This window comes from Haliotis rufescens, unplaced genomic scaffold (genome assembly GCF_023055435.1).
Source record: "Haliotis rufescens isolate VD_foot unplaced genomic scaffold, xgHalRufe1.0.p SCAF_5, whole genome shotgun sequence".
NCBI lineage: Eukaryota > Metazoa > Mollusca > Gastropoda > Lepetellida > Haliotidae > Haliotis > Haliotis rufescens.
This window is the reverse complement of record NW_025964223.1, coordinates 33,788,964-33,933,142: the sequence shown is the minus strand read 5'-3', so window position 1 is coordinate 33,933,142 and position 144,179 is coordinate 33,788,964. Positions and strand designations below refer to the sequence as shown.

Here is a 144,179-nt window from a genome sequence, read left to right as displayed (position 1 = left end):
TCGGTCAGATACCATAGAAAGTCCACTCGTTTCGTAAAAATGGTATCTAACAAGAATGAGTAGTATTCTCTATTTATTAAATTTTTAACTTATCCTGCATTACTCCTTAATGCATTCACTGCTTACCTTGCGACAAAAAAAACCCGGTGACAGCATACCGGCGATGGTCTCTTGGTGAAGGTTCTGTTCCACAATCCCACTTTTGCACCACGCCGTCGCTGTCCCCTTGACCTCACGTGACATCTGTTCCCCACATTTTGAATTGTGTTACAATTGTTTGCCTGTCAGGTAGTCAATTGTTTACAATTATCGGCTATGTATGTATAACATATTTCATATGTTGTTTTCAATACTACTAGATTTGGCGGTTCATTGAGTTGCGTATATTCAATCATTTATACACTTTCAACCCAGTCGAAAATTTTGCAGATAAATGATTATTTATGGCAGTAAATTCCAGTCCCTTTTCTTCTAGTATATTATTGTGTAACTTATGACTGCGCGTTGTACTAATTGTCGTGGAAAAAAATCTATTAAAGATCCTCATCCACGTTGTTTGGCGTGTACGCAAATTTGTGCACCAAATTCTAAATGTGTTTTTTGTGTAAACCTCTCTCCAACGAGTTTCGCGAGGTATAGGCAGGTTACTCACTAACGTATTTTGCAGCAATCATGTCCTGAGAAAAGGAAAATGTCTCTATCGCAAATGAGCGAGGGACATGGTTTCGATCATTACGACACAACCTTTATCTTTGAGGGATAATAGATCGTCCATTACTGTCACTGCAGAGGTGCACATGCCGCTGGAAGAATGTTGGAACTAATTTGCAGTCTTTTGAGAATTCTACGTCTGTTACTTCCGCAGACAGTGCGCCAGCGCCTCAAGATGCGTTGTCAGGGGTAGCGTAAAGCCAAGCTAGACTCAAGTCTACACCATTGAGCATTGCGCCGAGCGCAGCCAATGCCTACTACCCAAGCGCATCTACATTGACATCAGCCCCAGGGCTATCAGCGTACGATATTACGCAAGCAGCGCACGATCAGCTTAGCGCTGTACCAACGTATCCAGCGCAGCAGATGCAAGCGCAGGCGCCTATGCCAATTACAAACACTAATTGGATGCAAAATTTTCTACAATCCATGTGGCAGCAGTCTATGACACAATTCTATCCTACGCCTACGCCTATGTATCAGACACCTGCATTAATTACATCTACGGTACATATTTTACCACCTACTTCAGTGACTGATGTATATAATACTCCTATTGTGAGTCATTATACAGTACATTCTTCGTTGAGTAGTACCAGTACACCTGCTCATACTTGGACATCAACTCATGATTCCTTTTCACCCTTGGTCAGAGGTAAAACTTCACATCGGAGTAGAAGTCATTCACCATCTAGACGTACACATCAACATCCTTTGATTCATCAGATTTTTCTAATGTTGAGGAGGGAGATTCCTCGACTGAATGGAATACTCACCTTAGCCTGGCACAAGTACCTGATTGGGTAGCTGACCGCCTCATTTCAGTACCTTCACCAGGTAGTGGGGTGGATAAAAAAGATACTATTTGGACACATCGCACGTCGATTCCGATTGACCCTATGATGTCAGATATGATTAGATCTGTGGATGAGGACTTCTCCAGGCTAACACTTACACCGTCATTCAAGCCTCCCAGGTTTAGGAAAGATGAATTTCCTATTCATGGCTTTGAGGCAGCAAACCAGGCACATAGTTTGGATGAGGATATACAGAGAATGGCAGGCTCGTCAAGGCCTACGACTCTTAAGGTTCAGGATACCAGAGTTGCGTTTATTGAAACAGAAATTTGAAGGGTATTAAAACCTTTATCAGCATTAGCATCGTCTACTCGTGCGGTAGAGCAGGATCTGTCAGAGATTAATCCTAACCGACTAGATCACCTCCAAACTATAGTTGATTTTCAATAGCGTCAGATTGACCATATGAGGAATCATCTTAAAGCCGCGTTGGCGGAAATAACTGTCACTCAGAGACTGGGTTATTTAGCCCTATCTACTTGGGACTCAGAGTTTAAGCGCAGATTCCTACGTCAACCTTGGTCTTCCTCATCTCTGTACAACGAACAGATTTCCAGCCAAAGTTTCCAGTTATGCTAGGGATGAAACGGCACTCAAGACTTTGGAGCATGTTTCTGAGAATTTTCCCCAGTGATCAGGCAAATCAGGCAATTACGGGCCTAGATGTGAGTCCCTTAAGGAAAGACAGGTGCAAGATTCTTTTCGTGGTAAAGGGCGTGGCAGAGGGAAACCTCAAGGTTCTTATCAATCCCGACGTGGTAAATACGATAGGAGGGGCAAACATTGAAATGTTGGACAGTCATGACTTGGATCTCCTACCCCCAGTCGTCCCAATTGTCGATATCCCCGTAGGCGGGAGACTGAGTCGATTTTGGAAGAACTGGAGCATCCTCAGGAACGATTACGCTCTCAACATTCTACGCCATGGTTACCAACTAGACATAGAGGTTTTTCCAAGGAAGGAACATATCCTTTTAAAGGCCAACATAGACTTACTATTGGAAAAGAGAGCCGTAGAGATTATACACACCCCAGCGTAAACACCCGGGTTTTATTCTCACATCTTCCTGGTACCCAAGAAGGGCTCAGACAAGATGAGAATGATACACAATCTCTCTGTTTTCAACGAGCGTTATCTGAAGCGTCCACCCTATTTCCGCCTCATCACATTGAGACTACTCAGAACCAGCATAAAAGCGTTCGATTCCTTGATCAGTATCGATCTACAGGATGCATATCTTCACATACCGATCCATCCCAATGATCACAGATTCCTCAGGTTCCAGTTCAATGGGGTCCACTACCAGTGGGCAGTACTCCCATTTGCCATTTCAGTGGCCCTGTGGCTATTTACAGGAATAATGAAGCCCATAATTGCGTTTCTACACCTGAGGAACATTTGGTTCGAGTCGTACATAGACGACTGTCTCCTGTGTCATCAACACACACCGACGTTAGTATGCCACCGGGAATTCACCAGAAGGCTACTATATCAACTGGGTTGGATAATCAACGAGGCGAAGTCAGAGTTAACTCCATCATTTCGACTCCAGTTCATAGGAGGACTATTTAACACAGATCAGAACCTCCTGTCAGTCCCGAGGGACAGATGACACAAGATTTTACGCCTCCTGTCACCTGCTCTTTGTCAATCACGCACACTTCACCAATGGCAAGTGTTGTTAGGGTTACTCACCTCAGCCCAGGACCTAACCAACAGAGGCCAATTACAGTTACGCCCTATACAACAATACCTGAACCCTTACATCAGGAGTCAGGATCCACTCAAGGCCATCATGCTACCGACTCATCTGAGACCTTACCTCCTTTGGTGGACGATAGAGTCGAATGTCTTAGGAGGAGTCTCTTTATCAGGGTTGTCCCCGAATCTACACCTATTCGTAGACGCCTCCCTTCAGGGGTGGGGTGCTCACCTACAAGACCAGACAGTCTCAGGGCTATGGTCAAGCGCTCATCGGTTTCCCGTGTACAATGTGTGAAGCCCATTCCTTGTGTCCCCCGCCGTAATATTGCTGGAATATTGCTAAAAGCGGCGTAAAACCATATTCACTCACTCATAGTTCAGCACATCCCCGGATGTCGAAACATTCTGGCCGATGCTCTATCACGCCCAGACAGGGTAGCACCCACCGAGTGGAAACTTCACACAGAAGCATTCCAATTATTGCTTCGGGAGTTTGTGCAACCAAACATCGACCTGTTTGCAACTTGCCAAAATCACCAACTCTTGACGTATGTCTCCCCGTTACCAGATCCAAAGGCTTGGGCGGTGGACGCATTCAGCATTCCTTGGGAAGGACTAAAAGCTTATGCCTTTCTGCCACCAGTTCTACTTCCCAGGGTAATACAAAAGATCAAAGAGACAAGAATACTTGCTCTGACTTTGGTCGCGCCCTGGTGGCCAGCGAGATTGTGGTTCGTCGAGCTCAGAAAACTAGCAGAAAACGATCCACTAACCCTTCCACAGTGGTCCAACCTACTTATCCACCCTCACAGCAAATTGCCTCATCCAACACCAGACAGATTTCGTCTGCACGGTTGGTTCGTCTTAAGAAGGCATTAAGTGCAAAGGGCTATTCGGCTCGGGCAGTAAAAGCTATAATGTTAGCTCATCGTCCTTCTACTAGAGGCCTTTACGATGACAAGTGGGGATCGTTTGAAACATTTTGCAAGGCAAAAGGTCAAGACTCTACTACTGCATCACGTCAGTTTTTAGCTGAATACCTCCTATATTTGCGTACCCATAGACACTTGAAAGGTTGCACCATTACCACGTACTTGGTTGCACTTAACTCAGTGTTGGCCGTTCCGGATAATCGTAAGATCACTAAGATCCCGGAACTACTGGCCTTATTACGCTCATTCAGGCTTGAGGATCAGAAGACCAAGTTCCGCCCACCTGCGTGGGATCTGAACGTGGTACTTCGAGGTTTGCGAGGACCCCCCTTTGAGCCCCTCAATGCATCCTCTTTTTATGACCTCACCAAGAAAACAATGTTACATGCCATCGACATCACCCGTGTTCGTTTTGAGCATGGGACGCACAGAGTGGTGCATCTCAGGTTGTGCTGGGGTTTTATTGCCAAGAATCAATTACCAGGTCAACCCGATCGTTCCTTCACTATTCCACCAATATCGATGATTGTGGGCAGTGAAGATGAGGGTGAACTTCTATTTTGTCCGAATTTTCATCCGCCTCTAAGACTAGGCTTTAATTATATAGTAAGTAAAGATTTGGCTGATGAGCTTGTTGTCTTTATTACTAAAAATGTATAGTGAACTACTCTTTAATTCCCATGTGCAATGGTTTGCCACATTGTAATAACCCTACCACATTAGCGTGTTCTCTCAACTTTTCCGCTTAACGGTGTACCGACCAATCCGTGTCATATTTTCAGGGTGTGAATTATTGAGGTTTCTGTTTTGTGAGGATTTCCCACCTCCAAACCATCCAATACAGATGCATTAAGGAGTAATGCAGGATAAGTTAAAAATTTAGTAAAATCTAAATATTTTTTACATTTGTATACTTATCCTGCATTACTACGTTTAAGGCCCACCCGTCGCAGACTTGCCTCCCCACTTTGGCTTCAGAAACCTCAAAAGTATGTTTTTTTAAGCTCAGGTGACAGGCAGTGATGAGTTGACCTTTGGTCACGTGAAGTCACGGGGACAGCGACGGTGTGGTGCAAAAGTGGGATTGTGGAACAGAACCTTCACCCAAAGACCATCGCCGGTACACTGTCCCTGGTTTTTTTTGTCGCAAGGTAAGCAGTGAATGCATTAAGGAGTAATGCAGGATAAGTATACAAATGTAAAAAATATTTAGATTTTACTAAATATGTAAGTAAATTTTGGGAGCCATGCATTACCACACACTATAACCAAGTTAACACTATATTGATGGGCACAATAGCGAGGGAACACTCTCTCTGATTCTCAGTTCTGTAGATAAAATTATGACATGTTTTGTTCACAGGATATTATATGCCAGCGACCAGACCAGGTTAAGTAACCATTTGTGTTTGTACTTTTTACAGCCTTTTACCCTTTATGAGATCCTCCATCTACAGAATAAACACTTTTAAATCTGATGACACTTAAAATTGTACCATCATTTCTTGAATGAAGAGGTTCGGGGTTATTCGACTTGTAGTTCGCAAGGGTGACTCAAGTACAATAAAAGGACCGGTAAAACTATATGACTGCTGCAAGCTGGTCAACAGGAAAATGCAACCACCACAGGGATTGGTGTATATCTACACTGTGCAATAGGACAGGAAGCCTCTTCAGGCAACAACAGGACTTAGAAGCTTGTTTAGTGATTACAAGATACTGTAATAACTACTGTGAGCTAATTCATCATGTCTGACATAGAAAAAAACGAAGCGGAAAGGTCTGAGGAGTTTATGTATTTTTTTGAAGCAGATGGAAACTATTAAAAAAGAGGAACTTTTTGGAACTTCATACAGATTAAGAACTCGATCAGAAAACGGAAGTGAAAGGTATAAGGAGACCAAGGATGCACACTGCACTAAGCTAATTAAAGCCAAACAGAAACTTTAAGGAATTCTTAAAGCTTGTAGTAAATGCCAAGGCGACCACAAGCCATAACGACTTACTGAACGGAGCTTGGCTCAAGTGCAAACACATTACTGTGAACTGTCATCGGGATATAAACACTTGATAGCATCAATGACCTTGATCTACATCTGCAGAACTACCAGGTACGAACAAGTGAAATTGAAAACACGGGCAAACCTTTAGATCATCACATCCAGGAACTCATTGATTCATCATCCCATCATTCAAAGTTGACTATGGACAACAGCAAATCTGGATTAAACGACACCAGTTCGTCGCTTGCTAGGAGTGTGCTCAGGCAGAGGCAGCATGTGCAAGAGTAGAATATGCTGTCAAGGAAACAGAGATTCTAAAACAGTGTGCACTTCTGGAGGAGCAGTAACAACTTGCTGCTTCTTGTGCCTCTTGAAAGAAGGCAGACATGGATGCTGACCTCAAACTTCTCAAAGAACAGAAAGAGGTGTCTGGGGCTGAAGCAGAAGTAAGGGCCTTGCAGTTAGAGGAAGATTCGCAGGGATCAAGCAGTCATCTCTCCTTACCAGTTGAAGGTGCCAAGGATCACTTGAGATTACTTTGAGAGGCACTCACAAAGACAAATCAGTAATATATCTGTGCCTCTGCACAACTTCCAACAAGAAGCCAACAGAATTCTGACATCTCCTCCTCCCCTACAGGCTCAATAGGGACCAGTTAGTGTATTGCCTGATAATAATATTCCGTGTGCAGATTTAGGGTACTCAGTGACACATCAAGGAGATGGAATTGAGAACATTCATAGGGATGAGGGCAATAACATGTTTGTTGGTACCAAACTATCACGCTTCCTGCTGAAGAAAGAGCTACTGTTCACAAGGCAAGTTTTAACGATCAGCTCAATCAAATGCCATTTGGAAGTTAGGCTTTCTCAGGATCATTGCCGAACTGCCCAATTTTTTATTTTTGTTAATTTCATAAGAGACATAGGCAAGGAGAAAAATGAAAGTTTTGCACATGAAACCTACACAGCTCCTCCTAGGAAGGACAGATCTAACAACCACCTCTGGTCGTAGCAAATCGAAAGACAGAGGTCACCCAGCAAACTAGAGGAAACTATAGACTATAGAAGACAGCATGTCACTAATCAAGCGCTTTGGTATTTGTTACAGGTGCTGTCTGATATGGAGTATGCAGTTTGTGGAAGCAGTAGACATGCTACAGCACTGCATGTTGTTGATTGGGAACAACAGAACTCAGAAACAGGTACTCCTTCTCCCAGAGTGAATGATGGCTGGGAGAAGAAAGATTCACCTTCAGATGAAATCAAAGTGCCTGACACAAACAAAATGCCTGTTGCTTCTAAGTGCACTCAGATATTAGGAGATGGGTTTGCTGAAAAGTCCTGTTCAAAAACTTTTTGAGTGAAAGTTTACCCAGAGGGAAGACCAGGTATGGCTACAAGAATGTATGCTATGCTTGATGATCAGAGCAATGCATCTGAAGTGAAGTCTGACTTCTTTCCGATCATGGAGGCTGATGAAGAAGTAATTCTATACACACTATCATCTTGTGCTGGATGTAAAGATACTTCTGGCCAGAGGGCCAAAGGCTATGTTGTAGAGTCATTTGATGGACATTCCAGGTTACAGCTTCCCACACTGCTAGAATGCAATCAGATTCTGGATCACCAAGAAGAGATACCTGTACCTGAGGATTCATTCATCAACGCTCTCAGAAGATTCATTTCAATAAGAGGACAAAGGAAGGAATTGAGGTTGGATCACAGAACAAATTTTGTCGAAGCAACAGATGCCCTCAAGATAGATGTTGTGAATGTTGGACAATCCTATCAAGTGTTCTAAGATGACAAAAGGACCAAATGGATTTTCAATTGACCACAATCCTCACACATGGGTGGCTTCTGGGAAAAGATGATAGGAGTCACATGAAGAATACTGGACTCTGCATGTTGGTGGAAACCCGCCATAGGGATTTGAAGTTTTAACAACATTTATGGCTGAAGTATCGGTGATTGTGAATGCGAGACCAATCATTGAACCAATAGAACTTTGTAACTCCAAGGACTTGCTTCGATCAGAATGGCAGAGACTAACTGCAGGATTTAGAAGTAACCAGGGCAGTTGCAGCAGAAAATACCTCAGTTTACTCAGAGCAGTATAATCATAAATCAAAAGAAACAGATTTTGCCCCAGGTCACTGTGTTTGGCTTTACTGTCAGAAAGTTGAAAAGGGTCTTTCAAATAAAATAACTATGAAATGGCATGGCCCTTAGTACATTGTATTCCGAGGATCCAACTATACTTATGAATTAAGAAAATGTTCAGATGATAAGTGACACAAGGCCTCAGTACATGCAAACAGATTGAAACACTACTTTGACCCTGCTGATCGTCCAGTCTATGCACCTGAGCCTCTCATCAGTAATGATCAAGACATTGATCTTGAAGAAATTGGTGAGGATCCTGACCTTCAGACAGGTCTCCCTCCAAGTGCCCCTTCATCACCATCACCATCAAACCTTTCAACAGGTAAGAAAGGTAAGAATGGAAACATCTTTCCAGTCAATCACCATCACCACCTGACCTTACAACAGGTAATAACAATAACAAGGGTACAAAGAAGGGTAAGAAAGGAAAAAGTCCTACCAATCAACAGTTGTCACCCACACCAATAACAAACAAACGGCCACAAAAAAACAACTAAACAGCATACAAATGCAAACAAAACACTAAACATATCAGAGCCTGCAAGAACTCCAACTCCATCCAATACCTACTCAAAACAAACATCCACCAACCACACATCACAGCGTGTCTTCAGTGCAGAAGACACAGACAAAATTGTCACTTCAAAGCAAAGCAATGGTAAGTTGTATTACAGAATAAAATGGAAGGATCTCACCAAGGGTACTACATGGGAGTATGATGTGAGCATACCGTAAAGCATAAGAAGGGACTTTCACATCAAAAAGGGCATGTCAGGTAAAAGAAGGAAAAAGCCTCTCCAAGTTTTTCACTCGGGCAAATCAAGATTCCAATGTTAAATCCATTCAGTCATGCTCACAAACATCCCATTTCAAACCATACCCTAAACATTTAAGACAAATGTTTCATGCTGTCCACGACGTAATAGGAATCTAATTGACTAATGATAATAGTTCTTGTGAATCCAATACCTCTATTATGGGTACAATGTGTGAAGCCCATTTCTGGTGTCCCCAGCGTGATATTGCTGGAATATTGCTAAAAGTGGCATAAATCCATACTCGCACACTCAATACCTCTTTTACATCTTTGCCATAAATCCTGTATTTGGTCTTCAGTCACACTAACTAAAATGTTCAGATTTTCAACAGACAAATTAATTAGTTCCCAATATAACACTACAGCAACTCAAGCTATGACATGCATAATGGTGGGTACCTCTCCTTCTTTCCTGTGTGTCAACACCTATTGTTATAGTTGTAACTTTCTAGCACTTGGTAGTAGTCACATAAATGTAAGATTGTCCTTATAACTTTCTAAAACAGACACATTAAGTCAATATTAATAGCTGTTAATTGTAGTGACAATCGTACTTACGTAAGTATAAAGCTGGTGTGAGGTGTTTGTGAGGTCCTCATGGATCTCCCACTACTCCTACTTGCAAGAAGTGTGGTCATTTTATGATCATAGGAGACCCTCATAACAACTGCTTGAAGTGCAGAGAGGCAAAATGCACAGACTAGGCAATATGCGACCAGTACTCGACTCTATCTAAGATAGCCTTCACCAAGCTTGCTGAAGCTTTGATTAAAGCTAGAAAACGAGAAGCAGCTAAGAAGAATGTTGACGTCATCGTGGCTACTGACATTGACATAGCCTCTGACTCCATCTCAGCGCTTCTACCACCTACTCCGGCCAATGAATCATCTCCTGTGTTCTCTATGAATTTGATAGAACAACTCTTCAAAAAAAAGCAGATGATGGAGTCAATGTTTGAGTCAAGCTTCTCAGCTATAAGTCAGGGTATGGAGATGTTTAAGAAGAAGCAGACAGTATTGGCTAAGAAGAGTCCTCCAGCCAAGAGGCCGCATGGGGGACAGCCATCTGTTTATGCCACGACCGTACGGCCTAGCCCAGCTGACCATACCGACCAGCCAGGGAGAAGCTATCAAGCTTTACCCTCCCGTTATACACGGGTATCTAGATCTATGCTTGGGTCCCCTCAGGGTACCCCAAGGCCATATTCCCCAGTTAAGACACTGTACGGTCACCGGACAGACTCCACGGGAAACCAGCCGACCGTTACGTGAGCGTCACTTCAACTGTATGGTCGCCATCAACCGATGGTACCCAAGCCGACCTCTCGGTCCAACTGACCGAGATGAAGGTTACATGATGGGACAGTCCAGCGGTTTGATGGAGGACCATCATTCCCGTACGGGCTCTGTTATACACGGGCAGTCATCACGAGCTGCACTGACCTTACTCACAGTGGAATCCTGGACTCCAGTGGATGATGAACCGCACAGAAAACATGTTGAGTATATGGATTATGGCGAACATCTACCCCTCCCGCGAGCTTCCCATGTTCATTCTGAGGCGGAATCAGACCTATATGAGGAGGTTAATCAGTCTAACGATTCACCCCAGCGGTATAATACAGAGCATACAGCTTTGTGGAACTCATTGAGGAGTTTTATCATCTTATGCCTGTACTCCAACCTCCTATGACAGAAAACTCCCCACCTGAGATGCCGGAATACGGAGGATGTCATGCACCTACATCATCTCAACACATCTACCAGACATTGAAAATCAGAATGCATCAAGAATCGGTCAAATACGTAAAACCTTCACTAGAATTACCGTTATATTTGCTGATCTTGTTAGCAATAATGATGTCATTTTTGGTCCATTTCTACCCAATGACGTCATTTCTTGTTAAAAATGGATTTGTGACACTATTTCCGGTGCTCTTGGATAATGACATCTCTTATGGTCTATTTCTACCAAAAGACGTCATTTCATGATTAGATGGACCTTGTACTGCTATTTCCGGTGCTGACGTCACTTTCGGTTATGATCTCACTTCAGATTCTATCACTGTCCAGCTCTGACGTCACTTCTGGTCATCTGCACTTAGTACTGGAAGCAGTTGATACTCAAGATGCTCCTAATCCATCCTACACCTAATAGACAGGATAATCAAGTTTGTACCCAACCTCTCATGTTGCTGGTGTCGGATCCTAACCAATCCGATCTCAGAGTGATTGAGGTCCAATGTTGATCATTGGTGAGACTAGAATAGACCATTGCATGGTGTTCTGAAACACTTGCTGCTGTCGCCTCGGCTTGGATGAAGGATGCTTTCCTGGATTTTTGGAGTAAGGTGGCCTTAGCCATGGGCTTGTAAGGTTCCGTTAAAAGTGCCGATAACACAACAGATAGATTTCACTTGGGGAAGATATGAGGTGTGTAAACATCTTTTGTAGGAAGGATCTCACTAGTCTGTTTAGATTGGGATGGTTTCCAATAGAGAGTCTGTCATGTTGAAGTACAGAGTGAAGTGCCGATCTGTAACCTTCTATCCCCCCATGTTGGAACTTATTATCCTATAGTAGAAAGTCTGCTACCATAGGGATGGATATTGTATTAGTTATATTCCCTTGTCGTCTTCTCCACTGGACTAACTTATACCCTCTGTTGTTAGATATAAGGGAGGATGAAGGTCTCCATGATCTTGCCACAGCTTCCGAGGCAAGCTCAGAGTACCCGGATGTCTGCATCTTTTGCATGATAACTTCCAGGCGGTGAGATATAGGCTGGGCAGGTTGTCATAGAAAATGTTTGACTTGGGCTATCGTAACAGATCCACACAGAGAGGTAACTGGAGAGGCTCTTCCATTAATAGACTTAATAATCTGGGGAACCACACTCTGCTGGGCCAGTCTCCTCCTATCATGCAATCCGTCTCCTCCACCTGGTGGATCACCTTGTCTAGGAGAGACCATGGTGGGAATGTGTATGCAAATAGACCTATGCCATCAATCAGGTGAGTCATTCGGTCGGGAACTGGGCTGACATAAACCGGAAGTTGATGGTTCTGGCAGGTGGCAAACATATCTATGTGTGGTGTGTCCCATAACGTGGTTATCCAAGTAAAGATCTGGGGATGTAAGGTCCATTCTGTTGCCACTATTCTCCTCTGGCAAAGATGTTCAGCTTTCCGGGAATATGTCTCGCTTTCATCCGGCAATTGAAGGAGTCTGCCGAGGCAAACAATCGTGTTGTCTCCATCATCAGAGAACTGGATCTGGTTCCTCCTTGTTTCTGATGGATGCCACAACTGTGGTGTTGTCCATGGTTATGAGGATGGATGATTGGGAGAGAGGTATCTTCCATGCCAGGATGGTGTCATAGATGGCCTTCATTTCCTTTCAGCTGATATGTAGGATCCTCTCTCCAGTGGTCCAAGATCCTTGTACCGTGATATCGTCCATATGGGCTCCCCATCCCGAATCTGACACGTCTGTAAACAGATGGTGTTTGGGCGTCGGTGAAGTCAGAGGAATGCTATTTATCACATTCTCACTGAGTCCACCACTGCAGGTCCTGTAATAAGTTTGGAGGTAACTAAGTCTAACTCTAGGGTGTGGGATCGTAGTGAGTTGATCCATGTCTGTAGAGGACGTAACATCAACCTTCCTCTGATATCTAAGGGATGCTAGATACCAGATCTCACCGGTCCCTCTGGTGTATACTGGCTATGATGTAATAGAGGTAGGGTATTCACAAGAGTTATCTAACAATAGTTATCATTGTGTATAATTCTAAGAATACTACCTCTATTACATCAGGAATTAATCCCTCCCACCTCCCCAAATATCTGCATCTTGTTGATGAGGGTCATGGGTTGAAAGAATTGAGGCGATTCCCGCCTTGCGCATGACGAGGGATAGGGTTTCCCTCACAAGATTTAGATATGTTGGCAGTGAAGAGGACGTCTGTTGAAAATTTATTTAAATTTGGAGTGTGGTTCTCAGCATAAACAGGAATTATGGCTATTATATAATAGAGGTAGTATTCTTAGAATTATACACAATGATAACTATTGTTAGATATCCCAATTCATCCTGGATGCGGGGGACATGGGTGGCCCAGTCGTCCAAGGCATTGTTACAGAGATGCGTCCCTTGGGCATGCCAGAAACCTATGATTGTGGGTTCGAATCCCGGTTTGCCCCGACTTTGTTTCTAGGATAGTCAGCACCATGCCCATGCTCGTGGGTTTCACCGAAGTGGTAAACGTCTGAGTACTGCATCAACTCAGGTTTTCCTAAAAAAATTAAGCAGACACACTGTTCTGAAGTGTCCGGGAACAAGAGTCATGTTCCTGGACACAGTGGCTGATTCATAGGTACACAACAGCTTTCGTGGAAAGCCTTAAAGTTGGCATGCAGCACATGCTTCTTGCTGATTGAGCGTATAATGCGCATGCTCTGAAAACAGTGAATACCAGTTGGCTTCTGGCGTTCATATGTGCAAGCAGTAAATGGATATCTCTCTCTAAGTTACCAAATAGTGAATTAGAATAGTACAGAAATAGAATAGAATAGAATAGAAATAGTTGAGAGAGTTACCCATTTACATTGTTAACATACGGCAACTTCACTTTAAGTTTCAAATACATTTCATTTGATCTTATCACATTTTCATTGTTCATTGATTACAAGGGGATTTCATGTTTAGTTGATTACAAGGGGATTTCATGTTTTTTTTATTACAAGGGGATTTCACGTTTAGTTGATTGCAAGGTAAGTTTATGTTTAGTTAATCTGAGTTTAGTCTTCCACTGCGAACCAGAGGTAGTATTCTTAGAATTATTAACAATGATATCTATTGTTGGATATTTAGATGCATTAAGGTCTATTTGTGGTGCTACTTGGGGTACAAGCCATGAGAAACTTTATAAAGAAACTAACTTCAATCATTAGCCAAAAGAAGATTCAATTCAAAAGTAACACTTTTTTACAAGATGGTAAATCGGTTAACACCTGATTATCTTTCTGGCCTTATTCCACAAAATGTCTCTGCTGTAAGTGATTACCTATTAAGAAATCAATCTAGTTTCCAGGCTATAAGATGTAGAACAGGATGCAATGCCAAGTCGTTCTTACCAGATACCATTAATCATTGGAATATGTTACCTGACAGAAAAACTAAAGTAGAAACGATTGGGAAACTCAAAGGATTATTTTACTTGGACAATGTTACTAATATACAATGAAAGGCAAAAGAAACATCATGTGGATGTATCATATAAATATCTTTATTTTCAAATGCTTATATATGTAAGTAAAGACATCGGAGATAGTCAGTGTTTCACCCACATGAAATTAACAGTCTGGGGAATGTTTTTGCCAATTGTGAATTTGGGGAGGCACCAGAAGACATCACAGCTGGGGGGTTCAAAATCAGTACCTGGTGTGGCCACCATGGGCGTTGACTACAGCCACACATCTCCTGTACATGGAGTGGACTAGCCTGTTGATGAAGGACATTGGGATATGGGCCCATATCCTCAGGAACGCTACACGCAGTTCTGCTGCAGTTGTCGGCCTTGGGCGTACGTTGTTGAGTCGGCGTCGGATCTCATCCCACAAGTGTTCAATGGGATTCAAATCCAGACTGAGGGCAGGCCAAGGCATGATTTGGATGACACTGGCAGTGTAGGGACGGGCGTTGTCTTGCTGAAAGGTGTGGTTTTGATGATGGGCAAAAAAAGGCACGATATTGGGTCTGAGGACTTGGTCAATGTAGCGGAGAGCTGTGATGCCATTACCCCTGCCTGGACCAATATTCTGAAAGACCACAGGTCCCACTCTCTGGTTCAGCCCGATTCCACCCCAAACCATGATGCTTGGGCTGCCCCATGGGTCTCATCCCATAACACAAGCATCAGCATAACGTTCGCCCCTCCTTCGCCAGACCCTCACTCTGCCATCCACCATTGAAACACAGTAGCAACTTTCATCAGTGAAGATTATCATTCTCCATTGCTGTTGACGCCAATTTTGATGCTGCCTGGCCCATTGATGCCAGGCCTGTCAGTGACGATCTCTCAGGATGGGTACACAAGCAGGACGGTGGCACGAGATGTTGTTGGCAGTTTGGCGACGTCGGACTGTACGATCACTGATGGCACGCTGGTGGTTGACAATGGATTGCCGAGCTGTTTCAGTGGCCATTTGGAATCGGTTCTGCAGATGTTAGCGTATCATGAACCGATCTTGTCTGGGAGTAGTGACTCTAGGATGACCACCGGTCGTCGGTGGTGTTGGTGGTGTTGTGGCGATGTTGCAATGTTGCAAACAATATATCGTTCTGATGTTGACATTGAATGCATTTGCAACGACCTGTGCACTCTGGCCTGCTTGCAGTCTTCTGATCGCTTGTTGTCTCTCATTTCCTGATAATCTGGGCATGGCTGATGAATCGAAATAATGAAAGCCATCTTAACAGTTTTGGGTGTCTTTTATACCCATACCATCCACGATATGCACGTGCATCATGTTTTTGACAAGACTTTTCCCCAACTGAATCCCAATGCACTTTTGTAGGCTGCATTTGGGCAGAGTACTCCATTTTAAACTCAATTGTTAAGTGGACAAAAAGAAGCAGTAGAACGATAAATGAATTTATTGACCACAGAACATGTAACTGCCAGTGTCTGTTAAGTTTTATCAGTATTTTCAGAAGAGATGTTTCTTTTGCCTTTCAGTGGACATTTTGACTTAAACCATGGTACCAGATTGTGTCACATAATCCATTCTTGCCTCAGACTCGGTTGTAGTGATTTAATCTTCCATTGGCTTGAAAGACACATCTCAGACAGCACATCATGCTCTTGTGGCTATCCCTTTGAAGATATACTGCATTATTTTTTCATATGCCCTATCTATAATATTTTAAGAAACGATTCATTTTCTTATTGAAAGTTCACAGTTTAAATTCAGTGCTTTATGAGAATAGAAATGAAACAAAATCTGTCAATTTAGATATTTTGAATTAGGTCCATCTGTACATCCTGTGTTCTGGTAGATTTGCACTGATGTAATAACTTAAGACTTGATTCATATTTTAAATATAAGTACTAAGTATTAGATAGTTAAAGACTTGCTTTTCTTAGTAATTGAACACCTTTCCATCAACTGCACAGCCCGTGAAAATATTATCATGTTTTAATGCTTCCTTTTGCAACTTACGAGAAATAAATTTTATCGCTATTCCTGCTAGTCCTGAGACCCCGGGGCTATTTCCATGCCAAGTACGATAGGCGCGGCGGTTATAGTTGATAATAAACCAACACCGGCTACACCGAGTCCCATGCTAGCCGTTACAAGCGCGGTGTCAACTCCGTTGAGAGCATTCACAGCTCTGCGATACTTTTTATACAATCCAAGTCTCAACTCCCTCTCCTTCTCTGTTCGATGCTTTATGTCCCTTATTTGATGTAATCGAAATCCATCAACAGTATCCATCTTTTCAGACGCTTCATAGTGTATATTATTATATCATATAATAGTCTTTAATTGGTCTTGCTTAAATGTTTTGATAGTATACATCAACCTTATTAAATGTATATCATACGGCATAAATATCTTAGTAAGAGAAATGCTATCACCTTTAATAATTTGGACCCCCTCAAGGGTTGCAACGGGTGATGCTCCTACATAAATAATACTGCAACGTCGATGCTCGTGTTTCGTGATCCATTTAATTGATAGACCTGGTAATATCTCGAAGGCATCTTCCGATGCATCCCCAAACAAGACTTCAATAATAATTTTAGAATGATTGGGTATATCCTTCAAGTTATGTTTGATATCATTGAATTCAGTAACCAAATTTAAACAAACATCTTTTTATGCCGGACGACTCATTAACATATGACCTGGGTCTTCTGGCAGGGGAGAGACTAACACACTTTTTCGTTTTGATGGGATATAAGCCCCGAGTACGATCCCACTATTTATCATCTTAGTTAAATTATGTGCCTTACCCGTCATCACATATGGTGGGGTAATGACTATATTCAGTAGCCACGCGATGTATGCTTAGACCATAGTCCATTTATTATCATCGTTGCGAGTAAGATTGTACGAGAGACTAACACACTTTTTCGTTTTGATGGGATATAAGCCCCGAGTACGATCCCACTATTTATCATCTTAGTTAAATTATGTGCCTTACCCGTCATCACATATGGTGGGGTAACGACTATATTCAGTAGCCACGCGATGTATGCTTAGACCATAGTCCATTTATTATCATCGTTGCGAGTAAGATTGTTTTTATGGAGTTTACTAACGTCGACATCACTTAAATCTCCTAGATTAACTGGGAATGCAACTTCTTTCCGCTTGTTATCCCCCGCCGCGCGAAAGCGCGAAGCGGGGGATATAGTATTCACGACCGTCCGTACGTACGTCCGTCCGTACGTCCCACCTGTTTGTTGCCGCGATATCTCAAGAACTAAACACTGGATTGTCTTCATATTTGGAACTATGGTGTATATACAGACTCCGCAGACACCAGTCGGTTTTGGTGACCTTGATCCCATTTTCAAGGTCACAGCAGACAAATCTGCTTTTAGAGTTGGAAAACGGTGTTGCCGCGATATCTCAAGAACTAAACACTGGATTGTCTTCATATTTGGAACTATGGTGTATATACAGACTCCGCAGACACCAGTCGGTTTTGGTGACCTTGATCCCATTTTCAAGGTCACAGCAGACAAATCTGCTTTTAGAGTTGGAAAACGGTGTTGCCGCGATATCTCAAGAACTAAACACTGGATTGTCTTCATATTTGGAACTATGGTGTATATACAGACTCCGCAGACACCAGTCGGTTTTGGTGACCTTGATCCCATTTTAAAGGTCACAGCAGGCAAATCTGCTTTTGGAGTTGGAAAACGGTGTTGCCGCGATATCTCAAGAACTAAACACTGGATTGTCTTCATATTTGGAACTATGGTGTATATACAGACACCGCAGACACCAGTCGGTTTTGGTGACCTTGACCCCATTGTCAAGGTCACAGCAGGCAAATCTGCTTTTGGAGTTAGAAAACGGTGTTGCCGCGATATCTCAAGAACTAAACACTGGATTGTCTTCATATTTGGAACTATGGTGTATATACAGACACCGCAGACACCAGTCGGTTTTGGTGACCTTGACCCCATTGTCAAGGTCACAGCAGGCAAATCTGCTTTTGGAGTTGGAAAACGGTGTTGCCGCGATATCTCAAGAACTAATTGCTGGATTGTCTTCATATTTGGAACTATAGTGTATATACAGACACCGCATACACCTGTCGGATTTGGTGACCTTGACCCCATTTTCAAGGTCACAGCAGGCAAATCTGTTTTTGGAGTTGGAAAACAGTGTTGCCACAATATCTCAAGAACTAATCGCTGGATTGTCTTCATATTTGGTACTATGGTGTACAGGCGGGGGATATTTCGTCACTCTGTGACAAATACTTGTATACATTGCTTGTAAGTGTAAAGCGTATAACTTGCCATCGACACCGGGTTTACCGAATCCTTCTGTGTCTCCGAGATAGATCGGAAAGTGCAATTGTATTACATTGTCTAAGGAAATGTGTTCCAGGGCCTAATGAATCAACCATTATTTATAATATGGAGTGTTACACTCAAGTATCCTATATGTACAGGTTGATGTTTTACATCTAATACAGAAATTTTTAGGTCTGAAATAATACCCCGCTTCAATTTTTTATATTGTTATGATGAGAAAGGTTCCGTTCTACCAGTATTGTATTTTTCATCTTTGACTGGAATAGCTCTCAGCAGAGTAGAAGGACTTTCGAGTTGAATATTATCCGTCGTACTGATCTGATCAAGATGGATTCACAACTCTTTATAGGGAACTAAATCGGGCAATTTATTTCCATGCACTGTTTCGTTGGGTTGTATTAATGTAGTTCTTACTCTTAAGTAGTTTTCAAGTCCAATTGTATCTGATATGTTCGGGGCAAGATTTATATGCTTTTCTCCAGCGATTAAAATCAGCATCGCATTCGACTCATTTTGTGTGAGACTAGCTCCCAAAGGCTTAAAAATTTCATCATTGATTGAGCTTCAGATATAACAATGTGAGTGTGCTCAATACTTAATTCACCTATTAAAAAACAATTATTATCTCTCGCAGCACTTATATTGGTCCACCGCGGGTAATACGTTACATCGCAGATAGCGACTTCAAGTTGACCAGCCGAGTTATTGATAGTATGAAGCAGTTGAATAGACTGACCATTTGTTATTCCTGCGAGTGTAACATACATATTAAATATACAATGATACTATATCATAACTTAAATATGAAATCAACTTACATTACTCATCAGTCGATTTTAGTAAGTGCCTCTGGTGCTAATTTTTTTGTTAAATTCCCTGATAGGTCACGGCAACTAGAGATGAAATGGTTCCACAATCTAATGCAATTTTGGCAGAACCAGTTAAACTTTGCTGTATGGTGTGCCACAACAGGATGTGGTGTATCTCTTTATGCCCCAGGATTTGAACTAAATTAGTCTGTTTTATCATTTCATGTGTACTATCAGATTAGACGTATACTTAAAGAAATTAGTGCCCCATTACCGCAGGATCGAGCATGGAATGCATCAAATAATCCATACGATAAGGGGGCCTTCGAACGTACTTGTAATGAATTAAATGTTTCTACGAGTAAAGATTGGCGTATCAAAGGACTTAACCATGGTCTAGGTGTTCCGTACAGTGGACAAAGAACTGTTGAAGAAGAAAGTGATGATTTAGTTAAAAAAACTCATCAACCATTCAATCCATTTAAGTTGTTACAGAAAAACAATCTTTTTGTAAGAATGCATAATCTTTATCATGGCTGGGAACTTTCGAGTAACGATTGGAGAGGAGATCTTATGAGTTTTAATTGTGGTTTAGCTTATATTGTTACAAAATTTGTGCAACTAAACGATACCGCAAACGCTTGGAATGAATTTTTTAATGATAAAACAGAAAATAATTTTACTAGCCCAGAAGTTGTAAGAGTTAATGAATCAATAAGAACTTATGTATGGGCAATTCTTGGTGCACAATCGCAAACACGAAGGGGAATAATTGGTTCTGAGACGCCGCTCAATGTGAAAAAACAGTTTGTCGCAAATGCATACCATCTTATATAAAGTGTTATCAAGAGGTATTACAGTACGCTCAATCCAAAGTAGACTACGTTTATGCACCGGGACTATACATATCCCTGAATAATATGGAACTTAAAATCTGTCAAGTAATCGGTTATAATAATAAAATTGTTATTGCTTCTGATCAACAAAAACCAGGTATTCAGATATTAACACCGAATTAATAACACAAACAAACACAGGCGAAACGGGAATAGTCAAGCCACAGTCACCACAGCCATCTACTGACGCACAACCACAAGTGCCACCACATATTGCCGCTAAAAATCAACATATCGATGAAAAAACAGCGCTTATAGTAGATGGAAATGCGGCTGGTTTCTCATGATTTGGTTAAATAGTTCTTAATGAACTGATTTGGATAAATGGTCTTTAACAGATAAGTACAACAGCCCTGCAATTGCTACGATCAGTGCCCACAAGTTTTGACTAAGCCAAGTGGTGGTCTTTGCTAAGAAATTCAAGAGCCAGGAAACTATACTCCCTATTATACCGGGAAGTGCAGATGCGGCTTTCCCAGCCATTTTTATCACTAGGCAGTTCGCCACCTCCTGTACCTCCGCTGCCACTGGTTAACGCAAGAGTCAAAGTTGATATAATAAATCCCAGTGCGGTTAAAATACTGGCAATGGTTATCCCCTGTTCTCTGAACAATGTTTTAATTTTATCGGCCAGTGTAGTATCATTGTTGAGGACTTGATCAATAGTTTCTCGAATTCAACTGATTTGTGAACGAAGTGCCTTTCTATTACTAGAAGCTGCTTCGAGGTCGGCTGATCTTTCGTCTTCTAAGTTATGCAATCTTTCTGCAACGCGGCGTCTACTGAATTCATCGCCTGCATGTTCAAGTTTTCTTTTCTCTTGATCTATATGCTTGTCAAGTTCAGATAGCTTGGATATATTATTGATAAGTTCTCCCCGCATTGTTTGCATTGCCTTGTCAAGGCCTCGTAATTCCCTAATACTGAACTCTGAGTATGGTGATAACTGTAACGTCTAATTATCGTAGTAGGTATCCAAGATTTCTCTGAGTCTGTCCGAGGCCAGCTTCAAGCTTTCTTCCAAATTATCTTTATCTATGTTACCGAGTTCAGTTCAGTTCAGAACCTTAGAAGTCTTCGCAGAAGATTTTTCTCGTGAGTAGTCTACAAAACCTAATTCATTAAGAACAGTGTTGATGCCATGTTTACTGGCTATCGTAGACAAGGCTAGGCGCTTACGAGTACGAGAATTCATAAAATTAATATCCGGAGAGCCACGCAGTCACAATATTCCTTTACTATCTATCGTAAACTTTGAATAGTCACGACTAATAGTAGTTTCTTTTAAGGCATCGTAATAATCATTAACGGTTGATTGCAAAGGTTCATCGTTAAAATTCATAAAGCTGGTTTCACCAGTACCCTCTTCGATTGTACTCGGATTATCAAAGTTATCTAGATTAAATTATCCATTTTTATATTAAACATAAGGTTACATAATTTCAATATAACAATATCTTCGCAATACGGACACAAGTTAAACCCACAACGTAGACTTCGAGATCCATTAGGGGTCAAAGCAATTCGCCAGTCTGTAACTATAACTAATAATCAGAATCAAACACATCTGGTTCGCTTTCCTAATCTCGGAGCTCACGATGTGTTAGTTCCAGGAACTGCCCGACTATCATGTACAATTATTTTAAATTCTGCCGACGTTAACAGGGAGCTTGTTCAGAAGATAGGTTGTGCAGTTGTTAAGAAAATCGCGATTAAAATTAGAAGCAATGAAGTTTTGAGTATTGACGACAGCGATGTATACTTCTATTACATGGATCGCTTGAGACTGACTAAAGAACGGGAAAACTTACAGTACCAAGGTATTTGTAATCAGAACGCACTGAGACTGCGTGTAGATGTTTCTAGTGGTGATAGTACCGTCGTAGAAGATAAGGCTGTTGCTGATGCATGAGTTAACCGATTATATATTCCACTCGACTTTGAATTACTAGATAGTCACATGCCCTTCTATCAAGCATCCCTAGGCGATAGGTTAGAATACGAACTCACTTTTAATGACTACAGCAGAGTAATCAAAGCTACTGAAGATCCTAGTTGCTATTCTACTGAAAATATCTCACTGGAGTATGATATGATAACAGATCCTGAATTAGCCAGACAAATACGTAACAAGTATACCGGAAGTTTAGCCATCTTGTACGATCGAGTGCTTCAATATCGAAAGATCACCAGGAACAAAAAAGATACGATGTGGAATATCCACCTAAACATCCCCCCCAGATCGAAGGGTATTTTAATGTTGTTCGAGGACCCCTCCGATGCATTTAAAAGAAATACCGAGAAGTTCTACAATCCCAAGATTACAAAAGTAGAATTGACTATCGAGGGTGTGCCTAATCAACTATATAGTCAAGGCATATCAACAGTGGGATGAGATTAAAAAACTCCCTTCTATAAAACGAAGCCCAGAAGTTAACACGGTCGTGAAAGATCTGTCTCTCGGGGATGTATCGATAGCTGAATTCCTTACCTTGAAGTATGTGTTATTGCTCGACATGCGAACTACAGACGATGACCAACTACACGGCAGTGGGCGGAGAATAGAAAATGCTAGCGAGGGTGTTACTATGCAGATAATGAAGCTCCAGGAAGCAGCTGGTAAATTAAACATATATTTATACGTGATTATGGACGCGCAATTTAATATACAGAATGGAAGATTCGTGCAAGTGATCTATTAATAATCTTTTACCTAAAGAACCGCACTGCGCTATCATCTGCAGGCTAACGGGTTGTGGAAAAACAGCTTTTATTCTAGATATTTTACAAAGTCATTATCGGGATGTTTTCGCTCGTTATTATTCTAGGTCTGACTATGAGCATTAATAAAACATACCTATCGAGAGAATGGGTAATGAATGACCCCGAGGTGTCAAAGTTGTTCCGGGCGATCGTTTACAAGACTGTTTACGAGTATGTCACGAAAAATACAAAGGCGAATCAACCCTTTTCATAATAGATGATTGCAGTGCGAGTAAAGAACTTACCAAAAAGAAAGATATGCTTTCATAGTTAGCATTCTCCGGTTGGTATATCAAGCATAGCGTTTGGTTACTTACTCAAAAATACAACTCTTTCCTGAAAGATCTCAGAGAGCAGACCAAATGGGTAACCCTGTTTCATTGCAAAGACCGAGATTCATTTGAGGAATGTCTACGCGAAAATGATGTTATTTATACCAAGCTCGAACGAGATAAAGTCAGAAAACTGTTAGCTTCAACGAAGCATTGTAAACTCGTATTAAAAACCGATCAACAAGCTGCTTGTGCAATTGCTTAGCAAAAATATGGCAACTGCTTAGCAAAAATATAGAAAAAATAGCAAAAATACGATAAATTGAACATTAGCGGATATTATGTAATAATGTGGTTTGAAATCCTCATTCTTTTGCAACAGTTTATTATTTTGGGCTGTATTGGATATGTCATATTTTATTATGTTAAACTTAAATATCTCCTTAGGTATTACATTATGGAATGCGACGAACTTATAGAATAAATGCTCAAAGAACCTGATCAACATGTAGATCAACATGTAGATAAATCTTTAGATAAACATAGAGAAAGACTCGCAGCTTTGGTAGCCGGCGGAAAATGTTCCCAATATTTGGGGAAAATTATACCACTGAAAAAATTGATAACATGACCGATGAAGAAATTAAAAAACTGTACACGCGTTATGAGTCTAGACTGGGAGCGACCATGACTAAAGCAATAGGGTCCGTTATGTTACAACTATACAGTCATAGCTAGTACGTTTCTTCCCATCCCGGCAGAACATCGCATGTATTTATGCGAATCTCTCGAGAAAGACCCATTCATCGAACACGCTATAAGCGCAGTAAGCTGTGAGTTTTATCAAAGATACGGAATTTTCTTAGCGCCGGTGACCACAGCTTTAATAACGGCTAGGTATTGTCAATTTAAACATAAGTGCCCACTTACTAATAATGGAGACTCAAGTGACACCACAACAGATATCACAACAGGGAACGAGGAAATAACCCCGATTTCACAATCACAACAAGTGAATGAGGAAATACCAGCAATTGCGAAATCACAAGCCAGAGTGACAAAGAATCCTCGAAAAGTCGCAGCTGGTAGGAAGGGTGCGCTAGCGAGGAAGTCAAAACTAATACACATTTCAAACATTCAACATAGTCGTCCGATTAAAACTTGGGCTCCCTATGTACTTGGGGTTGTTGCTATAGCGGCGGTATGGTTTTATGAGACCGGAGAAGAGAAAATGTCACCCCCGATTGCACAATCACAACAACAAGTTCAATTAGAGTTAAGCCCTCATTTAATGTTATAAAAGCAATGACTACTCAAGTTACAGACGGTAAAATGTTGGTAAACGCAACGTATCATTCAGCGGTGGTCAGCGGCTTGGCCATTTGCTATGCCTGTATGGCTAAAATGATTACTTAAGCCACACCACCCAAGCTAGATTTTAATGGTTATGATATTGGTATGATGATTCTCTATATAGGATTGGCAATGGCTACAAAAGATATGCTCATCAAACAAGGACTTATCCCAGAAGACATAATGAAGTAATTAAACATTTGAATATTTTATATTATTGAACATTTGAATATTTTATATTCATATAAAACATTTGAATATGGCAACAATTGCGATGATGGTCGGTGGACCTATTGTTAATGCTTTAGCTTTTTCGGGGAGTAATTTTTTATTTTCTAGTATGAGAGGAGAGGAGCGTAAACGACATAATAAAGCATTAGAACAACACGAAACGGCCAGTCACAATGGGCCCGAAATAGGATGTTAAGATTAGATTTTAATAATGATGAACTGCGTAAAGAGGGGCATTCAATTCAAACGTTTAAGGATGTTGAATCTGCCATGCACAAATACTTCCTTGTTTATGGAAAGAAACTTGACCCAATACCGAGACCAACAATAAGTCAGTTTTATACACCGTCAGAGGCTCAGAAAGACCGCGAGATAGCGTTTATAGTGTTTGGGTTATCAGTCATTGCTATTTTTAGCTACCGTATATGACCGCGTATAAGCCGAATTTTGAGGATCAGAAAAAAGATTCTGTAGAAAGGGGTCGGCTTATCCTCGGGATACACTTTCATGATAGTATTTTTCAGATCGTGATCTGTCAGAAACATCGCCTGAATGCCGGTCCGATAGATTACAACTTCCCGAAAGTTTGGAAGTTGCCATTATTGTTATAAATAATCAATAAAGTTATTATTATACACCAATGTTGTCATTATTAAAAAAATGTTATGCATGTTACTACTTCCGATAATAAGTTTACAATTGAATGTTCAAAGTTTATCGTTCTTCATAAACTCCACAATCTTTACATGTAACAATATATGTAATTCACAGCTATAATATATAATCTCCAGATGAAATCGCCAATAGCTATTACGTATGTTTTGCAAAGTTCATAAATAGATAGTGAACAAGTGTCTACCTTTATTAAAAGAGGCAAATAAACAACTGTAACGGCGAGTTATTCCATTCGCCATTTGCCAAAACATGTGATCAGCTGTTTCCTGTGACATCACAAACGGTGACCACTGTGATTGCTTCCTGTTGTTTAAAAAGCAACACGGTACACAAGGAAATGAGCACTGATAATAATGGGCCGATTGGTATTGTCATGTTGTTTACACAAACATTTTCAAGTTGTGGGTGCTTAGCGATAGTGTTGGGAGTAGGGGCTTAATTCCTTTGTTTTCGAGAGATTAGTTTAATAAACTGGAGAAGCCTGTGAGTAAGTGATGGTCATTCAATGTGTTCATATATATTTAATTCAATTGGATTAACATACAATAGTGGTATAAAGAGCGTTATAAAAGTTTGTATATTTTTACTGACTGACATTCTCATCATAAGTTTGAAACGAAAACGCCATGCTTACGATACTGAATTCAAACTGTGAGTCTTCGCTCTAGCTGATATATTTTCTCACGGGTTCATAATTCTATATACACCGATTCTCAAAATGGCGCTTCGTTGTTGATGGCAACATATAACGATCATTATGAGATTTTAAAAAACCAAGAGAAACAGCTTCCCACATTATGAAAGTGGATTACTGGTTTGTTGAATTTTTATTAGAAATAATAATGACTTTTTCAATATAATTACAACGTTTTTCATCTTATATTTTTGAATATCGGCGAGTACCGGCACATGTCTTGCAGTCCGACTTCGCAGTGTTTTTTGCCTTTCACTTCCTGTTCTGCTTATCTGCGGGTCATATCATTTTCTTTTGTATTTCAATGGTCAAGTTAACACCTCGGCTTATCTACGTGGTCGGCTTATCCGCGGTCATATACGGTACACAATACCTACGCATAATCCATGATCTATTGCCTATCAACCATTAACAATAACCCTGACTGGGTAATCTATAAATAGCGATGACAACTATGACTCACCAGTGGAGATGTGATTTGCATTTAGACAAATGTAATGATAGATGTATAACCATGAATCTGTGCAGATTTACACTCATGGGGAAGCCGATTCAATGCAGCCGATGTTGTGTGGGTGTTTACTGTGGGATCCATCTTATTACATCAGACAGGGAAATATAAATTACGTTTGTTCTGTATGTGGGATAGGGGTCAAAGGTCATTATTGTTAATGTAAGAAACACAGCGCTGATAGGGTCAGGAACCAGATTATTTACGCTAGGAAGAGAGATTACATCAACGAGAGGAATAGGTTGGTGAGAATACGTATTTAGATATATGAAAAACAACCATTTAGAGATTTGACTCATTTTGCATATACCATTAAACCACAATGGTTTTTGTGAGGGAGTTGAAGGCTTTGGCAAAACAACGTGGTCTACATGGTTATTCTCGAATCAGAAAAGCTGAATTGATTGATTTACTCGGTTTGTTAGAGAACTCAAAGCTCAAGCGAAAAAAAGTGGGTTGAAAGGTTATTCTCGAATGAGGAAAGCTGAATTGATTGATTTACTGAATGTTGATAATAATAAATCAGTTGATGTTGATAAAAATAATCAACCAGTTGATGAGTTAAAATTAGTACCCACAGCTGGCGTTGGTAAATATCTAAGAGGTTGGAAGATGGATATTAATTCCAACATGGATGTTAATGATGTTAAGCCCATCGTATCGAGCAAAATTAATGAGGAGCTAGATGATTTAAATAGTATAAAATACCAGCTAACGGTTAAAATGTCATTGAGTAAAAGTAACGCAGACGATAGCACTGAATATACTGAACCTTATTTCCGAAGCAATCAAGAAGTTATAACCGAATCTGATACTATAAGCACATCATTAGATACATCAATTCAGAGGATACAAGAAACTTTAGAATGCTGGACTAATAGAGGTTCGGGTTGGGGTGTGGATAAAATCGATAGTTTATATTTAGATATAGCAAATTATATGCCTTTCAAAGGTGGATCTTATATAGATTTACCCCCGTATCATAAGAAGAAAAAAGCCATAATTAATGTAAAAAATGTTTCAGAATGATGATAAGATCTGCATTGTTCCCTGCAGTTTCTAAAATTGCAAATAGACCTTCTAGCTATCCCAAAAACGACGGACTAAACCTTGATGGTATAGACGAAACTACAACAATCTCACAAATTGATAAGGTGGAAAAGCAAAATAATTTAGCTATAAATGTTTTCAAGCATTCTCATAAAGGAATTGTTGTACACAGGATAAGCTCTGCCCCAGAACATATTCCCAGAATCAATTCATTTCTGATAAAAAAAATTGTAAATATCATTATACGTGGATAAAGAGTTTAAGCAGGCTTTTATGCGATCAAACAAAACATAAAACATGCAGGAAAGAAATATTTCTGTGAAAGATGCCTACATGGGTACAGCAGACAAGATCTATTAGAAGCACATAAAGAAGACTGCAGAGGTGTTGGACAGACTGATATCAGGATCGATATGCCTAAAGAGGGAAAAAATATACTAAAATTTGAACATTATTGTAATCAAATGCCAGTACTGTACGTAATTTATGCCGACTTCGAAGCACTTATCAAACCTATAGAAAATACCGAATGCAATACTGAATGTAGTTTTACATACAAAACTCAAGAACATATTCCTTGTGGTTTTGGATATATAGTTGTAAGGTATGATGGGAAAACAAACCCGCCCGTGATTTACAGAGGTCCCGATGCAGCGGGAAAGTTCCTAGCATATCTACAAAATGAAGAGAGAATAATCAGGAAAAATTTATCACGTAAGAAACCCATGTGTATGACGAGGGATGATTGGAGGGCCTATAAGTAGTCAACGATTTGTCATGTTTGTAATAAACCCCTCAATTGGGATTCTGTAAGAGATCCTTGTCACGTTACTGGTAATTATCGGGGAGCCGCGCATAACGAGTGTAAGTTGAAACTAAAAATGAATTCTCAAACAATACCCATCCCCGTTGTGTTTCACAACCTTAGAGGATATGATTCACATCTCATTATGCAAGCTATCTCAAAGACCGATGGCAACTTAACGTGTATTCCTGATAATATGGAAAAATACATATCATTCTCGTTCACTAAAACTTCTACATTATGCGGACAAGGATGGGAAAGCTAGAATAAAGCAAAGTAATGGGCTTAGATTCATAGACTCCGTACAGTTTCTATTATCTTCCCTGGACAATTTAGCTAATGCGAACAATCCCGATGACTTTGCAATAACAAATCAATATACTGATCGGTTAACACGACATTTGTTATTCAGAAAAGGTGTATATCCTTGTGAATATATGGATGATTGGTCAAGATTAAACGAAACTTAATTACCACCCCTTGAATCATTCTATAGAAAATTAAACAGAATCTAAAATAATCGATGCCGATTATGAACACGCTCTGACGGTCTGGGATAAATTAGGTTGTAAGAATTTAGGTGATTGTCACGATCTGTACTTAAAAACCGATGAACTGTTACTCGCCTATATATTCAAGATATTTAGAAAGACATGTTTAAAACAATACGGCTTGGACCCTGCATGGTACTATTCCAGTCCCGGACTATCGTGGGATGCATTGTTGAAGAAGACCGGTGTAGAACTAAAACTACTCACCGATTACGATATGCACTTGTTTATTGAGAAAGGATTAAGAGGTGGTATATCGATGGTAGCGAAAAGGTATTCTAAGGCTAATAACAAATTAGTGGAAGGATATGATCCGAGTAAACCCGACACGCACATATTATATCTCGACGCCAACAATTTGTACAGATGGGCTATGAGTCAACCTTTACCCACGGGTGGTTTTGAGTGGGTCGATATTCATAAAATCGATGTGAATGATATCTCCACAGATTCCAATAAAGGGTACATACTAGAAGTTGACTTGGAATATCCAAATTCGTTGCACATAGACCATAACAGTTATCCACTAGCTCCGAAAGATTAATGGTTAATAAAGATTGGATGTCGGAATATCAACGCTCCTTGATGGGTAATAATAGGTTAGCTAACTTAGAAAAACGAGTACCAAATTTGATGGATAAGACAAAATATATAGTTCACTACAGAAATCTCCAGTTATATCTATCGTTAGCCATGAAACTTAAGAAAATACACAGAGTTCTAAAGTTTGATCAAAGCCCTTGGATGGAACCCTATATAAGGCTGAACACAGATTTAAGAAAGATGGCTACCAGCGATTTTGAAAAGAACCTATATAAGCTCATGAATAACTCAGTATTTTGTAAAACTATGGAGAATCTAAGGAAGCGTGTTGATGTTAAATTAGTCAGGTCTAATGAGGAAGAAAGACTCAGGAAACTTATAGCCAGTCCGGCTTTTAACAGAAGCAAGATATTTGATAATGACTTAGCCGCACTATATATGCAGAAGAGTAATATAAAATTCAACAGACCAGTGTACGTTGGTATGAGTATTCTTGACTTGTCAAAACACTTAATGTATGGTTTTTATTACAACGAACTTAAGAAGCAATACAGTGATAGATGGGAGGTGTTATATACCAACACAGATTCTTTGTTGATGGAAATACAAACCGAGGACGTATTTAAAGATATGGCAGAAAAAATAGATATGTACGACACGAGCGATTACCCAAAAGATAATCCACTGCACAGCGTAGTAAATAAAAGGGTATTAGGTAAGATGAAGGATGAATGTGCTGGGACCCCTATTGCGTAGTATGTCGGATATATGGATTAAGAATGAACAAGACATCGTTATCCCCATTAGATACAAAGAGATGGATTGATAAGGATGGTGTAACTACCTACGCTTATGGTTAAGGCGGTAATACTGTATCGTTGGGAATTGAGCAACTCTTCTCGTATAAATATCCTGCCAGGTCCATCTTTTAGATAATAAAGAATAGGCTCTCCTTCTTTCATAACCAACCAACCAATGTTATATATCTTAAGAGACCAAATCGGATCATTTGCGCGACGTTGGCCTCCTTTGAGTTCACCAGGCTGGTATAAATATCTTACGCTTACTCTATCCAGAAGTTTTTGTTCTTTGCCTCTCCGCAGTGCTGAAGATTCGGAAGTCACAGATTTCATTTTAATCGCATCGGATTATGGTTTCTTCCCGATTAATCTCGTTACTTCATTATTAAGCTGTGATACAACAGCTGATAATCGTGTCACTCATTCGGTTGATCTTAATCATTCTGATTTCATTTCGATCCCATACTGATAGCCAAACAAACGTTCAGCTAATGTCCGGTTAAATCTTTCGACGATAGCCTGACTACGGTGGGCCTCTTTTTCACCACGCCTGATTTCGACATCATGCTTTGTTATCAGTTTAGTTACTGATCCCATAAACTCGCGACCAGGATCTACTTGAAATAGCTTAGGCCATTTTAGTGGTCCGCGTTTATATATACATCTTTAGATACCTTAGCCGCGGTGGCCAATTTTTGTATTGCTCCTATACCTTTCCAATATCCTCTAGGGCTAGAGTAAAGTTTATCCATTATTGATTAAGATTGATGTTTCTTTTAATACGAATTATGATGATCGTTGCATCGCATCATCGTTTTTCATAAAAAAATTCCCTCTGTAGTACCAGTATAGGTATATAAATCTGGCTCCAGTGGGGTTGCAGTAGAATTACCATTACCTATACTACTCCGTCAAAATGACACCTGGAACTGGTCGTTGAGCGTGAATACCTTCAGCATGAAACAGGCCCTCACTGTCTGGGCTGATATCCTACGCAATCCTGGTTTTGCCATTGTTGTAGAGGTAGCCATGGTGGTTCTTTCATGTAAGTGCCGTAGCCATATGTATTTGTCCTGTGCTCTGGTAGTAATACATGGTCAACCAGATCTGGGATGGTCTCATGTTGTCCGGTGTGTCTTTTACCGGTTTAACAGTCTTGTAATGGTGCTTGGTGCTACGTGGAAAACCTGGCTACCGCTGAAGATGATTCCCGTTTGCAGTCGGCTGATGGCCTGGTTGTGTTGGGCTTACATCAGTTGTGGCATGTTTTCGCTGTTTACTTGCTGTGAGATTGTGATGGCATGCAAATGAAAATGTTTTTATACCCCAGCAAGTGATGTTGCAAGTGCATATGATGTTGGTTTGTTTCGGTGCTAGGCTCACGTGGTTGTGTCTTTGCGATTTTTCCATCTTTTCACCAAATTTCTGCAGTACCACATTCTTTCCACACAAACCCAACCCAACCCATGCAGAAATGTCTAAGTAATTTTTAGTATTAATTTTGTATGGACTTTCGGCAATCGGATATGTTACTTCTTTTGCATTTCTATTTTTGCAGAGTATAATAATTATAATACAAATCATACACTGGACTCAGTTTTGGGTTTTGTTGCTTTTAATTCATTTGCAAAAGAGTTGTTAGACATTAGCTCCTTCAGTGCAAACTCATGCCAGAACATAATTACACATGAAGTAACAAAGGAGCAGATGTTTTCATACTTGGAAGAGGAGACTCATTTAATGAAATCCAAGCCGGACTAGAGGACTTAACAGTAGATGTAGTCCCTGACTATACCACTTAAAATCAGATCTTAGTTCTCGCTATCGCTAAACAAAGATCTGAGGACATCCCATTACGGGTCATTATGACCTTTCATCCAACCAATCAAAGCGTCACTTACCAGATCATGAAAGTGACAGTCGGAATGTGTTTTCTAATCATGCAACCTCGAAAACGTTAACACGATTTATTCCGAACGACAGTTACGGCCCATACGACTGATTCCGTCAAAATTAACGTCTGGCACTCGCTTCCGTGGGATAAACATTTGAACGGAGGAGGCATTGCACAGTTCATGGGAAGCACTGCCATACAATCGCAACCATATACAGTAAACTACAGTTATAACGAACACGCATATAACGAACTGACAGATATAACGAACTTACTTTTTTGGTCCAGACTAATTGCTTTAGTTATGCTGTATATATGCTTATAATGAACTACGGTTATCACGAACTAAAATTAGTAGTCCCTTTGAGTTCACTTTAACTGTACTTTACTGTATTAGATATTGGATAAGCTTGAGAACGGTGCTTTCTAATTGGCTGATGTCAACTTCTTGTTAGTCGTTATAGTCGTCGGTCAAAGTTCGAGAAACGTCATTCTGATGGACTTGTAATGTGATGTCCTTAGATCTTTGCAGATTGCAGACAAGGTGGTTATTTATTGTAACACCTCACTTGAGCGGGATTGATGAATACATTCTCAGTTAGAACAGTTCAAATGAATTTTCACTGCAATGAAATGTAAGATGTGAAATTGTATAGTAAAGTGAGTGAGAACAATTGTGGTTAACAACAATAATGGAGAGCAAATGTAGAAATGAGCCAATGCTACATAATAGGATGATGTAGTTACTACATAAATAAACATAATGAGACACAAACAGATTTTGTGGAGTTGATGGATTTATGCAGGTGACATGGTGAAATGACTGTCATGCAAAGAATTAGATGTAATTAGATTGTGTATAAAGATTGTGGTGACAAGCCTGATATTACTTCATAAATTGAAATGAGTTTAACAAGTGAATATATCTTGTTACTTATTCATTTACAACAGCAATTAAGAGACTGGAAAATATATTTTTGATTTGTGCTATCATTAGTATTCCAGATCATCGTCTCTGAGGAATGTCCGAGTAATTCTCCATTCCTTAAAAATATTGGAGCCGGGACCAATTACTGTTAAAGGAATGGAGAGTTATGAGGATATTCCCCTATTTAAGACACATCCCTATTCTTACACTTGAACAAAAGTTTCTAAAGAGCCATGTAACATGCATTGAAAGATCAGCTTGCAACTGAGCATGTGCAACACCAGCAGAGAACACAATCTCCATCCCTAAAAAATAATGGAGCACTCAAACAATAGAACGACATCACAGATGTGTTTAAACTTGACTTATGAGTAGTTTAGACGAATAAGAGTTTTGAGCTAAAACCCAAGAGCAATCTTAGTTACTAGTTTTGAGCCCCGATTATGTTTCTAGGTTTGTCAGCACCATACCCGTGCTCGTGGGTTTCACCGAAGTGGTAAACGTCTGAGACCTGCATCACTTCGGGCTTTCCTCCCACATTAAGCTGACACGCCGTGATATAACTGGAATACTGTTAAAAGCGGCGTAAAACCCAACTCACTCACTCACTACTAGTTTTGACCTGTGGGTGCTCTCATCAGACTGTTGTGTGTAGGTATGGGGGCTCCTTATATACACTTTATGTTCTAGATGCAATACCGGTGGAGTCTACTTGTAGGGGTGGACCGGTGGACCAGTGGTCTAATTGTTACTGGTGGATCGTGAGTGGTGTACTCAGGGCCGGTGGACCGATAAGTCGGTGGACTGGTGGACCGGTGGCGGGGCTGGGGCAGCGGCAACATGAGCACAGTCGGATTACCGGTGGTTAAGATTTTACGATCGCTTCAATAAATTTTATGTTTTCGAAATTTATTGTTGTGTGTTGTATTTATATCACAGTTGTCGTTATAGGACGAATGCATATGGTGCATTTGTGTGTATATTTTCCGGGACTGGATGTGGTCACAGTTTTAGCTTTCGGAGTCTACCTCAGGTCAATAGACCTGAAACAGAACAAACCCTTTTGTATTTGTGACCCAAAATTTATTTATTTGTAGGCCCATTTGGCCTTATTGTTGGCACGTGAGGTCTGCTAATTGAAGATGATGGCTTGGCCATATCCTCTCTGTTTTGTTGCCTGTAGACAGGCCAAAATTCAGTGTCCAGGTTGACATTTGGATCATCTAAGTACTCCGCCGGGTTGTACGGCGGTGATTTAGGTAGTATGTCTACATCGAGTCGAGGGTAGGATGTCATAGATGAGGACGGGCCATTCGCTAAGTCGATGGTGGCGTTGTGCGAATCATGTATTGTTTACACTGGGCTGTCCTTGTCCCGGTATTTCCACAGATTTGGAATCTATTCCCCTTATGTGAGGGAACAGGGATTTCTGGCAGTAGCGGGCCGCCAGCCACACTCATTGTAGCAGTGGTGTTAGCGGTTGCTCCTTTTTTAGCATTAGATTGTCCATGACGTTTCCGGTGATTCTTGGAATCATCCTGCTATTTATATGATTTTTGACATAACAGAACGATGAACCTTTTGGAGCTGTGGGCGCTCCTGAAGTGTCTTTGTAGCCAGTCCCGGCGTGAGTAATTCCTTGGGCACTGTGGGCAGTAAAGGGACTCCACAGTTTGTGAGTTTTTATGAGTAGTTTAGTCCGACTTGCTCCAGCAAACGACAAAACATGGTAATGAGGATAGTACTGTTTATTTGAAGTAGCTTATGTCATTAGAACATTATCACTGTCTATAAACATGAGGTAAGAGCGTCAACATTCACATATCACAAACATTCAATCAAGATTGATGCATGACCTGCAATTTCTTGTTCAGGTATACAAGGTATGTCAAAATCAACTTTTATTAACAATTTCATATTCATTATGTAGGGGATGACATCAGTTATATGCTGTAATCCTAATCTCAATATTTACTCATTTGAGTTAACTCATTTGATTTTACCTTTATATGATTGGTAAATGTGGATGTTTTTGGAAATAACCGTGTGAAAAATGAGATGTCAATCCTACTAGCAGTGTGAAGAAACTGAGTGTCACAGACTGAACACCATCCAAACATTTACGAACATGTGATAGTGTTAAAGGGGCACTGATCGAAAGCAATTCCCCGGGACTGGTTTTTGCCTTTGTTATTGTTTTTTCCCGTGAGTACCCGGATGATATAGCAGAAACCTAGACTAGTTCGCGATCTGTGCTGCACAATTCGTAAGCGCATTTGTCACTTTTATTGATAGTATAAGGGCATATGGTCACATCTATCAACAAAATGAAATACAGTTTTGGAAATGATAAGGAAATGTAATTATCTTTGTGGGTAGCATCGGTTATGGTGACGAAGTTTTGATAAGTCACTTGCTTGGTAATTGTGCGATTTTCGTTTACACTATTTTGACTTGCAACACAAAATAAATATTTCTCCTGAGCATTGCTTATTTTATTGTGTTTATATTTTTTACAGTCAAAATGTGCAAAATTTTCACTTCGGAAATTTATTAAATGCCTGAATATTCAGTTATTTTACAAATTGACTGGAAAATATGTCCATCTGTATTATTATGATAACGAATTCCAAACATTTTTATATTTAATATAGAGACTGAAAATGTTACAATGAAAAGTACATTTCTATATTGTTTGGCTTCTAATCCTACATAATAATCTATTGTGATGTTTATGATCGTCTTAGTCAGTTTTAGTCAATCTGTTAAAGAAATGGTCAGATTTTTCAGTCAAAATGGCAATTTTATAAATTGCCTGAGAGAATCACATTTTACAAATTGCCTGTAATATATACTCGCTTACAAAGGAAAAGACTTGTGAAATCAACAGTTATCGCGCATCGAAGAATTTCCCAACCTAGATGTAGAGGAACAGGAATGAATCTGTCCAATGCTACAGCAAATGAAGGAAAACAAAATGCAAATATCATAATTACAACCTACCAAATTTATGTGTATAATTTTAGGCAGCTTGGAGGAATGTATGTGAATTATCCACACAAAGGAACAATATCCCACACGTCTGCAGCTGTACAAAGAAACTTATTCGATGTCACGTGTCCCTGTAACAATCAAATATTTTTAAAAGTATATATCGTTTCGGGATATTATAACCCGTGTTCGTGGGTCCTACTATTTAACGTCCGGGGGCGTCCGGAAACGTCCGGGATGTTTCATCAGACGTCCGGAAACGTCCGGGGGAGGTCATCAGACGTCCGGGAGTTTAAAAATACAGTGCAGTCAACAAAATATGTCTTTCTCAGTTTGGTAAGATTGTGAGAATATCAACTGGCATACTTGTTTGCCAAGTGCAGCGGCCAGAAACTTCCGGTTACTGGTACTTCCATTTTCTGGCCACTGCACTGCACTGTATTTTTAAACTCCCGGACGTCTGATGAAACCTCCCGGACGTTTCCGGACGTCTGATGAAACCTCCCGGACGCTCTCACCAGATGCTCCCCGACGTTGCCCGGATGCTATAGTACCGGACGTTTTACACTCAGTGAACCATTCTGGGGCATGAACTTTTGAAAACGTCTGTTTTTCAGTATTAGTTATGGAATAGTATACAGAATATGACACTATAAAATTTTTGTTCCATAAGCAAATTTACATTGTATCCTTTAAAGATTACGTTACGAATACCTCGTCAGTTCGAAATAAAATAAAATTGTATTTGCTTTGCAGATTCACCATTTAAAAAGAATAGGGGTGTATGTAATTTTTTTACAGCTATATGATATTTTGTATAATTAATACAAGAACACAATTATATAGAATACACTTTATTATTTAGTACCATTCTCCCGGACGCTCCCTGGTATTGCCCGGACGTTTCCGGACGCCCCCGGGCGTTATTTATTAGGACCGGTGTTCATTTCTCAACTGATGACTTAGATTGTTTCAGGTGTTTCACATAGGTGTCATGTCTCAAAGGTCGGCTGAGAAAGCCCATGTGACAACTATTTTCATAACGTCCACGGTTCCTAAAAAAATCCATTGAGTTAGATAACAATGAGCAATCAATCAATATATTATCGGTTAACCCTTTGAACAAAGTATGTTGTTTTTACATCGGCACTTCACACCATGATATGAGTGTATTCCCTTTCTTTTAGTAAACCTAAACATGTAAACTCTCACTTTTGACATATCCACTGTGCAAGATAACAGTGATTAATCAATCAATGTATTTTCTGTTAATCCTTTGATGACTAGGAACAATCCGTTGATTTACAAAAAAGTAAATCAACTGATCATTCATCTCTTGCTGGGCTGCCACGTGCATATTACATAACACATATTTCACCTCACTTCAAACCTGGATTTAGATTGAATAATTACCCCAGACACAATAAATGCCAAATGGGAACCTTTGTCAGGTAATCTGAGCGGTGCTACCACTAATTATACCTGTAATAAATTCATTAACTGAGCATCAAGCGAATGACGACAAATACACGAGAAAACGTGGATGACAACAAGGGAGTAGTAATCGTATTATCGACGCAATCCGAAATCCGAAAATGCTTTCACTGCATGGATACTCTTTTATTATTAAACTATAACAATCGTATAACTATTTCCAAATGACGACATCCGATGAGCTTCTTTTTGTCTGTTTGTTTTGGCTGAAGAAATGAATTAACATGCGCCATTTGTCGAAATCTTTATAGATCACGGTTAACCAATCAGTGTTCAAAAATGAGTAAAACAATTATTGCCTCCAAGTTTATTCAGCTGTCCTTGCAGACGGTAGCCCAGTCTCTTGTCACGCTCAGTTGCGTTGCGTATCATCTGGGTACTCACGAGGAAAAAACAATAACAAAGGCAACCACCAGTCCCAGGGAATTGCTTTAGATCAGTGCCCTTTAAGGGGTTCAAATTTGTGAATCTTTGTTTAATGCAGAACACCAGAACAAGGTATATTTATTTAATGTAGCATGATTTTTTTGCTGTTAAATAATTATCTATGTATTAGTTTATGTAAAATATTTTGTTTTTGAAATTTGGTGGTTCAATCCCCAGCCGCATCAAACCAAAAGATGTTAAAAGATGGTACTTGTTGTTACCCTGCCTGTTACCCACATTAAGGGGCTAAGAAACAAAGACTGACTGGGTATCCATGTAAAATGCGGCATGGTATCTCAGTAGGCTAGCACTAAACATGCAACATGTATCCCTATTTCACCTCACATTTATTTCATGAAAACACTAGTGATATATGTAAGTGTTATTTTTTTCATAATAAACTGTCACAACATTAAGCTTAAGTTTGAGGGACACCAAGTGTCAAACACATGTTCATACAACCAACCTTGTCCAGTGATGAATGATAGAATCATGTTACCGGTACTTGTCACAATGCACTGCCATTACTTGTCGCAATGTGTTATTCTATTTGCTGTTTTGTAAAGCTCCATCTTTCTGTAATCTTAAATCCTATTACCATGTCATACTGATAATGGTACCAGTAACTGTACCAAATCATCATGTTGATAGAATAAAACGTTGAAATTAGTAGGTCAATCTTGTCTTCATCGTAAGTATGTCCACTTATCATGTATGAAAATGTTAAGGTTTACTTGTAAGGGTATAAATGACTGATAGGGTAGTTGAGTACACTCAGGGTGATTGAGTTTGTTTTGGTACAGGTGAAAGTGTAATCTGATGTGATGCTGGGAGTGCAGCTTATGCCTCTCCAATTGAGATGCTTTGTAAATACCTTATCAATTAGAAACAGTAAAGTCAAATGTGTTAGTGCTTTCAAAGCAAACAGGTGACTTTATCTAATTAGTGGGGAGCTCTATTCAGGACCCTAAACCCAGTGAAAGGAGAGAGGTTGTTTGCAGTAAATATCTGTAAATTGTATTGATGCAGCGTGTGGCAATGAAAGGGGTATTCCACAAGCCAAACACCTATACAAATGAGTGTAAATGAATGGTGTCAATGTGAAGGGGACAGTGTTGTGTGAGGCATGCATTCGGGAAACCAGACAACTATCAGCTTTATGTCATTTGTCAGGGACTCATGAAAACGTTTTTATGATCCAAATGAAACTTTTACTCCACTGATGAAAGTTCCTATGGCCACAGTGTTTGTATCCCATTGAGACCAGGAGTACTGGCGTGGTGCACCTGTCAGTGTGAATACCCTTCAACATGATGTGCCCTAATGCCTTTCATAATTTCAATAAGACACACATTAACAAAGTGACACTCAGTTCATTAACATTTTCATGAAGTTAAGCTGCAAACATTTGCCTTTTCTTTCATTTCAGTTTGATATTGAAATGCATGATTCTACGGTTTGGGGCGTTGGCCAGAGAGGGCAGGCGGTACATGTTATGGGAGAAGTCAGCTACTGCAGTAGCATTGGCATTGTGTGTTCATACTGCAGTGAAACACAAAGCTCATCAGGCACAGGTAAAACAATCCACTTTGTATAGTGCACACACAATAATATAACTCAAGTTAACATAATGCAATTGGTACATTCACACAAGAATTCATCATGAAAAGTTCATACAATAATTCATCAAGTACAGTTATAGAAAACACCATGCACTTTTTACATTCATACAATCCCCATTTGAATCTGGGTTAGAATTATTCCCAAACAACCCACACTGGTTGAAAGTGACGACCAAATGAATTGGTGGTCAGGCTCAGTTTCTTGGTGGATTATGTGTAATCATATTCTGACAGAGTGGGCCGTTGCTCACAACATTGATCTCTGGATTGTCTGGTCCAGTCTCTAATATTTTACAGGCTGCTAACATATAGCTGGAACATTGCTGAGTGCAACATTAAACAATAAACAAACAATAATCAAAACCTTCAAACAATAATTAATGAGTTATTGTTCACGCAATCATCATCAGGTCCAGGTAACAATAATTCATGAGTTACTGTTATAAAATGATCAGCATGTCAAGTTAACAATAATTCATGAGTTACTGTTATAAAATGATCAGCAGGTCCAGGTAACAATAATTCATGAGTTACTGTTCACACAATGATCAGCAGGTCAAGTTAACAATAATTCATGAGTTACTGTTCACACAATGATCATCAGGTCCAGGTAACAATAATTCATGAGTTGCAGGTCAAGTTAACAATAATTCATGAGTTACTGTTCACGTAATGACCATCAGGTCCAGCTAGCAATAATTTATGAGTAACTGTTCACGCAATGATCATCAGCTCCCAGTTACAATAATTCATGAGTTACTGTTCACGCAATGATCATCAGGTCCAGGTAACAATCATTCAAGAGTTACTGTTCGCGCAATGATCATCAGGTCCAGGTCACTAATATTCATGAGTTGCTGTTCATGCAATGATCATCAAGTCCAGGTAACAATAATTCATGAGTTACTGTTCACGCAATGATCATCAGCTCCAAGTTACAATAATTCATGAGTTACTGTTCACACAATGATCATCAGGTCCAGGTAACAATAATTCATGAGTTGCAGGTCAAGTTAACAATAATTCATGAGTTACTGTTCACGTAATGACCATCAGGTCCAGCTAGCAATAATTTATGAGTAACTGTTCACGCAATGATCATCAGCTCCCAGTTACAATAATTCATGAGTTACTGTTCACGCAATGATCATCAGGTCCAGGTAACAATCATTCAAGAGTTACTGTTCGCGCAATGATCATCAGGTCCAGGTCACTAATATTCATGAGTTGCTGTTCATGCAATGATCATCAAGTCCAGGTAACAATAATTCATGAGTTACTGTTCACGCAATGATCATCAGCTCCAAGTTACAATAATTCATGAGTTACTGTTCACGCAATGATCATCAGCTCCAAGTTACAATAATTCATGAGATGCTGTTCATGCAATGATCATCAGGTCCAGGTAACAATAATTCATGAGTTACTGTTCACACAATGATCATCAGGTCCAGGTTACAATAATTCATGAGTTACTGTTCACGCAATGATCATCAGCTCCAAGTTACAATAATTCATGAGATGCTGTTCATGCAATGATCATCAGCTCCAAGTTACAATAATTCATGAGTTACTGTTCACGCAATGATCATCAGCTCCAAGTTACAATAATTCATGAGTTACTGTTCACGCAATGATCATCAGGTCCAGATAACAATAATTCATGAGTTATTGTTCATGCAATAATCATCAGGTCCAGGTTACAATCATTCATGAGTTACTGTTCATGCAATGATCATCAGCTCCCAGTTACAATAATTCATGATTTACTGTTCACGCAATGATCATCAGGTCCAGATAACAATAATTCATGAGTTATTGTTCATGCAATGATCATCAGGTCCAGGTTACAATCATTCATGAGTTACTGTTCACACAATGTAAGAATAATTCATTAGCTACTGTTCACACAATGATCATCAGGTCCAGATAACAATAATTCATGAGTTACTGTTCACACAATGATCATCAGGTCCAGGTAACAATAATTTACGAGTTGCTGTTCACACAATGATCATCAGGTCCAGGTAACAATAATTCATGAGTTACTGTTCACACAATGATCATCAGGTCCAGGTAACAATAATTCATGAGTTACTGTTCACACAATGATCATCAGGTCCAGGTTACAATAATTCATGAGTTACTGTTCACACAATGTAAGAATAATTCATTAGCTACTGTTCACACAATGATCATCAGGTCCAGGTAACACAATAGTCATCTTTGAATAAGTAGGACTGATAGTTTCTTTTGAGAAAAATTAGAAGTTGATGATTGTGGTGTATGAGAAAACAACAAATTAGAAACTTTTCTGTTTTATCCATTCATAACAACACAAAATGATAAAAACCTTCAACATTATCATTTGTTCTAAGTTCAACTATGAAATAAATGGATTCAAGCAAGCTGTGAGCCAATATGACACACAACAGTCATGACATTGCGCAATGTTGACCCTGGTTGTTAAGACATGGACATGGTCGCCTTGGTCAGCAATCGGGAATCTCATGGAAGCAGAAGTATGGATGTGTTGAAGAGTGTCAGTCTTTGGTAACCGTTGATGAATTGTGTTGATAACAACAATAATATTGTAATTACTGATGAATAATTATGTGAACTGTACCTGATGAATAATTGTATGAACTGTACCTGATGAACATCATGTACAGTTCACACGATAATTCATCTTGTACAGTTAACACAGTAATTCATCATGCACTGTTCACACAATAATTCATCAAGCACAGTTCACACAATAATTCATCCACAGTTCACACAATAATTCATTGTACACAGTTTACACAATAATTCGTGTACAGTTCACACGATTATTCATCATGCACAGTTTCCGCAATAATTCATCATGCACAGTTCACACAATAATTTGTGTACAGTTCACACAATAATTCGTGTACAGTTCACACAATAATTCATCATGCACAGTTCACACGATTATTCATCATGCACAGTTCACATAATTCATTGTGCACAGTTCACACAATAATTAGTGTACAGTTCACACGATTATTCATCATGCACACTTCACACAATGATTCATCATGCACAGTTCACACAATAATTCATCATGTACTTTTCACAATAATTCATGCAAAGTTCACACAATAATTCATCATGCACAGTCCACACAATAATTCATTGTGCACAGTTCACACAATAATTCGTGTACAGTTCACACAATAATTTGTGTACAGTTCACACAATAATTCATCATGCACTGTTCACACAATTATTCATCATGCACTTCACATAATTCATTGTGCACAGTTCACACAATAGTTCATGCACAGTTCACACAATAATTCAGCATGCACAGTTCACACAATAATTCAGCATGCACAGTTCACACAATAATTCATCATGTACTTTTCACAAAAATTCATGCACTGTTCACACAGTAATTCATCATGCACAGTCCACACAATAATTCATTGTGCACAGTTCACACAATAATTCATCATGCACACTTCACACGATAATTCATCATGCACAGTTCATACCATAATTCATTGTGCACAGTTCACACAATAGTTTGTGTACAGTTCACACAATTATCATCATGCACACATCACACAATAATTCGTAAACATCTGAGACCTGCATCACTTTGGGCTTTACTCCCACAATTAAGCTGACACGCCGTGATATGACTTGAATACTGTTAAAAGCGGCGTTAAACCCAACTCACTCACTCACACAATAATTCATTGAGCACAGTTCACACAATAATTCATCATACACAGTTCACACAATAATTCATTATACACAGTTCATACGATAATTCATCATGCACTGTTCACACAATAATTCATCAAGCACAGTTCACACAATAATTCATGCACAGTTCACACGATTATTCATCATGCACAGTTTATACAATAATTCATCATGCACAATTCACACGATAATTCATCATGCACAGTTCACACAATAATTCATTATGCACAATTCACACAATAATTCATCATGCACAGTTCATACAATAATTCATCATGCACTGTTCACACAATAATTCATCAAGCACAGTTCACACAATAATTCATGATGCACAATTCACACGATAATTCATCATGCACAGTTCACACAATAATTCATCATGCACAGTTCACACGATAATTCATCATGCACACTTCACACAATAATTCATTGAGCACAGTTTATACAATAATTCATCATGCACAGTTCACAGGATAATTCATCATGCACACTTCATACAATAATTGATCATGCACTGTTCACACAATAATTCATCAAGCACAGTTCACACAATAATTCATCAAGCACAGTTCACACAATAATTCATCATGCACACTTCACATAATAATTCATCATGCACAGTTCACACGATAAATCATCATGCACAGTTCACACAATAATTCATCATGCACACTTCACATAATAATTCATCATGCACAGTTCACACAATAATTCATCAAGCACAGTTCACACAACAATTCATTGTGCACGGTTCACGCAATAGTTTGTGTACAGTTCACACGGTTTTTCATCATGCCCAATAATCCATTTATTACATATTCAAAGTACTAATATCTAATATTTCCATTGGATGACTCCCAAATGTTTCCTTCTGTCTGAAAGGCCACAGTGGCCAATTTGGTGGCAAGTGTAGAATCCATAAAGAAAGGCCATGCAGTATGTGAGTTCGATTCCGTGGATGGGGAACTAGTTTAAGAAAAGTTAATGCAGGTTTCACAGGTTATTGTTTTGGAGGAATTAAGAATTACCAGAGAAGAAACAGGTTTTTAGGTTGTTTGTAAACAACTATTTCAGCAGATGTACTGGTTATAAAGTTTGTAAAAAGCCTATCAGATGCTATTCTCTCATTGAGCATAGTTGAACCGGGCAATAAATACCATTAGACATCCATATGCCAATATAATCATCCTCCAAGAACAATAGAATACATCACATAAGGTTTCTAAAGGCATTTAGAAGTTGGATGTACCCTGTTATTCACCTGATGAAGAGGCAAGAAGAGGCCCTGAAACATTGTGTTTCTGTACAATAGAGAAGTTGTTATACATATTATTCCTTGTCACATGATCACACAGTTTGATCTCTTAATTGCTTGTGGGTGAGTTCCCCAACCTCATATTGCCTACAACTTATGTGAATGTGACCATTATTATCATGAATTGTCTTATCTTGATGACCACTGTTTTAGAAATATCTGATTATTATCTTTCCTTTAATGTCAGTACATGGATGACAATATCATGCTGGCTTTCTTTCATTTTCCTCAAGGATGTTCCGGTCATCATTGAACGGAAGAATAAGAACATTTCACTGAGATTTATTCTGTCCTCTTTCAAGAAACAGACAAACAATAATCAATTGAAGCTTTCACTAATTGTTGGATACAAGTTTCCCTACATAAAACATATGGCTCAATGTGAAGTTACCTGGTGAGAAATAGTGCTGTTGCACTATATTTTCCTGTGATGTTAAGTCATATAGTAATCGTACAATATTTTATGAAACTAAGTTCTTTTTACACCTGATAGGTAAATCATTACTTTCAAACACTTAATATCTTTAACTCTATTAACCACCCATATTTACATTAAGTCACTTATAAATATAATCTCTTTAAGTATTGATTTTGAATCCTTCTATTGATAATTTTCATTACCACTCCTAAGTCTGGGGGAGTCAGACAGCAGGCTTGAGTTTGCATGGTCTAAGGGATGTCTGTCCAGGCAGATTTCAGAAATGTGTCACCTCCCATAATGCCACTCCTTTGTGGACACACCATGCTTCACTAACCCTCTACAATAGATTTTACTTTTTAGACTCATCAAGAAAAGGTTGGATACTTGATACGAGGTATCAGATGTTATTTTCACAACTCAGGCCATTTTCACCCATTTTCTCTTTTTCTTGGTTACGCTATATTTGTCCTGTTTTCAATGCATGCCATAAGAAGTAAGGGCAGAGGGCTGATGATTATCTGTGTGGAGATTCACATTCATGTGCCTGCTTCCTTTCTTTTGTAATCTCTGAACATTAACTACAGGTAATAAATCCTTTCCTTTTTCCAACAAATGTTTATTGTCTCGGAAAAGAAAAATGAACGATTATCAAGTATCAGTGTGACATACCTCACATATCAACCTCAGTGTGAGTCAGCAAGCATTTTTGACTTGTGGACAGAGGCAATTTTATAGCATTGGTCAGTTTGGCTAGGATAAAAAAGACTTCTCAATAGCAAGGTCAGACCTTGACAAACTTGAAAATCCAAAGTGTAATTCATGCATCCTTCAATAGATCCATATGGTGATTATTTAAAAGGAATTCAGGAGGGGTTGGAGGTGAGGGGCAGTACCTCATACTTGTTGTTGACTATTGAGGATTGGATGTCACCAGTCTCATTGTGTGTCATTGTCCATTATGCTCATATAGTGTTAATTGCTGCTCATGCTATCGACTGTTGGTTTGGTTGGCCCAGACCTCATTATTCAATAGCTGGAATATTGATGACAGCAGTGTAAACACCATTGCAATCACTCACTCCTTCTAAAAGCTAATTATAGACATATCTTTCATCTGTTACTATACACAAGTTTCACTCAACTTGATCAACTTCAGAGTTATCCCTTGAACTCTGCAAGAAAAACACCCTTGGGCAGAGGTTACACTCCATTAACCATATCCCATGTTGTTGAACAGAGGAGACTGAGATGCCTCAGGGTGTCACATAGAGTAGACTGAGATGCCACAGTGTGTCACACAGAGTTGGGTGAGATGCCACAGGGTGTCACACAGAGTTGGGTGAGATGCCACAGGGTGTCACACAGAGTAGACTGATACCATATAGAGCAGACCATGGTGTCACACAGAATAGACTGAGATGCCTCAGGGTGTCACACAGAGTAGACTGTGATGCCACAGGGTGTCACACACAGTTGGGTGAGATGCCACAGCGTGTGCCACAGGGTGTCACACAGACTAGACTGAGGTGCCACAGGGTGTCACACACAGTTGGGTGAGATGCCACAGCGTGTCACACAGAGTTGGGTGAGATGCCACAGGGTGTCCCACAGTAGACTGTGATTCCATATAGTGCAGACCATGGTGTCACACAGAGTAGACTGAGATGCCACAGCGTGTCACACTAAGTTGGGTGAGATGCCACAGGGTGTCACACAGACTAGACTGAGGTGCCACAGGGTGTCACACAGACTAGACTGAGTTGCCATGTAGAGCAGACCATGGTGTCACACAGAGTAAACTGAGATGCTACAGGGTTTCACACAGAGTACACTGAGATGCTACAGGGGTCACACAGAGTAGACTGAGATGCCATGTAGAGCAGACCATGGTGTCACACAGAGTAGACTGAGATGTCATACAGAGCAGACCATGGTGTCAAACAGTAGACTGAGATGCCACAGCATGTCACACAGAGTTTGGTGAGATGCCACAGGTTGTCACACAGAGTAGACTGAGGTGCAACAGGGTTTCACACAGAGTAGACAGATGCCACAAGGTGTCACACAGAGTAGACTGAGAAGCAACAGGATGTCATTCAGAGTAGACTGAGGTGCTTTATAAAGCAGACCATTGTGTCACACAGAGTAGAATGAGATTCAACAGGGTTTCACACAGAGTAGACTAAGATGCCACAAGGTGTCACACAGAGTAGACTGAGGTGCTTTATAAAGCAGACTATTGTGTCACACAGAGTAGAATGAGATGCAACAGGGTTCACACAGAGTAGACTAAGATGCCACAAGGTGTCACATAGAGTAGACTGAGATGCAACAGGGTTTCACACAGAGTAGACTGAGATGCAACAGGGTGTCACATAGAGTAGACTGAGATGCAACAGGGTGTCACACAGAGTAGACTGAGATGCAACAGGGTGTCACACAGAGTTGGGTGAGATGCTACAGGGTGTCACATAGAGTAGACGGAGATGCTACAGGGTGTCACATAGAGTAGGCGGAGATGCAACAGGGTGTCCCATAGAGTAGACTGAGATGCCACAAGGTGTCACATAGAGTAGGCGGAGATGCAACAGGGTGTCCCATAGAGTAGACTAAGATGCCACAAGGTGTCACATAGAGTAGACTGAGATGCAACAGGGTTTCACACAGAGTAGACTGAGATGCAACAGGGTGTCACATAGAGTAGACTGAGATGCAACAGGGTGTCACACAGAGTAGACTGAGATGCAACAGGGTGTCACACAGAGTTGGGTGAGATGCTACAGGGTGTCACATAGAGTAGACGGAGATGCTACAGGGTGTCACATAGAGTAGGCGGAGATGCAACAGGGTGTCCCATAGAGTAGACTGAGATGCCACAAGGTGTCACATAGAGTAGGCGGAGATGCAACAGGGTGTCCCATAGAGTAGACTGAGATGCCACAAGGTGTCACATAGAGTAGGCGGAGATGCAACAGGGTGTCCCATAGAGTAGACTGAGATGCCACAAGGTGTCACACAAAGTAAGCTGAGATGCCATATAGAGCAGACCATGGTGTTACATATAGTAAATTGAGATGCCTCAGGGTGTCACATAGAGTAGACTGAGATGCCACAGTGTGTCACACAGAGTAGATTGAGATGCCACAGTGTGTCACACAGAGTAGATTGAGATGCCTCAGGGTGTCACATAGAGTAGACTGAGATGCCACTGGGTGTCACACAAAGTAGACTGAGATACCATAGGGTGTCACAGAGTAGACAGATGTCATTTGGAGCAGACCAGGATATCATATAGAGTTGGCTGAGTTGACATATAGTGCAGACCAGGATGTCATACAGAGTTAGCTAATCCTGTATGAAGCCAACCAGTCCTTGTTTTAGTGTTAGCCAGAGGATAGAGCCTCCACCCCCCGGGCAGAGTAGGCTGGTCTGTGAACTGCAGAATATGCCTAAGTATACTATAGAGCCGGCTTTAGTGTACTGCAGAGTAGGCCTTGGTGTGCCACAGAGTATATCTTACTATACTATAGAGCAGACTTTGGTGTACTACAGATTATGCCTTGGTTCACTACGTTGTAGACATTAGTGTACCGCAGAGCAAGTTTTCATGTACTACAGAGCAGGTCTTGGCGTACTACAGAATAGGCATTTTGTACTACAGGGCAAGTTTTGGAATACTTCAGAGTAGGCATTGGTGTACAACAGAAGAGGCAATGGTGGACTATATCATAGGCATTTGTGTACAAAGAAGGCCTCATTGTACGACTGTGAAGGCCTTTGGCATACTACAGAGCAGGCTTCAGAGTACTGTAGATTTGATCTTGTACTATAGAGCAGGCATAAGTGTACTACAGAGTAAGCCATGATGCACTACATTATAGGCATTTGTGAACAAAGTAGGCTTTATCATACTCCTGAGAGGACCTTGGTGCACTACATTGTAAGTATTGATGCACTACAGAGTGGGCCCTGTTTAAACATTAATATGTACAATTTATTTTCATTCTGTTTATTTCAACCTGCCATAGCTTATTTCTTAGTTAAAAAAACATAGACCACAATGGTAAATAATGTTTGGCCAAAGATCGACAAAGTTCGAATTCAGAGACATGAACTTATAATTTACCAGTCAAAAACGCCCATGTGTCAAACAATAACAATTCTTAAGGTGATTTTTTTCTAATATTAATGCCTCTCACTATATCCTTAATGCTAGAAGGATGTGTATTTTATGATTTTTTATCCATTAGAAGATATCTATGGGGTTTTTTCTGAATGCTAGAAGAATTCGGATGTAATGAGCTTCTGTCCATTAGTGAGTGAGTGAGTGAGAATGGTTTAACGCCGCTTTTAACAATATTCCAGCAATATCACGGCGGGGGACACCAGAAATGGTCATCACACATTGTACCCATGTCGGGAATCGAACCCGGGTCTTTGGCGTGACGAGCGAACGCTTTAACCACTAGGCTACCCGAACGCCCCTCTTTCCATTAGAAAAGGATGCATTCAATCATTTTCTGAATGCTATAAGAATGAGTATGTAATGAGCTTCTGTCCATCAGAGAATGATGCTTTCAATCATTTTCTGAATGCTACAAGAATGAGTATGTAATGAGCTTCTGTCCATTAGAGAAGGATGCGTTCAATCATTTTCTGAATGCTACAAGAATGAGTATATAATGAGCTTCTGTCCATTTGAGAAGGATGCTTTCAATCATTTTCTGAATGCTTTAAGAATGAGTATGTAATGAGCTCCTGTCCATTAGAGAAGGATGCTTTCAATCATTTTCTGAATACTATAAGAATGAGTATGTAATGAGCTTCTGCCCATTAGAGAAGGATGCTTTCAATCATTTTCTGAATGTTATAAGAATGAGTATGTAATGAGCTTCTGTCCATTAGAGAAGGATGCTTTCAATCATTTTCTGAATGCTATAAGAATGAGTATGTAATGAGCTTCTGTCCATTAGAGAAGGATGCTTTCAATCATTTTCTGAATGCTATAAGAATGAGTATGTAATGAGCTTCTGTCCATTAGAGAAGGATGCGTTCAATCATTTTCTGAATGCTATAAGAATGAGTATGTAATGAGCTTCTGTCCATTTGAGAAGGATGCTTTCAATCATTTTCTGAATGCTTTAAGAATGAGTATGTAATGAGCTTCTGTCCATTAGAGAAGGATGCTTTCAATCATTTTCTGAATGCTATAAGAATGAGTATGTAATGAGCTTCTGTCCATTTGAGAAGGATGCTTTCAATCATTTTCTGAATGCTATAAGAATGAGTATGTAATGAGCTTCTGTTCATCAGAGAAGGATGCTTTCAATCATTTTCTGAATGCTATAAGAATGAGTATGTAATGAGCTTCTGTCCATTAGATAAGGATGCTTTCAATCATTTTCTGAATGCTACAAGAATGAGTATGTAATGAGCTTCTGTCCATCAGAGAAGGATGCTTTCAATCAGTTTCTGAATGTTATAAGAATGAGTATGTAATGAGCTTCTGTCCATTAGAGAAGGATGCGTTCAAATATTTTCTGAATGCTTTAAGAATGAGTATGTAATGAGCTTCTGTCCATTAGAGAAGGATGCGTTCAATCATTTTCTGAATGCTATAAGAATGAGTATGTAATGAGCTTCTGTCCATTAGAGAAGGATGCTTTCAATCATTTTCTGAATGCTATAAGAATGAGTATGTAATGAGCTTCTGTCCATTAGAGAAGGATGCGTTCAATCATTTTCTGAATGCTATAAGAATGAGTATGTAATGAGCTTCTGTCCATTTGAGAAGGATGCTTTCAATCATTTTCTGAATGCTTTAAGAATGAGTATGTAATGAGCTTCTGTCCATTAGAGAAGGATGCTTTCAATCATTTTCTGAATGCTATAAGAATGAGTATGTAATGAGCTTCTGTCCATCAGAGAAGGATGCTTTCAATCATTTTCTGAATGCTATAAGAATGAGTATGTAATGAGCTTCTGTCCATCAGAGAAGGATGCTTTCAATCATTTTCTGAATGCTATAAGAATGAGTATGTAATGAGCTTCTGTCCATTAGATAAGGATGCTTTCAATCATTTTCTGAATGCTACAAGAATGAGTATGTAATGAGCTTCTGTCCATCGGAGAAGGATGCTTTCAATCAGTTTCTGAATGTTATAAGAATGAGTATGTAATGAGCTTCTGCCCATTAGAGAAGGATGCGTTCAAATATTTTCTGAATGCTTTAAGAATGAGTATGTAATGAGCTTCTGTCCATTAGAGAAGGATGCGTTCAATCATTTTCTGAATGCTATAAGAATGAGTATGTAATGAGCTTCTGTCCATTAGAGAAGGATGCTTTCAATCATTTTCTGAATCCTATAAGAATGAGTATGTAATGAGCTCCTGTCCATTAGAGGGGGATATATTTTTTTAAGCTTCTACCAAGACCATGTGAACATATCTTCTGTCCACAAGAGTGAGGTGTAATCAATACATTTCAACTGAAGTAGAAATATTTTCTTCTCTTTACCAGCCAGAAGAAGGTACATGTGCTTCAGCTGGATGTATGTCACGTACAGGAAAGTATTCATCCACATTCCAATATTTTTGTAGACATATCATTATAATTGAAACTATGATCCCTTTATATTCCTTAAAACTACTTAAACAATGACAAAATTAAGTCATCTTGTCCTTATCATCAACCTGGATAAACTAACCTGCAGGTATTCAAGGCATTGAAAGTAAGTCAAGTGTACAATTCATTGAAAATTTCTAAGCACAGACTTGCTGAAGAAATGGTTTATGGCACGTCAAACCAACTGTCACGACAGGAGTCGCGATCCCACAGATAGCCTCAGTTTCAATTCAAGCATTAACAATAAGAAACTGTTACAATCATTGGGAGTACTCCCTCCTATTCAACTTTGAAATTAATAACAATCTGTGGGGTGGCAGGTTTCAGATTGCACCAGGTAAAGTGGTGATAGATAACGGAGACATCTTCAATAGAGAGGATACAATAACGGATCATCGCAATAATTACCAAGTGGTTTGCCCAAACTTGCTGATCTCAAGCTGTAATCCAAGCTAGCGTGTAAATGTTATGTTGCAAATCATGGAGGCAGTCACTAGAACAACAATAGAGAGTTGGGTATTGGCCGATAGTTGTAATGATGGAAAAATATACCTTGACGAGTACTCAACCAGACCACAAATAATATTGTTACTTTCCAGAATAAAGTGTGGAATGATGACAATCTTATTTTATTAACTACAAAATACTTTCATATGTTGTGTTTTGTTTGTAAACCCATCATTTAAGAAAAGGAGAGTGAGGGTGTATGTTATATATAATGAATATGCAGTGTTAACTGTTCAGCTTTTCAATGCATAATTGTAACATTTGGGAAAAGGAAAGACATTTGAGAGGAAATGTATCTGTGAGATATGATATCAGCTTATGCAGCATAGTCTTGATACAAATATTTAATCAAAAGATATAAGAAGAGGAGAGAGGCCCGTGGTGATTTTCTGATGTGAAAAGTAAATAAACTGTGAAAGGTCCCCCTCATGATTGAGATTATAACCAAGTTATTATGCACCATATAAAAATGTTAAGTCTATAGGAGAAGCTTAGTATCAATGTGTAATTTGTGTCAAATGAACACAAGCACACCGCTCTGTTATTCATACAGTTACCGTATATATTTAATAAAGCAGAGCATACCCAGTAAGAACAATTAATGAAGTGTACATGAAATTAACTTAATGATATTACTCTACATCTGAGTTTTGTATCATGGAGACATGTTCATCTGAACTTTAGAAACGTGAATCCTTCAAAATGATCTTGCTTCAAATAATGAACTGACAGTAATGCTATAGTAATAAGGTAAACTCTCAATCTTACTACAACAAGTCAACATTACCAATGAAGTGTTTGAAATATTCATACAATACTCAGCAAGTAAGAGAGGTGAAAGATAAGCTACAACGTGTATCATCAAAGCAAAACTGTAGAGCAAGTGGCAATACCTGTAAGTAGAACTATGTTCTCTCTAATAATATGTTTAAGGTACCACTGAACTCAATATTGCTAGACAACATTATGACATCTTATTTTAGGTGTACATGTAATTTCAAAGCTCTGCACAATAATTTATTCAGCTATCATGCTTGTCATACTCTGCAAGCATGCCTTTTTCATATTGGCTATTTCTCAGCTCTCTTACTGTTGCTCCAGCTGTATGCTATGTAGAGACACACTTGCTGATACCCATGCTTGGACAACTCATGTTAGAAAGCAAAACAAGGTTAGAAATGACAGCACAACTATCTTATGATATGATATAGTGACTGCAGTTTCATACAGCCAGTGCTCAAGTGGACACACATATGTGTATATTTCTCAAGACAGCATATGTCACAAAACATGCATGGGGCTTGAAGTGGGTTTACGTCTTTGTAGATGTAATTCCAGTTTGTCTTCAGGATGTAGAATCTTCATTTTCATACTAGAGACACCATTTTACAATGCATATTATTATTTAAGTTTACAACCATTTCAAGAATTTGTTGGAGTGTTTTGAATCACCTGAATGGAAATACTAAATGTTTACATTATTGTTTATGAAGATTAACAACAATTTGACCTGTTTAAAGATGAAGTTTCAAACTTTTCCTATAAAATTAACCAACAAAACATGTACATACTGAATACATGCTGTTCAATAAACAGATTTCAGTTACTTATTGCTATATTGATTTATGTTGTTTTTGAGAAGAGGGTTGGCTGTCATTGATTGTATAATGACATAACGAGGCTGTCAGTACAGTGTATCGTGTTAGTAGCAATGCTGCTGGTGATGGTTGCATGTGGAATCCCACTTGTCTTACTGTCCTCCGTATCATCCACACTGGACCATGTCTCCTACAGCAGCTTCATTTCATAGCATTATTCCACTGATACATGGCTGACTGCATCAAAAAGGAAATGAAGTATTAACTGTTTGAGAAATAATCTCACCTGAAGCCATTATCCTACAAATGAATCAAAAACCATAGAAGCTGTAACAAATACTACTGTGCAGTTCTTTGAGATTATTTGCATTTTCAGGACTGCGTAAATGACTTGTTTGCAAGTAGTATTCTTCAAACCAAGCTAATCTTAGCAGTTTTAAATTTTCTGAGAACTAATGTGAGCACAATGACATATGAGTGATGTATCTATAAATTCCCCCAAATGAGGCAAGTATGGTTAATAAATCAGGATGCATATGCCATACAAGAATATAACTTGATTGTAGGTAGGATTGAAAAAGTTACTTTATGAAAATACATTGTTTTTTTATCTGTCAGCCACAATGGTTTCATCTCAAGTTTAAAAGGTGATCACTTCATGACAACATGACATCCCATACTGCACAATTCAGAAAAAGTTTATCATCATATAACAAAAGCCCATTCAGAAATTACATTTTGGGGCCTGATTTGTTCAAAAGCCTACACAACATGGTTAGCATGACCTCCACTCAATGGCATTTTCTACATCTATTAATACCTTACAGGCTGACATTGTGCACACATATGTGCTCTTGTAAGACATTTGTTCCAATGTCAACATTGAAGACATCTTTATAGATTGGAAAAAAATATAAGAATGGTCACAATATGTTTGAATTTATGAATATTGTTTTGTCTGCATGGTAACAAAAGCTACTGGTTGAATAGAGCTGTAAAGCCTTCATGATCTAGCTATTCACATGGAACAGGACCTTCCAGGATTGTCAAGCTTCTCAAGAGAAGAAAATAACATCAGTATACATACTAAAATGTACTCTTTACTCTGTTATTGATGTTAACATTAGAAGATAATGCATGCATGTTGCTAAAACAGTAACAAAATAGACTAAACTATATTTAAAGAATGCCCATATATGTGTTCATCTGATCCAGTAAAATATTGAATTCAGGTTAATATGCTTTTCCTCTACATTTTTGTTGTATAATAGTTAGTTTTATGTGTAACAATTTCTGAAGTGGTTATAAATGTACACTATCATCTCACAATGAAAACAATATGAGAAGTGATAGCATCTTGGATTATGGTGTCATCTTATTCCAGACTAAAGAAATATTTTCGCTTTAGTAGTTGCGGCTTTAAAGAAAACGGTTTCCATTGATCGGCAGTTTGCCCTTCTGTTAGAGCTTGTACACTGAGAACAATGTTTTAATATACAGTTACACCAGTGGCTTTCTTGTTTGTTCATGCACGTCGCCTCTTTGCGGGTCATCAGTTGGTCCCAACAGAAGTGGTTACAGTATAAATCCCTTCCCTAACGGTTTCTAAAACCAGATAGGTATACACATCACGACACTTTTGACACTCTTCCCTGTCTTAAAGCGTGGGAAACATTGTCTTACTTGCCATATTTTTATGGTTGAGCTCTCTAAGGTGTTAAATTAACTTCTCACATAGAAGGGACCTACTTCTCTTTGAGAAGAGACATTCACAATGAAAATTGTTTGCTTCTCGGAAAGTGGTGAAACAGAATATTGTGAACCTTCTGACAGTCCATGTGAGTAAATTCTGTTATCTTTTTTCCCTTGTTGTTTTGTATTTGCTGATTTTGTCACATTCTGATTGTTTAGTCTACAACACCAATGATGAGATAATTTCTGTAATTTTCCCCCTTAAACATTAACAAAATGTTTCCATGTAATGTCATTTTCTCTCGAGCTATGTATGTTACTGCCATGAACAACTTCAAAACAATATCACAATAGTATATGGTGTGTAAGTGTGTCCGTGTTTTCTTGAATTGACATGGTACATCTCACAAGTTTCACCTGAGTCCATAACCTTTATAGTAATTGGTGTGTCAGTGTTTTCTTGAATTGACATGGTACATCTCACAAGTTTCACCTGAGTCCATAACATTTATAGTAATTTGTATGTCAGTGTTTTCTTGAATTGACATGGTACATCTCACAAGTTTCACCTGAGTCCATAACCTTTATAGTAATTTGTGTGTCTGTGTTTTCTTGAATGGACATGGTACATCTCAAAAGTTTCACCTGAGTCCATAACCTTTATAGTAATTTGTGTGTCTGTGTTTTCTTGAATTGACATGGTACATCTCACAAGTTTCACCTGAGTCCATAACCTTTATAGTAATTTGTGTGTCTGTGTTTTCTTGAATGGACATGGTACATATCACATGTTTCACCTGAGTCCATAACCTTTATAGTAATTGGTGTGTCAGTGTGTTCTTGAATGGACATGGTACATCTCACAAGTTTCACCTGAGTCCATAACATTTATAGTAATTTGTGTGTCTGTGTTTTCTTGAATGGACATGGTACATGTCACATGTTTCACCTGAGTCCATAACCTTTATAGTAATTTGTGTGTCTGTGTTTTCTTGAATGGACATGGTACATCTCACAAGTTTCACCTGAGTCCATAACATTTATAGTAATTTGTGTGTCTGTGTTTTCTTGAATGGACATGGTACATATCACATGTTTCACCTGAGTCCATAACCTTTATAGTAATTTGTACATTTGTAGTTATAGTACATATCACAAGATTCACATGTGTTGAACAAAACTCTATCTAGCATGAAGTACACTATATCTGCTCAGAAAATGTATCTATGCATTAATAGAAAAAGCAAAATCTTGTATCTTCAGCATGTTCATATCACTGTCTAAAGTCATGGATGTGAAAAATATACTGGTCAGCATAGGTGTAACCATTCTTTTACAAGGTCAATAAAAACATGTTTGTATAGATTCTCTCAGAACAACAAATTTTCAACATCAAGTTCACTGACAAAAGGCACTTAAATTGGGAAAAAATTGCTTTTACTGGTTCTAAATCCTTTGCTTTAAGCGTAGAAACATGAACTGGTTTACATTGATCTTGTTAAAAGTGTTCCGTGAAAACTAGTGATTATATTACTGTGTAAAGGTATAGACAGATTATGTCTTTGTGGGAGAATATGAGAGCAGATACCCAGAAGAATCTCTAGTTTGTCCTTTCAATGTGAGTTGGCAGAGGTGTTCCACTCGATTAACTTTCTCTTTTCCACTGTAAGCATTATTAAAGGGGCTGGAGGTAGAAGGGCAGAGACTGTGGAATTGATGAGGAGGGGACCAAGGCACTGATCCCTGAGGGCGAGCCTGCTTGTAGACAGCCTACTGCAGGAAGAACTTGCTTATTGTCCTGTTGAGTGGTTACTGTGTATCCTAAACTGAGGAAGAGCTAAGTCACTGACTAGCTAGAGCTAACAGGCAGTCGGGTGTGTGTGGGTAGAGATAACAGTGAGAGAGAGAGAGAGAGAATCGTGTTGGGGCACTCAGACTGTTTAATGCAGTGGACAGTGCACCATGATAGACACCATAGGCTCCTCTCCACCAAACGCAGTAGCTCACTCCCTTCAAGGTAATAAACACTGCTTCTTTTATAGTTAATATAAGTATTATTCTTTAACTAAGTAACTATTAATAAAAGCATTTTCTTATTATGTGGAATATGTAATAATGTCAACAGTTTAGTCATGATATGATTTTGGTTTCATTTTCATATGTGAACATATCAATGCTTTGTCATTTTTACATTTCTAATTGGAGTCTTATTATGAAAATTTCTAGTATAATTCGATTCTTCTGTTGTTGTTTATCTAATGTATTGAGGCAGAAGATATAAACTCATTATTCAATAGAAGCCGGAATATGACTGAAGATATTACAACAGTGGTAAATTCAACTCACCCACTTTGTTCTATCAAACTGTGATTTGCAGATGTTATATTGATAAATACTTTGTTGTGAAAATATTCACTGAAGGCACACCAATAATAAAACCATTGAGGCAATAAAAGTAAAACTAGGAAAATTCATTGTTTTCATTTCTTTAAATGTTGGCTATGAAAGGTAGTGGTGTATTTATTTGATACATATTTCTGTTTATGCAAACATATATCTACTAAATTACAATAACTTAACAACTTTTATCCAATAGTTATATTTTCTTCTAATGTATCAGTAAAGAGTGAAATGAATTGTGATAATTGATTTTATCCACAGTTAAGCTTGAAACTAAAAGGTGATGTTAAGAATTGTTGTCCGAATAAATGTTCTCATTACTTTTCATGAAAACTTACTTTTTCTTGTTTATTTATTGGCAGTTCAGCTTTCCTCCACAAAATATAAGGTATTGTTTCCCAAACACTCAAGTTTACTGTGCATTACTCACTGATGCCTACTTGAAGTTATCAATCATATTCAATGATTGCAATAATTCATACATTTCTCAAACGATATCTACATGTCATAAGGTATATGTACAAAACACCCAAGTGTATACGTAGTACTGCAAAGTTATATATTATCTCCGTTTTTGTGTAGAGAATCATTTGTGCTCTAACATTTTACTTCAGTTACTGTTGCATAGTTTCCTGTAGAATGATAGAATTCATTTCTTCATAGGAATATTTGTTTCATTCTAATTTTGAAACAATATTTACACAATCCTACCCTATTCCTGGCCACTTTACCCGATATCTTAGATGATTGTGTATATGTTTGACCATTACCAGAGTACTATAGATCATATATTGAAACACTGGGAAACCTCATCAGAGATATTCTGAGATGTTTGAATTAAGATGAAGATATTGCCATTTGAAAAATATAGAAAAGTTATTGATCTAAGAATGTCAAAGTTATGTCTGTCGCTTATGATCAGTAATAAATATTACATGGATCAGACATTGGAAAGCTTATGTGGCTTATACTAAAAGATCCCATGTCCTTTCTTAAAAATGAATTAAACTGAAAAAATTGTATCACTCAATATGTGTTTCTTAGAGTAAACAAACAAAGTTGAATATTATCATACAACATCATGAACCATTTATGTACATCTTGACATGAGTTTTATGTGTGGAGTAACATCAACATTTCAACATGTGACCACAAGGGAAGATCAATTTCAGTGTTGATATAACCAATCACTGCATGTGATCATACCCCAAATGTGCTCTCTAGTTGTTTTATTACTAAAACATTAATGATTATAAAGTAAAATACCATTCATCCATTCATTCACTCTCAAAAGGCAATCCAAAGTCTCTTCTTATGATAAATTCAAGATATATCAATAGTTATTTTTACACAACTTTATATTTTGTAAAGTAGAAAATCATTATGTTAAAAAGTAAGAAACATTTTGAGAGCTATCTTCCTGAAAGTTTATTGAAGAAGGCTATCTGTTGATAGGAATTATTTATCTAACTGATATGCTGGCAGACTGAGTCTATCTGGAAAGACGGCTTCACAACTTTTAGGCAGGAAATGGTGCTGTGAGCCTATCAAGCTAATCAAAATATTATCCTATGAGGTTTAGTATTTCTCTTTATATGGTGAATAGATTGTATGATCCCAGTGTATTCACCTGCTGATTAACACTTGCAACTCATGCCATATATCACTGAAATATGATATGATATATTTCAAATTTTCAGATGACTTGAAACCAATGTAGTATAAGATAGGCAATATCTCATGTCAGTGTGATTCAAGGATAGATCATTTACTTTTGTAGAAAACATAGCAGGTCATCTGAACAGGATTAGGGCAAATTCAGTACCCATTTGATAGGTTGAAACTTGACTGTGTGGTAGACAGGTGTAAGTGTGGTCTGATTGGGAGGGTAGAAGGGAGGAGTTTTAGGTTTTGTCATCATTAATGACCCCATCAAGCTGATAACTACGCACTGACTGTCCTAAACCAGCTGTAGATCTCCATTCATTCATTGTCTCAATGCAACACTCGGCCCCAGCTACACATTGTCAATAAGTTTGGCTACTGTTACAGCTTGTCAATATCTCACTAGATTTACTTCAACAAGAATGTCCCCTACAAAGCTAGTGTCTCTAACAAGTTTGACACACATGCATATTTACCCAAAAGTGAGCATTACTAAGCTGAATATCTTTTGAAGAGTTTGTAATTATCATAAGATTGGATATCATGAGTATAGCTGAGAAATTTGGCATGTCTTATCATGTGGTGCTTGGACACCTGATAGGCAGACATTTATTAATGTTATATAGAACTACAATCTCCTTTACATGAAATACTGATACATCATTGGTACATTGATTCCAACATATCATGTGAGTGGTAGATGAGTTGGAGTGTGCTCAGCCCACTGCTGGTGCTGGTGTTTAGTTGGAAGTGACAGGCAGTGGCCACATCTTTCACCACTCCTCGGGGAGATTTTTCGTCTCAGGTAGGACACACATTACTTGCTACTCTATACTTCAACACATATTCAAATATTTTATCGAAACACAAACTCCTACTTTACACTTCTGTAAAATGACTGACATGGTTTAAAATTAAATGATGGAAACCCATTCCATACCCACACAACTATAAAGTTACACTCACATATTCAGAGCAATGTTTTATTTATGATAGAATGTCATGTTGGAAAACTCGATTTGTAAGATGATCTTTGGTTTGATAGGGTACATCACAGCTCAAGGAAGCATCAACAACACCAACACCTCTTTCATTAAGTTGAAACCTCCCATCAGTAGTTTATGTATATGCATGAAATCTAAACAAAATCAATAAATATTGTCTTTATATTTGATAATTGTATTTGCATGTGGTATTAAAATCAATATTCAAAATGAAATATATTGGAATGGATGTTATGAAAGTTGCATATGTATAGCTTTTGTAACGGCAACTGTTTCTATTCTTAGACAACCCTCACAAAACCTTTTTTTTTCAGTAGAATTCTCTGAATATTTGAAACCTCATATGACACTTGTATACACCAACATGTCATTTTTTTCAATTCCTTGGCTTTCAAATCATCAAACCCAAACTTTGGAAATGTGGAATATAATTAAATTTGAGTAAATCTTCTTTTTTTTACCATTTCAGAACATGCATGTTTCAGTGTAGGCCAATATGTAAAAGGGAAGTAACCCTTTAACTTATTCCCAGAAAATGTTTTATTTCATGATAGTTTTACTTTGATTCCCCTGAGCAACAGGGCTTTAAATGAATTACTCAAAGAGAAGCACCCTGTTGATATTTCAGGTCAGACATAATCTGCCTCCAGTAAACAATGCTTGTTATAAGAACTCATTGGATCGCATGGTCAGGCTTTGTGAATTTAATTGTGTGTTATAATACCCAGAGACTTGGATCATTGCTGCATGCTTTCAGTCACAGGTTCACTGACAGCTGCAGAGTTTATCATCATTCACTCATTTCATCAAAGAAAAGTGTCATTTTCATTTTACCACTGACTCTATGGTTTTGAAGCAAATATGTAAACCAAGTAAAACGGAAAGACCCACTGAGGGACTCTACAGGAAAACAGTATGTGCAGCGTGATATCTCAAACAAACTATATCTCTATATCCAAAATAATGCAAGTCAAACTGACAAATGTGATTTTTGTCAAATAATTATTGGTAATATTTTCAGAATGGTGTTGGATTGTTTTAACCGACAGGACTATTTTTGCACAACCACGATACACTAAAATATCCTTGCTTTCATCTTGTAAACATGTGTACTACTTTAAACACACATAATTATATTCATTCTAATTTGCAATAGATACACAGCAACCTGAGTATGTTCAGCATGATACAAGCACATACAAAACCATAAGATCTTAGTTTTTAATTACATCATTGCATGGGGCTTATGATCCAGGAAAATATTGTATACAAACAATTCATTTTTGATATATGCTCACAGTGATACCTTAGTTCGAGTGTAGTGTCACGCACACGATTGTTGTACAGAGCCTGACCACCATAATGGATAGCTTTATGACAATACATGAGGTACATGGGACATATTCTCATCTGACATCCCCACACTATAATGTAGTTGATTTTTTAGATTTTAAAAATGTTTCAAGATCTCTATTTCTTATAAATGACATGGGAAAAAAGGTGATACTTTATGAGTGAGGTGAGATGAAATGGGGTTTAATGTTGCATCCAAGATTATTGCACTTATATGGCAACGTGCATCCACGTGTATGTGTGTGTGTGGCTGCTTGTTCTAGTCCGGACTGATGTCGATTTATAGTGATAGCTCACTGAGATACCATGCCGCAGTTTAACATGAATACCCCACTCAGACACAGTATACTGACTCTGAGCCAACCTGTCCTTGTTTTAGCCCCTAAATGCCGAGCGCCAGACAGGGTAACAACAAGGACCATCTTTTAAAGTCTTCCGCTCTCCAGGCAGACTCACTACCATTAGACCACGGAGGCGGTCTGATACTTTATAAGTATGAACGTGATCTTAAGGGGTTCCAGGTTTGTTTGAGGCATGCAACTACTTCAAATTTTAAAAACAAAACAATATTTAAACAGCCCCCTTTAAGTAGGTCTGCAAAATTTGTTTGTTAACATTTGACTTTCCTAGCTACCACCACAACAGGTTTTCTTGTCCACAAGTTAGGAAGTATATTAGAGATTTCACATGTCATATACCTCCTCAAGATCAAGTCACTCAGAATGGACTCGATTTTAATTAAAATGTTGTGTACATGATAATTTGAGTATTTATGAATGGAATTTTTGGTGTTGTTGTTGGTATCAACTTTTGGGTGTCACATTACACAAATTCATCAAAGACTAATACATGACAAAATCTGAACATTTTCCAAACTCTTATGATAAACTCAGTTTTTTCAGTTCCTAACATATATTCATGGTTATGTCAAATATCAATGAAGGTCATTGACTTGAAAATAGTTTCATTCCAAAAGTATTGTTACTTTGGTTTGGAGAGTTCCACTTCAGTTTGCAATAAGTTATGTGCACAGTATCTTGGGCCATCATGATTGTCATTTCAAGAAACTTTATAAACATGGTTTCTAAGCAGTTCATGTCTGAAAGTCAATGTCAGAGATGGTTTGTGCTTTGAAGTGCTTTGTTATGAAGGTAGTTTAAGGCATATAATTTTGTTTCAAATTTGTGCTGCATTGGACATGTCTAAGGTCAATTTTCACCTGATGTGGTTGTGAAAATGGTTCATGTTTCTGATAGGGAAAGTTTTGGAGCATTCAGAAAGAGATGTGGATGGTGCTGCTTCCAGTTTGGCACACTTTCTTAGTTTTTAACGTCTGGAAAACTAAAAAAATCAGACACCTGGTGCAGTGAAACTTCAGTTTGCATTTTATGGCTTACACATTTTAAAAAAAATCATGTAGATAATATAAATAAATTTCGCATGTAACTTGCTTGCCTTAGATATCAGTGACCATATTAGTTAGTTGTTAGTTGTTGTGTTTTCATACCACTTCATGTGTATACTTGTGCTGGGTTAGGTATGTCATTCTGAAGAACAATGTACAACATCTAAACAAAATTAAAATGACGAGGTAATTAGTAAACGTTTCTCTTTATTTTCTTATCTTTAGTTTCTCTTTTCATTTGAGAAGGATCAATCAGGAGACCTGATCAGTTAGTTCACTAATCACCACTACAAACTGATGTGAAGGTTAACTTGTCTGCATGTACTAAAACACAGTCAACTGATTAACTAATACAATGACACTTTTTGTAATTTTCGTTAAGATGCAAGCTGTTACTCTCATCCCCTAAATGCCTTGAATCAGTCACACAAAGTTTGGATAAACCAGATGATTTCACCAGAATGAGGGTGTATGTACATTGTATACCATTTGATATATGAAAAATAGATATCTTGTGCTTTTTTCCCTTGTAAATTAGATAAATGAAGTATAATGACAGTAGATTCAATGTTCCTTCTTACATACATGTACATCTTTTTGGGGTTTGTTTTTTTTTCATTTTAACTATCAATATTCCTTGAATTACCTATACACCATAGTTGAATGATAACAATAAATTATGCTAGTCAGCATTGTTAGTACGATTATTGATATGATATCCAATAACAACATGTGAAGGTTCCTTATTCATAAAGGCAGTGCATTTATTGTGTTATTATGAAAACTTACTTAAAATCAACACTGACCTGTCAATAATGCTCAGCTGTGAAATATATAGTGAATGTTTCAATGTCACCCACTGGCATCCCACATTGTGTTGAAGCCAGAGGGTCAGGGATGCAGTCATATCAGTCTCCCCCTTACCTGTGTTGCCCTCCAAATCAACACAATGGTTATAATGCCACCAACGTATTGGAGCCCATACACTTTCAGCTTTGAGCATTTTATCAATAATATTTCATTTTATTTCTAGTGCATTTAGTTTCAGGCTAACCTTGAGGTTTTGTGATCACTCTATCTCTCTAGGGTGTCTGTGACAATGAGTGCACACACCAATACTGTATTCTTTGTATGATGCCATCAAGTGATCACAACCACACATCAATTTTTTTTGCACAATTCAGACTTTAAAAATTAGAATTTCATTATATGATATTTGTATATATTATATATTATCAAACAATTTGATAATATTTTTTTAATATCTTTTATTCACATCTTTCATCTCATAATTTTGTTGATAATAATTTCATACTTTTCATTGTATCATTATTGGCTGTTGTAGATGGCTTTTTATCTTAGAAATTGAGCAAATACTTATGCATTGTCATCAACAGTGGGTTCAAAGTCTCCAGATTTTCAATTTTCTAAGCTGAAGGTTTGATGATAAGCTTGAGAAGGATGGCTACCACCATAATATGACTCTGATTAAGCTTTTTCTCCATATTGGAAAGCAATTTAAAGCCGAAACATTATGTAGATGATAATATATTTCATTTGCACACAACATGACGAACACTTTTTAGTTTTGACTAGTGTTAACATTGTTGAAATTTGATCACTGCCATTGGTGATTTTTCAAATTGTTTACTGCACAAAGAGTATTGACATTTAGATTATTCTTCTCCATACTTCCTCCAAATCTTTTGGCCTGTCATAATATGATCAATGGTCAGGTCACAAGATAGATAGTCAGTCTCCGTGGTCTAGTGGAAGAGCGTCCGCCCTGAGAGCGCAAGGTCCGGGGTTCGATCCTTCATACCGAAAGACTTTAAAAGATGGGACTTGTTTTTATCTTGCCTGGCGCTCGGCATTTAGGGGCTAAAACAAGGACTGGTCGGCTCGGAGTCAGTATACTGTGTCTGAGAGGGGTATTCACGTTAAAACGGTGGCATGGTATCTCAGGCTAGCACTATAAATCAGCATCAGTTGGACTATTACAAGCAGCCACACACACACATACACGTGGATGCACTTCTCTATATAAGTGCAATAATCTTGGACGCAACGTTAAACCCCATTTCACTTCACCCCCCCACAACAAGATAGATAACAAGTAGTGGTTACACTTTTTCAAACTAGGTATATACCTTCTCTTGGATATTGAAAAGGCTTTACTCATGATTAGTCAAAGGTCAAGGTCAGTATTCAGGTTTTTAGCTCACCTTACTAAAAATCAAATGAGCATATGTTATTGCCAGTTGTCCACTGTACGGTTCTCTATCCGTCCATTGTTAATTATATATTCCCTACATCCCCTCTGAAACTACTAGGCCTGTGAAGCTGAAACCTGATCCCAGCTATGGTGCCTCTAAAATTCTCAATTTTGATCCAATTTTAAACATGAAACATGAAAATGATATTTTGGCCCATCGATCAGCCATTGTGACATTTGACATATAACAAGTATATGGTATGTGGAATAGCATGGTGTACATTTTTTTAAAGCTTATTTTGATTATGATCAAGCGAAGTTCTTTGACCTTTTCTTACCCCATTATTCTAGTGTTACTTCAACATCTCCTCTGAAACTGCTCTGGCAATATTGAAAATGTCATTGTTAGCATAGAAACTGTCAGGCTTGTTTGTCTGATATCTTCTCAAAAACCACATACTCAGAAACTTCACATACCAATGATGATACCAGAATTTGGTCAAGAAGTTTAAACATCGATTTTCAGTATGTCTGCTACAGCAGCCATATTGAAAATTGATTTATTGCCATTACTCAGTTAATTTTTTTGCACAAAACATAACATTTGGAACATGTGTAATTATTAGTGGGGTTCAACATATATATTCCGTTTTTTTGTGATATAACGTTTGACCTTTGCACTTGACCATGCAAATACATTTTCTTGTTAGATTTTATTGTTAGTATTTATTTGAATATCAATGGTGGCAGCAACTTTTGTTCTGTGACTATTGTTGTTTTTTAAACCATTAACTGCATATCCAGGTGAGCTACAGTGTTTTTACCCATTACTCCACCATTGATTCATAAATAACTATGAAAGTTCTTATTTAGCAAGTATGTGGAGTGAGGAATAACTTGTAATACATTTTTTGCTCAAATTCTTTTTTGTCCAAGCTAGATGATTTTACCTTCACATGCCTCCACATTTTCTAGAATTACTGCATTTTCAACATCTCCTCTGACGCTACAAGGTCTGTGTAGCTAAATCTTTGCATGAATGATCCCAGCCATGGTGTCTCTAATATGTGCTCACAGAATTTAGATATGCTCACAGAATGGTGTCCTTATTGAAAATGTCACATTTGCCTATTACTCATGCAGCCACATGATTACCAAGATTATGAAAATTGATAGCACCAGGAACTTGATATGTCAAATGATATATGATCTGTTTTTTGGCACTTATTGATTTCTGATCAAGCTGTGACCTTTGACATTTACATACACCCAATTTCTTGTGTTACTTCATTCCTGCCATCCCTGATGAAACTACACGGCCAATGGAGAGGAAACATTGCATGAATAATGACAGCTATGATGTTTCTATGGTGTTGCTCATTTAATTCCAATCTGTTTCATTATAATTGCCTTGCGTCACTTTTTCATAAAACATGGTTACCTCTAAAAAGCATTCACCTTTACAAATTATTATATAAAATGTGCATATATAACGAACTCTCTACTATGTACTGATGTTTATAGCGAACTGATATCTGATCCCCGACAAGCCCAAATACCACTACTTAGTGACGTGTATAGCGAACTAAGAAATCTCACTCAGTGTCAAGTGTCACTGACAATTTGGGTATACGCAATCAGCGGCGAATGAACACAATCAGCGGTGATGATTCAAATGTGTTGAACTTGCTTTATGCTTATCTTACCTGTAACTGGACTAATCTTGTCTGTAAGACAAACATAAATTTCACGAGATTATGTTAAAGTGTCACTTCACTAGGACATGCTATCATGGTGGGCAATGCTGCAATTACATGTTTTGTAGTTTGTTATATCCATGTTCTACTGTATTTGCAAACACCACTGGTTTCTCAGTCATGCTGACAATTCCTTTCAGGTAACTTCCAGTACTTGTTGAAAATGACCCAGGACCCAAAACTGATGGTTGATCTTGTTTAAAATGTGTATGTATTTTGGTTTATCTTTAGTTAGTAGTGGACACTCATATATTTGAGTGTTGTGTCTGTAGAGTGTCTGTCATAAATATCTTCTCCTCAGAGACCACTAGGTAATTGAAGCTGAAATTTCACATGCTTGTCCCCATCAATGATGTCACCCCAGTTTGTTGAAGTGGTTTGAATCTGAATATTAATATGCCTGCCACTTTTGACTTATCTGCATAAGTGGTTCTGCCAGACTGAAGGAAGATGAACTTTGACATGTGTGTTACTTCTTATGAAGACATCATATTTTGTTCAGATCATTAGGATTTTAATGCTAGCTTCTAATCCTCAGTTTGAAAATCAATGCTGACATGTACATTTCTGAAGTGGGAGTATGTGTTGACATTCTAAACTGTTGACAATCTCCAGATGAGTTTCATTGCTGTGGCAGCACAGTATCATTTATTGTAGCCTAAAACTAGAAAGATGTTCGCATAATCAGAAGCAGTCCCATCCCCTACGTTTCCTTAATGCATCGAAACTGTGCCTCAAAGTGGCCACTAATTTTAGTTTGTTATATCCATCATTCGTTAAACACATTACGACTGTCAGACATCTTTTATCAAGTCAAATGACATGTTACTCGATAAATAACAAAAGTGTGCACTGTACATGTACAGAATAGATCTACTTCAGTCACTTAGTTACTATTATTAATTGAGGGTGTAATTTGAGGACAAAGTGTCAGTACTTAAGAGTAAATCAAATGCCTTCAAATGTTTATTGACACTTTCAACAGTGTGACAGTGTACACAGGGGACAAGGTGAGTTTGCTATATCTGTTATTTCATTAGGAGCATGTTCGTTATATCCATCAACTTTATATGATAAAATATATGGCCAGGACAGGGACCGGGACCAAAAGAACAGTTCATTATATCCATCAGTTTGTTATAAGCGTGTTCATATTAAATGTAGTTTACTGTACATGACTGTGTGATGAGATTACTATTACTGAACATTTCTGATACAAATCACATCAAAACTCCCAGGACATTAAAAAATGTGAGCAATAACATTCTGTATTGATCTCTAGCATAAAATGCTGTGTGTAGATCCTGGTTGTCTTATTATCCCCCACCCCAACGAAGTTGGCAGGGGATATAGAAATGGGTTCCGTCCGTGTGTGCGTGCGTGTGTGCGTCCCGAAATCGTTTCCGGAGCATAACTCAGAAACTGTTAAATATTTCTCTACGAAACTTTGCATGTCTATCAGACTCATGCTGAACTGGTGCCTTTTGCTATTTAGGAATTTTATAAATTTTTATTTTTTACGTTTCCATGGCAACAAGTTTGACTTAGGTTCTATAAGGGTGCTGTTCGTTTCCGGAGCGTAACTCAAAAACCGTTAAATAATTTCTTACAAAACTTTGCACGTTTACCAGACACATACTGAACTGGTGCCTTTTGCAAGTTAGGAGTTTTATAAATTTTTAAGGTTTCCATGGCATCAAGTTGGACTTAGGTTCTATAAGGGTGCTGTTCGTTTCCGGAGCATATCTCAAAATCTGTTAAATACTTTCTTACAAAACTTTGCATGGTTACTAGGCACATACTCAACTGGTGCCTTTTGCTATTTAGGAATTTTATCAATTTTAGAATTTCCATTGCAGCTATTTTGACATGGCCTAAGAGAAATGTTGGGTCAGTTACCTGGTTTGGGACCATAACGTGTTAAAATGGCGGGGGATATAGATGACTTCGTCGGCTATACGCTTGTATTATTTTGATGGTGACCTTGCCCTTCACTTAAAGCTGCCACTGACACAGTATCCAAGCTGACGGGAGTTGGTTTATTTCAGTTCTCCAGTATGAGGTCTTACAGTTAACATTGCTGTTCTTTAGCGATCACTTTCATTTCTTTTTTCCTAAACAATATGGACTGGGTGTTAATTCAGCTGATTAATCAGGAAACCAAGTAATGTTAACACGTAAGGACAAACATCTCTGCAAGTCATCGAGTGCAGGTCCAAGATTCAAAGAGAAGTGCTGTTTGACTTTTTAATTGTTCTTTAAGTTGTTTTCAGTACATGAATTACCTTCAGTTCAAGAAATTTTAAATAAAAATGTTGAGCAATGCTGATGTCATGTTTGCACACATGATAACACATGATACATTCTTAATGCATATAATTGAAATATCAACCTCTGCCCATGTTTGGGGATTTATAAATATTTGCAACTGTTTTCTGGTTTGGTCTGTTAAACTAAAAAGAAATGTTACTTATTTAATATTGAATACATATACTGAGTCAAATTAAAAACTTCACATTTTTAAAAGTAATCCCATATATGATATACAACGGACAAATGTATCAGAGAAGGTAATTTTTAATCATTAATGTCCAAAGAAGGATTTTAATTAATGGTGGTAACCATAATTTGTTCCAAGCACCTACAGTATTCGGTAATAACATCAACAGTTTAAATCATAAGTCCCAAGCATGTGAATCTGATGGCACACAAGTTCAGTAGCGTGTATGGCCACCATGTGCGTTGACAACTGCCACACAACGCCTCCGCATGGACCTTGTGATGCTTGTGAACACATGATTGGGAAGACGACGCCATTGTTGCTGCAAAATGGTGCCAAGATCTTGCAAATTCTGTGGTTGGTTCTGGAGAGTGAGTGAGTGAGTGAGTATGGTTTTACGCCGCTTTTAGCAATATTCCAGCAATATCACAGCGGGGGACACCAGAAATGGGCTTCACACATTGTACCCATGTCGGGAATCGAACCCGGGTCTTCGGCGTGACGAGCGAACGCTTTAACCACTAGGCTACCCGACCGCCCGGCTCTGGAGAGTGCGCAGACTTCTGCCAAGAGCATCCCAGATGTGTTCGATGGGATTGAGGTCAGGAGACCTTGGCGGCCAGTCCATGACGTTGACTCCCGCATTCTGAAGGAGATTCCTTGTCAAAATTGCTGTGTGGGGTCTGGCATTGTCGTGTTGGAAGATCAAACCGGGTCCATGTGCTGCCATAAAAGGCAGAAGTTCTGGTGCCAGTACCTGGTCGCAGTAAGCAGCAGCGTTGAAGTTGCCATGGATGACAAGAAGCCTGGAACGTGCATTGCCACAGAAGCACCCCACACCATGACACTTCCGCCTCGAAATCTGTCAACTTCCTGTACACAACACTGGGCGTAACGTTCATGATGGCGCCTCCACACCCTCGCCCTACCATCAGCAAATTGAAGATTAAATCGGGATTCATCACTGAAGACGACTTGATTCCAATTCCTCTGAGTCCATCGTAAGTGTCGCTGTGCCCACAATTGACGTTGACGTCTGTGTAATTGAGTCAGAATCGGCCTGCAGTATGGCCATCGTGCTTGAAGGTGAGCAGTTCTCAGACGGTTTCGAACAGTTTGCACACTCAGTCTACCCCTAAACAGTTTATTTCTGGTTGATGTAGCCGTCAAAAATCGGTTACAGAGGTGACGTAAGACAATCTGACGATCCTCTGCATGTGAGGTCACATGTGGTCGACCTGGCCGAGGGCGATCAGCGGTGGTACCCGTTTGCTGTAGACGCGTCTGTTAATCATAAACAGTCCGTCAACTACAACCCATCGCTCTTGCGACTTCAGCTACGGACGTTCCCGTCTGCAACATGGCACGTTCACGTTGCACATTTGAAAGGCGTGGCATGACAAATGGCCGTAAAGACTTTTGTTTTCTTGTGTTTTTCTTTTTTTGTTAATGACTGCTAACAAGTATGGCAGAAAACATGTGCGGTATTATGGCCACGTGACCAGTTGCACATGAAAAACCACTTTTGCCACTATAGTGCTGTGCACATGATTTTGATCGATTCACCTGCGCAATACGTGGACAATACGTGGCCATTACTGTTTAAATACACAATAAGGGCCCACAATGATAACTGGTCAAAATGTTAAAATTTTAGGATTGTGAAGTTTTTAAATTGGTTCAGTATATTTAGGATGGGTATTTAACAGAATGCTACACTTATTCTTGTTAGATACCAGTTTTCGCAAAATTTGTGACCTTTCTATTGTTTCTAAACAAGAATGAGTGTAGCATTCTCTTTATGTCACCATTAGGGCTTCACAAAGAATCAATTTAAAATAATTAGAACTCTTTTGGTTTTTGTTTACAAGGATGAGTGTGAGTTTTGAGTGTGGCAATTCCAAAAGCTGTCAAAAAATTATTTTTTTTACAAACTCCACTTTTTTCACAGTAAATGTTAATTGATTAAGATTTTTCTTATTAACTTGAAATAAACAGTTTTTACAACAATAATCTTTTGCATTCAATGGTCCATTTAAAAAAATAAATAGAATAATTGATGTTTATTTCTCCAAAATCTAATAAGCCCTGTTCACGTGCACAGCTTTTACTCACTTGCAAAATGACACATGTATATTTGCACATGTGAGTAAAAGTAAAATTACCAGGCATCCGCAAGATTTTAGTCAGGTGTTATACATTGAGGGCAGTAATGCAAAAGCTACATCTTTAGCATCACTTGGTGGCATGTATTCAACATGGAACAACTTGTTTAACATGGCGGAAGATTAAGGATCCTTACCAGCTTGGTTTGACAATGAATGGTATGCTAATTGTCATGCACACATGCTTGTTGAAGTCTGTGAGAAGGTCAAGGACCACCTGAAACCTAGTAACAACTGAGTAAAAGATTCAATACCAGCAGAGAAAATGGTTGGTATCTACAGCAGAATACAGAACTGTGAGAAACCTTTTGGCCTTTGGCAAAACTACAATGTTCAAAAGAAACCACGTAGTGAATTTCAGTGATCGTCTCGTGGACGACTTTGTCTCCTTGCCATGTGACAAAGGTTTGACAGAAGTCATAAATGGTTGAGAGGAAAATGGAACTTTCCAAACAGTACCAGGTGCAATCGACGGGCCTCATATCGTTAAAAATGGACCAAGAGAGTCATGTGGAGATTACCTCACTAGACTTGGTATTCATTAATAATGGAGGGTCTTTGCAATCATTGGTATGTTTTTAGAAACATATATATCAGCACATGAAGCCACAGTTTTTACCAACTCTGAAATATTCAACAAGGGTGAAAATATTTCACCATTTAAACTGCACATGTGTAAATTTACCTTTACATTTGCACAGCCTCTCAATTTGATGTAAATTTGCTCCTGGTGCAAATTTCAACATGTTTGGGCTTTCGCCTGACCAAATTACGGATGTGTGCATATTTTACATACGTATGTATACTTGCATGGGTATGCAAACAGGTGCATGCGAGCAAGGCAAAAGTGTACCTTAACATGTATTATATAAAACAAAAGCTAAATCATAATTATTGAATTTGACTTTGGAGCTACTGAAAATGATCCATTGCAATGCTATCCAAGAGCTGACTGTTATCAAACTGCATTTGGGAATAGTTCTATACACATATGGACACTGCTCAAACAGATTTAAATACAAACCAGTTTAAAAGCTTAATTTCTTTTGATAGGAAAGGTCCATGTTATCTATATGTCCATGCTAACTCATGATGTGATAGAGGATGACAACACAACTTGAGAATTCCTAAATTATCCTCCTTTGTGAAAAGTGTTCTAAATACAAACAGTAAGAAATTACTTTTTGTCTCTGTTGATTATTCATAAATAGGATACATTAATAATAAAGTAAAATGAACACGCCTGACATGACACACCCATTGGAACCTCTAGAAAGGAATGTATCAATGACTGTGATCCATGGGAATTATTGTCAACTGAAATTGTGATACGTGGACTGCAAAAAGTTGTCATAAATGTGGCTTATATCTAAGTTTCTTACTAATGGCACATCTAAGTGCACATAGGTGCTCCTGCTTTCCTCCTGCTCTGATCTAGTCTATGGCCTTCTCATTGCTGAAGTTTACGCCAACAAAACATTTGGGTATAATGTTTGCATCAAATGGAAAATGGTCCTGACATGTATAACAAATGTTATATTATGGACAACACTTTCTTAGTAAAATAAAGATTATAGTACTTGTGGGGGTTGCGTCCCATCCGGGAATGGAACCTACACAGCCAGAGTTAGGCACCTAATCGCCATTACACGAAGTCCAACTGCTGGTAGTCTAGATTATATCTTTTGTTTTCACACTAGAAGCTGCCAGAATTGTTACTGGGTTCCCAAAGTATTCTTCCGAATCATCTGTATTAAGAAACAGGATGTGAAACATTAACAGAACAAAGGAGGACGAATAAGGTGTGTTTGTTCTACAAAATAGAAGTAATATTGCCCAAAAATATCTTAAAGACATTGTACAAACTACTGTAGGCTCAAATGTATCATATAATTGAAGAAATTCAGACAATATTGTGATTCCATCTACAAGATTAAAAAACTTGTCTTGGTCTTTCATTCCACCAACTGTAAGGTGGAACACAACATACAGCAGGTAGGACTTGCACATCTATAGCCAAGTTTAAGTCAAACATGCAGCAAAGTGTTGCACCTTCATATTTTTCCTGTGGTGTTTACAAAGTTGAATGTTTATCATACTCGATTGAGATACATGTAAAGCCAGTAAAATTAGGATTTATACAGAATAGGGATAAAATGTAATCCAATGTGTCGGGTTTTGCCGGAAACAAATTCCTGATTAAGACAAGACTTCTATTCATTTAATATGTTCTCAAAAAGGATGACCAAATACCATTTAACACTAAAGATGACTTTGTCACGATGCACAATAATATGTTACTGAGCAGTGGGTCTATGTCAAGAAATCATCTCAAATTCATTAAGATAGTACTGGTTGAGCAGGATAATGCTGCGATCACAACCAAGTAAGTTTGATGCCACCCAAGAAGAAAAAGTTTGGAAACCTATACCTTGCCCATGAGTGGGAGAAGAGACAACCAGAAGTACACGATTATCACAATGCTGTTTCACATTTAGTTGAACTGTGAATTATGTAAATTTGAGATGTGAAGGAAAAACAGTAGTTATCATTGTTAATAATTCTTGCAAATCCTCTACCTCTATTACATCTTTGCCAGAATATGCCAGAGGGACCTGGTGGGATCTGCCTCAAGTAACTCCCTGTGTGATTGACAGTAATCCTCTTCTGGTAACCATTTATTCACTGATTCTAATCATGACTCGAGATAAATTCCCCTGAAATCCTCCTGATGACTTGAAAATCAGAATGCATCAAGAATCAGTCAACAACGTGATACCTTCACTAGAATTACTGTTATATTTGCTGATCTTGTTAGTAATAATGATGTCATTTCTGGTCTATTTCTTCCCAATGACATCATTTCTTGTTAAATTTGAATTTGTGACACTAGAACCGTGCTGGCGTCACTTCCGATTTATTGGATAATGACGTCTCTAATGTTCTATCTCAACCAAAAGACTACATTTCCTGATAAGATGGACCTTGTACTGCTATTTCCGTTGCTTCCGGTTATGATCTGACTTCTGCTGATGATGTCACTTCCGCTGATGATGTCACTACCAGTTCTATCTTTTCTGGTTTTGACGTCACTTCTGGTCACTGGAGGCAGTTGATACTCAAGATGTGCCTAATCCATCCTGCACCAATAGACAGGATAATCAAGGGTCGACTCACCCTCTGATGCTGCTGGTGCTGGATTCTCACCCCCCCCCCCACCCCCCACTCCCACCCCTTTTTTTTCGATAGAAGGGGAAAACTATTGGTGGAATGGTTTCCAATTGAGTGTCTGTCTTTTGAATTACAGAGTGAAGAGTTGATCTGTAACCTATCATCCCATGTCAGGACTTATTGGATGGATATTGTATAAGTTTTAATCCCTTGTCTTCTCCACTGGATGAATTTTTCCCATCTGTTTTTATATATTATATAAGGGTGTATGAAGGTCTTGATGATCTTGCCACAGCTTCAGAGGCAAGTCCAGACTATCCGGATGTCTGCATCTTTCAGGGATGTGAGCAGGTTTTCCCGAAAAAAGAGGAAACGGCTAGGGGGGTCTTTTATAAACATTTGATTGCATTTTAAGCAATTTTGTGCAGTTTGGACAACATTCACACCAAAGTGAAAAGTGTTTTAAATACAAACAGTAAGAAATTACTTTTTGTCTCTGTTGATTATTCATAAATAGGATACATTAATAATAAAGTAAAATGAACACGCCTGACATGACACACCCATTGGAACCTCTAGAAAGGAATGTATCAATGACTGTGATCCATGGGAATTATTGTCAACTGAAATTGTGATACGTGGACTGCAAAAAGTTGTCATAAATGTGGCTTATATCTAAGTTTCTTACTAATAGCACATCTAAGTGCACATAGGTGCTCCTGCTTTCCTCCTGCTCTGATCTAGTCTATGGCCTTCTCATTGCTGAAGTTTACGCCAACAAAACATTTGGGTATAATGTTTGCATCAAATGGAAAATGGTCCTGACATGTATAACAAATGTTATATTATGGACAACACTTTCTTAGTAAAATAAAGATTATAGTACTTGTGGGGGTTGCGTCCCATCCGGGAATGGAACCTACACAGCCAGAGTTAGGCACCTAATCGCCATTACACGAAGTCCAACTGCTGGTAGTCTAGATTATATCTTTTGTTTTCACACTAGAAGCTGCCAGAATTGTTACTGGGTTCCCAAAGTATTCTTCCGAATCATCTGTATTAAGAAACAGGATGTGAAACATTAACAGAACAAAGGAGGACGAATAAGGTGTGTTTGTTCTACAAAATAGAAGTAATATTGCCCAAAAATATCTTAAAGACATTGTACAAACTACTGTAGGCTCAAATGTATCATATAATTGAAGAAATTCAGACAATATTGTGATTCCATCTACAAGATTAAAAAACTTGTCTTGGTCTTTCATTCCACCAACTGTAAGGTGGAACACAACATACAGCAGGTAGGACTTGCACATCTATAGCCAAGTTTAAGTCAAACATGCAGCAAAGTGTTGCACCTTCATATTTTTCCTGTGGTGTTTACAAAGTTGAATGTTTATCATACTCGATTGAGATACATGTAAAGCCAGTAAAATTAGGATTTATACAGAATAGGGATAAAATGTAATCCAATGTGTCGGGTTTTGCCGGAAACAAATTCCTGATTAAGACAAGACTTCTATTCATTTAATATGTTCTCAAAAAGGATGACCAAATACCATTTAACACTAAAGATGACTTTGTCACGATGCACAATAATATGTTACTGAGCAGTGGGTCTATGTCAAGAAATCATCTCAAATTCATTAAGATAGTACTGGTTGAGCAGGATAATGCTGCGATCACAACCAAGTAAGTTTGATGCCACCCAAGAAGAAAAAGTTTGGAAACCTATACCTTGCCCATGAGTGGGAGAAGAGACAACCAGAAGTACACGATTATCACAATGCTGTTTCACATTTAGTTGAACTGTGAATTATGTAAATTTGAGATGTGAAGGAAAAACAGTAGTTATCATTGTTAATAATTCTTGCAAATCCTCTACCTCTATTACATCTTTGCCAGAATATGCCAGAGGGACCTGGTGGGATCTGCCTCAAGTAACTCCCTGTGTGATTGACAGTAATCCTCTTCTGGTAACCATTTATTCACTGATTCTAATCATGACTCGAGATAAATTCCCCTGAAATCCTCCTGATGACTTGAAAATCAGAATGCATCAAGAATCAGTCAACAACGTGATACCTTCACTAGAATTACTGTTATATTTGCTGATCTTGTTAGTAATAATGATGTCATTTCTGGTCTATTTCTTCCCAATGACATCATTTCTTGTTAAATTTGAATTTGTGACACTAGAACCGTGCTGGCGTCACTTCCGATTTATTGGATAATGACGTCTCTAATGTTCTATCTCAACCAAAAGACTACATTTCCTGATAAGATGGACCTTGTACTGCTATTTCCGTTGCTTCCGGTTATGATCTGACTTCTGCTGATGATGTCACTTCCGCTGATGATGTCACTACCAGTTCTATCTTTTCTGGTTTTGACGTCACTTCTGGTCACTGGAGGCAGTTGATACTCAAGATGCGCCTAATCCATCCTGCACCAATAGACAGGATAATCAAGGGTCGACTCACCCTCTGATGCTGCTGGTGCTGGATTCTCACCCCCCCCCCCCCCACCCCCCACTCCCACCCCTTTTTTTTCGATAGAAGGGGAAAACTATTGGTGGAATGGTTTCCAATTGAGTGTCTGTCTTTTGAATTACAGAGTGAAGAGTTGATCTGTAACCTATCATCCCATGTCAGGACTTATTGGATGGATATTGTATAAGTTTTAATCCCTTGTCTTCTCCACTGGATGAATTTTTCCCATCTGTTTTTATATATTATATAAGGGTGTATGAAGGTCTTGATGATCTTGCCACAGCTTCAGAGGCAAGTCCAGACTATCCGGATGTCTGCATCTTTCAGAGATGTGAGCAGGTTTTCCCGAAAAAAGAGGAAACGGCTAGGGGGGTCTTTTATAAACATTTGATTGCATTTTAAGCAATTTTGTGCAGTTTGGACAACATTCACACCAAGAAATGTAATAAGTCAATGGCAAAAGTCAATAAGTCAAGTGAACAAAGATAGCAGAAGCAGTAAAATTTCGAAGTTAAATCAGTCCTTTTAAAAAATCGGGCATGGCTTCCGCACACCCGCCAGGTCTGGGAGCAATACTGCCATAAACTTCAACCCCCATCCCCCAGACACAAGGACAACTGTCACAAGCGTGCAATGTCTGACCCTTTCCCCATGTTGAAGCAAAAAATTTACCTTGTACTTACTTACCTTTTGTTGAAAAAACCCAAACTCCATTACAAACATAAGACATTAATGCAACAATGTCATATATCCCCATGTTATGGGTTTTCGACGCTGAAGAAACATTCATAGTTTTCTCACTTATCACATGAACAACTGTGAAACATCTCATTCACTTATAGGCTAAAAGACAACTTTATCTTAAAAACAGGCCATCATCTGACTCTGAGTATTTACAATTTCTGTGTGATGCCACACCCCATGTTATAGTGCAAGTAATCGTATGATGTCCGAAAACCTATGCCGCTGAAAGCTCTGATCGAAAACAGGACAATCCGCAACAGTTTTCCAGTTTTCGATCATATTTTTCGGACTGTTTTCTTCAAATCCTTTATTATATTTTCACGAGGAAGATGATTTTTTTCTGAGAACTACTGGTTTAAAAAACGCGTTTTTCCGCGTTTCCGCAGAGATTTCACATCCCTGATCTTTTACGTGATAACTTCCAGGCGGTTAGATGTAGGCTGGGCAGATTGTCGTAGGAAATGTTTGACTCAATGGGCTGTCGTTACAGATCTCAACGGAGAGGTAACTGAAGAGGCTCTTCCATTCATAGAATTAATAATCTGGGGAACTACGCTCTGCTGGGCCAGATTGGTGCTATCAAGAAAATCATGTAATCCGTCTCCTCCACCTTGAGGGTCACCTTGTCTAGGAGAGAACATGGTGGGAATGTGTATACAAATAGACCCGTCCAATCCATCGAGCTGATCGGGAACTGGACTGACATGAACCAGAAGTTGATGGTTCTGGCAAATGGCAAATAGATCTAGGTGCGGTGTGTCCCATAACGTGGCTATCCAAGCAAAGATCTTGGGATTCTGTTGCCACTATTCTCCCCTGGTGGGAAAAGCTGTCGGCAAGGATGTTCAGCTTCCCGGGAATATGACTCACTTCCATCTGGCAACTGATGAAGTCTGCCAAGGCAAACAATCGTGTAGTCTCCATCATCAGAGAACTGGATTTGGTGCCTCCTTGTTTCTGGATGTAAGCCACCACTGTAGTGTTGTCCGTGGCTATGAGGATGATTTGGAGAGACGTATCTTCCATACCAAGATGGCGTAATAGATGGCCTTCATTTCCTTGCAGTTGATATGAAGGATACTCTCTCTGGTGCTCCAAGATCCCTGTACCGTGAGAACATCCATATGGGCTCCCCATCCCGAATCTGACGCGTCTGTGATTAGATGGTGTTCAGGCGTCGGAGAAGTCAGAGGAATGCAGCTCATCACATGCTCTCTGTGAGTCCACCACTGCAGGTGATGTAATAGGTGAGGTGAGGTGAAAATAGGTTTAATGTCGCGTTCAAGATTTTTGCACTTTTATAGAGATGTGCATGCAGGTGTGTGTCTGTTTTGGGTGGTTGTACTAGTCCAGGCTGATGCCGATTTATAGTGCTAGCCCACTGGGATACCATGCTTCTGTTTCAACATGAATACCCCTCTCAGACACAGTATACTGACTTCGAGCCGACCAGCCTTTGTTTTATCCCCTCAATGCCGAGCACCAGGCAGGGTAACAACAAGTGCCATCTTTTAGCGTCTTTCGGTCCGGGGATCAAACCCTGGACCTTGTGCGCTCAGGGTGGACGCTCTACCACTAGACCACAGAGGCGGGTGCAGGTCCTGTGATAAGTTGGTAGGTAACTGAGTCTCTAGGGTGTGGGATCATAGTCGGTTGATCCGTGTCTGTCATATCCTGTAGAGACGTTAGGTTGCCTAGAAGAGACACCAACCACCTTAGAGACCTGCTGGGTTGACTTGAATGGGATTGAATCATCGTAATAGTCTTGACGAATCTATCTACTGGTAGACATTTCTTGAAATGGAGTTTGTATCCGTGAGCCACGACGTGTAGAATCCAGTAGTCTTGGCAGCTACATTGATAGTTGATACTTGAAAACGTTAAGTTGTATCTTGTTTGACCTTGTCTATGACATGACCCAATTTGTCGTTGAATGTCATGGGAGCAGATATTGATTGTGACAATATCAACCTCTTGGTTTGGTTGGACACAGCTCTTGAACACATCTGAGCTAGTAGTTGGTGACACTGAACCCAGAGTAATTGTGAAGACATCTATACTTGGGTGGAGAGTAAGTCTTCCTGCAATCTCGTTATGGTGTCTAGCAGGCTGTGGATAAGTTCGACTTGATCCGTCCTAATCGTCCTTCATATGATGTCTGCAATGGTGAAATGATGTGCCTGTTTCTGTCGCGAAGCAGTTGGTATAGGCGCCAATGTCCATTGAATGTCTAGAAGCCATGACAGGTCCTTGATCCGTGAAGCATGGTAACGTGACATTAGTATTAGGGTTGTGTACTAGCTTCGTAAAATCTTCGTTCAAAACTTGATTATCCAGAAGTGGGGAGTCATGAGTTATACAACTTCCACTTCAATGTAGGTAAGGCTAGCCTGTCATCATGTCTGAGCTTGAGTACATTTTTAGACGCCTGATCTACCACTTTGCCTGCATAACTCGGCCACAGCAATGTCTGGTGGATATGTTGAGATGATGTGTAGGAGCATGACATCCTCCATATGGTGAATTTTCTGTCTACAGGCATAAAATGATGTAACTCCTCAATGAGTTCCACAAAGGTGTATCCCTCTGTATAATCCCACTATGGGTGAATCGTCAGACTGATTAACCTTCTCATATAGGTCCGATTCCACCTCAGAATGACTGTAGGTAATTCGCGGATGTTCATGATAGTCCAATAATAGTCTGTGTGAATGGTTTGGCTGGATGGTCAGCTGGGTTACCGTGGAGCTGGGGAGTGTGGGACGGGACCCAAGCTGAGATCAAGATGCCCGTGTATCACAGTAGGTTAAAGTTTTAGAGCTTCTACCCAGCTGGTCGGACGGCTGGTCGGTATGGTCGGCTGGGGTAGGCCGTATGGCCGTGGCTGTGGCATAAACAGATGCGGCCTCACGCGGCCTCTTGGCCAGAGGACTCTTCTTACCCAATACTGTTTTCCTTTTCTTCATATCTTGGTTTATAGCTGAGAAGCATGACTCAAACATCGCCTCCATCATCTCCTGCTGTTGTTTGAAGAGTTGTTGAATCAAGTTCATATAGAACGCAGGAGATGATTCTTTCGCAATGACTTTAACTTTCTTCTTAGCTGCTTCACACCTTCTAGCTTTAGTTAAAGCTTCAGCTAACTTGGTGAAGACTTTCATGGTTGAGGACTGATCGCATCTTGCCTTATCTGTACATAGAGCCTCTCTGCATTTCCAGCAGCTGCTGGGGGGCGCAGATGGCCCAGTCCTCTAAGGCGCCACAATTCACTGTGCAGATTTGTGTCCCTTGGGCACACCAGAAACCTATGATTGTGTGTTCAAATCCCGGATCACCCTGATTATGTTTCTAGGTTTGTCAGCACTATACCCATGCTCATGCGATATAATTGGAATACTGTTAAAACGGCGTTGAATCCAACTCACTCAATCCTGCAGCTGCTATGAGAATCTCCCGTGATCATAAAATGACCCCACTTCTTGCAACCAGGAGTAGAGGGAGACTCCATCACGACCTCATAAAAACACCTCACACCCCCTTATACTTACCTGAGTATTATTGTCACTACAATTAGCAGCTATTAATATTGACTTAATTTGTCTGTTTTATAGAAAACTATTCGAACAATCTTAGACTAATGTGGCTACTACCAAGTGCTACATCATTACAACTATAAATAGGTGTTGACTCTAGCGCACACAGGAAAGAAGTGAGATTCCCGCCATTACGCATGTCATAGCTTGGGTTGCTATAGTGCTATATTGGGCTATATTGTGTGATTGACAGTGAAGAGGACGTCTGTTGAAAATCTGAAAATTTTAATTAGTGTGACTGAAGGCAAAATAACGGCCATAGGGTCGGCCCTGTGGTCTTCCAGAACATCGGTCCAAGTAGAGGCAACGGTGTCACAGCAGCTCGGGTACATTGATCAAGTCTTGAGACCAAACGCCATACCTCATTTGGCACATTGTCACACCCACGAGTTTCAGCATGATAACGCCCGTGCCCACACTGCGAGAACAACAAGAGACTTCCTCCAGCAGAATGGCATCAGAACCATGCAGTGGCCTGCCCTCAAACCCCGATTAAAATCCCATTGAGCACCTGTGGGACGAGATTCAAAGACAACTGAATGACGACCGACCAAGGCTGACAACTGCAGCTGAACTGCGTCAGGCGTTCCTCAGAGTGTGGGCTCAAGTGCCTATGACCTTCATCAACCGCCTCATCCATTCCATGTTTCAACGTTGCACGGCAGTCATCAATGGCAAACACACAGGATACTGACTTGTGATGCCATTTTCTCAGAGACTAGTGTTGTGTTTCACTTTCAGAACATTTGACACTTTAATTTCAACCTTGATCAGTTTTGCCAAGTTTCATCTATTTAATATGTCTCAAAGTATGTTTACAGCGTTTGGACAAATAAGGTTTCTCATACATCTATCCATGGTGATGTTTCTTTTGCGATTCAGTATATATTTTTTGGAAGCCAATTCTGGAGCATGTAATTTCAGCACTTTCACCTGGACATTTAAATACTTTCTATCAATGTTATGAATATTTTCCCTCTGAAATTGACCTAATGTATATAGGAAAACTGATATTCTGAAAAAAAATCGCAACCAATTTTTTCACTTCACTTTCCCTTTAAACGGAAATGAATGTTTGTCAGTGAGAGATATCTTTGTTCTCTTTATCAGGGTGGTTTTTTATATTTTAATTTTCTAACCATCAAAGTTGGAGCAGTTTGGCATATGAAGCTAACTGTTAACTAAACTTCTTCATTTAGGCTCTAGTTGGTTGAACCGTAAACAGATAAATTGATAAAGTGTTACCTAAACCCAAAACTTTGAATATTATCTACCAAATCTGTTAAGAATTATACAATATTATCTTTACTTATAGAAATCTTAGCAGGCTAAAAGACTTTCAAATCTGTTAGCCGACAGAAATATAGAACTGCTATCAGACAGAATGATTTATAGAACTGTTAGCAGGCCAAAAGACTTATATAATTGTTAGCAGACAGAAAGCTAGAACTGTCACCAGACAGAAAGATTTATAGTACTGTCACCAGACAGAAAGACTTGTAAAACTGTCACCAGACAGAAAGACTGATAAAACTGTCACCAGACAGAAAGACCTTTAGAACTGTCACCAGACAGAAAGACTTATTGAAAGACTGATAAAACTGTCACCAGACAGAAAGTCTTATTGAAAGACTTATAAAACTGTCACCAGACAGAAAGACTTATTGAAAGACTTATAAAACTGTCACCAGACAGAAAGACTTTTAGAACTGTCACCAGACAGAAAGACTTATTGAAAGACTTATAAAACTGTCACCAGACAGAAAGACTTTTAGAACTGTCACCAGACAGAAAGACTTATTGAAAGACTTATCAAACTGTCACCAGACAGAAAGACTTACAAAACTGTCACCAGACAGAAAGACTTATTGAAGGACTTATAGAATGTGTATTCCTAGTATGGACTGGTTGTGTGGTATTTGGAATATTTGGTATTGTATTGAGTTTAAGGGTTGATTTTGTTTAGCAAATAAATTATGGTAAGTTGGAGACATTATTTTAATTTGGCAGCATATTAATGGTTTAAAGCAAACTTTAAACAGTATTTCAGTTATATCATGCCATATCAGCTAAATATGAAAGGTAAGTGCAAAGTAACACAGGTCTCAAATAGTTTCCATTTTTATAAATAGATGTAAGCACACTTGTGAAAATAATATTTCCTGATGGCATTAATCAGTTTTCTTTCCCATGGGATTACTCACAGTTGTACATGGTATGAATGAAATTTTGAGTAAGTGATGTTGTATTAACATAAAATACGGATTGAATTTTGTGGTTTTATGATAACTCATGGGTAAAAAATATTTTGTATTGCTTTAGCAAGTCAGAGCACTGGAACAAAAAATGCCCGTGTTTCCAAATCTTAATGTGTCATCAATATGTTTCTTATGAGGTATTTTATATACTTTTGCATCTAATATATTTACATTTAAACAAATGATTAGATGTCTCATCAGCAAGTGGGTGTATCAGCTTTTTATACTGTATGCGAACTGAGTGTCCATGAATTGAGTTGTAGGCAGAATGAGAAGACACTGAATTTTGCATGCAGACAAAATTTTCTTTCCAAAGTGAAAACATTGATGCAAGTTTGTAGCACAGGAAAATAGCATGTTCCTTTGTTATTTTGTATTGTATTTCATTAATTTCATTCAAAATTATTCAGGGTTTTTATTTAATTCTTTTTTCCTAAAACGATAAAGAAAGATTTAGAGAATATCAGAGTGGTTTAGCTGCATTTTGTTTTCAAGCAAAATCATCAACAATCACCTGGATATTGTTGACAATGTTGCGACAATTAACATGGTAAATTTTGCAGTAAATTGTATATGAATAATACTTATCCTATCTCAATCTATGCATTTCATTCTTCCTCCAAAGTTTCCAGCTTCTAAGCTCATTTCCCCCAACCACCCCTTGCATCACCATGGTGACCACCCTAACAATCAGGTCATGCACCCGAATCCCGTGCAGCCTAACGTACATGACCTGATCACCTGCCATGACTGTGCCTCTCGAATTGAATCCTGTTGACATCCGAGGCATGTATCTGGCTGACCCTCGCAGCAGTAGCCAAAGCTAGAAGGAAGACTGTTTGAGAGTGATCTGCTCGACGTCTTTAGCTTCCAGAGGCTCGTATTCTGCTGAAATCAAATATTGAAGAATAATGTTCAAATCTTATTAAGGTGGACAAAATCTGGACGACTGGTCAGCCAGTTTACAGGAGCGGAGAAGAGATTGGAGTTCGGCAGTATCCCTCAAAGGCTTTCCATTTATGGTCGTAGAAAGCTTTGGTCGAAGTATGATGTGCCTCAGTGATGGTCTTCGCCACTTGTCTCAAGTACCCTTTAGCCACTAAGAACCAGATGCAGAGATGGCGGGTGTCCAGCGATGGATGTCGAAGGCTGGAGTGAGGTTGAAGGAGAAGATCTCTTTGAAAAGGAAGCGGATGATGACTCCCCTTTGTGAGGTCTACCAACAAAGTGAACCAACTGCGAGCTGGCAAGTAAGGCGCGATCAAAATCAGACGTAGATGAATCCTTCTGAATCACCTGTGGTAGAAGCAATGTTGGTGGAAAGGCGTAAACATTGAGATTGTCCCACTATATGGACAGAGCGTTGTACTCCCATGGCTCTTGATCTGGAATCGGAGAGATGAATCTTGGGAGTTGTGTGTTGAACCTGGTGGCGAATAGGTCGATCTCTAGGCGATAGTAGAGGTGGCAAATCCCCTCGAGGATCATCCCATCCTGTTGATGTACCACCGAAGAACTTCCGCCCAATGGTAGATGTTAGAATGACTGCCTTGAATTTGAGATTGTTGATGTGGAGGGTTGATTGTATTGCTGACCAGAGTCATGATGTCTGACATACTGAAGGTGCTCTACCCAACCCCCTGTCAATGGGTCCACGAACAGTAGGTGAGTTGGTAGAAAGGGTTCCAGGGTAACTACAGAGCAGACGTTCGTAATGGATAGCCACCATTGCATATGACAGTACAGGAACAGGGGGAGCTGAATCAGGACCCGACAATCGTCGATCTGAAGATAAGGTCTTGGATAACGCTTAATTGGCCGTAGTTGTAGTCAACCTCTCTGGGTAAGAGCTTGTGCTGACATCAAAATTCCGAGTTACTGCTGCCATTGATGTAAAGATGGAGTGCCATTGATGTAAAGATTGAGTGCTAACGACACGAGTCATTGTATCTTCTTCCACCTGTCCGGAGGAGCAAACATCTTCACGAGATCGGTGTCGAAAAAAGCTTCGATGAACTGCAGTTGACAAGAGGGTGTGGTCTCCGAGTAATCTCTGCGTGAAAGCGAGATGCTAGACTAGAACGTTCCAGGCGGCATGGGCCTGGATGCAGCCGTCTATGAATGACTCAAAGACCATCCCTCTGGGTGAAAAAAACTTCGTGATAAGTAGGTATTACCTTGGAGGTAGTGGCGGTGCTCTCGATGGATGGGACATGAAGGTTGGTGTCTTGTAGATCCAGGCAGACCATGTAGTCCCCCTTGTCAAATGATGGTGCGATAGGAGCATGACTTCTCAAGGTACTGCGCGTTGAACAGCTTCATGTTGAAAATCATGCGAAATTTCTTGCTGGCTTTGATCAAAACTATCTGCGAGTAGAACCCTGGCGTTCTGGGACTGGGGCCTAAACACTCTAGGGCATGCTTGAGATCAATGTACCTATCGTGGTCCTGCAGTGTCGTCAACTGTTTGGCCGGATACACCCTCTGGGATGGATTGGACATCGTTGGATGGCCTTTGATAAGCAGCAGCCGGTACCCAGTCTCATAGGATTTGAGACACAAAGGGCTAGTCCAGGATGGTCCAGGTGGCTGCAGACCGACCTCGTCTTCCACCTACACCTGTGTAAGAGTGACAGGTGCGACTGGAGATGGAAGGTTCCTTCTTGGAGACGGGAAGACTCACTTGGAGGAAACAGCGCCCTTCTTGGGCGACTCTCCGGGGTCCTTCGTAAAGGTGAAGGTGACTGATGTTGGATTTGATGCTTGGTAGCCTTGTCCTCTTCCTCTACCACAAAAAGAACCAGATTTTCCACTAATGACGTTGCAGAGATCCTGTTGGAAGGGGTTGAATTGGGGACGTCTGTAGTCCTGCCTCTGCTGGTCCTCCAGTTGTTGCCTCTGAAGTCAAAGGAGGTGTACTGATACTTGGAGCTCAGTCTCCTTTGTGACTTCCTGCACAACCTCCTGAATCCTGTTATCGAATAGGTAGGGAGATGACCATGGCATTTGAAAGAGTCTCACTTTATAATGTTGCTCCCAAGGACAGTAGGTGAGTAGACCTCTTTGCTGTGGAGTGATAAGTAATCCCAACTGATGTGTGATAAGGTCACTGGAATTTGCTTTGGATTAAATTTAGGGTCCCTCTGATGGCTTCCAATGAAATCTCAGCATGGGCCACAGACATAGCTATTGTGTCTGTCACTGATAGTATGGAGGACAACAATGGCAGGGTATGTCTGATGGTGAACTAGTTTCTGATCATCAATAACCGATGCAGTGGAGGAACGCTTCAGGTGAGGGTCGCAGTGTTACCATCCAACTCAGGAGAAGAGGCAATGGTGGAACTGGGGAATAGATAGCATGTCCTTCTGCTGATGGCAGGCAGCAAAGGCCAAATCCAGCTTCTTCGGGGGGGTCCATCATGATGGCCACTAGAGGCAACATGATGGGAGAAGCCGTGTTAGTCGACATCGCAAACAGCGAAAGGAGATCATCCTCAGTTGCACTACGAGGAAGGTTGAGTGTGTCTGCTATCCAGGGAAGAATCAGAGTAGGATCCACCAGGGCGTAGCTGCCCGTAGATGACAGAGGTGAAGCCTGGCTTGCCGGGGTGGCAACCTGAGAAGTAGGCGTGTTATCGAGCCTGTCTCTAACCGCAGTACCTGAAGTCGTCTGTGCCGTAGTCGTGGAGTTGGGCCGATATCAATGATCCCCATATCGATCAGGTGTGGGGTAAGGATAGTATCGATGGGATTGAGATGTATATCGGAGTAGCCTAATTTAGGGTACAATTAGGCCTTGGTGAAGTAGAGTTGACTGGTCGAATTGCGACATCCAATGTTGATGGATGACATCCAGTTGATAGAAGTTCTGTAGTTCGACATAAAATGGTAGACTGATCCATAGTGATCGCAAGAACCATACGTTTGTCTGACGTATTTGTAAAATGGGAGTTTGTAAGTGTCAGTGGATCGCTAGTGATAGTCGATTGTGAAGAAATGGCAGTAATTTCATTGTGCAAAAAGCTGTGTGAGATGGCATCCTCGACTGATAGGGATGTGATCATTGCTGATGGTGGTTGCTTGACCACTGATTTTGGGGTTGGATGGACGCTAGCCTTAGTCATAAGTTTGGGTTTCTAAGACCAGGAAGGTCCGTGTCTCGTGTCTCTTGACTTAATTTCCGATCATGTTCCTTTTCTGGCGTTTACGTAAATATCCCGTAAATGCCTCGTCGGAAAGATGAGAACATTCTGCACAACGGAAACTCGGTGTGCAAACCCACCGACAGTCACAACATAATGGATCCACCGGTGAAAATATACGATGACACTTCATGCAGGCCAGACGTTTCTGCTGATCCTTGCCAATAATGTTGCAAGTAGTACACTTAACTCCCGTCAAATTTTGAGAAAAATTAAGGCCAAAATATTCTCTCTCAGATGGAACACGTCTTAACATGGAAGCGAAGAGAATGATGAGGCAGAGGTTGTCAGGTGATCAGATCATGTACATCAGGCTGGACAGGATTCGGGTGCGTGACCTGATTGTCAGGGTTGGGCAAAAGGCACTTGAACATGTAAAACATATATGATATATACATATAAAATACAGTGCGTTGAGCCACAAATTGGCCTATGAGACACTATAATCAAATTATACAAAACAACAAAATAATTATGAAAAAAATAAAATAAATAAAGATATATTTAAAAAAAACAAATACTTGGTTGTATAAAATAAAGATTACATTTGCCTTCTTCAAAACATTTTAAAAAGCGTTGAGGCTTTGTATTTTACTTTTCTTCATTATATACACTTAAAAAAAAGAAACGCAAAATGGTTATTTGTGGCCATAAATGCAAAATAAGTGGACCAAGAGGTGCAAAATGAAGAGGTTTAATGTGTTATAGTGTCAGTGACAATTTTCCAGATCAAAATGATCACAACAAGGACGTGCAAACCATTAGTAGCAAACCAACACTATGAACGGTATTAAAGTGCAGGGGTTTTGATTGCCTGGCATCTGTGTCAATCGAACAGTGACAGTTCAACAACATGCCAACATTAACAGAAGTGTAAAGAAACAACGTCATAGGCCGCTTGCATGCAGGGGAATCCCAATCAGCTGTAGCCAGGGTTTTCAATGGAGCGCCCAGTACCATCACAAGGCTATGGGATCAGTTTCAACAGCATGGGTCAACACGAGATCGGCCAAGGTCTGGACAACCAAATGTAACCACCCCGCCCAAGATCGCTACATTCGACTGCACCACCTCAGTGAAAGGACGACCACAGCCACCTCAACTGCATCCCAAATACCTGGACTGGACAGAATCTCCGACCTGAATCTCCGAAATCATTTAAGAGCAGCAGGTCTATAAGCAAGATGGCCTGTTCGACACGTCATATTGACGACATCGTTAACAACGACTGCATTAGTGTTGTCAGCACAGGGTATGGCCTCAACTGTGATGGAGAGATGTCTGGTTCAGCGACGAATCAAGATTTCTCCTCCGTCGAGGGGATGGAAGAGTACAGGTCTCCAGACGTCGAGGATAACGTTACGCCGGAAACTGCGTACAGGAAGTGGACAGGTTTTGTGGGGGTAGCTTTATGATATGGGCAGCTATCTATCATTGTGGCAGGACAGGTTTGGTTCCTATCCAGGGCAATCTTAAGGCTCAATGATACATCAACGAAATTCTCCTACCACACGTCCTCCCAATTGCAGCCAAAGGCAACGGTGTATTCCAGCAGGACAACGCTCGACCGCACGGATCACAAGATCTTGAAGCCGATAGAGCACCTAAGGGATCAATTGGATAGATGTCAACCACAATCCCAGACGTTGCAGCAGGTGGCTTTTGCATTGCAGGCCAGGTGGGCTACCATTCCCCAGGATGTGATTCTCATACTCATCTCTTCCATGGGGAGATGTCAGGCCGCTGTCAATTCCAAAGGGGGACATACGCTGTTATTGATTGTAGCTGACCTTCACCTTGGACTTTTCCTTTGTACTGATAACTGAGATGACAAAAATCACCAAGTGTTCTCTCCACAACATTTTGGCTCAATACCTTGTATGTTTCCTCATATAAATGTATTTTCCTACCTCACACAAATCTGGCTTTGCATTTCTTTTTTTGAAGAGTATATATACAAATTTATCTTCATCATTAATGTTATAAAACCAAGGACCAAGGATTATTTTCACTTGCTGCATGAAAAAGATTGAAACGCAAATCATCATAAAATTACATTGAATTAATAAATGAAAATCATTTTCCATCATATCAACATGTACATGATTTGGTAAAATACAATATTTACAAGTTTCCTCTGAAGGTTGCACAAGAGGCTTGGCATATCTGTCAGTTTCAATAAACAAGGGTAAAATATCACATCTGAATCTGGATAAAACATGACTGTGGTCTCTGTACATTACATGTTTAACATAATGTTCAACAGATGGAGTTGCTTTATAACTTTCATATGTAAGAAGCTTAATTATTACCATTTAGTTTACCTGTATTATTTACATAACGAAATATGCCAGTTTTCAACATCACTGTAAATTAAAAAATGTTAACATGATTAACACAACGTCTGCTCCCCAATCATTTACAATTAAAAGTTCACACATAGGAATGTGAGTAGGTTGCATGATTTTAAGACGAAAGAAATATCTACAACACTCTGGTGACATCAAAGCTACAGCTCGACCTTGTAGCTGGGATTTCACAAGCAAACATGGATGGGATCAGGGCAGTTGTTTGTTGCTTTTTAGATAACAATAAAAGCACATATTATTTTGGGGGTTGTAAGTCTGTACTTTGTATGACTATTAAAAAAGTTTTTATTGAATAGATCTCCTATAATGTTATAAAATTTACTTTTCTGGATAATACATGCACTTGGATGGCTTGGAGTTTTGTCATGTTGTAATTTAGAAGATATTTTGTGGCATATTTAGGTGGAAATGTTTTCAGTGAGTTCACCTTATCAGATAAAGCTAATCAGGATACAAAAAGTATAAAGCTAATTAATATGCAAGCAGTGTAAATGTGACAGTCGATGTGTAAAATGGGATTCACTTTGGCAATTTTGTGCATCTATCTGACAGTGACTGAAAATTATTAAGAAGTTCAAAGGGGCTTGAAAACATCACAATAGACTATTTATGCTAGGATTAGAAGCCAAAAATATACATTGACTTAGTTTTCTTTTAATCCTATCATTTTCAGTCAGAGGGTGATGAAAATGAACATCCAAATGTTTGGAATTTGTTATCATAATGCATGTCAATTTTGAAAATGACTGAAATATTTAGGTGTTTTGTAAATTGTAATAGTGAAATTTACACATTGACTGTTACAGCCAACTGTTGATGTTTGCTTTGTGGAGGAGTACTGTAGTTGCTCGGAGTCATTGTGTTTTGCCACTTGGCTCTGATACCCTAATTATCACTTTCATTGTTCATGTCTAGTTTTTTGTAGAAACATGACTGATACCAAGTAAGAAACCTTTTAAAAGCTTGTCTGACAAGAAAACAACACCAATAAAACTCAGTCTTGATGACAATTTCAAAATGATGTGTTTCTATTTCAATTATATTTGGGTCACATTATACTCATATTTCATTAGGCCTCCCATCAGCTATTTTTACATCAGTCTTTTGCATGTGGACAATTTACTTTTGTGTAAATTATGTTGAAATTAAATATATTCAGCAATTGGTTTAAATTTCTACCTGTTATTACTTTTCTAATAGACACATTTAAATTAAAATTGCTAAATTCTCAAGCTATGATCATACATAGATACTTTTTTCCAACAGAAGAAACATGAAAAGTTTTTACCTCTTTGACATGGTATGTTATCAATGAATTATAAGACATCTTTTTCTTATGTGACATCAAATTAAATAGTATCACAGTTTTGTGTGTGCACAGATTTATTTTACTGACAATATAATATTCCCATTAAAAGCATAACAATCGATTACATCAGTCAGTCTATCTATCTTTAGCTATTCCCACTGTTGGGATTACCCTATTTGATCAATTACAATATCATAACCCAATGTATGGTATATTGAACATACTATTTGGAAATTTGGTTTCCCATATGAATAAGAAATTACAATTTCAAAAATCAAACCTTGAAAATATTATCTTGTTTATTCAGAAAACTTCTGGATCCATGATTTTCCATAGGTCTGTATGGATTTATTATATTCCTAATTCAATGGACATACATGCTCATGTGGTTGTGAAATTTTCAGAAGGCAATCCATCTGTTACAACTTCCCAGCCCATCTGTCCAGGTGCACAGCTAGACAGGTCCTTCTTGCTAATTGATACACTATCTTATCTCTGCCAGTATGCTAGTGAAAACTCCATTGAATTGTCAACAGACACAGGAAAATTGAGTGTTACAAAGTTCAGTTTGCTTTGTGATATGGGGAAGATGTTAGATTATATGATTAGAGGCTGTTGGTAGTTTCAATGCAGGACAAGTAGTTAGACATTTACCTGCATTTAGTTCTGATGTGACTTTCTCAACCAGGCCTGGTTCAATTAGCACTACATATAGTGATTAAATGACCCAGCATCAACCACCAGCTCAAATCCAGCTGAAACTGTCTCCTCATTCACAGGTATTTCCCAATCTTTAACTTGTGTTATAGTTCACAGTCAAAATATATTCTAGTCTTTGGTGAATTCTTCTCAGTTAAGATAACCTAACAATTTCATCCTTTCTAGAAGAACACCAAGACAAAGTATTAAATAATCAATCACATAATTCTATATTGATGTTCATAATTCACAAATTAATGTACATGGGGAATGTTTATTGTCATATGGAAAGTGTAAGACAACAGGTAGAAAAGGCTTCAGTGAGTGCATGAAGTACATAATTGATAGGAAGTGCAGGAGAGGATCGTAACTGTCCTTGCCATGCTTCACTGGACATGCTGTTTGATAGCTGGCCATGCCAACACAATAATGGCCCTACCCATTGAGAGATTTGTCATTAAGCATTTATTTGTTGCTCAATGGGAAGATCTTATTTCAAATCAATTTGTCCATAAATCTTAAGAGTTGTCATCAATGTTTAATATATCTAAGACATTGGTTTCATTAAGTCTTTGAAAGGCATTTAGAAGTGATACACATAAGGCAGAAAATTTACAGATATCAACTTCCTATTATGATGTACACAACGTTTCAGAGTATATACTTACTCCTTCATCAGGTGAATAAATGCTACGAGGCAGACAACATATGTATATACACCTGAATACTGTCAGTGCTACTAATTAAACCCCTGGCCTCTTGTTTGCCCATTGTCCATTGCCTTTCACCAATCAGTGATAAGTGTTGGCTTCCTTTTGTCCATTGCTAATCACCTATCAGCACCAATTATCTGTTTGCTCCCCTTGTTAAGTTTCTACCTTTGATTTATTACTTTAGTTTTTTCTTATAGGTACATGTATATGTTCTCTGCCTCATAGCATTTATTCACCTGATGAAGGAGTAAGTATATACTCCAAACGTTGTGTTCCTCATAATATAGAATTAAGTTGACATCCATAAATTCTCTTCCTCATAGGTTTCATGATTATTTATTTAAAAGTAGTTATGAACTAGGCTGTAGCCCTTCAAACACATACAGCTACTTCTTATTTATATTTCCTTAAATTTTTCTTATATTCATATATTTTCTATCACCTTATAAGTTCAAACTGCATTCTGGATTTTTAACACAGTAACTATAAGTTTTTCGTTTTTTCACAAGACTGAACGTCCTAATGGAATATAAATAAAACAGCTTTTTCTACATTTTACAAGTTCTATGAGAGCTGGGAATACTTGAATACCATTCATGATCCTTCGAACAAACTTCAGGTATGCTGACTGCCATTATCATGTTTGAGCTCACTGTGCTATTTGCTTTCCAAGAAAGGTTAAACATCAACATCATATTTGATATTTGACCAAGAATGAGCCTGTATTTTTCAACATCTCATCTGAAACTTCTGTCATGCGGGCAAGATGATAGATTTTATGAATAGAGGCCATTAGTAGTTTCAATACAAGACAAGACTTTTACCTGCCTTTTGTGCTGATATGACTTCTGTCATATTGAAAGTGTAATTCTTGCTGAGCCAATTATGCATGTGTCATTTTGAAAGTTGCAATACAGATATATGATGAACAATAGTACATGTTAAGTTCTTTGAGAGGCATTTAGAAGTTGGCATATACTTAGTAAGAAAAAGATTTATGGATGAACAATGTCAGAGTATGGATTGTCAACCATACTCTGCATATCGCTTGCTTGATAACAGTGTTAGAACCTACACTGAAACATTGCTCCTAATTGTAATAAAGAAGTTGTTCATCAATATGTCTTATCCTTAAATAGCACATGTTACGTTTTGCTGTGTATTGTGATAATTGTCAAAACTTCAACCTTTGACCTTCATGTACCAATGTGGCTGTGGCTGGGTGGGGTTGAGGAAAGTCATGTACCAATGTGTGTGGGTGGGGTAGGGGAAAGACATGTACCAATGTGGGTGGGTGGGGTAGGGGAAAGACATGTACCAATGTGGGTGGGTGGGGTAGGGGAAAGTCATGTACCATTGTGGGTGGGTGGGGTGAGGAAAGTCATGCACCAATGTGGGTGGGTGGGGTAGGGGAAAGTCATGTACCAATGTGGGTGGGTGGGAAAGGGGAAAGACATGTACTAATGTGGGTGGGTGGGGTAGGGGAAAGACATGTACCAATGTGGGTAGGTGGGGTAGGGGAAAGTCATGCACCAATGTGGGTGGGGTAGGGGAAAGTCATGCACCAATGTGGGTTGGTGGGGTGAGGAAAGTCAAGTACCATTGTGGGTGGGTTGGGTGAGGAAAGTCATGTACCAATGTGGGTGGGTGGGGTAGGTGAAAGACATGTACCAATGTGGGTGGGTGGGGTAGGGGAAAGTCATGTACCAATGTGGGTGGATGGGGTAGGGGAAAGTCATGTACCAATGTGGGTGGGTGGGGTAAGGGAAAGACATGTAACAATGTGGGTGGGTGGGGTAGGGGAAAGACATGTACCAATGTGGGTGGGTGGGGTAGGGGAAAGTCAAGTGCCATTTTGGGTGGGTGGGGTGAGGAAAGTCATGCACCAATGTGGGTGGGTGGGGTGGGGTAAAGACATGCACCAATGTGGGTGGGTGGGGTAGGGGAAAGTCAAGTACCATTGTGGGTGGGTGGGGTGAGGAAAGTCATGTACCAATGTGGGTGGGTGGGGTAGGGGAAAGACATGTACCAATGTGGGTGGGTGGGGTAGGGGAAAGACATGTACCAATGTGGGTGGGTGGGGTAGGGGAAAGTCATGTACCAATGTGGGTGGGTGGGGTAGGGGAAAGTCATGTACCAATGTGGTAGGGTGGGATGGGGTAGGGGAAAGACATGTACCAATGGGGGTGGGTGGGGTAGGGGAAAGTCAAGTACCATTGTGGGTGGGTGGGGTGAGGAAAGTCAAGTACCATTGTGGGTGGGTTGGGTGAGGAAAGTCATGTACCAATGTGGGTGGGTGGGGTAGGGGAAAGACATGTACCAATGTGGGTGGGTGGGGTAGGGGAAAGACATGTACCAATGTGGGTCGGTGGGGTAGGGGAAAGACATGTACCAATGTGGGTGGGTGGGGTAAGGGAAAGACATGTAACAATGTGGGTGGGTGGGGTAGGGGAAAGACATGTACCAATGTGGGTGGGTGGGGTAGGGGAAAGACATGTACCAATGTGGGTGGGTGGGGTAGGGGAAAGTCAAGTACCATTTTGGGTGGGTGGGGTGAGGAAAGTCATGCACCAATGTGGGTGGGTGGGGTAGGGGAAAGACATGTACCAATGTGGGTGGGTGGGGTAGGGGAAAGACATGTACCAATGTGGGTGGGTGGGGTAGGGGAAAGTCATGCACCAATGTGGGTGGGTGGGGTAGGGGAAAGTCAAGTACAATTGTGGGTGGGTGGGGTGAGGAAAGTCATGTACCAATGTGGGTGGGTAGGGTAGGGGAAAGACATGTACCAATGTGGGTGGGTGGGGTAGGGGAAAGACATGTACCAATGTGGGTGGGTGGGGTAGGGGAAAGTCATGTACCAATGTGGGTGGGTGGGGTAGGGGAAAGTCATGTACCAATGTGGTAGGGTGGGATGGGGTAGGGGAAAGACATGTACCAATGTGGGTGGGTGGGGTAGGGGAAAGTCAAGTACCATTGTGGGTGGGTGGGGTGAGGAAAGTCATGCACCAATGTGGCTGGTGGGTGGGTGTGGTTAGGGAAAGTCAAGTGAGGTTATGTTCTACTGTATTGTCTGTCGTTTTGTCTCTGCGTCCTCCCAGCTCACCTGTCTGAAAATGAATTGAAATGCAATAAAAAAATTAATATTGTGAAAAATTGAAAAAAAAACACACTATCTAAGGCCCCATCACACTCTTATGCCACCACATTTCACTGAATTATCTACATACATTGAGGTGCTATGGCAAAAAGAAGGTTTTTCTCATGTCATGGAAACCCATCTTGACTTGAGAGAGAAATGAGGAAAGTTTCACCTTCATTCACCTTGTGGAAGAGGAGAAAATCGCAATACATATTCAACAAGTCCCGAGGTGTGAAAGGACAGCCAGCTAGCAGTTTGTCCAATTTGGCAAGTGTGTCAGTTACCAGTCAACCCCCAAAACCCATAACTTCAGCCATAAAATTGAGGGAAAAGAACCAAAAGCTCTTAGTAACACTGAAACTGACCTCTGCAATAGATCTTTGCAAATTTTCTATTCTCTTAAACATCAACTTTACTGTTTGACTGTTGAAGCTAGACTTTGAAGTGCATGTTCCTTGTTATGAATACAATTGCAATAAATAGCTTTAAGGTCACACTTTACGAAAGATCATAGCCTCAACAACTGTTTTTTCTTTAAATCACTACAGATGTCTGTCACCTTAATAGAACTTAAGAGACATAAAATAATTCTTTTCAAGGGTGTTAACTGACAATAAGTCAAGTTTCCATCCTTGCCAAACTGACATTATGGAGTTATATTTTGGCTGGACTAACGAGTCTATGCATCGGCTGATCAATGTTCGTAAACTGCCATGCACATTTCAGTCGATTGCAGGATTTGCAAGGCATGTGTACTGACAACAACAGATATTTTCCAAATTTTTGCCTGTTTTTAATCAAGGTGCGCACATGATGTGATGCACTTTGTGAAGTTAGATCCATTTTATTACAATACAATCTTGATTATTGATCAGATCTTTTTCACTGGGTGATGCCATTTTATTTCAACCAAATGCATGTGAAATAAGAGCTTGAATCGAATTGGTCAATAGGAGGGACTTAGAAAGGACATATCTCATAATAGCCATTGGTGGCACTACGATCAAACCCAGAAATTCCAGCGTAGTTCGGCAAAGGTGGAAACTAGACATATACAATCAGTTAACTCCCTTGCCTCAGGAAGATTGAATGGGGCAGTCCGGACTGCATTGCTCAAGCTCCTCCATCCAAACTCTCTCTCGTCTTCACAAAATATTATATTATTACAGTTCTTTACAATATTCATAAAGATGGTTGACCCATTATACACTCTTCCTGTGAAAAGTCAACATTAATGCACTGGAAATAGTTACATTTAAGAAAAAAACGATGAGTGTGAGTTGATTATCATACAATAAAACACTGCAGGGAAAATAAACCATGAGGGGCGCACCCCTGAGTGGTTTATTCTTCCTGCAATGTTTTAGTGTACGTAGACAATGACCCTGAATCGTTTGTTTCTTATATGAGATCATTTGTACAGCCTCTTAAAGAAGAAGAAGACCTGGGTTCGATTCCAAGAATACATGATTCACAATTATAAGGAATTATAATATTTGTGACTGTGAAATATGCTTAGCAATAAAACATCTATATATAATTTCAAACAACAAAATGCTGAGATATTTCAGAAAAAAAATAAAACCAGCTCACCTGAGTTAATCTAGAATATTGTATCCTCGTGTTCTGCGTTTTCAAGCCCCTATAGGAAGTATTTTTGTTATGTATCTAATAACAGTTCCAATACTCTAAAATTAGGTCTTACCCTTGAGAACATTTATTTCTGTTGATGGTCAAATGACAATTCTTGTCAATTTCATAGTGATAATGCTTTGCCGAGAGAGACGATTTGATCAGGGGCCATCTTGTTATCGTCCCATGATTTCAAGCCTCTTTGTCACAGACAAGTAAAAAAGTAGATGCACAACATGGACAGTCACATGACATGATAGACAGGCAGTTAACAAACAGCAGCCATACATCATTGGTCTATACAACTGTTCTGAAGCAGAATTATCACCAGATCAAATTTGATTAAAATGTTTTGAGTTATGGTTTCATTACTTACTGAATATGTTACCTCGTGTAGCTTCATTCATAACATAACTTTGGTGACAAGTTCCAATACTTTGATGTCTTCAGTGGGCTTTGAAACGTCTACCTTGATTACGTTATTAAGTGTGTGGTTACGTATTACTTTGGGGCACGAAAACGTGACGTGGGGATATTAAATCGGACAAAAGAACATATTTTATCCAGAACCTAAACCGGGTACAGATTTCAGAGGAAATGCTGAAAACTAGATTAGCAGGTTTAAGTGAAGGCCAAAAGCCATCACAGGGTTTCCTTATGATATTGGTCGGATGGCTGAGTAATAGGCAAGAATGGAATTCAATATGGCTTTCATTTGATTAGAATTCTACAGAAAAAAACACATAGCAGGTAAAACATGGAAAATATGCCAAAAAACATGCATTACTGTATATGTTATTCCAAATACTTCATTGACTGAGTAATGATGGAGGCACAGGTGGCGCAAAACGCTGTACAGAGTTGCATTTCTTGAGCACACCAGAAAACTTTGATTGTAGGTTCGAGTCATGGTTAACCCGGATTATGTTTCTAGGTTTGTCAGCACCATAGCCGTGTTCATGGTTTTCACCAAAGTGAAAACGTCTGAGACCTGCAACACTTAAGGCTTTCATCCTACATTAAACTGACATGCTGTGATATAACTGGAATACTGTTCACACTGGCATTTAACCCAACTCACTCACTGCGTTATTGCCAGAATTGCCATGGCTACAATAATGACATTGTTTAAATTAGACTCATCCATGCAAAGTTTCAGCTTCATAAAAGATAGGTCAAGTTTGATAAACAGCTGTATCTTTTATTTCTAGATGATAACTTTGACAAATATTGTTGGAATTTGACAAAATTTAGATAATTCCTTGTGAAAGAAAGATCCTATTGAAAGTCAAATAGGTTAATGGAGTTGATTTCTGGATAATAACTTTGACAGATATCATACTGATGGATTAAACCACTTTTTTAATTTTATAGCATGATCGATGGATTGTAACCACTTTTGAAAAGTTTGAAAGTCTATCAAAACAATCAATATTAATAAGGTCAGAGGTCACTTATTATTCTAAAGAACATAATTTCTGGACAAAACCTGTTAGACCAATATTGACGGATTTGAACACATTTCCAGATGATAAGTGTAACTGTCATGCATCAAATTCATCTTGTAAACATATAAATGAAGGTTAGGTTTCATCACTGGACAAACTGGTCAGGATTTAGGAATTCTCATGTCATATGTCAATGATGCTTGGGGCTGGTGAAGGGACTTAGAACAATTTCAATGTGTAACGAATATCAAATCTGACAGCTGCTAGATTGGTCAATATTAAGGTGGTCAGATGTCACACATGCCCTCAGTTGAGAAGAAAGCCAAAAGGCACATTGGTCATCCCAACTTGAGCCTTTCATTCTCCATATACTGCCTAAACTGTAAAGTAAACCCACAAACATTCTAACACATACATGGATTGTAATTTGTTGATAATGAATATAACTTTTACTTTCTGAGCATTCTCAGTGAAGCATGTGAAGTGGTTTCATTCAGTTAGCCAATGTGACAGCTTGAATAATCTTTATTAATCTTTTCTCCCTGTTTATAAATCTTTTATAATGAAGTACAAAAATTAAAAGATATGTTATAAGTTATTCATATGCCTTTCAATGCTAACATAACAGATTGGCAATGAATAATGCTGAAAGGTTTGGCATTGTGTGAAATTGTATGGTGAGAATCCTGTGATACCCCCATGTCACCCATTATACTGTGTACTGGACCATGTAATATGTAATTTGGACCAGTTGTAAACTCATGTTATCAGCCCAAGAACTTAGGAAGGATTTGTTTGATAACTGGTAAAGGTAAACTTTTGTTAAATACTTCCATTTCCTGTTGCTTTCCACTGTGTAAATCTCAAGATGATAGCCCCCTCAGCTCCATTCACTTGTGTGTCAGAAGTGTTGGAGGTGTACAAGTTGGTTGTAGATTTAGTGATGTATCAGGTTTATATTTTGTTTTATACAAAGAAGCTAAAGACAAAATATAAATATTGTTTGCTTTTATTTGAGATTAATTTCCTCAAAATGACTCATAAAATGAAAGTTTGAACAAATATAAAAACAAAACAATGATTTCATTCAAGCACATCATTGTACTAAGTCCGTAAATCTTTCCTTCTCTTATATGGGCACTGATCTAAAGCAATTCCATGGGACTGGTTGTTGCCTTTGTTAATGTTTTTCCCCCATGAGTACCCGGATGATACGCAACGCAATTGAGCCTGACAAGAGACTGGGCTACCATCTGCAAGGACATCTAAATTAACTTGGAGGCAATATTTGTTCTACACATTTTTTAACACTGATTGGTTAACCGTGATCTATAAAGATTTCGACAAAGGGCACATGTTAATTAATTTCTTCAGCCTAAATAAACAGACAAAAAGAACGGCAGAGCTCATCGGATGTCGTCATTTGGAAATGCCCCAGATGGTTATAGTTTAATAATAAAAAAAGTATCCATGCAGTGAAGCATGTTCGGATTTCGGATTGCGTCGATAATACGATTACTACTCCCTTGATGTCATCCACGTTTTCTGGTATAACCCTATACTCGTGTATTTGTCGTTATTCACTTGATGCTCAGTTAATGAATTTATTACAGGTATAATTAGTGGTAGCACCACTCAGATTACCTGACATTTGGTTTCCATAAAGACATTACATCAAAGTGCCAACTTCCAGTTACTGTACCTGAACGTGTTTTTGTATTATGCATATCTAACACCACAATATATTTTGAAACTTGTGAAATGCACATGTGGTAGTGATACACGGTGTAAGACAAATCAATGTGGTTGCAGTCACACCCACTTACCTTGCACAGTATTCTGCTCCAGTAGTTCCAGTGTATGATTAAACCCACTCACTAACCCAAACTGACTGTATGTATGTGAAGAAATCCTTAAGCCAATATTCACCTTTGAAAGTTCAGAATAATCAGTAATCCTAAAAGAATCATGTATTATTTATTTTTTATAATATTTCAGCAGCCATTTTGTCAATTATCTTGCTTATTTAAGAATCAAATTATGTTTTAAATGATACCAGTTTATTTAGAATAACATATTCTAATTAGTTAAAGGCAAAGTATTAGTGATATGCTCCAAAAGTTCCATATCCAATATTATTATCAAAGTAGCGATATTTTCATGTTTCGTCGGCCATCTTGAATATTTCAGAAGGCCCAAAGATGACAGAGTGTCATCAGTCAGTTTCATAATCTAGAGTACATCATGGAACAAATCCAGCAATAAAAACAAACTTTATCACCTAATTCTAGGGTGGGCTAAAATATTCATTTCTCTGCCGGACTAAGCACTCATACCTTCTTTTTATTTCAGTGTAGTAATAATTGTTACATTTACATTTTGGGGTGTATTTGTTAATTGTTTTGAATGCTCTCCTAATCAAATGTTGGATTGGAATTACTGAAAAAGCAATGGGCTGTGGAGCCATGTGGTATTCACATGCTGTAAGACATCAACACAGCTGTTTTAAATGGAGGCATCCTAGTTATTGAGATTTGAGATTTGAAATCAGAATCAAGTATTTTCGAAAGCCTTGTAATATTTGAGAACACAAGTGTATATGCTTATGATAATACCAGCAAACTATCTACAACACTCAAACCTCAAAACTGGTATCAACAAGGGCAAAAACACACTGGAAAACCAAGGAACATTTGAAAAGTTACGGTTTCTTAACATTAAATAGGTATTGAAGTTTGTGAAAGTTTTTGTACTGCAGTTCAGGCAAAGAAAAATGGTCTCTACAGGCAGTGAAGGACTATTGGTTGGAAATCTGAACAATAAAGATTTAATAACCTATATAGTAAATATATATTATCTTCTGAAGACAAACCGAATTTCATGCAGCTACTATCTTCATAGATGAAAGTGGTTGGTCATGGTACCACATATGCAAACATTACTCAAATTAACCAATTTTGCAAAGTAGAGAGCAACCACATCAGATAATCCACAATCATTAAAAACCACTTGAACATGCAACAGCCTAGACGGATATACAAGTGCTGATACTGTGTTTCAAAAGAAATATTTCATACTCTATTCAAAATAAGAAAGTATATGTTCTATATTTGAATATCAATAGGCACATCTACTGACCTGTGGCATGATACAAAATGTCCTGTTCCACCGTTCAGAACACATCTTGTTTTGCCATACAACTCATCCTGTTTCACCACAAAACATGTCCTGTTTCACAATAGAACATTGTCTGTTTCACCATACAACTGTTCAATAGCTTTATCTACTTTTCTCAAAAGATATCATTGTCCATATGGGGCGGTGGGGTTGCCTAGATGTTGAAATCATTCACTCATAACGCCAAAGACCCGGGTTCGATTCCACGCATGAGTACAATGTGTGAAGCCCATAATTCCTTTGAATACTCTACCTCTATTACATCATTGCCATAAATTCCTGTTTAGGCTGTCAATCACACCATAAGTTTATATAAATATAAATATAAAGTTTTGAGGTAAATCCTATCTCTGACAGGAAGCGCAAATGCGCATGCACAAGATGGGAAACCACTTCTTTCCTGTGTGTCCAGATGTAAACAAGCAAAAAAATTTGCTCCTCACATCTGAACAATTGCTTAGGCTCTACACTATACATCTTCAAGTTTGGGATGTTGCTTCGATCAACTTATTGGAGATCCACACCTCAGATGCCAAGCATGCAGAAAAAGTTCACGCTCCCCCAAATCTAGATGTCGTTACTGTAAGGACTTATCGAAGACAAAATTCGAACATTTGTAAAAGGCATGGGGCAAAACCCTGATGCAAAGAGAGCCACAACATTGGCTAAATGTCCAAAACTGCAACATAAAGTTGCAAAGAAAAAGTGTCTCTTTCTAGCAGAAAACCAACTTGGGTGCCAAGGGACCTCACTTCGCCTGAAGAAGGCTGGTCACCTTTCCTCTGAACACCATTTCAGTTCATTTGCTCCCTTTAAACATGCAAACTTTTTCGGAATCTCATCAACAATCTCATAAACAGTCAGTAAACTAATCGGTCAACAGATGCAATCAGTCACTCAAGAGACTTTACAAATAAAAAACACATCAGGTCAGACACATGGAAGGTGATTAACAAAGGTAAACGGACAGAGCTTCACCTTATTACAAAGGCCATGAACGTGAACCACTTACTACCCCCAAACATCATGATAACAGATCACAAAAGAAACATGATAGCAGACATGACAAACACCATCATGCAGATTACAACCGTTATAATACTTCATCAGTCAGTATTGACCTTGCCTAGGTGAACACTACCAAGCTGACTGTCGTTCATTTCCCGATGAACGTCAGTATGTCACGTGATAACGTTGTCAATCAAGCGGAGACATACAGAACTACTTCACAGGAATTCCTCAGGGTCTAAATATAACATTAAAAATCATTAGGGAAGCTGACAACATCGATTCAGGTTACGAATGATGGGGCCAGACAGATCATGTTGGTTGGTTTGGTTGGTTTGTTGTTTAACGCCGCACTCAGCAAGCATGGGTTGCTGAAGATCTATTCTACCCCGGATCTTCACGGGTCGACAGATCATGTATATGGCAGGGCACCGAAATGAAGCCTCCATTCAAAGCTATGACAGAGAATGCTCGACTTACCAAAAGAAATCACTGAGCATCCACACTGTAGTGTATATTGCTTCAGGAAATCCAACTGCGCCCCCATTTTCTCCCGTTTGTAAAACCAAGGGATGTCACTCCAAATGGAATGTTTAGGACAGATGACGTCACGACATCACAACTCCCTGCGTTGATATAGTTCGCTTCAAATAATTTAACTCTGATGTTTAATGGATAGTTTTGTTATGATTTATGTATCTGTCAATATGAGGATTGAAGTTGTATTTGTTGACGTTGTTGTAGCTGATGAACGTCAACAAATACAACTTCAATCCCTAATTGACTCTGTCCCTGAAAACATATTTAGACCTAACAACTATTCTATCAGAGCCATTATCCAGGAGTTTTATGATCTCATGCCCGCCTTTCAGCTCTCCATGGAGGAGTCTACTTCTGAACCAAAAATGGAATGAGCAGCTTATGTGGAACCCAAAATGGAGTCAGATACATTCTGTACCCAACCTTTCCCTTCCTATACAAATGACGTCATTGATGAGATCAACTCATCCATGAAGGCTTCTGGAGCACGCAATATCAGACTCGGTCTCCCACCTATCAGTCAGAACTCAGAACTCCCCTCTTCCTGATTGGCCCATCATTGACGATGACTATCAGGAATTGCCTAGAGACACTCGACTAAGACGTCTGTGGACTTGGTGACATTCAAAGATTTGGATCATATCAACAAACAAGCTTTGAATATTAATGCCTACATTAATTGGGTCGCTGTGGGTATCAGGCATATCATTCCACCGGTCAACGCTCTTGAGGAATCATCTCCAGATGCTACAGTCGGGTGGTCAGGTTGGGTTGATATAGGTCATCGTATCCCAATTGTGTGTAACGATGCTCATGATATCAATCACTCGATTATTTACAGACTGCCGTCATATAGCTGGAATATTGGTGGGTGCGGCGTCAAACAACAAGCAAACAAACAAACTACAGCAGGAACGAGCAACCATTCCAACAACACAACAGAGGCAGTGGTAGAGGTTTCTCCAGAGGGGGCCCCTCAACACAAGTTACACTATTCCATCTCGCCCCAAATCTCCCAATTCTGTCAACCTAGTTTTCCACATGGATCACGATAACAGATTACCCATTTTCAGAAATACACCCCTTCTGGGCCCGGTTTGGGGTCACCTTCAAAAGTTTGCTGTACATTGGAAGCAGATCACGGACGATTCCTGGCTCCTCGAGGTGATAGAAAGAGGCTACATGTTGCATTTAATCAATCATCCCATAGGTCCTCTGTTCAATCTAAGAGGGATATAGTTAGAAGCAGCCAACTTAGCCATCAACAAGCTGCTAAAGAAAAAATCCATTATAGCGATAAAGGAATCGGACACCACCCAAGGATTTTACTCTCTAGTCTGCCTAGTTCCAAAGAAAAACTCTGCAGAAAAGTTCTCAACAAGAACAATTTAAGATGGAATCCGTCAGGAAGTGAAGAAAGTTAAGACAAAGAGATTGGATGGTGAGCATAGATCTACAAGACACTTATCTACACGTTTCCATCCATCCAAACTACCGTCACTATTTCCTTCCCTTCGGCATCTCCATTGCCCCTTGGTTGTTCACCAGGATTTTATCTCCAATCATCAGCTTCGCTCATCAACTCGTCACGATATGGTTGAAATACTGCCGATGACGTTAAATATTAATTCACTCACTCGCTCATCAAAATCTTGTAAGACTGCATGGCTACATCGACGATCTCCTGTCTGGAGACCAAAACCAGCTACAGATCAAGAAAACATCATATTCCTCAATAAGATGCTCACATATCTGGGATTCCTGGTTCATCCCACAAAGTCCGAATTAATTCCCTCCCAACACACTGTCTACATATGGGCAAGATTCAAGCTCAACAAGAGTATTCTTACCCATCCCCCAACCCCCCTCCCCCAAAAGACAGATAGAAAAGAGTGAGAGACACTAAAAGTACTCAGCCAGTCGACAAGATCACGGCGTTGGTGGATGTCATGCCTAGGCACCCTCTCCAGGATCTAACTCTCACAGAATTGGATGAATTCTACCAGAGAACTGGATCTAGGTCTAGCTAACTCAGCCTCCATCAGATCAGGTGTCAAAGCTAAACTGGTGTCTACTTCGTCAAAACATCATGCCAGACACACCTCTATTTCCCATCTCCTTTCTGTCACCTCTAAACAGACGCATCAGGCGAAGGATGGGGAGCCCACATGGGTGACGGCACTTTACAGGGGAAATGGCCAAACCAAGACAGGACATCATATATCAATTGTCTGGAATTGAGAGAAATGAAGAAATTAAGACATAGCACCATTGAAGGCTATTGATCAGCTCTCGCCTCAGTATTACAGCTTGATGGTCTATCTATATGTACTCACCCTGCATTAAATTGTCTCATTAAGTCCTTTGCACTGGAAGACATTAAAGTACAATGGACCTTCCCCAAATGGAACATATCCATAGTTCTGTCAGCTCTAATGAAGCCTCCATACGAACCTATGAACAAGGCTACTCTACTTTTAGAGTCAAGGAAAACAGCTTTTCTCCTTGCTATGGCCATTGCGGCACGACTATCAGAGCTACAAGCCATAGATACCTCATCTATTATGCATGAAAAAAAAAGATCCTTACCTGAATTCATTGCAAAAAAACAAGCATAGGCACTTGGTCCCTTAGGGCACGGCAATACACAATCCCGGCACTAGATGAAAAGCGTGTACTATCCAGGCAAAATCCTATGTCACTTAAGAACACAGAAAGCGGAGAAAACGGCCATTTATCTCCTGCAAGCTTTCATCAGAATAGGGGGCACGAGTGGCCCAGTCGTCTAAGGCGCCGCGATTAGTAGTCCCTGAGGCACGCCAGAAACCAATGAATGTAGGTTTTCATCCTGGTTCGCTCCTAATTATGTTTCTAGGTTTGTCAACACCATACCCATGCTCGTGGCTTTCACCGAAGTGGTAAATGTTTAATACTGTATCACTTCGGGCAATATAACTGTAATACTGTTAAAAGCTCACTCATCAGAAAAGCGTATTTCCAAGGCTACTGTGGCAAGCTCACACAAATCTCCACACCAACATGGGGAAGTTGCAGAGCTCACAAAATTAGAGCTCTTGCCACAAGTCTTGCCACATGGAACTCCATCTCCATAGAACAAATGGTCGTGATCTGCCAATAGAAGTCCGACAATACAATTTCAAACATTTACCTATGGGACATTCAAATGGATCTAGAGTGACTATTTTCTCTGGGACCACTGGAATCAGAGATCGATGGGAAATAAGTAATATAAAGGTTTCTCCTTGGTAGCCATGGGTGTATCATTGTACTGACTTCCGTGCACTGTTGTTAAAGGGAGACTCAGCAAGCTGGAATAATGGTAAATCCTGTTAATATATCACTAGAAATGGGAGGATATATGAAGTCATATAGAAAATGACTACATATCAAAATAGACCTAGCAAGAGGGTCTTGCCTGAATGAGGATTCATGTAAAATTACAGGAAGTATGTCAATAGAACCTTAGAAGCAGCGTAATTGTCTGGAAATACCGTAACCGGAAGTGACGTCATAAGGAATGTGAGAGAAAATGATGTCAGAACCACTATAACATCTGTCTAGCTCTAGGATATAAAACCTCTAGGTTCCCACAAGTAGACATCATGCAGCCTTATTCAAGGAAGCTGAAATACAATGCAGATCACCTCCTGTCACCTCCAATATATATTTCCCATTCAAGTACTGCCAACTATCTGGGGAAACCCTCTGGTGTATTCTGGCAATGATGTAACAGAGGTAGGGTATTCAAAGGAATTGTCAAACAATGGTTATCATTGTGTATAAGTCTAAGAATACTACCTCTATTACATCAGAAATTAGTTCCTCCCACCCCCACAAATAATTGGCATCTAGTGGATGAGGTTATTGGATGAAAGTAGTGATGGTTTCGCAACTATATAGATAGATTGACAGTGAAGAAGATGTCTGTTGAAAATGTAAATAAATTTGTTGTTTGATTGACAGCCAAACGGGAATTTATGGCAATGATATAATAGAGGTAGTATTCTTAGAATTATACACAATGATAACTATTGTTTGATATCTGGTGTCCCCTGCCATGATATTGCTGGAATATTGCTTAAAGCGGAATAAAACCATACTCACTTGCTCACTCAACTGATAAATAGATCACAAATCAAAACTCTTTGTAAATTCAGAATTTCTCTTCATAACCTAAAGGTTAGTTTTATCGAAAAGATCATTTTGATGTATCAGAACTTGATTGTATTTGTTCTAATTGTTTTATGATGCTTTTGAAGAGGAGCATTATTTATGCTTTGTTTGTGAAAAATACTCATCACTTCGTAGTAACATTTGCAATAGAAAAGTAAACAAATCTTAATTAATGTTCTTCAGTTTAAAAATACAATCAATCATGTTGCACTTTTCTTAATGCATATGTTTATAATATAGCATATAACTTTGTGACACTAATTAGATTTCCATACAAACATATCCATGTTTTATTTTACCAGCACATTTATACTTTCCCAGGAAGATATTAAATCTTAAAGGTATTTTATGAAAGCTTTAATGTAATATTATGTTCACAACACTGGAAGCTTGAGATATGTCCTTTACTATTAGTACTTTTGGCCATGTGGCCTTTATACTGAATCAACCTCTGAATCTGAATCTGAGACATCCTGATACAAAATCTGTTTCATGACATAACATGTCCTGTTTCACCATACAGCATATAATTTGACTATCAGTAAGCAGACAACTAATTCACCATGCAATTATCTGGAATACACTTGTGTAAAGCTGAGGTATATTCCAAGAACATTTTGTTTACACTTTCTACATTTTTTGTAAATCCCCCACCTATTGCATGCATAGCTTTTATGGTACAACCATACAATCAAATACTTAGAAGAAACATTCCAGTGACAACACGCCCTACCGAACTCCATTCTGCATTCAAAATATACATATGCTGTATATTATTTTAATGTCATCAATTACTTTTAACCAATTTTTGTGTTCTGTTTTTCTGGGGTTAGCCTCCCTCTTTTTTACATTGGATGACATTTTGTATGTGCATTGCCTACCATAACAGTTCAAAATTTCACAACAGGACACCCACACACACTATGGTTGAATGATATGTAGACAATAACACCAGCTCATGAAATCTGACAACAATACAAGTTATTTGGCTATATTGGAGTGTCAAACATATTTTTTATAATACTATTTATCTAATAGCTAAATTGTAATGTTGTAATGTTTAGTACAAAACTATTGAAAATCGCTGTTTACGCATCAGTGCCCAAGACCAAATTGTTGAAAATGTGAATGGATTGGAAGAGAATAACAAAATAATTAGCTGTAACATACGGCTTCATCAGTATTTCCTTTAGTTTTAAGATCAAAATGAGATGAATTTAGAATGGAAATAAGATTTTAATTTGAAAAAATATTGTTACTAGCTTTTTGTAAATGTCACTATATGACTAGAAAAAGGTAAAGGGGGTTCATACCAATGTCATTATGGCTAAATGTGTTTTAGCCATAATGACATTGGTATGAACCCCCTTTACCTTTGGAGGTCAGCTTCACAGAGAATTTGTACAGACATTGTAACTTGCATCATGAAGGACAAGATTGAGAAATCCTATTGGTGATGTATATAGAGAAGATGTGTAAGGCGACGCTGCAGACCCATGACGACATTATTGGCTGAATAGGACCCCAGCCACACAATCACCAGTCATCAGAGTGTCAATAACTGGATTGTCTGGTCCAGACTCAATTATTAACAGACTGCCGTCATATAGCTGGAATATTGCTGAGTGCTGTGTTAAACAACAAAGAAACAAATCATACTGACCAATTCATAAAGAGGCTAATCCAGAGATCTATAGAAGAAACTACTGCAGACAACCTGCCTGACCATATACTCTAGAACTTTTCAATGTTCGAATCCATGAGAACCATCATGTACCGGTCCACAATTGGTGGATAAAACTGTTAAAATAGAAAATAGTATAGTTTCATGAGATATATAAAAAGTTTGAACTTGTTTCAAGAGTGTATTGTTTTGATTTACGGGGTTATCTTCACTCCATACACATAAAAAATGAAGGAGAAACTTGCAAATTTCCAAAATTTAGAGAGATATTAGTTTCAAGTTATAGTTGTAAGATAGTAATGAACAAATTGGGAACACATTACATCCATGAGTGAAGTGTGACACTAGATGTTATGACCGCCAATGAACTTGAAGTGTGTTGGGTAAGATGGGAAATTTCAAGGTTGATGTTTTTGGTCATTACACCATGATTTTTCAAACATGCAATCACTCGATGAGGCACACTGTGTATGAGTCTCCAATTGCCAATTTGAGTGAGTTTGTCCCACTCCCCTTGCAGCGCCTGGCCAAGTTCAGCCGCCCTCGTCTCCTTATCATGACCAAGACATGGGAATGGGGGAAAGGCGTGGGATAATTGCTGGTCATGGCATTCTATGGATGTTCGTGCCATCCCACACCCAAACTGATCCACTGCCAAATCTGTCATGAGGTCTCAGGTCAATATTGGCTTCACATTCACTTTGACATCCCCAGACATGACCATGCCTATCAGGGAAGTGAAAAGTGAATCGGGACTCATCTGAAAACATGACACATGACCAGTGACTATTACCCCGGTTTCGACGTTTTGTGCACCATTGACGTCTGTTGGCAATATGACATCACAAGGGATAGCACAATACGTGGCCATCAAGCATGGAGCTAAACTGCATGTATACGATTTCTGATTGTCTGACCCATAACTAATACTCAAGTAGCCTGATGAAAGTTCCAACATTTTCACATGGTAGAATATACAAAATGTATCAGTATATCCTCAGTAAAACATTTTTCTAACTCTCCATCATTGTTATCCAGTGATTTTTGCTGCAGGTTGCAGTGTGTCAGGAGAAACCATGGAGGAGCCCTGGGAGCTGACCAGTCTGAGGGAGGAGGAGTTGGAGGAGTTCTGTGTATACATCGTCCATGACCGGCCATGTGAGAGTGTTGTTGGTCCAAACAGAGCTCAAGCATCTCTTCCAAGAAATCTAACACTCAAACCTTCAGCAATTAATCCAAATGTAGGAACATTGTTCTTTCTACCACAAGTGTTTTGGTTTTCGTCAATAGAAAAGGCAGTCTTTGCTTGATGATAATTGTAAGGTTACATATACATATATATATATCTCGAAAGAGTTGGGAAATTAGTTCAGTTCATCTAAGCTAAATAGATAGGCAATAATTAGCTCATGTTATGTATGCTTGAAATTCCACGATATAATGATTTGAAACACAGTTACCAAGACACACTGACCACACTGCAGGAGAAAATGCCCTCGCCTTGAGTTTTCTGGATCAGAATAGGTCCCTTCGTAGAATCCCCAGTTAGTGACAATGACAACTGAGTGTGTTCCACAATGTACTCATCAACAGAAAGACCAAGATGTGACCTAGTTGATTGTGTCCATAAACCTTGGTGACATTTTTTGTAGCTCACAATATTAACCAATGGCATAGTCTGTTTGGTCCACACTCAGCTGTTTTAACATCAACTGTAATATAAATGCTTTTAGCTAATGGTTTGTGTGAGCTAATGTCAAGATCAAGTTGTGAAGTTGGGCTATATCAAAGTTCAACCAATACCCAGTTTTGCCCCAAAATATAATTAACAGTGTTAAACCTTTATATATAACTACACATGGTTAAAACATCTTTAGGTCATTCTAAAGGTTAAGACCGAAAGAAATGTTTGTATAAATGTTAACTCAAAAAGCATATACTGAAAGTTGGTTCATGTCATATTTGCCGTGGGGCCACAATCTTAAAAGGTTTTAAGTGACCTATGTATAAGATCAAGGCCATAACTAAGGTCGTAAATAAAGCTCGGTACAATATGTGAAGCCCATACCTGCTGTAACCTGCCATCATATTGCTGGAATATTGCTAAAGTGGCTTAAAACCATACTCACTCGATCATAAGCAAGCATGTTTGCCATTTTCACTACAATGCTTCTTTCTGCAGACATCTTAAAGTCTTATTTATGTAGTGGTTATTTAATTTGAATACTTATGTATGACAAGTGCAGCAGTAATGACCTACTGTCAGTTTTTTAGCAGATGCTGTTTTTTCAATGTTACTCTGAATTTTATCTGAGGATTATATTTGCTATATTTTCTGGATATCCCTTTAGAATGCTCTTGAAATATTTGTCATTGATATTGAACGTCAAGTCAAGGTATGTTTGCCTGACCAGAAGTAATGTCATTAGACTTTATGTAATGTCATTACAGCTCATTATGTTAGCTGGAAACAAGGTGCCTTAAACTCATTTGAGGTTGTGGTAGGCATGCATTTCATCAAACCAAAGGTAATGTTTTAACACTGGAAATGTGTGTCAGCTTGTTAGGATTTCTGGTAATTCTAGAAATGGCAGTGAGGGGATTGCTTCTGTTTTTGCAAGTACCTGCAAACACTTTTCTTGTTTCTTTATGTTAGTGTGCTATGTTTTTAGCAAAAGGATAACATGCTCATTAATGTATTTCCCTCAAACTTCTAATGTGCACAGACATTCCACTGATGCCTACAGTGCAGTGGCATCACAGTTTGAAGAACATTGCACTGTTACTCCTATTCATTCTTCAGCAACACACAACCTATTGCAAAATGGGAATTAATTCACTTTTTGTTCAATATTTAATGCCACATCTTTAATGATTTGACAGTCTATAAGATGAGGTGAATCTGGATTTAACGTCGCATTCAAGATTATTGCACTTACATAGTGACGTGCATGCATCTGTGTGTGTGTGCGTGTGTGGCTGCTTGTAGTTGTCTGAACTAATGCCGATTTTATAGTACTATCCCCCTGAGCTACCATGCCGCAGTTTAACATGAATGCCTCACTCAGACACTGTATACTACCTCCGAGGTGACCAGTCCTTGTGTTAGCCTAAGTGCCAAGCTGGGTAACAACAAGTACCCAATTGTTATGTCTTTTGGTATGACGTGGCCGGGAATCGTGCCCTGGTCCTTCCACTCTTCAGGCAGATGTTCTGTCCACTAAGCCTTGGAGGCAGTCCGTAGTCTATACCTCCAGATAATAGTAAAAGATTGACTAAAAATATACCTACTGTTTTGTTGTCTTTTGGCAGGGTTGTCAAGAATTCCCTTACAAGGATCTTAATTAAGATAATTGCTTTGACTTCTTTCAGATTTGGCATATGCCAGACAGAACATCTGTCCTCCACGTGATGTTTGATATTGGTGATATTTTTATAGTCAAAGGAAATAAGGGCCAGAGCTAGGCCTAAATTATGGTAGAAACTGCACAGGAGTGTCGTAAGATAAATTCCTGTGTGTGCATACATTATATACATACCCGAAAGAGCATAAATAGACTCAGGATGAAATATGGCCATGACATAATTCTTTCTTGATACATGTAATTCTTACGAACCCTCTACCTCAATTACATCTCTGCCATAAATCCTGTATTTTGGCTTCAGTCACATAGGTGCAATAATCTTGGGCGTGAGGTTAACCCCATTTAACCTCACCTGGCTTCTCTGATGCCCGAACACCATCTATTCACAGACTCAGATTCAGGATGGGGAGTCAATATGGACGATCTCATGGTACAGGGATCCTTGATTGCTGGAGAGAAGAATTTTCATATCAACTGCAGGGAAATGTAGGCCATCTATTATGCCATCCTGGAATGGAAGATACATCTTTCCCAATCGTCCGTCCTCATAGCCACGGACAACACCACAGTAGTGGCCTACATTCAGAAGCAGGGAGGAACCAGATCCAGCTCCCTGATGACGGAGACTACATGATTGTTTGCCTTGGCAGACTTCTTCAATTGCCTGATGGAATCGAGACATATTCTCAGGAAACTGAACATCCTTGCCGATAGCCTTTCTTACCGGGGGAGAATAGTAGCAACAGAATGGACACTACATCCCCAGATCTTTGTTTGGATAACCCCTGGATTTGCCACCTGCCAAAACAACCAACTTCCAGTTTATGTCAGTCCAGTTCCCAACCCAAGAGCTCACCAGATCAATGCACTATCGATGGATTGGATGGGTCTGTGTGCTTACGCATTGCCACCATGGTCGCTCCTAGACAAGGTCATCCACAAGGTGGAAGAGACCGATTGCTGTTAATAATGGTGAATTGTGCGATCTTCGGATCGCTTCACACATGATTCTTCGAAATTAATTAAAACAATATTAAAAGAAATTTTGAATAAAATAGTGAAATAAATTACAAACATAAGTCCAGATATATAGTGAACACTTTTTATAGCCAGACTGTGTAATTACATGATTAAATTGCGTACTTCAGTGTGGATTTGTTGACATGGTATTTCCGGTGTTATGTGCTCACGGTAATGTCTTTGTGTACTATCGGCACTGTTACAGAAACCTTTCAAGCCCATGGCAAAAGCTACCTTACTCCAAAAAGCCAGGAAAACTTCCTTCCTCCTAGCCATGATGACAGCCACAAGAATCTCAGAACTATATGCCTTAGACTATTCTAGTCTGACATCGCTTCCAAACTTCGTAGCCAAGAATCAATCTACCACAATGGGACCGTTGGGCCAGAGGCACTATACCATTCCTGCCTTAGGACCAACAGTTGATCACCCAGACAGGCTCTTATGCCCATCAGAGCTCTCAAGTTCTATCTCGTGGTGCAAACTATCATCCATCAATAGTTTTTCCCCCTTCTATCGAAAAAAAAGGGGCGGGAGGGCAAGGATCCGACACCAGCAGCATCAGATTGATTATTCTGTCTATTAGGTGTAGGATGGATTAGAAGCACCTTGTGTATCAACTGCCTCCAGTAGACATCCAGTGACATCACCACTGGAAGTGAGAACATAACCAGAAGTGATGTCAGCACTGGAAATAACAGAACAAGGTCCATCTTATCAGGAAATTACATCTTTGGGTAAAAATAGACCTTGAGAAGCGTCATTACCTAGGAAAAGGGAAGTGACATCACAACCGGAAGTGATGTCAGCACTGGTATTAATGTCACGAATCCAAAATTAACAAGAAATGACGTCATTAAGCAGAAATAGATTAGAAATGACATCATTATTACAATCAAGATTGGCAAATATAATGGTAATGCTGGTGAAGGTATCACATATTTGACTGATTCTTGACACATTTCTGATTTTCAGGTCCTCGGGGGGAATTTCAGAGGAAATTATCTCAAGTTAGGATTAGAATTAGTAAATAATGGTTTCAAGAAGAGATTACTGTCAATTACACTGGGAGTTACTAGAGGCAGATCCCACCGGGTCCCTCTGTTATATTCTGGCAGAGATGTAATAGAGGTAGAAGTTTCGTAAGAATTATCGAACAATAGTTATCATTGTCTAAGAATAAGACCTCTATTACATCTGAAGTACTCCCACCCACCTCCCCAATTTATTTACCTCTAGTTGTTAGATGTGGGAGGTTGCCGCCATTGCTTACGTCATAGTTTGGGTGGTTATGATGCTACTTGGCAACAACTAGTTCTGTGTGTTACTGACAGTGAATAAGATGTCTGTTGAAAATCTGAAAATTTTAGTTAGTGTGACAAAGTCAAAATACAGGATGTATGGCAGAGATGTAATAGAGGTAATATTCTTAGAATTATTAACAATGGACTATTGTTCGATTTTGAACTTCATAATCTTAAATTGTGTTGTAGGAGCTTGGTGTTTGGAGTGTGGACTATATTCCACGGGGAACAAGATTTGGACCACTTGTTGGACAACTGTTTGAAAAGGAATCAAAAATAAACATCAAGAAGCACTGCAAACATTTGTGGAAGGCAAGTTACATCAATGACAGATCTTAAGAGCAGGCATATTTACATAATTTTATAATAATATGTGTGAGTTTTGTGTAACTCCAAAACAGTCACACAGGGAAACTGTCATGTGAACAGCACATGCTGCACCTGGTATATCCTCTTTCTCGATTTGGTCAGACACCTTCCTGAATTTACCCAAGTCATGAGAATAAAAGCAACAAATGGAGAACTCATTGTACAATTCCAAGTACAATATCATAATATCATAAGCATGTGTTTGTGAATCACCATCAAATAGTGATGATACCAGGGGTTCATGAAAGGTGAGTGTATCCTGCTCACAAAGACATGCATCAAGTTTGGAAATGTCATCTACATGTCTACCTTAATAAATTTTGAAAGTTTGAAAGTTGTGACCTTGATCAAACAACTTTTGAGAAATCTTCTTTAAATACTTGAAAGCATACTCTAATTATACATCAAATGTTGTGAAAGGGAAACACAAAAGGTTGGGGCTGTTGGAATATTTTATGTTAAAATATCTATAAAAAAATATTCTCCATCATAAATTATGTACATGTGTTTCTGTGTGTACATTACATGACTACATTATGTTTATTTTAGTTCCATTTAGTTGTTAAGATATTGTCTACTTCTTCAGTTGCAATTAACAACCACACTCTCCTCTATTGATGGCTACAGATTTCACATTCTGCTCACTTTGATTTTTTCCGGGTTTGCAACATCGCCTTGGACATATTTTTTCCAATTGTTTTAGACAAAAGATAAACTATAACTTGATGTCTAATCTAAACTATTTTAAATATGTCTGAACTAAAACTTTCACATAAAGTCATCAGAATCTTGCTGTCGACGGTATCTGATAAAAGCTTTCATGAATATTTGTGGTATATCCAAAAACATGATCAGCCCTTGCCCCATCACAATTTTTTCTTGAACGCCCCCAAACTCAAAGCATATACCTCCTCTATCATACTTAATTAAGAATAAAGTTTTTGAAACTCACAAATGGGCTTGCCCTGGGCGACTTAGTGTAAGGCTCTGTCTGTACATATGTACATACCAAAGATGTTTTAGTAGGTGATCTCCAGAACCTTTGCGCTGATTATCAAAGTTGGTGCCAGTGTGTTATAGGTATGTCAGCAACCTCCAGTTGTTAATGGTGATTTTGACCTCATTACGGGATCGGGGACATGGGTGGCCCAGTCGTCTAAGGCGCCACGATTCGTTGTGCAGAGTTGCGTCCCTTGAGCACGACAGAAACCTATGATTGTAGGTTTGAATTCCGGTTCGCCTCGATTATGTTTCTAGGTTTGTCCGCACCATAGGCCGTGCTTGTGGGTTTCACTGAAGTGGTCTGAGAACTACATCACTTCAGGCTTTCCTCCCACATTAAGCTGACAGGCTGCGTTATAACTGGAATACTCTTAAAAGCGGATCACTCATTACAGGATCAGGGAAGCATTTGGCCAATTTTCTTTTTGCTTGCAAGATATCTCCAGACCACCGACATCAGCATCTGTAAACATCTCAGAAACCACTGGACCAATGGGGCTGAAATGTCACATGCTTCTTCCCACCAATGAATGACACCTGAATCTGTTCAATAAGTTTCGACCACCTCCATGGTCTAGTGGTAGAGTTGTCTGCCAGGAGAGCGGAAGGTCGGGGGGGTTTTATCCCTGGAGGTGTCATACCAAAAGACATTAAAATATGGTACTTGTTGTTACCCTGCCTGGGACATTTGGTATATATGTAGTTAAAAGTGGGGCTCAACTACCAGTTGTATACCTTATCTTAAGCATGACTTTGCCTTTTCTCCACATCAAAATTGCTATCCATAAGTGCATATCCATATGCTCCGATAATATTTCTGCGTGTTGTTTGTTGTCCTTGAGACCAGCACACACAGATAACCCCTACACACCCCAACTCCAATTGATAGGTGATGTTGTCTTCAATATTGTTTTTGTGGCCTGGGGCTAACACCCATGGTGCATGTGCTCCGCATTCGTGCTTATTTGGACTGTATCCTACTTTTATCAACATGGTTTTGTGTTACATTTATTATATTCTTATGATTTCACTTTGTGGCCTTAAATGGCTCAATTCTATGTTTTTTGCTATGTTTTGAAGAGCAATTTAGGATTCATATCAGCACTATTACAGTGATAGCTGGGGTTACCTCCCTTCTACCAAACATGGCCAACTGCCAGAAGCCCACACTCACGATGCCATGCTACCTAAAGGAAAGGTTTATTTAGAAGTTCATTCTTGTTATTTATTCATACCTAACTAACAGATGGGTGTGTACACCGGTACCGGGCTTCTCTTAACACATTGACTCTAGCCAGTTATTGTGTCAACCTCCTCCGCCTCTCACTCCCTCTCCAATTGGTTTGTCGGTTGATGGGTTCTGAGCTTTTGTAGCTAACTTTCCTGGATGGAAACAGAGAAATGATTTTTAAAATGACTACTTTATCTGCTTAAATGCCTGAACTCAGGACGCCAGTTTCTTCGGTCCTTGTGGTTGAACCACCTGATTTTACAACCTCTGACCTTGACTGCTGGCTCAATAAACATGTGTGTCCATGTTTCTCCCACATGTCACTATTTCTCTACCATCTGATAGAATGGATCGCAAGGTTCATCTCCATCTAGTGATCACTTCACAAAGAAGCATCCGGTTGATCATTCAGACACTGGAATGTCTGAACATTGACAGCTCAAGGCATAACTTCTTTTTTATATTTCTCCAGTGTCAAATTCGCCAGCTTTCACTGTGGATGCAGTGCCCATAAATTGTCAGAGGATAGCATCAGCACTCTTTCGAATGGCCGTTGGGGCAGTTGACGGTGGAAGATCAAGTTGGTCCTGACATGGAAGAGCTCCTCCTTTGTCCTATCCATGCTTTGGTTTATTTTGACAGGACGCAGACTTTCTGGATTGGCAGGCATCGCCTTTTCCTTCCGTGTCAGTCGCAGTCATCAAGGGATATTACCAAGAATAACATTGCCTCTTGTTTGAAAGAGACCGTTTCCTTGGCTTAGCAACTGACTCCAGATTTGTCAGATTGTTTCACTTACATGCTAGGGATTCATTCATCATTAAGCAATGACTCTCTCTGATGACAATAGGAGGGATGTATTTTGACGTTCAGGAAACAAATTAATCAAACAATGAGGAAGAATTTGAAGATTGGTAAATCCTTATTTATTAAATGTTATTTTATAGTTGTTCTATCAATGAGGTTGTCAGGTACCCACTGAACCAACCTTCTCTATGTGGGATTAAAACATTTAATATTGAAAATATTCATTACATTAAGAACTATTGAATGTATACTACCTTAAACCCGATGGTGTATCTATACGTAGGCCCTCCCTGTCCACCCCATTTTGATTGTGTATGGATAGTTGGGGTTGGATTCCACATGGGAATCAAACAATAATGATGGGAGGTAACTCTGTGTACTGGTCTCAAAGATAAAACAACATGCAGAAGGGGATTACAGTTTTTATTACAGGAGCATATTGATATGCACTTGTGGACATCACTTTTGAGTACAATGAGACATGAATTTTGAGAACAATGAGCTAAACCATTGAAAGTTGTGTTTGGAGTGGTATAAATTGAATAATTTCCTTAAGTTTAAACATCATTTCAAAATGTTCCCATCCTTGCAATATGTTAAATTTTGATGATTATTTGACCTTTGTACTTTGAACCATGCATCTCCTCAAGAAGCCACATGACTAATAAAGCTGAAAGTTCCACAATGATAACACCTGAACTTGTTCCATAGGTTTGATTCCAAAAGATATTTATGTCCATTAATCATTCACATTTGTAAGAGATGTAATAAATTTGGTAGATGTGTTTGTTAGTAGTGGGGGCTCAAAATGTATGTTACATTAGTTTTACAATATTTATATTTTAGAACTTGTTTTGACCATGCTCTTAAGTTCTCTATAAATGCCTGTGTGGTTCAGTAAGCATCATGTCTTCTGAAATTGTCAGATTAAGGGAACATACGTGTTTCTTCCTTTGATGATGTCATATTTTGTTTATATCTATAGAATTATTAACTGTTTACTTCTCATTCACGTGAGCTACAGTGCCATGGCACTATTTTCTGTTTGTTTGCGAAATATCACAATAAACAATAGATTATATTCATGTGAGATAGAAAGGTCATTTAGGAGAGTCTGCAGGCCCCACTTAATTACTGTGAAAACATAGACCATATTTTCAAGATGACAGATAGCATTTGAATGATTTGGATTTTGCATAATTGCTTCAATGATGACATCCTCATCTGGTTGACATTATCACAATAAAATTTGTTCACATTTGTTCGTGCTTTTTCCTAATGTACCCCCAGATCAAATTATAGAAATTGGGTAACATAGGCAAATGATAATCTGTTGACAATCACTCTAAAAATTTATTTGCTCTACAAGACAAAAGCATTTAGAGATAACTGGACCTTGTTGTTCATACCTGATGATTATTTTGGCCTTGATGTTTGAATGGTCAGTTAAGATAAACAGTAGTACCAGACATTCCAGATCCAATTTATGTTTTTCAGTGTGCTGAGACTTTAATTATTCCATAAATTTCCATCACAAATCAGGTTCGATCAAAATGTCATTTTCATAAAAACGATCAGTAGAGTAGTAGTACAGATGAAATATGATCCATACTCAATAGACATCATTATTGTGTCCTGTTTGAAGTGGGGGACAATGAAATAATTGTTTCTTTCCCTGTTAAGAAATTCGGGGATATGATTTGGCCTTGAGATTTTCACTAATTTCATGGACATAAGGATTTTTCGGTGAACCGAAGGACATTTGTTTTATTTTGGTATTCAGGAATGCAACAAGGCCAATTGTAGGTGTAAGCAAAATGCTAGGGTGTTTGGGGGCAAGATATTTGTAAAAATGAGATGCTCTTAAAACCTATTTCTTGCATTTTGGGACCGTTAATGTCAGATTTTATTTGTAACAAATATTTGCAATTTATTTATTATAAGTTTTTATTAGTAACATATACATGTATATAGATCTATGTGTTTTACCAACACATTTTTTTACTTTCATTCAAGAAACATCTATGATGACAAATGAAATTTGAACATTAAAACAAATTGATAATATTACTTTTATGTGTTTTTACATGTTCATTGGTAGTATGCGATGGTTATTTATTTTTTCATATTTTAACACAAGCTATCATTGTAATAAAAATAATTGTGAGAGCGTGGTTTGCTTTTGCCACAAAGTACAAATATTTTGTGACGCACTTACTTTAAAGGGCTCTCTGCTAGCCTGAGTGAAATACCAGTAAGTATAGTTATAAACTTTCTGGTATTTCTTCAAATTATTTCATAAAGGTTTCGTTTGTTCATTATTGATATCTCAATTCATGATGAACACAAAATACAACAAATGGTTTTTTTGTATTTTTTAATTCAACTTTGAAATGAACATTGAACACACCTTTTAACCTTTATCACAACAATGAAATACACAATAAATATAAACTCATCGGCAGAATTGCAAAATCTTGATGTTTGTTTGTATTAACGTTTGTGACAAACCAGTTATAATTAAAAAGATTAGGGCAAAAGGTTCTAGTAGACAACTAATAAGCTTTTGGTTTGTCAAAAAACGCAATGGGATGTCCTGATGATTTATAATCACCTTTGAATCCTCGTTGACGGTCTATTTTAACAATGTGCATCGTGTCAACAAAGGGACATCACTCTCACAACTTGATAAACCATCTACAACTAAAATATCAAGTGTGTCAAGATTCCGATTTTAAGGTAGACAATAAATATCATGAATACACAATGCTATTTAGAAAGTGGTCAAATGTAACAAATGTTCTATTTGGGATAACACTTTCTTAGTAAAGTGCAGATTCTCGTACTTTTTTGGGTTTTTAAAAATAAATTGCGCTTTGCTTTAGGTGTAGGTATGCTTTTCTGCCACAATGGTAGTCTTGCCCCTGGTATTACATCATCAAACCTTCATAAAATGTTTGATGTATAGGATAAAACACGTCCGAGGGTTGTTATGATATTTAAAACCCGCACCCCGTGGATTTTCCGAGGGAAAGGCTTAAACAACCTGAGAGGAAGTATTTTATCTTACTTATAAACCGATTTTGAACCTTAAAACAACATTTATCAACATTTTTATGTTTCGAACATACTTTCCATGAACCTTAGGAAACGGGCGTAAAATATCTGTTGCTGGCGTACGGATCTTGAAAAGGACATGCTAAAAAGCAGTGTGGCTTATCAACACCTTTGTAGCTTTGTGGTACACTCACTGGGCTACAGATATGAAGGTTGTGAGTTCGATCCTCAGGAATATAAAAAAAACATTTGTTATTTAATTTTACATTTCATTACATGTTACAATCTGAACAGAAGTTATATTAATAAAATACCCAGGACATTATATAAAATCCCTGGGATATTATAACACATTATATAGCAAATATGACTTGAATATCCTATAAAATCCCAGGGATATTATATAAAATCCCAGGGCCATTACAACGTCCCTGTTTATAAGATTTAACCCGACTGGAGAACAATAGGATGACGTCACCGGAGGTTTATAACTCATTACAATTTTACACTTTAAAAGGAATTGTATAATGTCAAACAAATGATATTATCTACTATGATGAGTTTAAATTAGTATGTCATGTTATGAGTATCCAGTGATAATACATACATTAATATATGTGCAGTCACCTTGTGAGATCAGTATGTGTTACTTCTTCCACAGGTTTTTCAGCATAATGAGGTGAAACAGTTTGTGGTGACATCAGATCCTGTGTTTAGCAACTGGATGCACTATGTCCAGCAAACAGTGGCTGAGACAGCTGGACAGCACAACTCTTTGGCTTGCCAACTGGACAGTAACATTTACTTCTACACTGTCAAATCAATCCCAGCCAACTCAGAAATTGTTGTCACCTACAGTCGTGAGTATGCAGAGAGGATAACTACACCACCAGTTAAAGATGACGTCATGTTGTCATGGAGTAAGTGAGCTTATTATTTTACTGTTTGATGGGACCAACCATTTGACATTCTGAATGGTCACTCTTGATCAGGTCATTTAAGTGGTATCATATGAATATATGATACTACTTAAAGTATGACGCATATTCTAAAACATATTTTATAGGGATACTAACACGAAAAAAAGAAGAAATTCTTCCACTTCCACAGTGTTAGCGAGGTAGGATCCTGCTGAAATTTGTTCAGTAAACTTTCCTTGCTACAAAGCATTTATACAACAAAAATAGATAGAAAAGGTTATTACACTTCCAAAGACAGAATTGTCATGTTGTCAGGATGCAGAATGTTGTTTTTGTGGTTTCTGTGGCAAACATTCAGGTCAGTCAAAGTCAGTTAAAATATCAGACAGCTTTAAAAAACTGTAAAATTCTTCTTTCAAACTCCTACAAGTTATTTAGAGGATTGCTTTCATGTAAGATATTACATTCTGATGCAATATCCTTGTGTGTAAAAGTATGTATTAGAAAATAGATATATTGATAAACATACTTATTTGACTGACATTGTTAATAGAAAATATAGAATATTTGACAAGTCTAATCTAAGGGGTTACTGATAAGTAAATAATGTATGAATGGTTTACTTACTTGGAAACTTGAAACCTGTAACAAATTTATTTAGTAATCATAAACTTGATCATGTACCCAAGTTTATCACTTAAAAGCTCAAAAGGTAATTTTTGGTTTTCTTAGAGTGAACTTTTTTGAATTTATTAATTAAGTAAGCTTTTTTTTGAGTGGAAGAAGAGACCAATAACATATTTCTCATACCGAAAATCCTAGCCCCACCCACCCCAAAGAATGTTAAATGATTGGTCCTTTACCAAGCCAAACTTTGGACAGAATTAGATGTTATTAATTGGGGCGAATATTGCCCTGCTGCAGGCATCATGTTTAGATAAGATGTTGATATATAGTTCACAATACATTGTATTGTAATACAGTGTTGATTAAGTGATCCCCATCATTTACACCAGTGGTGTTTATATAACTTCATGCACCTTGTCCAACATAATATGTATCCCCTTTGGTGTCTGAATGACACATCAAAGGTTGATGCATTCAGGCTACTTAAGAATAAAATATTATTAATATTTTTGTATTTACAGAGGTTTAAAAGTAAAAATTTGTGTGCATACGGTGTAAATTAGCAAAACAGTTGTTTTTTACTTTTATATCTCAATAAGCGCAAAAAAACATATTGAAGTCAATTCTTATAAATAAAGACGTCAACAATAATAAATTCACAGACTGCCTGTTTCATCATTAATACAAAAAATAATGTAAACAAGAATATAAAATCAGTGACAATGTTCAGTCCAATAATGCAACACAAGCCGTGACCATTCTATGAGTTTATGGGCATGGCCTTATTTGTTTATGAAAAGAATTGTCTTAAGATTTGTGCAGAATTGAACCTGTATTTGAAGTTGAAACTATTAGCTGTGAATATGGTGCATATAGATATTAATGTCATTTAACTTTTAACTGTCTGTTCTCAGTCTAGCTGGTCATGCTTCTTGTCTAAATAGTTATATTTTTATCCCTGTAGGATATTAGTACATTTTTGTACATTAGTACAAGTTTTGCTTTTCCATCATGATTCTTTTCAAGAAGTGATAAACCATAAGCCTTTCAATATTTCATCATGAAACTTTACATCGGTATCAGGCATGCATTGAACTGGTGAAGTTTGCTATTCAGGATATTCAATTTTTTTGTTTATTTTGTGTTTCTGTTTTATAACTCATTAACCATTCAATAATTATTCAAAAAGCATTGTTTACAAATGTGGCATGCCTTGAATTGGTGCCTTCTGCCATTCAGGAATTTTAGATGTTTATTTTTGTGTTTCCAGGGCAACATTTTGGACTCAGGTTCAAACGATGATAGGAATCATGTCAGGTGTAACCCATAAACTGTTTTTTATTTCTTTGTATACAAACACACATCAGGCATAATCAGGACATAATTTTTAATGATGATAGGGTTCATTTCCATAGTGTAGGTTACAATATTTCTGTATGAAACTATGTATGACCATCAGGCATGCAATGACAAGTGAGGAGTTTCAAGTGGTATGTTTGTATTGAGGGCAGACTTAAGTTGAACATATTTAATCCCTTAATAGTACATTGGCAATATGCTTTCACAACATTATGATGATTCTTAAATGGAAATAGATAACATATAAAGTTTTATAAATTGACAGTTCAATTACAGGTTTTGAACACTTATTTAATCTATGCATGTTCATGTAAGTGTAAAGTTTCAAATTTTAAAAATGTACAGGTTTTGTACAGGTGAGTTTCAGGTGCATCTTTTTTCAGAAGGTTGAATATTTCAATTCAGGGATTACTGATGACTGGCAATAATCCTCATATTTTTCATCTTGATATTCCTACAATATGCTTTAACTGTTATTTTCAATGTAATACTTAAATCATTTCAATATGAAGCAAATGAAATCATATCAGATATATTATTAAACATTATTTAAACAATCCACACTTAAGCAAATAAAGTATGTGTTATCAGTATGAGTACACATCCCTATTATAATTTCATGAGGTGCTTCAGATTTGGTCTACATAATTTGGCGTAGAAAATGCCATGTTAATGATGACAAGCATACACTGGCTGTCAAGAGTATATGGAGGCTTTCCAGGTTAAGAAAGTTATGTTTTAAATAAATTGTCCTATTGTGAAGTCGCAATTATAGTCTGAAAATTAAACAGCAATGTCTCTGATAATGCTGATAAAGTAAAAAGTACCTCCAGTTGTTAGATACTCAAGTGGTGAATATATAGCTATGATTTTATATCAGTTGATTGAATACTAAGGACATCCTTGCACATAGGTCAGAGCTGAACATATTATCAACATTAATAAAAGAGTTATTTAGGAGATAAACATACTGTGTTTTCAGTGTAGTGCTACGTTACCTGTAGATTTAACCGTGCAAAATTGAATTTGGAACCGAACACACTCAGTGTTTTGAGTGGTTTATCGATCTGAATTACAGAATCACCAAAAAAAATATGCCACTGTGTATACCCAAGCAGTTTGTTTACACTGTAATACTTCACTCGAACATATGACAGGCATTGAAAGCATATATATGAGCACAGCCACTTGGTAAGCTAACATGAGGTGGGCATCCCTAAAGAAAACAAAGCAAGCTTTGCAAGACTTTCACGCTACATCACACGTCACCATTATGACGTCATATCAATCATTGTGACGCAAAAGATATGACGTCACAGTCGTTTATAGAAAAGCGCCAAAATTCCAAGCTCTCTGTTGTCTCCAAAACGTAAATACATTCCCTTTGTAGATTATATTGTGTTTTCTGCACGAAATGTATTGCCACACATCCTTTGAATATTGTAGTAATTGCATCTGTGCATTTTGTAACCTGTAATTGTAGATATAATTATTTAAATATGCCTACCGACAATGACTGAAAAAAGTACTATTCTATGAAAATTAGCTTCCGCTGTGATGCGGCCGTCAAACCAGCTGTTTCAATCAGAGTGGGTTTATTGTGATTTAATAGCCTCTGATTGACCAATCAGAATCGAGTAAATTCCAAATTCATGGTAGAATACCCAATCAGTAGGACAGGAAATAAGAAAGTTTGATATCATCTGGCCCTTGCAGTAATCACATTTGTACATCTCTTCAATAAAAAGTGGAATAATAAAAATAGTAGTAACAATAAGAACAATTACATTAAAGTTTCTGCCTTTGGCATGAAACCCTAGTAACCTTAACAAAATGCAATCGTGTTTCACAGCCTTCAGCTTAAAACCCTTTACATAGCTGCAAGTAAAAATGTCTCCAAACCAAAATACATTTATTTAATCGAACATCCAGCTTGACATACATAGAGATTACAACACGAGTGCCTGTCAGATACCATTTATCTTACAACAAGTTGTTTCAAAACATATCTAACGAGCGAGTGATATGTTTTGAAACAACTCGTAAGTTAAATGGTATCTGACAGGCACGAGTGCAATAATCTGTTTCTTACACACCCTAAAATCACACCTTTTTAGCATTGGATCGATGCATTTTGTCTATTCTCATGATCGCAGTGGCGCATTAATACATAACACAACGGTCATGAGTGACGTCATCCAACGTACTGCTTACTATTCACAAATAATGTGACCCTACACCTAAACCTAAAAACATTTCCACCATCTGTTGATTACAAAGGCGATGATGATAGTGCAAACTATAGATAAGATCGAAGAACCCGCATGATGCCGAGTTAAAAATATTTACCTCAAAGAAATTACCAAATATGTTCAACAATGTTTACTACCGTATGACATCACTGCCGGTGACCGACTTCTACAAAATGGTGTGTTCACTGACAACAGTATGCAGGATTTTTAGAGGAGGATTTTCGTTGATTGAGAGATGGTATATTCATAAATGTGTCATGTAAGTAATAAGAAACAATCAGACAATCTGCGTAGTGTTATTTGTTTTTATGTTTTCCAACGTAACCAAGAGAATTTGTCAGAAATGCAGATAACTAGGTCTACTGTCATTGTTGTGCGTGACTTTGCGTCAGTCATGGCGTTGCACAGGACGGAAACTTTTACGATTTCTGTCAAATTTCCCTGATCATTGTAATGTATATAATTTTAATGCCATAATTTGTGCTACGATACTCTTCCCACGAATATTCTCAAACGCGTCAGCCAATGTATGCAACAATTATAAAAATTGATCTCTCAAAATGGGAGAGTGTAAAATCTGAATTTTGCTTTGTTTACATTTCAACAAGTACCGTTTCCTGAGCACACCTAATTTATTTTCACACCTAATTTATTTCGCTTGATGTCATCTCGATAGTTTGTATTGGTGACAAAGACCATTTGTCATTTGATTCTAAAATGTATGAGGAATTCAGGGATGCATGTATCGCAGCTGAGTTTGAAATGTACATGATCTAGTAGGAGTCTCATAACCTGCATACGTGAAACATTATTTTTGTAAACACTATCCATTATGGCGGAATTTGCACTTCGGCGTTCGTGTATTTTCCAAAACATTCTAAACGATTCCAGGTTCCTCGGTGACATTTCAGAATAATCATTGGTGTTTTGGTGAAAAACAGATTCCCGTGATCACTAATATGCTATTTTTGAAACTAAATATCCGATATTTAGATTTCTAAACACACTGTAATTTTGCTTCCACCTTGGATGATATCACAGAAGAGGGAGTTTCCAACAGAAATCAAAACTTTTAGTGTGCATGATGTATTTCAAATTTTAGTCTACTTCGAAGTGAGGGTTGAAGAGGAGAGGCATATATATACTCATCAACAAAAGTTCCTGTGACACCAATATTTAAGTGTATTTTTCAAACAAGTAAAGTTTGGTTTTCAATATTGTAGTACATGTATGGAATAAAGTCACAAAAATGCAACTGCTACAGAAAAGCATGCATTCAATCCAAAAGTTGACTTTTATGCAAGCCCCATGCATTTCACTACCCAAAAATGGGTATAAAAACATGTGCGTTAACGGAATTCCATATGAATTGTTTAGCATCGTGCTGACAACAACCAACAAAACAACAAAATTACGCAATTATTCAACATTACGAAATGCCACGCCTGTCCGAAAATGAGCGTCTGTGAGCCATTGGTTTGGTTGAGGCAGGATTGAGTCAACGTGATGTTGCAAGACAATTTAACTTCCACAGAAACATCATTTGGTGTTTATGGCAACGTTGGCAACAGACGAATGTAGTCAGAGACCATCCTTGGAGTGGCAGGCCACCCGTAGCCAATAATCGACAGGACAACTGGATTCGAACAACACACCTACAAAACGATTCCAGTCAGCAACAGTGACTGCAAGAAGCATCCCAGGCCTTCAAAGAATATCTTCACAAACAGTACGTCGTCGCCTCAGATGTGCAGGGATTGTCACCAGAAAACCCGCCAGACAGCCCATTTTGACAAGAAACCACAATCAAGCACGTCTACAGTGGTGCAGACAGTGTCTACGCTGGACGGCCTTGCAGTGGGGACAAGTTCTATTCACTGACAAGTCTCGTTTTCACCTCAGCCACAGTGATGGACGGATTGGAGTTTACCGACGTCGAGGTGAACGTTACGTCAATCATTGTGTCATGGAAGAAGATCGGTTCATGGCAGCGTTATGGTATGGGGTGGGATTACAACAAACAGAGGACCCGTTTGATAGTGGTAGAGGGAAATCTCAATGGACAGCGCTACCGCGACGAGATCATCGGCCCTGTTGTTCTACCGTTTTTGCGTCATGTTGTTTATGAAATCACGCATTTTCTGAAGTCAGTATGGCAAATTAAACCATTTGAACATTTACAGGAGTCTTTTATGTGTTGCAAACTGAAATTGTTTCAGATTTGGTAAAAAACATAACTTTGCATTAAATCTTATTCAATGTCACAGGGACTTTTGTTGTTGAGTATATATCGTCGGATCATATGATTTCTGACATCAAACATTTTCATATGGCTATGTTTATCGCAAATTACTCCCGCTATAACGAGGGTTGTGGTGTCAACAGACATTGTAAATACTCAGATCACGGCTTGATTTTTAGATAAAGCTGTCTTTGATCAGTGAATAAGATGTTTAACAGTTCTTGTCATTAGCGAATGTTTCTTAAGCGTCTGAAAACCCATAAAACAGGTGTGTAAGAAATATTCTTGCAGATCCATTCGTATGGGTCTCACTTTTGGTTATACAGACAAGAAAAACACTGAAGCTGAATCAACACAGCTTCAATTCATTCACCACGAAGTCATTGATACTTCAGGTCTTGCTAAGTTACTTAAACAATCAGAAAACAGTAGAACTTTAAACCAGAAAACTCATGTTTACTGCTTGAAACCTGGACTGACATAAGCTGATAAAAAGGACGATTAACTACTCTGATAATACAAATGTTTAAAAATCAGTGGAGCTACTGACTTCTTTTTTTTCCATAAAGAGGCCCTGAGAACTTCTGTAGGTGACCTGTCAAATGTATATCTCCTGTTAAGTATTCAGTTTCAAATAAAGTTATTGGTGTGTGTTAAGTGCAGTTGTACCCAAATATGTCACTTCTGGATACAGAAAAAAACCATAGAAACATCAATCTAAAAATTCCCATGGCTGTAACTTGCTGCATTAAAGCTATTTAAAACAAAAAGTCATGTGGTCCAAGCTTACTTAACAACAAAGTTTTGATTGAAACACGCCATTCAAAGTAACCTGCCTTGTCAAAGTTGACAAGGCAAGAGAAATAAGAAAGGCATATGTTGGGTTCAAGGTCATAGGTGTGGCAGGACTTGTGTGTTGCCCTAAGGTATTATTATAATGACTTATATTTGGCAACTTGAGTTACCAGCAAGCAGCAGCAGCAGCAGCAGCAGCAATGGGCAACTATGTTGCCAGCAGCAAAATACTAAGTTTCTGCTGAAAAGCAGACATGAATTAAGTTAAGCCTAAAGGTTCCCATCCGCTGAGAAGCAGAGGGACTGAACAGATTCCCGCTGAAGAGCAGGGTCCTGATAATTTTGATGATTACTTGGTGATTAAGTAAGTATTTACATTTGTAGCCCACAAGAACCACGCCAACAGCACGCATGTGCTAAGCCCACACCGAAGACCATGAACCATGAGGGACCCCCCTAACTAGCCACAGACGAAAGAATTAAGTGTTACTTACTTCTTATTTTTCATTACTTACTACCTACATTTGGCATAAGGCTTCACCGATTGCGCTTGTGAAAATTTGGAGTCCTTTGACTGATAGATGGACTCCAACCCAGACATACAGGAAACTATCACCAGCGCAAATCTTGGGATGCATTCCCCCAAGCTCCCTGACACGGTTGCCCAACCGTCTGTTGACCTTTTTCCTAGCAATTTCCACTGCATCGTAGCAGTTGGCTCCATGCCAATGCCTCCTTGGCAGCGTTTGTATTGATATACTTAGCTTTTAAAAGAATGTTGTGCCTGAGGCATAGCAAAACCAGTTGTCTGACCAGAGACATAGTTCTTGGAACCTTACAGGACTGCTTGTTGATGATGTGAACTATTGCCTGGTTATCACAATAGAAAAGTACCCTCTTTTTCACGAGTGACTTACCCCAGAGTCTGACAGACAGTACAATTGGAAATAACTCTAACAAAATAAAGTCCTTGGTCATGAGCGTGTCAATCCATTGTCATGGCCAATGACCACTCGCCAAGTGACCCTGGAAATAAGCCCCAAAACCTGCACTGCCTGCTGCGTCGGTGAAAAGCTGCAATGTACTATTGTCATCCCACTGAGCTTGCTGAAAGATTGAGACGCCATTATAATAGGTAAGAAACTCTAGCCAGATAGACAGATCTTCTTTCAACCCCTTTGTGAGACGTATGCGATGGAATGTAGATTGGACTCTGCACATTTGATCTATCAACCTGCGACAGAAAGCCCGACCCATGGGCATTGCCCTGCAAATAAAGTTAAGTTTTCCCACCAGTGACTGTAGATCCCGTTTAGTTACCTTTTTAGAACCTCCAGTTAACATACCTTTGATCTGGTGGCTCACCTCCGCCATCTTGTTGAATGGTACCCTAACCTGCATTGCCACTGTGTCAATTTGCAACCCCCAAAACGTGATGTCAGTAGTAGGATGAACTGTCTTCTCTGGAGCTACGGGCACCCCAAAGAATTCAAGCATTTGCAAGCTTATATGTAGGTTATCACTGCAATCCTGTGTACCTGCTTGGCCTCCAGTTAAGAAATCATCTAAGTAGTGCATAATCTGCTGGTTTGGAAAGTGCTGCTGTATACACCACTGCATAAAGTACTGAAAGTTTCAAATATCAAACATGAAATTGAACAACCAAACGGCAAACATTTATCGACATAAAAGCGACCTTGGAAGGCGATTCCCAGGAGTTCAAAATCTGCTGGGTGAACTGGAATAATACGAAATGCTGATTTAACATCAAATTTGGAAAGCAAAGCTCCTGGGCCCAACTCCTGTGCCATCCTAACTGCTACATCAAAACGGGCGTACGTGACTGAGCAATTCTGTGGCGAAATGTTGTCATTAATAGGCTGCCCCTGTGGGTATGAAAGGTGATGTATTAGCCTGAAGCTATCAGGTGACTTACCCTCAGCAGATGGAGTTACCAACTCCTGCTTTTTAGGGACGAGGCTAATTGGTGACACCTGTATGTTCTGGAACGGAGGGCGAATGAAAGGCCCGGCCATTCTACCCAAGTCTAACTCCTTATCCAGTTTTGCCTGAACAATGTACCTTGCTTCGGGCCCTTGTGCTGACCTGGGGTAGTCTGCCAACCTGTATTTGCGAAAGCCTTGGTACCTAAGTCAAAAACCATACTTAAAACCAGAAAACAATGAAATTGCCTGTTGCTTGTGAACACTGGCATAATGCAGGAAATAAGGCTTCAAGTTCTCAATTCTTACTGGTGCTGTTGACATTATGCTTGCCTGAGTGGAATTGTCTGCTCTGCTGGGTGCTGCTAGCTTGGGGCCTACTGGCCCCTGTAGCTCGAAAGCAAGTTGAAACTCCATCAGAGGTACCCCCGCATTTTCCACATTTATGTGGAAATTTACATGCAAACCTGAGGCACGAACCCTTGTTGAAATCCCAACAAACGTTTTGTGGGAATTACGTATAGCCTCCATGTATGACAGCACACCCTGCACTGTGTTAACAGAGGCATGTTTCTCAGTGTATATTGACATGAAAACATGAAAGGATGTTGTCCATGCACTGATGCCAAGCAACTTGTCTGGCAAGCTTTGAGGCTGTACTTGTGTCAACGTCACCTTACCTGTGCTGTCAGTAAGAGTACCTTTATCTTCTTCGGCTTCGTTGGCTTTAGGGGACAGCACGGCTAGATCCACATATTCCCCTTTCGAAATCTTTTCCCTCATGGCTTGCTTCACATGTGCTCCAATGTTGTCAGTCATGTAGGAGAGGGGATCTCCCATGTAACCATTCAGCGAGGCCGTGACATCAGAGGGAATTCCAGGATCGGCTGCAGCCTGAATAATAATGGCAGAATTATCAGTAACGTTGCTCATCCCGCTAACTGTTGGGGTGTTGTTAAGAAGGGGCCTAGAAGAAATGATGGAGGAATCATTATTTCTTATAAGTTCCATGATGGCACCAAAGTGCTGAGATAGCTGATCAGCTGTGGTTGCCAAAGCGGGAGGAACCGGGACGGGAGTGGCTGTAACCGGGGCAAGAACTGGCAATAAAAGTGAAGAATTAACGTTAACATTTGGCATTGCAGACGGGGGCTTATCGTGCGAAACGAAGTTTGGTAACTCACCTGGTGCTGTGGTTGTTGTTGCAAATAACGTCCCACTTGCAGTAGTAGTCCTCCGGTTCTTACCGCTGGTCCTCACCAGCTTGTGATTTATAGATGCCTTATGCTTAGTTGGCATTATGAGTCGGGTGTATGGCGAAAGAGAAAGTTGAAGCGGAAGAGTAATAATAATCGGTGAAGAGGTGTCGAAATTAGCAGTCACAAGCTGAAAAGTAGAGTCGAAGAGCCAAAAGTTGAGAATTGCTGTACAAAACTGGGTTCAGAACATTTTGACAGAACTAACGGACGATGGTGATGATGCAAGAGAAAGTTTGATGACGTCATAGGAAGTAGAAGTATGACATAAGAGGAAATGATGTAACGAAGGTAAACAAAGAGGTGCATTATGGTTAATAAACCCATTTAGTGAGAAGCACTAAATGAAATTAGTATTCCCCGTTTTGAATATGTTTCTGTCAGTTTCAGAACACACAAGCTTTTTGTGGTAGGACTCAAAACCAGAAACTGTCATTGCTCTATGTCACATTGTGGTGTTATGAAATTGTCCATTGTTCTCTCGTTTAATTGGTTGTTTTCAGTTGAAGATAAGAGATACTTCTTCTTGTGGACCAAAGTGTCCCTGAGTATGGCACTTCCAATCAAATGAGATTTGAAAACAGTAGTAGGTCACAGATACCTGTTTTTGTAGTGGTATTGAAGTCCACCAAAAGATCATTTCATTGGAGATGCAAATCAGCACTTTAATACACGGGAGAATTATTTGACTGAGAGTTTTGTTCCCATCCTTTTCTGATCTTTTTGGAGGAATAATACCATCACATGCTTGGTCTGAGACCTAATGTGGAGAAAGAGATTTCCCTCCAAATGTTGGAATATGCTGGATGTCACGCCCCATTCATTGCTGTGGATTCTCCAATTTTATCAGGACAGACCAAGTGTGGCTTCTCCATTGTAGGTTTGATACTATGGTCAAGCTGCAAGAAGATCTCTCTACGCAAACTTTGATATCCTTCCATGTTTTGTGGACACAGCTTCAATATCATTTGCCGCATGGCTGTTTACCCAGAACCAGTTTGTGCACCTGCAACTAGTCCACTTACACAGTCAGCTGGATTCCTACCTTTCGGCTGATCAGGACAAAAGTTATCGTCAGCAAAGTAGTATCATTCTCATCCGACTGATGGCTAATTTTGTTTCCTCATACATACAACCAAGTCAGTCCAGTTCAGGAAATTGTGTCATAGGTGCTAGGTTCTAGCTTGTAGGGGGAAGCCTCTGCCCTCCAGAAGACTGCTGCCTCAGCAGTCTAGCTGTGGTCAAGAAAGTGTTGGGCCGTCCACATAGCTCCTTTCAATTGTAAATGTCCAAAGAGGCTGTTTACAGTTGTCTCGAATCCAAATGTGAACAGATCTCTCCAGTTTGACTCGATCATTCGGATTCAACCAAACTTCATCCTGGAACTCAACATTCAGAGACACAATGTTCCGAAGTAAGTTCCACTTGTTTTCCCACTGCCCAATCATCACTTGTTCATGGATGCATGAAACTCGCAGTGGGATGCACACATGGAAAAGCTGACCTTCCAAGGACTTTTTGTGGACAACTGTTGAGAAATAAAGGCCATATTTTATGCTCTCACACCCACAGTCTGTCATCAATCTTTGTGGAGACAATACCATAGTTGTTGCCTACATACAAAGACAGGTCGCTTGGACTGATGATGGAGACTCTGTGGCTATTTGCCTTTGAGGACTTGATCAACTGCAGGGTGGAAGTGAAGCACATTCTTGGGAAACTCAACACCCTGGCAGACAGTCTGTCCAGACGAGGGAAAGTGGTATCCACACACTCCACATCTTGACCTCTTTGCTACTTGCATTAACTCCCAGTGAATCAGTCCAGTAATGCATACTTCATCCCTCCCTGATCTCTTCTAGACCATGTCCTACAGAATAGACTGTATGGTCATACTCATAGGATCACCAGGATCTTCGCTCACCAGGATCTTCCCACTGGTCATTGAGAAACCTCTCAATGTTCACCTTCATCGAGACCTCCTTAGTCAACCTGATACAGACATCTTCCACCAGAACCTATCCAGTCTTCATCTTCACGTCTGGAGGCTAACATGTCTAAAATGCAGGGTTCCTGGTTCACCAAGTCTGCCTCTACAGCTGTTTTCTCCAGATGTATCCAACAATATATTTATTTACTGTGCACCATCAAACAATCTATTCATTTCCACTATGAACACCGAAATCTAATTTTCCACAATACTATTCGTTTTTTCACCACTGCCAACAAATTAGTCATTTTGGGCATATTTCTGAACAAACTATTCACTTAAAAAATCAGCGACTAACGGGATTGGTTGGTCAAGCTCACTGACTTGCATGGATCGCTGCTCATGATGTCTATCACAGTATTGTCTGGTCAAGACTTGATAAATTTACAGACCGTCGTCATATAGCTGGAATATTGCTGAGTGCAGCGTTAAACAACAAACAAACAATAACAAAACTTTAAAAATATTTCGACCTAAATTTGAGAAACTCACTAGCAATTCCAGCTGGCCCTGGAACCTTGTTATTGGGTTGATGTAAATATCAGACCATTCTTTCTGATCTGAAATAGGTAGATTTGGGGAGTAAGATGGCTTGTAGCTGGAAACACAAAATGCTCTTGTTATTGCTTTAACTATCAAAGTATAATACTGTTTTAAAATGGTCTTTCCACTGCTGATGTGTTAATGTATTTTCAGATCCCAGAATATGATCTACATTCTTTAATACTGCGTCTCCAAATTAATATGACTGCTGACCCCTAATCTTGTGTTATGTGTCGATTCCCAAATTGAAACAGTTTGTTAACCCAGAATCAGTACGTAAAAGTACTTAGTGTGAAACCAACAAACAACAGACAAGTGGCATACATGTACAATCAAGAAATGTATTACAAAATTCTGTTAGTTTGCAAATCAATACTAATGATAGTACAATATTCAATGGCAATATATAATATGATGACAGTGGTCAGTATCAGATACAAAAATACAGAGGTGATAGCCAAAGTCAGTGATAGTAATATATATTCACCCATAGACGACAATGGTCAAACTTCCAAGATGGGATAGGCAGGGAAACAGGGATGATGAGTGATCCTCACATGAAAGTTGGTACTGATGTAATGAAATGCATGAGAGACATGTCAGCACACTTTTGTCCCCTTATATACAGTCTAACTGGCTACTGGAAATTTCTACACAGTGCCCTTACCAGTCTAGCGGCACTCGAACATCACAGAATATTTCACCACTGTGTACTAGAACTTACACGTCATACTAGCATCTAAATATAGTAACTTCCTGATGAAATATGTTTGAATTGTTACCTTGATTCGTTTTGTCACTGTGTGTACATCTGACTACACTTCTTAACGATATTACAGGACAGACCAACTGTCAACAACGTCTGATGGTGGCCGTGACATCTCATAGACTAGGGTTAGAGTAGCTTCCCTTTGACAAAGGGCAGTTACTCTAGCGGACAGACCGATGGATTGCTGCGAAAGGCAATTAAAAACAACTGTTGTTTTGCGTATATGTTGCTTCGCCACTGTATAAGAAACAGATTTCAGTTGGAACTATATTGGCTACTGTCACTGTCCGACTGACACATCACTTACCCTGTGACGTAATAAATATTAATGTGCGCATTCCAGGAAAACTCGCAATGTTTCGGTAATGTTTGTGAGAGAGGGAAAGCGATTTTAAAGCACAGAATTAAAGAATGACATTATATGATAAAGAGGTTATCACGCTTGTGTGTTTGGGGATGGTAAATAACCTGTATTAGGCATAAACACTATGTATTTAGCTCGCCAAGGCTCGCTAAGTACAATTTTATTCTTAATGCAGGATATTTACCATCCCCAAACACACTCGCGTGATAACCTCTATTGATGAACAATAAAATACACAGCCATATTACACTTGTTAAACTTAACATTTTTTCAGTGAAGTTATGAGGCCCCTAAATTTTCTGGGGAGGTTTAGTTGAATACCTTTGGGGGAAATATTTATTTTTTCTGGCATCTAAATTCATGACTAAGATATTAATGCATGTGATTGATTATCAAAACCGGAGCAAACATAAGGAAGTTGGAATTAACACATTTCTGGCAGCCGGGTTTGATTACAAAGGATAATGTAGTAACAGAATTTGAAATATAATTCCTAAATGCACCCTACAACATCATATCAAATGGATGTCAGGAGATACGCAATAACCTTATGAATTAACAGTGTGGATGGGCATCTTTGTCAACTGAAGTAAGACGTGTACATTGTTCAACCAAACTTAACTTAGATCATACCTTGGTCAACGCAAATTCGCCACAGTCATCTAATTCTATGAATATACCAAAAATATATGATAGATGTAGGAAGACATAATTTTGTTTATTTTTTATTGACAACTGATCAAAGTGGAGATATGTTAATGCATATCTTTTGTTGGCGTTTTAAGCTGTTGAAGTGAATGCATAATGTTTAGAAAACATATTAGCTTCAGTGATATTCCACAATTAATGTTCACCTATCTTGACATTCCAGAGCGCCAGTTGCTCGAGAGACAAGTTCCTCATTCATCTTCCTCATTCCACCACTGTTTCTCTCAAAGCCATGTGCTTACTGATGATGAAGAGTCATCCCAGAGCAGGAAAGACATGACTGCATCAACTGATACAAATCACCACATCTTAGATTATAGCATGCACAAACGAGATGGCAGTCCTAGTAATTATTTTGGGAAACAGGAACAAAGGAACATTCCAGAAGAATCAATATTGGATGTTCAGGGAAAGACTTGGGGGATGTCAGATACCACATCACATTCATCATCAATAAAAGAAACTGTTCCACCAGAAGCACATCAGAGTACATCTTCAAAATGTGCTCTGAGTACACCAAAAAGAAAGAATGGAATTGAAAAATTAATCATGAAGAAAATGATGGAAAGGGGACAAGAAGTTAATGAATCAGGCCCTAAAAGGGCTTTCTGTATGGCTCATCCCTTGTCAAGACAGACAGTGTTTAAGTTTACTGGAAAACAGAATTATGAATCAAAAGAACCATCAAAATATATGTCCAATGAAAATGCAACTATTATGCCTCCTCCTCTACCATTCAAGATAAATCCATTCTTTCCAAATAGTATGATGTTGGACAAGACCCTGGCGGCTTTCCAACCCCCAGTGAAACAAGGAGATCCCTCTTACAAACTTTTTGGAAGTCCAAACAGATCAAATCTAGGATCACCACTGTATTATCCATCTTCCTCTCTTCCTGGCATGTTCCATCTGAACCAGTTATATCCATTTCCAGCATATCCAGGGCTCCAATCTTGGCCTCTATACCCCCCAACATTCCAACATGCCTCTATCCCAAATCCTGTCACGGGTAACTTCCAAAAGCCAAGTACACAATCTTTAAATGAACAAGTACTTAACCTCAGTAAGCCTAAATCTGATCAATTTGGGTTAAGGGGATATAGAACTCTCCCTTATCCCTTGAAGAAAAAGGATGGAAAGATGCATTACGAATGTAATGTTTGCTTTAAGACATTTGGTCAGTTATCTAATCTTAAAGTTCATTTGAGAACCCATACAGGTGAGCGACCATTTGTTTGTCAAACATGTGGAAAGGGTTTTACTCAGTTGGCTCATCTTCAAAAACACCACTTGGTACATACAGGAGAGAAGCCCCATGAATGTCACACCTGTGGGAAGAGGTTCAGCAGTACAAGCAATCTCAAGACCCACATGAGACTTCATAGTGGGGAAAAACCATTTCATTGCAAACACTGTCCCGCCAAATTCACACAGTTTGTTCATCTTAAACTCCACAGAAGATTGCACACAAATGAGAGACCCTATGAGTGTCCTCAGTGCAACAGAAAATATATCAGTGCCAGTGGGTTGAAAACACATTGGAAGACTGGTAGTTGTGTTCCTGCAGGTACAGTAGCTGATTACAACACTCTTGTTGATGCTACCTTCTCTTTCACAAAGGAAATGGATATCAGCAAAGATTTTGTCTTCTCTCCTGTAACCAATATTGTAGATGGACAGGAAGACATAGAAGGTACCTATCAGCAGCTAGGTATTGGAAATTGCAGCAGCAGTGAGGATGACTTGGAAGCAGGAAATGATATGGGACAGCACACAGAGGTGGGACAGCACACAGAGCTGGGGGAGAACAAAGAGACAGCTCTCAAACAAGGCACCCTTGATTGTGATAAGACACACAATGCAGATCAGGAAGCCTAAAAGACTGACAAACCAAAGGTTTTAAAGATAAGGACGAGTATAGTATCACTATTACAATTATGAAAGAGTAATTCAAGTGAATTACTTCAGCACAAAAGAATAGTGTTCTCACATGAATAAAACAAGGCAAACAGAGAGAAAGGAGGTTCTAATATGTTGAAATAATATATTAGGTTCAGAATGACATGTTTCCACATGACATTAACTGTTGACAGAGGGAAAAAGTGATAGATAAGTAAATGATTGTTTAGTGAGACAAAATTACTTTCAACACAATAGGGTAGTTTACAATCAGATTATAATTCAACCTGAACATTTCTAGAATATCACGCCAGATTGGAAAGGTCATACAAGGGTTATTTGCTATGGCGTCACAGCCGGCGAAACTTGATTGCGCCGGCAATGAATTTGGCTCAGAATATTTTGGTACCAGTTATGTGTCAAAAATATCTAAAGAGAGTTATATATAATCAGATTTGGGTTATATTTTGCCTATGGGGATTGAAAATGAATCATATGTCCGATGTAAGGGTGTATCGGTCAGTGAGGAAGTCACCATGGCTGAAAGTTAAAAGCGTGCACTACTTCGAAGCACTCATGTCAAGCAGAGTATATTATATTGTCAACATATAGCATGTCAATAATATATTATTCATCCGAGGGCGGGGTAACTAAATTTTGTTTTTACTTTCCATCGTAAGTGTATGGAAGTACTGGAAACCGTAAACACAAGCACAAGTTACAAATCATGTGGATATCTATAAATAGATTATCAACAGTTACATTGCCCACGTTTTCTGTCTGGTGCTCTAAGTAAAACCAATATAACATGAAAGGCATAGAGTCAGTGGGTCTTTTTAATGAATAAACATAAAAGAATAATTGATAAAATCAAAGCAGTACATTATTTCCCCTCACTGCTACATTGGTTTTTATTATATAATAAATGAATTATAACATATCTTTTATTTGGGCATCTGGAACATGGGGTTGGGCATGTCACCAGGGATAAATCTAGACCTGCTAGAGGCTGATTTTCTGCATCAGATGTCAGTAAACTTTCCCTCTTCAGTAATTTTAACATATCTATGACATCCTAAAATAACACAGAATGTAAAGAAATTATAGGTTATTAGTTTTTTCACAATCTGATTGACAAGGGCACTTAGTTTGGAATTCTAATTTTAGAGAAAAATCCCTGGTCCCACTTCCAGAATATTGGACTTAATGAACTGCCAGTGTTTAGATACATGTATGCATGGTATGTGAGAACAGTGGAAAACATTAAGAGGATCCAAGATAAAATGAGCACCTGTAATTACCATGGCAAATCAGTCGGATCCATGTTCCAGAAAAGGGGAACCTGTGATGGCAAAATTACATGTATCTGAAGACAGGGTCTGCGGTACTTCCCATCAATTAACTTGCATTGATAAAATAAACAACACAAATTAAAATTCATATATGATCTTTCATTCAAAAGAATTGTCATGAATCCAAGAATTATTACTGTTAAAATCTAAACTTGTAAATTAAGTAAAACAAATATTTCATAAGGAAGAGAATTTATGGATGTCAACTTCTTTATTATCAGGAACACCATAAATGTTCTTCCTTATGTGTATCACTTCTAAATGCCTTCAAAGACTTAATCAACAATAAGTTCAAAGCTTTAATCAACAAAATTACCTGTTGACATCAAGACTATTACTGATTAAGAAGAAATAATTGTGTTATTGCACCAGAAACCACATGCCTGTAGGACAAAACACTAAATAATATATATTTCATTTTACAAGTCACATGTGAAGTGACAAGTACTACTTATGCATGAAACAACATACATTTAAATGCAAATATCAGGTAGCTAGACACCTGGAATTCATTAGATATTTTAACATATATCCAAAGTATTCTTCACAAATGCTGGTGTGAACATGATTTTTCTTTTAATAATAAAAATACACACAAACAGGGATTCAGACCAGTTCCTTTTTGAGGACACTGACTGATTGTCATCCATAATGTCCTAAAGTTCTAAAATTTGGCAGAGTCATATCACAAGATAAAAAAAACAAAACATGAAAATGTCCTGAAGCCAGCAAAATCACTGTGAAGTAAATATGAAGCTCATTCTCAACATAATCATAACCAAAACTTGAACAATATGTAAATAACCAACATCCTTAATAAACACTAGCTCTTGCTCAGTTATCAAACATTGACAATCTCATCAAATCATGGTAAAGAATTACATTTTGGGTTAAATACATTTCAATATTCATCACAGTTTTATATAAAATGTATTAAGAATTATATAATTTATTCTATATCAGAATTGATCAGGCACTCTGGATAATGCTGATCAGGGTGTAACAAAGAAATACTGTCTTTGTTTTTACATATTTCTTTGTATCTTGAAATAACTTTCATGTGTTATGGTACTGGTAATCACTTTCAACACTATCTTTCTAAAAAAATATTAATTAAAAAGAAATAATATTATGTCCTTTAGAAAGAGCCAAGAAGCTAAGTTTTATGCCAGGTGGATGTTGTACAATCAAACATTTAGTGTTTGTTAGTCCTGCTGTTAAATCATATTAATCTGACTTTTATACTGTATCAATTACATAACTGGTTTGAATAGTTATTAATTACTTGATCGGATTAATATTCATATTATTACTTCATTATGATACTTTGAGTTCATAAGAAATCTTGCTATCATTTCCAGTAAATTAATTAAAATGACTTGACACTTATCATCGTTTTTTACAGTTATATTGTTTCACTAAAATGTACATGTATATGCGTAAGCTTCCACTACCAGTGAATAACTGATGTTGCAAACAATTCTAAACCAATAATTTTCTTATATTAACTGACATATTTTATTTCAGTCTGTCAAAATATTTCAGTAATTCACTTCCTTCTCACGAAATGTTCCTCTTCTTTCTAACCTTGAAGGTATGATTCCATTTCACAAGAATAGGATCAGGTAATTCATTACTGCATGGGTCTTGTCTCTTCATAGAAATGCTGAAATAGTCAAAGCATGATTTAAAGGAAACTTATATGAATTAAATTGAAAGATTTTGTGGAACAAAACCATTGACAATGATTATATTTCTATGTTTAAAGAATTATTACTTCAAGAGTAATTTGAAATATTATGCTCGAGTAATTTGCAATATTAATAGATAGGTTTATTGTGATTTTTGTGATTTTGAAACAAAACTCAGATCTAAAAATTTGTAACAAAATAAATGATATCTAAAAGAGAGGAATACAATATCTACCAGATTGTACTTCAATGTAAATAATGGTAGATTTTGTTCTGCACAAACCAAAATCAGATCACTGTCATATTTGTTTACAGTGTGTCACGGCCGTCTCGCATGTAACATTTCAGCAATATGACCTGCTAACTCAATGCCCGAAGTTGGCAAAATACATAATTCAAAAATTATTTTGTAGTTACAAGCATTATCCTTGTTTATAACAATGCGTAAAATCATAACTTGCTACATGTTGTCATTTATTCATATTGAATATGGCATATGGGCAAAAGTGAGGAAA

At 38.7% G+C, this 144,179-nt stretch overlaps 1 protein-coding gene across 3 annotated transcripts; it reads left to right on the top strand.

Annotated features, from left to right (window-relative positions):
* The first annotated feature begins 55,701 nt into the window (after positions 1–55,701).
* LOC124115937 (PR domain zinc finger protein 1-like) lies at positions 55,702–143,567 on the top strand. 3 transcript variants are annotated; one of them, XM_048384163.1, is made up of 5 exons: positions 55,702–56,107; positions 111,853–112,040; positions 116,678–116,800; positions 123,616–123,874; positions 138,886–143,567. In XM_048384163.1, exons 1-5 carry the CDS (start codon positions 56,044–56,046, stop codon positions 140,598–140,600), a joined length of 2,349 nt encoding a protein of 782 aa, XP_048240120.1. In that variant the 5' UTR covers positions 55,702–56,043; the 3' UTR covers positions 140,601–143,567. The 3 variants fall into 3 exon arrangements, with proteins under 3 accessions (XP_048240120.1, XP_048240121.1, XP_048240122.1); XM_048384164.1 differs by lacking the exon at positions 55,702–56,107 and adding an exon at positions 57,768–57,978; XM_048384165.1 differs by lacking the exon at positions 55,702–56,107 and adding an exon at positions 60,771–60,831.
* The last annotated feature ends 612 nt before the right edge of the window (positions 143,568–144,179 follow it).

What these genes read in the sequence shown, in the direction of transcription:
- LOC124115937 (XM_048384163.1), top strand. Translation starts at nt 56,044, where the DNA reads ATGAAAATTGTTTGCTTCTCGGAAAGTGGTGAAACAGAATATTGTGAA. An exon ending in CTTCAGCAATTAATCCAAAT is followed by an intron (nt 112,041 to 116,677) that starts GTAGGAACATTG and finishes ATTGTGTTGTAG; the next exon opens with GAGCTTGGTGTTTGGAGTGT. An exon ending in TGACGTCATGTTGTCATGGA is followed by an intron (nt 123,875 to 138,885) that starts GTAAGTGAGCTT and finishes TTGACATTCCAG; the next exon opens with AGCGCCAGTTGCTCGAGAGA.